A 144,179-nucleotide genomic window follows, 5' to 3' on the forward strand; every position below is an offset into this window, starting at 1 on the left:
CGGGGGAAGATGCGTCACGAAATTCACCGATAGGTGTGACCACGGTCGTTGTGGAACGGGAAGAGGCTGCAATTTCCCTCTGGGCAGGTGTCTAGGTGCCTTACACTGTGCGCACACCGAGCAGAAGGAAACACAAACCCTCACGTCCTTAGCTAAAGTGGGCCACCAGTACTTCCTAGCAAGACAGCGCACTGTCCGACCGATGCCAGGATGACCCGAGGAGGGTGACGTGTGGGCCCAACAGATCAAACGATCACAGACATCCAACGGAATGTACAGACGCCAAACTGGACACTGTGGCGGAGTGGGCTCTGTACGTGACGCCCGCTCGATGTCCGCGTCCTCCTCCCATACTTCCCATACCACCGGTGCCACCAGGCAAGAAGCAGGAATTATGGGAGTAGGCTCTGCGGACTGCTCCTCCGTGTCATTCATCATGGACAGTGCGTCTGCCTTAATGTTCTGGGAATCTGGTCTGTAGGATAGAGTGAAAACAAAGCGGCTGAAAAACATGGCCCAACTCGCCTGGCGAGGGTTCAGTCTCCTAGCTGCCCGAATGTACTCCAGATGGTGGTGGTCCAAATTAGGAAAGGGTGTCTAGCCCCCTCAAGCCAATGTCTCCACGCTTTCAGAGCCCAAACAACAGCTAACAGCTAACGGTGGGGCTGAGTTTAGGTGGCTGAGAAAGCACAGCTAAAGAGGGATCAGGATGAGCCAACACGGGAGCCGAGGTAAACAGAGCCTTCAGTTGACAAAAAGCCCTGTCTGCTGACCACTGCAGTCACACCGGTCCCCCCTTCAGCAAGGAGGTAATGGGAGCCACTACCTGACCGTAGCAGTGGGAAAACCCTAAAAAACGCTGCACCTCCTTTACCGTGGTAAGAGTCGGCCAATTAAGCACTGCTGAAATGCAGTCATTCTCCATTTCCACCCCTGACGCGGAAAAGCGGTACCCTAGGAAGGAGATGGACTATTGGAAGAACAGGCCTTTTTCAGCCTTGACATACAGGTCATGCTCCAACAGTCGACCAAGCACCCATGCGCACCAGAGACACATGCCCGGCACGTATAGCGGTGTATATCAGAAACTCATCAGTACATCACCACACCCTGCCCGTGCAGGTCCCTGAAAATCTTGTCTACAAAGGATTGGAAGACTGATGGTGCATTCATTAACTCGTGCGGCATGACGAGATATTCATAGTGCCCAGAAGTAGTGCTAAATGCCGTCTTCCACTCATCTCCTCCCTTAATACGCACCAGCTTGTAAGCGCTCCTGAGGTCCAATTTTGTGAAGAAGCGCGCCCTGTGTAATGACTCTGAAATACTGGCTATGAGAGTGTGATGACGTACTCTTTGAGTACAGCGAGCACCATCCCCCGCTCTCTGCTTCTACAACCAGACTGCTGTGGGCAGAGTGAGGTCATAAATTCCTAAGGAAGACCCTGCCTCATGGACACACAGTTATAGAGAGTAGTTTTTCATGGAGACAAAGGAAATCCTTCCATCTCACAGAACTTGAGGTACGAACAAGTTTCATGTTCCGGAGAAAGTGTAAAACGAAGTGACGAATCCAGCTACAATCTGGTGCGTTTGTTACAACTTGGGAAGCTCAAGAGAGACGGTGTGGCCACATTACCATAACGCTGTTTACATAATAGCCTCAGATATGAGGTTTACATCTAATTGTTGTATAAGATGAATGAGGATGATACTGTTTGTATAATGGTGTAATATGATTGTGGACTGTTTAATGAAGAAAAATACAATTCCCTTTTGATTTGAACTAAATCAGAGGACCGCCCCTGAGCCCAGTTAGGGTCAGACATCCTGGGACAGCCCTTTCTGCCATTCCGAATAAAAAACAACTTTGAGAAATTATCAGCAGACCATGTTTTTCACCATTAGGAGGGGGACTAAAGGTTGCAGACCATTGCTGGATCTTTCAACCATACCACGTGGTTAAACTCTATCGATACCGACAGAATAAGAACAAGTCTTTGATATTGATTACTAGTCTGCAGCTAGGAATTCGGTATCATTGAACGCAAAGAACGACAACCGCCGAAACATCCATTCTATAACGAATGCCACTTTGAACTATCCCCTCTAACCAAGACAGAGAGAGTGAGGGAGAGAGACGGACAATTCTACAAAATAAAGATTTTCCACCAGCGATCAAGACCACACACTGAGCGTAAATATATATATAAATATATATATATATATATATATATTGATTGCAATTGTTCCCAAATGAGTGAGCGCTCATGTGTAAGGATTAGCATTTAAATTGTTATAATCATTAGCTCTGTCGTGACTTCTTAGTCAACCCCCACTCCCCTTTTGTCAAACAAGCCACCATGCTGGTTCAGCCCACTAGGGCACATTCTATCATTTCATGTAACCATATTTACGGTTTGTTTATGCATTTCTGTGAATTACTTAGTTAGTAATAAATAAATTATTTAAGACAATTGATGTATGGATGACTCATAGTGAAGACTGGGTTCGTGCAGATAACCAACAATTTATAAAGTTTGGAATGAGACTAACGTGAGGTAAAATAAATAAATCATTAATCAGAAGACTATTGATCAGATATGAAAATATCTGAAAGGTTATATTGGGAAATTATAACTTTGTAATCTGAATACTTTCCTTGGTGCCCCAACTTCCTAGTTCATTATAGTTACATGATTATTCAGTTTAATCGAGTAACTAATTACAGAGAATCTTTGATAAAAACGATGTCTTCAGTTTAATGATAGTAAAGACACGACAAGAGGTAGTGGATAACTGTATGCAAACCTCCATCTCCACCTCCACCTGCAAACTGGGTGCAAACCTCCATCCTTCTTCTTCACAAAAAAGAAACTCGAGGAGACAGGTGAAATGGAAGGCCGAATGTGTCCCTGTCCCAGGGATTCGGTGACATATGTTTCCATAGCCACCGTCTCCTCCTGTGACAGAGGATACACGTGACTCCTGGGGAGTGCATTGCCTACCAGGAGATTTATCGCACAATCCCCCGGTCGATGGGGTGGTAATTGAGTCGCCTTCTTTTTACAGAAGGCGAGTGCCAAATTGGCATATTCAGGAGGAATGTGCATGTGGATACCTGGTTTGGACTCTCCACCGTGGTGGCACCTAAGGAAACACCTACACACCTCCCTGAACACTGATGAGACCTTCCCTTGAGAGCCCTCTGTTGCCACGAAATAATAGGATCATGAGAGGCCAACCAGGGAAAGCCAAACACAACAGGAAACGCAGGAGAGTCGATCAAAAAGAGGCTAATTATCTCCTCATGTTTCTCCTGCATTATCATACGTAGTGGAGCTGTGACCTCCCTGAACCCAATGGACGACTATCTAAGGCATGTACAGGGAAGGGGACATCACCAGGGACAATAGGATTCCCTAAACTAAGTGCAAAGGTACGGTCAATAAAGTTCCCAGCTGCACCTGAATCTACTAGCGCCTTATGCTGGGAATGCTGGGACAACTCAGGAAAGGCAACATTCAACCACGTGTGCAACAGGGAGCTCTGGGTGAGGTGTGTGCCTAATCACCTGAGATGATTCACCAGTGCTCCGCTGCCACCTCGATTACCTGGAGAACCTCCCCAGCACCGACCAACTCCCTGCGAACGTACTCGCGTAAACTACACCTGTAGTGGTCGATCAGGGCCTGCTCATTCCATCCTGTGCCGGCGGCCAGAGTTCTAAAGTCCAGAGCGAACTCTTGTGCGCTCCTCATCCCTTGTCTTAAATGGAACAAGTGTAATAGTGTAAGTGTAAATTCGTAATAGTCCAACGTCAGTCCTTCTTCTCTCCAGATAGCGTTGGCCCAGACTAGTGCTTTTCCAGTCAGACAAGAGATCAAATCAAATCAAATCAAATCAAATTTTATTTGTCACATACACATGGTTAGCAGATGTTAATGCGAGTGTAGCAAAATGCTTGTGCTTCTAGTTCCGACAATGCAGTAATAACCAACAAGTAATCTAACTAACAATTCCAAAACTACTGTCTTATACACAGTGTAAGGGGATAAAGAATATGTACATAAGGATATATGAATGAGTGATGGTACAGAGCAGCAGAGGCAAGATACAGTAGCTGATATCGAGTACAGTATATACATATGAGATGAGTATGTAAACAAAGTGGCATAGTTAAAGTGGCTAGTGATACATGTATTACATAAGGATGCAGTCGATGATATAGAGTACAGTATATACGTATGCATATGAGATGAATAATGTAGGGTATGTAAACATTATATAAGGTAGCATTGTTTAAAGTGGCTAGTGATATATTTACATAATTTCCCATCAATTCCCATTATTAAAGTGGCTGGAGTTGAGTCAGTGTCAGTGTGTTGGCAGCAGCCACTCAATGTTAGTGGTGGCTGTTTAACAGTCTGATGGCCTTGAGATAGAAGCTGTTTTTCAGTCTCTCGGTCCCAGCTTTGATGCACCTGTACTGACCTCGCCTTCTGGATGATAGCGGGGTGAACAGGCAGTGGCTTGGGTGGTGTAGGTGTCCTGGAAGGCAGGTAGTTTGCCCCCGGTGATGCGTTGTGCAGACCTCACTACCCTCTGGAGAGCCTTACGGTTGAGGGCGGAGCAGTTGCCGTACCAGGCGGTGATACAGCCCGCCAGGATGCTCTCGATTGTGCATCTGTAGAAGTTTGTGAGTGCTTTTGGTGACAAGCCGAATTTCTTCAGCCTCCTGAGGTTGAAGAGGCGCTGCTGCGCCTTCTTCACGATGCTGTCTGTGTGAGTGGACCAATTCAGTTTGTCTGTGATGTGTATGCCGAGGAACTTAAAACTTGCTACCCTCTCCACTACTGTTCCATCGATGTGGATAGGGGGTGTTCCCTCTGCTGTTTCCTGAAGTCCACAATCATCTCCTTAGTTTTGTTGACGTTGAGTGTGAGGTTATTTTCCTGACACCAGACTCCGAGGGCCCTCACCTCCTCCCTGTAGGCCGTCTCGTCATTGTTGGTAATCAAGCCTACCACTGTTGTGTCGTCCGCAAACTTGATGATTGAGTTGGAGGCGTGCATGGCCACGCAGTCGTGGGTGAACAGGGAGTACAGGAGAGGGCTCAGAACGCACCCTTGTGGGGCCCCAGTGTTGAGGATCAGCGGAGTGGAGATGTTGTTGCCTACCCTCACCACCTGGGGGAGGCCCTTCAGGAAGTCCAGTACCCAGTTGCACAGGGCGGGGTCGAGACCCAGGGTCTCGAGCTTGATGACGAGCTTGGAGGGTACTATGGTGTTGAATGCCGAGCTGTAGTCGATGAACAGCATTCTCACATAGGTATTCCTCTTGTCCAGATGGGTTAGGGCAGTGTGCAGTGTGGTTGAGATTGCATCGTCTGTGGACCTATTTGGGCGGTAAGCAAATTGGAGTGGGTCTTGGGTGTCAGGTAGGGTGGAGGTGATATGATCCTTGACTAGCCTCTCAAAGCACTTCATGATGACGGAAGTGAGTGCTACGGGGCGGTAGTCGTTTAGCTCAGTTACCTTAGCTTTCTTGGGAACAGGAACAATGGTGGCCCGATTGAAGCATGTGGGAAAAGCAGACTGGTGTAGGGATTGATTGAATATGTCCGTAAACACACCGGCCAGCTGGTCTGCGCATGCGCGGCTGGGGGGCGCGGCTGGGGATGCCGTCTGGGCCTGCAGCCTTGCGAGGGTTAACACGTTTAAATGTCTTACTCACCTCGGCTGCAGTGAAGGAGAGACGGCATGTTTCCTTTGCAGGCCGTGTCAGTGGCACTGTATTGTCCTCAAAGCGGGCAAAAAAGTTATTTAGTCTGCCTGGGAGCAAGACATCCTGGTCCGTGACTGGGCTGGATTTCTTCCTGTAGTCCGTGATTGACTGTAGACCCTGCCACATGCCTCTTGTGTCTGAGCCGTTGAATTGAGATTCTACTTTGTCTCTGTACTGACGCTTAGCTTGTTTAATAGCCTTGCGGAGGGAATAGCTGCACTGTTTGTATTCAGTCATGTTACCAGACACCTTGCCCTGATTAAAAGCAGTGGTTCGCGCTTTCAGTTTCACACGAATGCTGCCATCAATCCACGGTTTCTGGTTAGGGAATGTTTTAATCGTTGCTATGGGAACGACATCTTCAACGCACGTTCTAATGAACTCGCACACCGAATCAGCGTATTCGGCAATGTTGTTATCTGACGCAATACGAAACATCTCCCAGTCCACGTGATGGAAGCAGTCTTGGAGTGTGGAGTCAGCTTGGTCAGACCAGCGTTGAACAGATGAGGGCGCTCACTCTCTCGCGTCCTGAAGGGGCTGGCTGAACAGCTGCCAGGTAGAGCTCTAGCTGGAGAAGGAAACCCTGGCACCCGGGAGCCGTTCCATCATATGCTCCCGGGAGCGAGAGTCGAATCCCACTTTATTCTAATGATGTAGGAAGTGTAGATCTCTGGGTCGGTTGTTGTGGGAGCTTGGAGTGTGCTGAAGGGGGGAGTGGAAAACCGTCTCTCTCCCATCGGTCCATGGTTTGCAGCATGCGATCCATGGATGTACCGAGACTCTGTAACATGCTGCTGAACACGCTCCTCCATTGGGAGAGGAGGGCTGGCTGTACCTGCTGACTCCATAATATTGGTGCATTACTCTGTGAGGCCGTTGGTAAAATTGAATAAATGCAGAGTCAGGCGCAGGACACAGTTCTGAGTAATATTCCAAGATTTACTCAATAAATGTTAAGGTTCCAACAAGGAACATAAACATATACAATAAACTAAAGCACGAAGAACGAGAACCCACATGACATACAATAACGCACAAAACAGAAGAAAATCAGAGGGTTAAATAATGAACATAATTAATGGAATGGAAACCAGGTGTGTAAATAATCAAGACAAAACTAACATGAAACATGGATCAGTGGTGTCTAGAAAGCCGGTGACGTCGACCGCCGAACACCGCACGAAGAAGGAGAGGGACCAACTTCGGCCGAAGTCGTGACAGAAATATATAAAACGCTGATTAAAATATGTCATCTGTAAAAAAAAATAACAAATAAGGACCACAAAATAAATAAACACTAAATAAATATATATCTGTTGATACATTTCAGAATAGGCCATCATCAAATCCAATCAAAATAAATTTATTTATATAGCCCTTCGTACATCAGCTGATATCTCAAAGTGCTGTACAGAAACCCAGCCTAAAACCCCAAACAGCAAGCAATGCATGTGTAGAAGCACGGTGGCTAGGAAAAACTCCCTAGAAAGGCCAAAACCTATGAAGAAACCTAGAGAGGAACCAGGCTATGTGGGGTGGCCAGTCCTCTTCTGGCTGTGCCGGGTGGAGATTATAACAGAACATGGCCAAGATGTTCAAATGTTCATAAATGATCAGCATGATCGAATATTAAGAAGGCAGAACAGTTGAAACTGGAGCAGCAGCACGGCCAGGTGGACTGGGGACAGCAAGGAGTCATCATGTCAGGTAATCCTGGGGCATGGTCCTAGGGCTCAGGTCCTCCGAGAGAGAGAAGGAGAGAATTAGAGAACGCACACTTAGATTCACACAGGACACCGAATAGGACAGGAAAAGTACTCCAGATATAACAAACTGACCCTAGCCCCCCGACACAAACTACTGCAGCATAAATACTGGAGGCTGAGACAGGAGGGGTCAGGAGACACTGTGGACCCATCCGAGGACACCCCCGGACAGGGCCAAACAGGAAGGATATAACCCCACCCACTTTGCCAAAGCACAGCCCCCACACCACTAGAGGGATATCTTCAACCACCAACTTACCATCCTGAGACAGGGCCGAGTATAGCCCACAAAGATCTCCGCCATGGCACAACCCAAGGGGGGGCGCCAACCCAGACAGGATGACCACATCAGTGAATCAACCCACTCAGGTGACGCACCCCTTCCAGGGACGGCATGAGAGAGCACCAGTAAGCCAGTGACTCAGCCCCTGTAATAGGGTTAGAGGCAGAGAATCCCAGTGGAAAGAGGGGAACCGGCCAGGCAGAGACAGCAAGGGCGTTTCGTTGCTCCAGAGCCTTTCCGTTCACCTTCCCACTCCTGGGCCAGACTACACTCAATCATATGACCCACTGAAGAGATGAGTCTTCAGTAAAGACTTGTCACGCCCTGGTCTAAGTATTTTGTGTTTATCTTCATGTATTGGGTCAGGCCAGGGTGTGGCATGTTTTTTTTTTATTGTGGTGTGTTTTGTCTTGGGGTTTTGGTGTGTATGTATTGGGATAGTAGCTAGTGGGGATATCTAGCAAAGTCTATGGCTGTCTGGAGTGGTTCTCAATCAGAGGCAGGTGTTTATCGTTGTCTCTGATTGGGAACCATATTTAGGCAGCCATATTCTTTGAGTTTGTCGTGGGTGATTGTCCTTAGTGTCCTTGTTCCTGTCTATGTGTTAGGTTACACAAGTATAGGCTGTTTCGGTTTTCGTTACGTTTATTGTTTTTGTAGTGTTTGTTATTGATTCGTGTTTTACGTTCGTTATTAAACATGGATCGCAATCTACATGCTGCATTTTGGTCCGACTCTCCTTCACACCTAGAAAACCGTAACAGAATCACCCACCACCAACGGACCAAGCAGCGTGTCAACAGGCAGGAGCAGCCCAAAGAGGAGATGCGCTATAAGGATTTCTGGACATGGGAGGAAATCCTAAACGGAGAAGGACCCTGGGCTCAGCCTGGAGAATATCGCCGCCCCAAAGAAGAACTGGAGGCGGCGAAAGCGGAGAGGCGCCAGTATGAGGAGGCAGCACGGCGACTCGGGAGGAAGCCTGAGAGTCAGCCCCAAAAAATTATTGGGGGGGGGGGCTCAGGGAGAGTGTGGCAGAGTCAGGAGTCAGACCTGAGCCAACTCTCCCTGTTTATCGTGAGGAGCCAAGGAGGAGACCAGAACCAGAGCCGGTGTTGGAGGTGAGCGAAGCAGAGACTGTGAAGGAGTTAATGGGGAAATTGGAGGAGAGAGAAATGAGGGAGTTGCTGTGTTGGTGCTTTTTGCATGGAATTCGCCCGATGGAACGTGTCGGGGATTTGATGGCACCTGGGTTAGCGCTCCATACTCATCCTGAGGTGCGTGTTAGTCGGCTGGTGAAGTTGGTGCCAGCCTCACGCACCAGGCCTCCTGTACACATCCCTAGCCTTGCACGTCCTGTGCCAGCACTGCTCTCAAGATCTCTAGTACGCCTTCACGGTCTAGCCCATCCTGTGCCACCTCCACACTCCAGCCCTCCGGTAGCAGCTCCCCGCACCAGGCTTCCTGTGCGTGTTCTCGGTTCAGTACCACCAGTACCAGCACCACGCATCAGGCGTACAGTGCGCCTCGCCTCTCCAGCGCTGCCGGAGCCTTTCTCCTCTACAGCGCTGCTGAAGTCTCCCGTCTGTTCAGCGCTGCCAGAGCCTTTCTCCTCTACAGCGCTGCTGGAGTCTCCCGCCTGTTCAGCGCTGCCAGAGCCTCTCTCCTCTCCTGCGCTGCCGGAGTCTCCCGCCTGTTCAGCGCAGCCAGAGCTGCCAGCCTGCATGGAGCAGCCAGAGCTGCCAGTCTACATGGAGCAGCCAGAGCTGTCAGTCTGCATGGTGCAGCCAGAGATGTCAGTCTGCACGGAGCTGTCAGTCTGCAAGGAGCTGTCAGTCTGCAAGGAGCTGTCAGTCTGCAAGGAGCTGCCAGTCTGCACGGAGCTGTCAGTCTGCAAGGAGCTGTCAGTCTGCAAGGAGCTGCCAGTCTGTAAGGAGCTGCCAGTCTGCAAGGAGCTGCCAGTCTGCACGGAGCCGCCAGAGCTGCCAGTCTGTAAGAAGCCGCCAGAGCTGTCAGCCTACATGGAGCAGCCAGAGCCGCCAGTCAGCGTGGAGCAGCCAGAGCCGCCAGTCAGCATGGAGCAGCCAGCTCTTTCAGTCTGCCAGGATCCGCCAGTCAGCCAGATTCTTCCAGATCCGCCAGTCAGCCAGACTCTTCCAGATCCGCCAGTCAGCCAGACTCTTCCAGATCCGCCAGTCAGCCAGACTCTTCCAGATCCGCCAGTCAGCCAGACTCTTCCAGATCCGCCAGTCAGCCAGACTCTTCCAGATCCGCCAGTCAGCCAGACTCTTCCAGATCCGCCAGTCAACCAGACTCTTCCAGATCTGCCAGTCAACCAGACTCTGCCAGTCAACCAGACTCTTCCAGATCTGCCAGTCAACCAGACTCTTCCAGATCTGCCAGTCAACCAGACTCTTCCAGATCTGCCAGTCAACCAGACTCTTCCAGATCCGCCAGTCAGCCGGGATCTGCCAGAACCGCCAGTCGGCCAGGATCTGCCAGTCAGCCAGGATCTGCTGAAACCACCAGCCAGCCAGGATCTGGTAGATCTACCTACCTGTCTGAGCTTCCTCTCACTCCTGAGCTTCCTCTCACTCCCGAGCTTCCTCTCACTCCCGAGCTTCCTCTCACTCCCGAGCTTCCTCTCACTCCCGAGCTTCCTCTCACTCCCGAGCTTCCTCTCACTCCCGAGCTTTCTCTCACTCCCGAGCTTTCTCTCACTCCCGAGCTTCCCCTCAGTCCCGAGCTTCCCCTCAGTCCCGAGCTGTCATTCAGTCCCAATCTGCTCCTCAGTCCAGTGGGGTTCTGGGTGAGGACTACTAGGCCATGGTCGGCGGCGAGGTTGGACTATCCAGGGACACGAGGAAAGGGGACTATGACATTGACTGAGTGGGGTCCACGTCCTCAATCAGAGGCAGGTGTTTATCGTTGTCTCTGATTGGGAACCATATTTAGGCAGCCATATTCTTTGAGTTTGTCGTGGGTGATTGTCCTTAGTGTCCTTGTTCCTGTCTATGTGTTAGGTTACACAAGTATAGACTGTTTCGGTTTTCGTTACGTTTATTGTTTTTGTACTGTTTGTTATTGATTCGTGTTTTACGTTCGTTATTAAACATGGATCGCAATCTACACGCTGCATTTTGGTCCGACTCTCCTTCACAACTAGAAAACCGTAACAAGACATAAAGGTTGAGACCGAGTTTGCGTCTCTGACATGGGTAGGCAGACCGTTCCATAAAAATGGAGCTCTATAGGAGAAAGCCCTGCCTCCAGCTGTTTGCTTAGAAATTCTAGGGACAATTAGGAGGCCTGCGTCTTGTGACCGTAGCGTACGTGTAGGTAGGTACGGCAGGACCAAATCAGAGAGATAGGTAGGAGCAAGCCCATGTAATGCTTTGTAGGTTAGCAGTAAAACCTTGAAATCAGCCCTTGCTTTGACAGGAAGCCAGTGTAGAGAGGCTAGCACTGGATTAATATGATCAAATTTTTTGGTTCTAGTCAGGATTCTAGCAGCCGTATTTAGCACCAACTGAAGTTTATTTAGTGCTTTATCCGGGTACCCGGAAAGTAGAGCATTGCAGTAGTCTAACCTAGAAGTGACAAAAGCATGGATAAATTTTTCTGCATCATTTTTGGACAGAAAGTTTCTGATTTTTGCAATGTTACGTAGATGGAAAAAAGCTGTCCTTGAAATGGTCTTGATATGTTCTTCAAAACAGAGATCAGGGTCCAGAGTAATGCCGAGGTCCTTCACAGTTTTATTTGAGACGACTGTACAACCATTAAGATTAATTGTCAGATTCAACAGAAGATCTCTTTGTTTCTTGGGACCTAGAACAAGCATCTCTGTTTTGTCCGAGTTTAAAAGTAGAAAGTTTGCAGTCATCCACTTCCTTATGTCTGAAACACATGCTTCTAGCAAGGGCAATTTTGGGGCTTCACCATGTTTCATTGAAATGTACAGCTGTGTGTCATCCGCATAGCAGTGAAAGTTAACATTATGTTTTCGAATAACATCCCCAAGAGGTAAAATATATAGTGAAAACAATAGTGGTCCTAAAACGGAACCTTGAGGAACACCGAAATTTACAGTTGATTTGTCAGAGGACAAACCATTCACAGAGACAAACTGATATCTTTCCGACAGATAAGATCTAAACCAGGCCAGAACTTGTCCGTGTAGACCAATTTGGGTTTCCAATCTCTCCAAAAGAATGTGGTGATCGATGGTATCAAAAGCAGCACTAAGGTCTAGGAGCACGAGGACAGATGCAGAGTCTCGGTCCGATGCCATTAAAATGTCATTTACCACCTTCACAAGTGCCGTCTCAGTGCTATGATGGGGTCTAAAACCAGACTGAAGCATTTCGTATACATTGTTTGTCTTCAGGAAGGCAGTAAGTTGCTGCGCAACAGCCTTTTCTAAAATTTTTGAGAGGAATGGAAGATTCGATATAGGCCGATAGTTTTTTATATTTTCTGGATCAAGGTTTGGCTTTTTCAAGAGAGGCTTTATTACTGCCACTTTTAGTGAGTTTGGTACACATCCGGTGGATAGAGAGCCGTTTATTATGTTCAACATAGGAGGGCCAAGCACAGGAAGCAGCACTTTCAGTAGTTTAGTTGGAATAGGGTCCAGTATGCAGCTTGAAGGTTTAGAGGCCATGAGTATTTTCATCATTGTGTCAAGAGATATATTACTAAAACACTTGAGCGTCTCTCTTGATCCTAGGTCCTGGGAGAGTTGTGCAGACTCAGGACAACTGAGCTTTGAAGGAATACGCAGATTTAAAGAGGAGTCCGTAATTTGCTTTCTAATAGTCATAATCTTTTCCTCAAAGAAGTTCATGAATTTATCACTGCTAAAGTGAAAATCATCCTCTCTTGGGGAATGCTGCTTTTTAGTTAGCTTTGCGACAGTATCAAAAAGGAATTTCGGATTGTTCTTATTTTCCTCAATTAAGTTTGAAAAATAGGATGATCGAGCAGCAGTAAGGGCTCTTCGGTACTGCACGGTACTGTCTTTCCAAGCTAGTCGGAAGACCTCCAGCTTGGTGTGGCGCCATTTCCGTTCCAATTTTCTGGAAGCTTGCTTCAGAGCTCGGGTATTTTCTGTGTACCAGGGAGCTAGTTTCTTATGAGAAATGTTTTTAGTTTTTAGGGGTGCAACTGCATCTAGGGTATTGCGCAAGGTTAAATTGAGTTCCTCAGTTAGGTGGTTAACTGATTTTTGTCCTCTGGCGTCCTTGGGTAGACAGAGGGAATCTGGAAGGACATCAAGGAATCTTTGTGTAGTCTGTGAATTTATAGCATGACTTTTGATGTTCCTTGGTTGGGGTCTGAGCAGATTATTTGTTGCAATTGCAAACGTAATAAAATGGTGGTCCGATAGTCCAGGATTATGAGGAAAAACATTAAGATCCACAACATTTATTCCATGGGACAAAACTAGGTCCAGCGTATGACTGTGACAGTGAGTGGGTCCAGAGACATGTTGGACAAAACCCACTGAGTCAATGATGGCTCCGAAAGCCTTTTGGAGTGGGTCTGTGGACTTTTCCATGTGAATATTAAAGTCACCAAAGATTAGAATATTATCTGCTATGACTACAAGGTCCGATAGGAATTCTGGGAACTCAGTGAGGAACGCTGTATATGGCCCAGGAGGCCTGTAAACAGTAGCTATAAAAAGTGATTGAGTAGGCTGCATAGATTTCATGACTAGAAGCTCAATTATTTTGTAAATTGAAATTTGCTATCGTAAATGTTAGCAACACCTCCGCCTTTGCGGGATGCACGGGGGATATGGTCACTAGTGTAGCCAGGAGGTGAGGCCTCATTTAACACAGTAAATTCATCAGGCTTAAGCCATGTTTCAGTCAGGCCAATCACATCAAGATTATGATCAGTGATTAGTTCATTGACTATAATTGCCTTTGAAGTAAGGGATCTAACATTAAGTAGCCCTATTTTGAGATGTGAGGTATCATGATCTCTTTCAATACTGACAGGAATGGAGGTGGTCTTTATCCTAGTGAGATTGCTAAGGCGAACACCGCCATGTTTAGTTTTGCCCAACCCAGGTCGAGGCACAGACACGGTCTCAATGGTGATAGCTGAGCTGACTACACTGACTATGCTAGTGGCAGACTCCGCTATGCTGGGAGGCTGGCTAACAGCCTGCTGCCTGGCCTGCACCCTATTTCATTGTGGAGCTAGAGGAGTTAGAGCCCTGTCTATGTTGGTAGATAAGATGAGAGCACCCCTCCAGCTAGGATGGAGTCCGTCACTCCTCAGCAGGTCAGGCTTGGTCCTGTTTGTGGGTGAGTCCCAGAAAGAGGGCCAATTATCTACAAATTCTATCTTTTGGGAGGGGCAGAAAACAGTTTTCAACCAGCGATTGAGTTGAGAGACTCTGCTGTAGAGCTCATCACTCCCCCTAACTGGGAGGGGGCCAGAGACAATTACTCGATGCCGACACATCTTTCTAGCTGATTTACACGCAGAAGCTATGTTGCGCTTGGTGATCTCTGACTGTTTCATCCTAACATCGTTGGTGCCGACGTGGATAACAATCATTACAAACATATAATTTAGGGGGGGAAGCCTTTATAACATAGTGTCATGCTAATGCTGGCGACAAGCAGATTGAAGACTGTCGATTATTATGAGGAAATGACCATTTGGAAACAATTCATCTTTACGGGTGATGTGATCATGTAGTAAAGAAAATCTGTCTAGTTACCTATTCATTATAGTGATACATTATTGGTGACAGTCTTCGGCAGGCCATGAATACTCATTCAACCCATATCTCATGTGGTTCCTGTCTAGCATGACTCCTAAATGTATCCTTGGGATATAACATACATATTATATAATAAAATATGTTAATGTTGATGATATTACACAGAGATAACACAAAGTCGGACAGCTGAAAACAAATATGTACTGTATTGACACAAAATAACAGATTGGATAATGTAACATCCAAAATGTTTACATTATCCAAAATGTTTAGGAGGACAAAATGCAGAAATTGACTAGCATACTAAAACACAATTGAAACAAATGAAAAAACTTTCGCTATGTACCTTATTGGTGCTTTATCATTGATCCCCAGAATGCACTACCCACAGATGTGTTGTTTAAAGACTGAGTCATATATTCAATCATTCATTCAGTATATATCTCTACAATTTGGACTTGCAAGTCATGAGATGTGGCTACAGTGAGAGCAAGAATCGTACAGAGTATTGCTTAACCAGAGATTACTAAATACATCTATTATATAGAACGCAATACACAGAATAATGGCAAGGATATACATAGTGCATTCAGTAAATGTCCCAAGATACTAACCGTTACCCAATTTACCCAATTATTTTTATTTGATTTGATTAATTCTTCTAAACTCAGCAAAAAAATAAATGTCCCTTTTTCAGGACCCTGTCTTTCAAAGATAATTCGTAAAAATCCCAATAACTTCACAGATCTTCATTGTAAAGGGTTTAAACACTGTTTCCCATGCTTGTTCAATGAACCATAAACAATTAATGAACATGCACCTGTGGAACGGTCGTTAAGACACTAACAGCTTACAGCTGACACTATAAAGAGACCTTTCTACTGACTCTGAAAAACACCAAAAGAAAGATGCCCAGGGTCCCTGCTCATCTGTGTGAACATGCCTTAGGTATGCTACAAGGAGGCATGAGGACTGCAGATGTGGCCAGGGCAATAAATTGCAATGTCCGTACTGTGAGATGCCTAAGACAACGCTACAGGGAGACAGGATGGCAACTGAGATCCTTTATAGCAAAGACACACACATCTAAACTCACATGACAAATAACAGATCTTAGGAACATTACACAAAGCAAGATTTTACTTTAGAGAGGAGTATCCCATAGCCAGACAGCATTGGCTATAAATTATCATTCAGTTTGCCCTCTTAGATGAAGTTCTTATTTCAATCTTGGTACCACTTAGGACCAAAACATTACCTCATCCAATGGCATATATCAATTGTCAATTCTAGATACTCCCATGTCAAACACACCCCCTCCTGGACAAGATCAGAAAAGACAGTGAGCCTCTTAGGTCATATACTAAATCAAGATAAGGGCAACCTCAGAGGGGACGTGTAATAGTTACAGACACATTCCCATAAGAAGACAAGCCTGACCTCTCCCCTCTCTGGGCCCCTAGTAACTAAGCCCTAGCAGAGAAGGGATAACTGCAAACTACCAACAGTATTATCCAAAAGAAAACATTCTAATGACAAATATCTCACATAAGCATTATTATATAAATAAAACATCTTATTTATCAATGTTACCTAACTAATTCTGATTCTGCTACCACACCATATGTAACAACACCTGCACAGGGTCGGTACATCCGAACATCACACCTGCGGGACAAGTACAGGATGGCAACAACAACTGCCCAAGTTACACCAGGAACGCACAATCTCTCCATCAGTGCTCAGACTGTCCACAATAGGCTGAGAGAGGCTGGACTGAGAGCTTGCAGGCCTGTTGTAAGGCAGGTCCTCACCAGACATCACCGGCAACAACGTCGCCTATGGGCACAAACCCACCGTTGCTGGACCATACAGGACTGGCAAAAAGTGCTGTTTACTGACGAGTAGCAGTTTTGTCTCACCAGGGGTGATGGTCAGATTTGCGTTTATCGTCAAAGGAAGCCTGTACACTGGAGCGGGACCGATTTGAAGGGGCAGGATCCGTCATGGTCTGGGGTGGTGTGTCACAGCATCATCGGACTGAGCTTGTTGTCATTGCAGGCAATCTCAACGCTGTGCGTTACAGGGAAGACATCCTCCTCCCTCATGTGGTACCATTCCTGCAGGCTCACCCTGACATGTCCCTCCTCAATCCCATTGAGAATGTTTGGGACCTGTTGGATCGGAGGGTGAGGGCTAGGGCCATTCCCCCCAGAAATGTCTGGGAACTTGCAGGTGCCTTGGAGGAAGAGTGGGGTAACATCTCACAGAAAGAACGGGCAAATCTGGTGCAGTCCATGAGGAAGAGATGCACTGCAGTACTTAATGCAGCTAGTGGCCACACCAGATACTGACTGTTACTTTTGATTTTGACCCCTCTTTGTTCAGGGACACATTATTCCATTTCTGTTAGTCACATCTCTGTGGAACTTGTTCAGTTTGTGTCTCAGTTGTTGAATCTTGTTATGTTCATACAAATATTTAATCATGTTAATCAGATTACACATTCAATATTCTTCCCAGGTCATTGACTTGGTAATTAATGTGTTATTAGCTAACAGGCCAAGAAAAGCATTAAAAAAACAAATCAAATTTTATTTTACCATTTGAGTCAACCAAAAGTGAGTGTGGAAATCTTGAAATAGTGTATAAAATGTTGGTGCTGTGTTAGGTGAACACTAAATACTTTGTTGTACACACCTCTGTAAGTAGACTATGACTGCATTCATGTAAATGGGGAGAAATGACATGCACTTGAACACATAAGCAACATCGCAGATTCAGTAGAATACCATTGTATTGAGCTTACAGTGAGTAGTTCATACAGGTCATTATAGGTAATCCATAGTGCTGGTGGATTCTTTTGTTTTAAGGGTCAGGTAGAAATGCCAACAGCGAGAAGAAAATTATGAATATATGGACCAGAGTCATGATGCAGTTCCCTTAAGCACATCAAATGGAAATTAAAGGCACCATTAATATTTTTCTCCATTGAAATACTCTGAACCATTGGTATATAGTAGTGTATATGGCACTTTCTTTCTTGATATGAGCATGTTTGTACACATTTCTATTTATTTATAAAATACTTTATTCACTACTTTGCTAAAATAAACGTTGTCTTTCTTTCTTTTTTTGTGCAAATATTTAATTTATAGAAAATAAAAGTTTAGTAGTGACTATTATTTATTTTTGAAGTATTTTAAGTATTTTTCTAAGCGATATTTAAATGTTTGACATTATACAGCAATTGGATCTTGGTTGGCGATGATGCTGGATAACCTGGCTTGCAGGTCATCCTGTGGGGAGAGTCGGAGTGCTGGGTAAGTTCTGCAGCTGTCTGTGAGTGGCTCCACACCTGCAGCCATGTAATCCTGTAAACTCAGGAAGGGCGTGTCCTCTCCCACGCGATAGTCCTCCTCCGTGTCGCTCTCCGAGCTGCTCCTCACCGTACTGCTGACTCGGTCGTTGGACTCCGTTTTATGGCCCGCCGTGTGGCCGTTGGGCTTTGTGCTATTGGCACAGCGGCCATTGTTGTTGTTTGTGAGTTTTTTAGGGAGGCTTTGCGGGGGAACGGTTGGTCCCACAACCGTGGCGGCGACCGCCTCGTACTCCTGCGTTGTCTCATAGTTGTCGTTCTCGACAATCCTCAGCGGGCTGGGCGGGGGGCTGTGGGCCTTATGGCCATAGTTGTAGTGGGCACAGTTCCTTTTGGACTGGCTGTGGTGGTGGTCGGGGCGTGGCGGCTTGTCACGGGGCCACAGCGTGGTGGTGAACAGCAGGGGGTCCTCCTCTTTGCCAGTGGGGCTGACTGCCACCGAGGGGACTGAGGTGGCCAGGCTGGACAGTGGGGCCGAGATCTCAGAAGGAGGGGAGGCCGGGGTCACGGGAGAGAGCAACTCCACAGGAGACAGGCGCGTTGGGGTGGTCATTGCTGATGCATACCTGACAGACAGGACCAAAAGAGAAGTCACTATCGATTAGGAACATAAAAGTGAGAACACACAAATGTATGTATGGACACCACTTGAATCCTTATTAGGGACACATGCTTTTTAGCTAAAATAACTAAATCCATAGCATTACATTTTGTTCCCTATAGGTACAGTCAAATCCTCAAGTGCACAGCCGATGAGCGTAGGCTCCTTTACTGAAGTGCAGTGCAATTCACCAGTCTCCACTCAAATACTTTATTTTTTACATTCCTCTACTCTTGTTCAGGATACACATTCATTCCCGATCCATTTCATCAAGCAGGTGTAGGACTGTATAGGCCTTTCTCTTAGTATGTGTGGGGAGGACAGAGACACAGATGTGAAGAACACAGGAGCATTTGTCTCCGTCTGCCCCAGCCAGTCATTAGAGTTATGTGCACAGATGGGTTCTCTCTGACTCAGTGTGGCCTGTGACCTTTGCTGCACAGCTCGACTGACAACACGGTTACACCTGCGCTCATCAGCACCACATTGGTTTACTAATGAGGATTTATGAAGTCATCATTGTACATTAGGTTTGATCTAGGAGGGACTGTTTGTGAAGTCTAAATATAGGTGTCATGTGTGCTCCATCTCCGGCCTCTAGGTCACCAGGCTGCTCATTATGGCGCACACCTGTCACCAGCGTTACTCGCACCTGCACATCATCAGACTCACCTGGACTCCATCACCTTCCTGATTATCTTCCCTACATATTTCACTCCCTTTGGTTCCCTCCCCAGGTGTTATTGTTTCTGTTTCCTGTCTGTGCATTGTTCGTGGTTCAAATCAAAATCAAATCAAATGTATTTATGAAGCCCTTCGTACATCAGCTGATATCTCAAAGTGCTGTACAGAACCCCAGCCTAAAACCCCAAACAGCAAGCAATGCATGTGTAGAAGCACGGTGGCTAGGAAAAACTCCCTAGAAAGGCCAAAACCTAGGAAGAAACCTAGAAAGGAACCAGGCTATGAGGGGTGGCCAGGCCTCCTCTGGCTGTGCCGGTTGGAGATTATAACAGAACATGGCCAAGATGTTCAAATGTTCATAAATGACCAGCATGGTCAAATAATAATAATCACAGTAGTTGTCGAGGGTGCAGCAAGTCAGTACCTCAGGAGTCAATTTCAGTTGGCTTTTCATAGCCGATCATTAAGAGTATCTCTACTACTCCTGCTGTCTCTAGAGAGTTGAAAACAGCAGGTCTGGGACAGGTAGCACGTCCGGTGAACAGGTCAGGATTCCATAGCCACAGGCAGGCACATTAGTTTCTTGTTTTACATTATGTTGTGTTTATTTATTGAAACACTCCCTGAACTTGCTTCCGGACTCTCAGTGCACATCGTTACAATAGGACAGCTCATAGGAAACATCTAATAATTAAAAAATAACTATTTCATTCAGAAGAAAAAAAATGATAGCATGGCAATGGAAATACTACAAATCTTGGATTAAATCTTGGTTTACTGTATATTTATAAACAAAGTGCCATGATATATAAAATGAATGTTATTCCCTAAACATGATATCAAGTATAATCTCTAAAATATACCTTATTCTTAAACGGATATCTCTTTTTAACTCAGTGTCTGCCACTTCTTAATGACCTATCATTAGTCACAAACCCTCAATTAGTTGTATGGGCTGAAGGGAGGTTATTGTGTGTAAAGCAGCACGTAGCACCATTAGCTACATTAGGGCATCTTTCTCCTACCTGTCTCTGAACAGCGAGTCCCTGGAGGAGTCTGGCATGTCTCGGGTGTTCTTTAGGTAGACACTCAGGTCTCTGGCGCCGCCCGTGGCGTCCAAACGACCCCGGTGGATGGGTGTGGCGTGCCTGCTGTTCTCCATTGATGACATCACCAAGACAGAGCAGCTGTGAGAGAAGGCACTCTCGCTGCGGCAGTTGCTCCAGCTGAGGGGAGACAGAGGAGAATGAAGAGGGTAGACAGAAGAGGGGAATTAATTGCTTCTCTTAAATGATGCATAACACTGGCTGCTTCAGACACTGATGTAAACTGTAAACACGTTAAAACATGTCTATTGCAAACCTGGGTTCAAATACTTTTAGCAATCATTTCAAATACTTCAGCTGGGCTTAATGGACCAATAGAATAGTCCCAAATCTGCTAAAACTACCGTTCTTACACTCCAAGCAGGCTAGAACAAAACCACAAAAGTATTTAAAGGATTAAATAGCACTTAAAGTAGTTTGCAATATCAGTGGGCTTTGTGATGAATGAGCCATCATCTGATTCAATAAATGAAGGAGCAGAGCTGGCTTTTTTCCCCTAAATGTAATTTAAGGTGCCCCAAAGCTTTTTACTATCATACTTTATATTGTTTCATGGTGTAGTTTATTTTAATTTTTATTTAGTTTCGTCACATGATTTCTTAATTTGAAGTACATTTGAGAATCAGTTGGGCTGCCAGACTTAATTGCCATACCTTTTGCCTCATCCCCCAATTTTTCAATTCCTCATCAATCCATGGGGATTTAACAGTTTTATAGTCATTTTCTTAATGGGTGCTTATTAGTAACTGGAATAAGTAGTTTCATAAATGTGTCACGTGCAGCGTCTGGTTGCTCCTCATTACACACCACAGACCAGCAGTGTCTGGTTGTTCCTCATTACACACCACAGACCAGCAGCGTCTGGTTGCTCCTCATTACACACCACAGACCAGCAGTGTCTGGTTGTTCCTCATTACACACCACAGACCAGCAGCGTCTGGTTGTTCCTCATTACACACCACAGACCAGCAGTGTCTGGTTGCTCCTCATTACACACCACAGACCAGCAGTGTCTGGTTGCTCCTCATTACACACCACAGACCAGCAGCGTCTGGTTGCTCCTCATTACACACCACAGACCAGCAGCGTCTGGTTGCTCCTCATTACACACCACAGACCAGCAGCGTCTGGTTGCTCCTCATTACACACCACAGACCAGCAGCGTCTGGTTGCTCCTCATTACACACCACAGACCAGCAGCGTCTGGTTGCTCCTCATTACACACCACAGACCAGCAGCGTCTGGTTGCTCCTCATTACACACCACAGACCAGCAGCGTCTGGTTGATCCTCATTACACACCACAGACCAGCAGCGTCTGGTTGCTCCTCATTACACACCACAGACCAGCAGCGTCTGGTTGCTCCTCATTACACACCACAGACCAGCAGCGTCTGGTTGCTCCTCATTACACACCACAGACCAGCAGCGTCTGGTTGCTCCTCATTACACACCACAGACCAGCAGTATCTGGTTGCTCCTCATTACACACCACAGACCAGCAGTATCTGGTTGCTCCTCACTACACACCACAGACCAGCAGTGTCTGGTTGCTCCTCATTACACACCACAGACCAACAGCGTCTGGTTGCTCCTCATTACACACCACAGACCAGCAGTGTCTGGTTGCTCCTCATTACACACCACAGACCAACAAATATTCTTTCCACCATCTACATATGAATCACTAAAAAACATATTTCATCACCTCTTATACACTATATTAGGCCCAGTCTTTGGAACTTTTGTTTTCCTAGATATGGCTACTATATTGTGATCACTACATCCGATGGATCTGGATACTGCTTTGGAGCAAATTTCTGCAGCATTAGTAAAGATGTGGTCAATACATGTTGATGATTTAATTCCTGTGCTGTTAGTAACTACCCTTGTAGGTTGACTGACAGCCTGATCCAGGTTGCAGGCGCTGGTTACAGTTTGATTTTTTTCCCTGAGTGGGCAGCTTGATGAAAGCCAGTCAATATTTAAATCACCCAGAAAATATACTTCTCTGTTGATATCACATCAAGCATTCACACATCAAGGATTTCACACTTGTTATCCAGATACTGACTGTTAGCACTTGGTGGTCTATAGCAGCTTCCCACCAGAATGGGCTTTAGGTGAGGCAGATGAACCTGTAGCCATATTACTTCAACAGTATTTAACATTAAAAAATCAAATCAAATCAAATTTTATTTGTCACATACACATGGTTAGCAGATGTTAATGCGAGTGTAGCGGAATGCTTGTGCTTCTAGTTCCGACAATGCAGTAATAACCAACAAGTAATCTAACTAACAATTCCAAAACTATTGTCTTATACACACAAGTGTAAGGGGATAAAGAATATGTACATAAAGATATATGAATGAGTGATGGTACAGAGCGGCATAGGCAAGATACAGTAGATGGTATCGAGTACAGTATATACATATGAAATGAGTATGTAAACAAAGTGGCATAGTTAAAGTGGCTAGTGATACATGTATTACATAAAGATGCAGTAGATGATAGAGTACAGTATATGCGTATACATATGAGATGAATAATGTAGGGTATGTAAACATTATATTAGGTAGCATTGTTTAAAGTGGCTAGTGATATATTTTACATCCTTTCCCATCAATTCCCATTATTAAAGTGGCTGGAATTGAGTCAGTGTGTTGGCAGCAGCCACTCAATGTTAGTGGTGGCTGTTTAACAGTCTGATGGCCTTGAGATAGAAGCTGTTTTTCAGTCTCTCGGTCCCAGCTTTGATGCACCTGTACTGACCTCGCCTTCTGGATGATAGCGGGATGAACAGGCAGTGGCTCGGGTGGTTGTTGTCCTTGATGATCTTTATGGCCTTCCTGTAACATCGGGTGGTGTAGGTGTCCTGGAGGGCAGGTAGTTTGCCCCCGGTGATGCGTTGTGCAGACCTCACTACCCTCTGGAGAGCCTTACGGTTGTGGGCGGAGCAGTTGCCGTACCAGGCGGTGATACAGCCTGCCAGGATGCTCTCGATTGTGCATCTGTAGAAGTTTGTGAGTGCTTTTGGTGACAAGCCGAATTTCTTCAGCCTCCTGAGGTTGAAGAGGCGCTGTTGTCTGTGTGGTGCTGTCTGTGTGGGTGGACCAATTCAGTTTGTCTGTGATGTGTATGCCGAGGAACTTAAAACTTGCTACCCTCTCCACTACTGTTCCATCGATGTGGATAGGGGGGTGTTCCCTCTGCTGTTTCCTGAAGTCCACAATCATCTCCTTAGTTTTGTTGACGTTGAGTGTGAGGTTATTTTCCTGACACCACACTCCGAGGGCCCTCACCTCCTCCCTGTAGGCCGTCTCGTCATTGTTGGTAATCAAGCCTACCACTGTTGTGTCGTCCACAAACTTGATGATTGAGTTGGAGGCGTGCGTGGCCACGCAGTCGTGGGTGAACAGGGAGTACAGGAGAGGGCTCAGAACGCACCCTTGTGGGGCCCCAGTGTTGAGGATCAGCGGGGTGGAGATGTTGTTGCCTACCCTTACCACCTGGGGGCGGCCCGTCAGGAAGTCCAGTACCCAGTTGCACAGGGTGGGGTCGAGACCCAGGGTCTCGAGCTTGATGACGAGCTTGGAGGGTACTATGGTGTTAAATGCCGAGCTGTAGTCGATGAACAGCATTCTCACATAGGTATTCCTCTTGTCCAGGTGGGTTAGGGAAGTGTGCAGTGTGGTTGAGATTGCATCGTCTGTGGACCTATTTGGGCGGTAAGCAAATTGGAGTGGGTCTAGGGTGTCAGGTAGGGTGGAGGTGATATGGTCCTTGACTAGTCTCTCAAAGCACTTCATGATGACGAAGTGAGTGCTACGGGGCGGTAGTCGTTTAACTCAGTTACCTTAGCTTTCTTGGGAACAGGAACAATGGTGGCCCTCTTGAAGCATGTGGGAACAGCAGACTGGGATAGGGATTGATTGAATATGTCCATAAACACACCAGCCAGCTGGTCTGCGCATGCTCTGAGGGCGCGGCTGGGGATGCCGTCTGGGCCTGCAGCCTTGCGAGGCTTAACACGTTTAAATGTTTTACTCACCTCGGCTGCAGTGAAGGAGAGGCCGCATGTTTTGGTTGCAGGCCGTGTCAGTGGCACTGTATTGTCCTCAAAGCAGGCAAAAAAGTTATTTAGTCTGCCTGGGAGCAAGACATCCGGGTCTGTGACGAGGCTGGTTTTCTTTTTGTAATCCGTGATTGACTGTAGACCCTGCCACATACCTCTTGTGTCTGAGCCGTTGAATTGAGATTCTACTTTGTCTCTATACTGACGCTTAGCTTGTTTGATTGCCTTGCGGAGGGAATAGCTACACTGTTTGTATTCGGTCATATTTCCGGTCACCTTGCCCTGATTAAAAGCAGTGGTTTGCGCTTTCAGTTTCACGCGAATGCTGCCATCAATCCAAGGTTTCTGGTTTGGGAATGTTTTAATCGTTGCTATGGGAACGACATCTTCAACGCACGTTCTAATGAACTCGCACACCGAATCAGCGTATTCGTCAATGTTGTTGTCTGACGCAATACGAAACATATCCCAGTCCACGTGATGGAAGCAGTCTTGGAGTGTGGAATCAGATTGGTCGGACCAGCATTGAACAGACCTCAGCGTGGGAGCTTCTTGTTTTAGTTTCTGTCTGTAGGCAGGGATCAACAAAATGGAGTCGTGGTCAGCTTTTCCGAAAGGAGGGCGGGGCAGGGCCTTATATGCGTCGCGGAAGTTAGAATAGCAGTGATCCAAGGTTTTGCCAGCCCTGTATATGCTGATACAATTTAGGGAGTCTTGTTTTCAGATTAGCCTTGTTAAAATCCCCAGCTACAATGAATGCAGCCTCAGGATGTATGGATTCCAGTTTGCAAAGAGTCAAATAAGGTTCGTTCAGAGCCATCGATGTGTCTGCTTGGGGGGAATATATACGGCTGTGATTATAATCAAAGAGAATTCCCTTGGTAGATAATGCGGTCGACATTTGATGGTGAGGAATTCTAAATCAGGTGAACAGAAGTACTTGAGTTCCTGTATGCTTTTGTGACCACACAACGTCTCGTTAGCCATAAGGCATACGCCCCCGCCCCTCTTCTTACCAGAAAGATGTTTGTTTCTGTCCGCGCGATGCGTGGAGAAACCAGCTGGCTGCACCGACTCCGAAAGCGTCTCTCCAGTGAGCCATGTTTCCATGAAGCAAAGAACGTTACAGTCTCTGATGTCCCTCTGGAATGCTACCCTTGCTTGGATTTCATCAACCTTGTTGTCAAGAGACTGGACATTGGTGAGAAGTATACTGGGGAGTGGTGCACGATGAGCCCGTCTCCGGAGTCTGACCAGAAGATCGCTACGTTTCCCTCTTTTACGAAGTCGTTTTTTTGGGTCGCCGGCTGGGATCCATTCCGTTGTCCTGGGTGAAAGGCAGAACACAGGATCCACTTCGCGAAAGTCATATTCTTGGTCGTACTGATGGTGAGTTGACGCTGCTCTTATATTCAGTAGTTCTTCTCGACTGTATGTAATGAAACCTAAGATGACCTGGGGTACTAATGTAAGAAATAACACGTAAAAAAACAAAAAACTGCATAGTTTCCTAGGAACGCGAAGCGAGGCGGCCATCTCTGTCGGCGCCGGAAGAGATTAGATTGTCTCTACTCTTTACAGGAATGTGGTTCTGAATATAGACCGCAATACCGCCTCTGTTGGCATTTCTGTCTTTTCGGTAGATGTTATAACCATGTTTTGCTACCACTGTATCATCAAAGCTATTATCTAAGTGAGTTTCAGAGATAGTCAGAATATGAATGTAATCTGTTACAAGCAAGTTATTGACTTCATGAACCTTGTTTCTCAGGCTACATAAGTTAAAAGTTTAAATTCTGCATAATGGCACAGCAGTTCATAAGCTGTACTGTGGGAAATGGATATGTTGATATCCTTCAGTTTGCTACCATATGACTGGTTTCACGTCTCCATCGATTATAAGGTAAAATATATCTAAAACAAGTGTCATTTATATATACAACTCCCTTATCGAAACGGATTACTCATTTACCTAGCTCTTATCAAGTTGTAAATGACATGGAGAATGGTGCATGGAAAATGGTGTATTTCTATCGGAAAGCATAAAGTAGGTGCTATTTCCACTTGGAACCGGTAGATTGACTAGATGTTATTCACGGTTTCCTCGCGTGTAAAGGTGGTGGAATTATAAGGGCATTAAGTGAAGGTCAGAATGCGGCGTATCTGTAGACACACTCTCTTTATTCAATCTCCACCCCAAACAGAGAGCAGGTGAAAAACACACTATTCTCATGCTTAAGTTCAAGGTCAGAATACGGAGAGAGAGAAAAGATCATAAAAGATCATTACGCTCAATTTACGTGCCTTAACTGGGGTTGGAATTCCCCCCAATGTGAATTCATTGCTTTTCAAACCCCTGACATAAACGGAGAGGATAGAGGAAAGGAGGAAAAGCGGGGTTGGCTGGGGTGAAATGAGAAGGAGTTCGATTAAGATAGCGTAGAGAGGCTGTAATGCATGTTGACAGTTATGACAGATTGAAGGAGATGAACAGAACATTAGGACTTTATCTTTGACACATTATTACAGTATCTTCTTAGAGCAAGCGCTATTGCTCATCTCTTTTTAAAAGCAGACGACTTTCACAGATGGGATGAGAGGAAGGAAAGGAAAAAGGAAAGCTGTCGTGTAGGATTGTACAGGATTACCTTTGACTGGAGGTGTGGGTGACCGTTGTCGATTGATGCACTGATGATGTGTACTGGCTCGTGGAGAAAGACATTTCCGTTTCCTTCACAAGTAGATGCTGTGTGGGCAATGCATTTTTAGACACTAATTGCTATAAGAAGGGAAACGGGAAACAATCAAAAGAAGCGTCAATAGTAAGGCCATGAAATCACGTTCACATTATGAAACGTGCAGATCCTGTAGCTCTATGTACTCTGAAACATGTCAACAAAAATATATACAGTTCCTTAAGAAAGTATTCAAACCCTTTGACTTTTTCCACATTTTGTTGTTTTATAGCCTGAATTTAAAATGGAATAAATTGAGATTGTGTCACTGGCCAACACACACACACAACAGCCCATAATGTCAACGTTGAATAATTTTTTTCGAAAGGAAGGAAACCTCTCAGGGATTTCACCATGAGGCCAGTGGTCACTTTAAAACAGTTACAGAGTTTAATGGCTGTGATAGGAGAAAACTGAGGATGGATCAACAACATTATAGTTACTCCAAAATACTAACCTAAATGACAGGATGAAAAGGAAGCCTGTACAGAATAAAAATATTCCAAAACATGCATCCTGTTTGCAATAAGGCACTAAAGTTAAACTGCAATAAATGTGGCATAGAAATTAACTTTATGTCCTGAATACAAAGCGTTATGTTTAGTGCAAATCCAACACAAAACATTACTGACTTCCACTGCATCATGTTATGGGTATGCTCATCGGCAAGGACTAGGGAGTTTTTTAAGGATAAAACTAAACGGAATAGGGCTAAGCACAGGCACAATTCTAGTGGAAAACCTGGTTCAGTCTGCTTTCCAACAGACACTGGGAGATAAATTCACCTTTCAGCAGGACAATAACCTGAAACACAAGGCCAAATGTACACTGGAGTTGCTTTCCAAGATGACATTGAATGTTCCTGAGTGGCCTAGTTACAATTTTGACTTAAATCTATGGCAAGACTTGAAAATGGCCGTCTAGACATAATCAAGAACCAACTTGACAGAGCATGTAGAATTTAAAAAAAGAATAATGTACCAATATTGTACAATCCAGGTGTGCAAATATTGTTATCCACAGCTCTGACAAATTGAAAACCATAGTCATTGGCGACTCTACCCGCAGTTGTAGACTTAAAACAAATCATCCAGTGATCATACACTGTCTACCAGGGGGCAGGGCTACTGACATTAAGGCTAATCTGAAGATGTGCTGGTTAAAGATAAAACTGGCGAGTGTAGAGAGTAGAGGGATATTGTTATCCACGTCGGCACCAACAATGTTAGGATGAAAGAGTCAGAGGTCACCAAGCGCAGCATAGCATCAGCGTGTAAATCAGCTAGAAAGATGTGTAGGCATTGAGTAATTGTCTCTGGCCCCCTCCCAGTTAGGGGTAGTGATGAGCTCTACAGCAGTCTCACAACTCAATCGCTGGTTGAAAACTGTTTTCTGCCCCTGCCAAAAGATAGAATTTGTAGATAATTGGCCCTCTTTCTGGGACTCACCCACAAACAGGACCAAGCATGGCCTGTTGAGGAGTGACGGACTCCATCCTAGCTGGAGGGGTGCTCTCATCTTATCTACCAACATAGACAGGGCTCTAACTCCCCTAGCTCCACAATGAAATAGGGTGCAGGCCAGGCAGCAGGCTGTTAGCCAGCCTGCCAGCTTAGTGGAGTCTGCCTCTAGCACAGTCACTGTAGTCAGCTCAGCTATCCCCATTGAGACCATATCTGTGCCTCGACCTAGGTTGGGCAAAACTAAACATGGCGGTGTTCGCCTTAGCAATCTCACTAGAATAAAGACCTCCTCCATTCCTGCCATTATTGAAAGAGATTGTGATACCTCACATCTCAAAATAGGGCTACTTAATGTTAGATCCCTCACTTCCAAGGCAGTTATAGTCAATGAACTAATCACTGATCATAATCTTGATGTGATTGGCCTGACTGAAACATGGCTTAAGCCTGATGAATATACTGTGTTAATTGAGGCCTCACCTCCTGGATACACTAGTGACCATATCCCCTGCACATCCCGCAAAGGTGGAGGTGTTGCTAACATTTACGATAGCAAATTTCAATTTACAAAATAATTGAGCTTCTGGTCATGAAATCTATGCAGCCTACTCAAACACTTTTTATAGGTACAGCTAAGAATCCTCCTGGGCCATATACAGCGTTCCTCACTGAGTTCCCTGAATTCCTATCGGACCTTGTAGTCATAGCACATAATATTCAAATTTTTGGTGACTTTAATATTCACATGGAAAAGTCCACAGACCCACTCCAAATGGCTTTCGGAGTCATCATCAACTCAAAATGTCTCCGGACCTACTCACTGCCACAGTCATACTCTGGACTTAGTTTTGTCCCATGGAATAAATGTTGTGGATCTTAATGTTTTTCCTCATAATCCTGGACCACTATTTTCGGACCACTATTTTATTACGTTTGCAATCACAGCAAATAATCTGCTCAGACCCCAAGCAAGGATCATCAAAAGTCGTGATATAAATTCTCAGACAACCCACAGATTCTTCGATGCCCTTCCAGACTCCCTCTGCCTACCCAAGGACGTCAGAGGACAAAAATCAATTAACCACCTAACTGAGGAACTCAATTTAACCTTGCGCAATACCCTAGATGCAGTCGCACCCCTAAAAATGAAAAACCTTTGTTATAAGAAACTAGCTCCCTGGTATACAGAAAATACCCGAACTCTGAAGCAGCAACTCACTGCCTTCCTGAAGACAAACAATGTATACAAAATGCTTCAGTCTGGTTTTAGACCCCATCATAGCACTGAGACTGCACTTGTGAAGGTGGTAAATTACCTTTTAATGGCGTCAGACCGAGGCTCTGCATCTGTCCTCGTGCTCCTAGACCTTAGTGCTGCTTTTGATACCATCAATCACACACATTCTTTTGGAGAGATTGGAAACCCAAATTGGTCTACACGGAAAAGTTATGGCCTGGTTTAGATCTTATCTGTCGGAAAGATATCAGTTTGTCTCTGTGAATGGTTTGTCCTCTGACAAATCAACTGTAAATTTCGGTGGTCCTCAAGGTTCCGTTTTAGGACCACTATTGTTCTCACTATATATTTTACCTCTTGGGGATGTCATTCGAAAACATAATGTTAACTTTCACTGCTATGCTGATGACACACAGCTGTACATTTCAATTAAACATGGTGAAGCCCCAAAATTGCCCTCCCTAGAAGCCTGTGTTTCAGACATAAGGAAGTGGACGGCTGCAAACTTTCTACTTTTAAACGTGGACAAAACAGAGATGCTTGTTTTAGGTCCCAAAAAACAAAGAGATCTTCTGTTGAATCTGACCATTAATCTTGATGGTTGTACAGTCGTCTCAAATAAAACTGTGAAGGACCTCGGCGTTACTCTGAACCCTGATCTCTCTTTTGACAAACATATCAAGACTGTTTCAAGGACAGCTTTTTTCCGTCTACGTAACATTGCAAAAATCAGAAACTTTCTGTCCAAAAATTATGCAGAAAAATTAATCCATGCTTTTGTCACTTCTAGGTTAGATTACTGCAATGCTCTACTTTCCGGCTACCTGGATAAAGGACTAAATAAACTTCAGTTAGTGCTAAGTACGGCTGCTAGAATCCTGACTAGAACCCAAATATTTGATCATATTACTCCAGTGCTAGACTCCCTACACTGGTTTCCTGTTAAGGCAAGGGCTGATTTCAAGGTTTTACTGCTAACCTACAAAGCATTACATGGGCTTGCTCCTACCTATCTTTCTGATTTGGTCCTGCCATACATACCTACATGTACGCTACAGTCACAAGACGCAGGCCTACTAATTGTCCCTAGAATTTCTAAGCAAACAGCTGGAGGCTGGGCTTTCTCCTATTTACCTCCATTTTTATGGAACGGTCTGCCTACCAATGTGAGAGATGCAGAGTCGGTCTCTACCTTTAAGTCTTTAGTGAAGTCTCATCTCTTCAGTAGGTCCTATGATTGAGCGTTATCTGGCCCAGGAGTGTGAAGGTGAACTGAAAGGTACTGGAGCAACAGACCGCCCTTGCTGTCTCTGCCTGGCCGGTTCCCCTCTTTCCACTGGGATTCTCTGCCTCTAACCCTATTACAGGGGTTGAGTCAATGGCTTACTAGTGCTCTTCCATGCCGTCCCTAGGAGGGGTGCGTCACTTGAGTGGGTTGAGTCAATGACCTGGTCTTCCTGTCTGGGTTTTCTTCGACTTTGACAGAGTGTTTTGTATAGCTCATTGACAAAAAAAGACAATTAATACCATTTGAATCCCAATTTGTAACATAACAAAATGTGGAAAAAGTCTTGGGCTGTGAATACTTTCTGAAATCAATGAATATTTGAAAATTAGCGAGAGAGTTGCTTAGTCACCATTATAAGATGTAAGCTAGCTACGTGAGTGACTTACATTGACAAACTGGACGTTTTCAAGTGAAGGGTTATAAATCGGAGGTCCATTAGCCATACTTGCCATGGTGTTTCTCTCATTTCGTAGGCTCTGCCTCAGAAGATCATGGAGCTTTTTCCTCTGCTTTCTGTGCACGTAAAGACAAACTGCATTGTGAGACTGACCAGCCATTTAGCCAATCCAAAAACCAGAGGGATGACAGATTTTGTCAAAGGTTGACATCAGAGGTTGTGATTGACCAAAACAAATATTTAAATGTTCAAATGTGCAGGCTATTACCTCAGAGAAAACTACAAATTACATAATAAGGATGCTAGTAAATAATGATTTTGAGTTTAGCATAAAAATGTGACGTGAATTACTTTGTTTTGCAGTAGGCAACCACACACATGATTCCAACCACTAGGAGTGCAATGCAGATTCCTGTTATTGTTAATACACGTTTCTGATACAGCTCCTCAGCTTCTGGAAAAGAGGACAACGCATTCTTAAAACTCCACAACATGCAGGCCTTACTGTTACACAAACCAAACTCTACTTGGAAATCCCAAGGGAAACGAATAAATGTGTTTTAGGTTATGTATTACATTCACAGAAACAAACAAACTGGGGCACAATGTTTTAGAGGAATCACGTGGGCTTCATTCATGGCATTTCTTTCTGCAATGTTAAACAATGTTTGTCTACTGAACGTGGCCCAGATATAACATTGTATAGTGGCTGTCGACCGAGACGGAGGAAATCGAATACATTGATCTGAGGAGGCAGTTCTGCTGAATCCAGTCGGAAAGCGAGGAAGTGTTAGTTCAAGGTCGGGCTCAGTGATCATGACTAGGCACATTTTCCACAATTAAAATCACTCCTTTGTGTAATGTTAATATTCTAATACTGCAAACAGTGCAACATTGTTTGTTCACAGGACCCAGCGCTTGGAATTATGGAATAATTATGTTTCAAAATATTTAGAGGTTACAAGTCACCAGATTAGGGGATCAAGTGAAGTGAGTAATTATATAAACTGTTCAGTAATCACACCTAGTTTGTTTCTACTCCGTTTTTGAAAATTTGTTCAGTTTGCCTCAGTATTATGTGTCCTGTGAACAAATGATGCTAGAAACAATCATTAAAAAAAAAAATGAAGAACAATTATTTGGTAAATTGTTCAGAGTGAACATCACGACCTACAGCAAAAACTGACATCACTGATGAGACAAGGGGAGGAAGCATGAGATGACAGGAAAACAAAGGGGACACTGTTGGACACATACAGTACATCCACACGGTACAGTAGGAAATAGGACAACAGGAAAGAAGGAGATGAAATGAATGGGCCGCGAGGGAGGGAGGGCGCTGTCAGCATAGTTGGCATGACATGCTAAATACTGGTTGGAGGGAGAGGAGGGATCAGGGGAGATGCAAGGAAAAGGCAAAAGCAAGAGCTGAAGGGATCTGAACATACAGCATAAACACACTGCAGTCTCTCTGGGTACCTACACTATCTATTGTGTGTCTGACACAACAACAAGAGATAGTCTACTGTAGCTCAAACGTTTGAATGAGTCTAATGTGAGTTTATGGTGGACATTTTAGAACCTAATGTGTGTTGGTATTTTGAGGACCTGCTCGTCATTTGTTTGTATGTGTGCAGGTTAATTTGACTATACACTAACACATTGAGGTTTTCCAGAAATGTATAATAGAAGGTGTCATTACTAAGCATTGTAGATGCTGGCTACACCATGCGGCTTCGAACTACATGACGTTAATCACATTGCCATTTTGGGGCATGCTGCCAGAATAACAGCATCAAGGCTTGATAGATGGGCAGCATATTTGAGCTACATACAGTGGGCAGAAAAGTATTTAGTCAGCCACCAATTGTGCAAGTTCTCCCACTTAAAAAGATGAGAGAGGCCTGTAATTTTCATCATAGGTACACTTCAACTATGACAGACAAAATTAGAAAACAAAATCCAGAAAATCACATTGTAGGATTTTTTATGAATTTATTTGCAAATTATAGTGGAAAATAAGTATTTGGTCAATAACAAAAGTTTATCTCAATATTTTGTTATCTACCCTTTGTTGGCAATGACAGAGGTCAAACGTTTTCTGTAAGTCTTCACAAGGTTCACACACTGTTGCTGGTATTTTGGCCCATTCCTCCATGCAGATCACCTCTAGAGCAGTAATGTTTTGGGGCTGTTGCTGGGCAACACGGACTTTCAACTCCCTCCAAAGATTTTCTATGGGGTTGAGATCTGGAGACTGGCTAGGCCACTCCAGGACCTTGAAATGCTTCTTACGAAGCCACTCCTTCGTTGCCTGGGTGGTGTGTTTGGGATCATTGTCATGCTGAAAGACCCAGCCACATTCCATCTTCAATGCCCTTGCTGATGGAAGGAGGTTTTCACTCAAAATCTCACGATACATGGCCCCATTCATTCTTTCCTTTACACGGATCAGTCGTCCTGGTCCCTTTGCAGAAAAACAGCCCCAAAGCATGATGTTTCCACCCCCATGCTTCACAGTAGGTATGGTGTTCTTTGGATGCAACTCAGCATTCTTTGTCCTCCAAACACGACAAGTTGAGTTTTTACCAAAAAGTTATATTTTGGTTTCATCCATTCTCACAATCTTCTTCTGGATCATCCAAATGCTCTCTAGCAAACTTCAGACGGGCCTGGACATGTACTGGCTTAAGCAGGGGGACACGTCTGGCACTGCAGGATTTGAGTCCCTGGCGGCGTAGTATGTTACTGATGCTAGGCTTTGTTACTTTGGTCCCAGCTCTCTGCAGGTCATTCACTAGGTCCCCCCGTGTGGTTCTGGGATTTTTGCTCACCGTTCTTGTGATCATTTTGACCCCACGGGGTGAGATCTTGCGTGGAGCCCAGTGGTCTTGTATGTCTTCCATTTCCTAATAATTCCTCCCACAGTTGATTTCTTCAAACCAAGCTGCTTACCTATTGCAGATTCAGTCTTCCCATCCTGGTGCAGGTCTACAATTTTGTTTCTGGTGTCCTTTGACAGCTCTTTGGTATTGGCCATAGTGGAGTTTGGAGTGTGACTGTTTGAGGTTGTGGACAGGTGTCTTTTATACTGATAACAAGTTCAAACAGGTGCCATTAATACAGGTACCGAGTGGAGGACAGAGGAGCCTCTTAAAGAAGAAGTTACAGGTCTGTGAGAGCCAGAAATCTTGCTTGTTTGAAGGTGACCAAATACTTATTTTCCACCATAATTTGCAAATAAATTCATTCAAAATCCTACAATGTGATTTTCTGAAGTGTACCTATGATGAAAATTACAGGCCTCTCTCATCTTTTTAAGTGGGAGAACTTGCACAATTGGTGGCTGACTAAATACTTTCCCCCCCGCTGTATATAGCGTGAATGTATGATTATTATTCTAGAACAAATATGGTATGTTATGGCTGGATGATCCCTTCATTGGCACAAGGAAACTGACTGGAGATGAGGGGGGCAGGCTCAAGCTTCTAGTCCTACGTCTGCAAACTAAAGAGAAAGGAACTAATCATACCCATAAATTCAATCCCAAGATGTTCTGCCAATGCAGACACGTGACAAAAAGAAAAGAGAGGTATTTTTCAGATGAGGTGTTATTCAGAACTATATTGCTCACAAAATGTTTCTACAGAGAATGGAATAATGCATTATAACTGACTATTTCACCTTATAGAATAATTCTATAATTAGGGTTTCCCAAACTTGGTCCTGGGGCCTCCTATAGGTGCATGTTTTGTTGTTCGCCCTAGCACTACACAGCTGAACAAAACATGCACCCATGAGAGGCCCCAGGACCAGGTTTGGGAAACCCTCTTCTAGAATATCCACTCTATTATAGTCTAACAGCTAACTAAGTAACTAAGATGATGTTACCACAATTAGGAAAAGTGATCAGACACCAAAACCCATCGAATACATGAGTTAATCAAAAATGCATTAAAATGTATCCATCTAATAATAGCTACCATGAGAGGAACTTTCTCAGTGCAGTGGCATGCACATGCAAACATCACTTTGCTTGCATTACCAATGGTAATGTCACTACACTGTCAATCAGGCAGGTTTACGGGCACTAGTTAGGGCATTAGTCGTTCAATGTTAAACACTACGACATGTCTTACACCTCTCATGATGTGATGATCATGTACTATTTCGATTCCCAACACACACTAATGCAGATCTACAAAGTCAATTTTGCCGTCATACCAAATTCTGACTTGCCATTACTCCAATCAACAGCCATGCCTGTTAAATATGTTCAGAGGAATACAAAAATCATATATACAGTATATATACAGTGCATTTGGAAAGTATGCAGACACCTTCACTTTTGACATATTTTGTTACCTTACAGCCTTATTCTAAAATGGATACAATTCCAATGACACTGTTACGTACTGTGATGTACTTCCTATTCTCTCTTCGACAATAGGCTACAATTATCATACTGTTATTTTGGTTAATAGCTGTGTTATCAAAGGAGCTGTGATGTGATTATAAAGTTGTGTATAAACTGACGCAATGAGGTAGTATAGGAACAGAAGGCATATTTTTCCCTGAGTAAATCTGACTAATATTCAAACATCTTGTTGGCCCTTAAAAACGATGCAAAACATAAACACATGGCTGTTCTGCACTTGTGAACCCTCAGCTTAGAAGCTCCAAGGCACCTTTCATATGACTGCCCCAGTAACGCTGCTCTGAAAAATGTATAGAAATTCAGCCAATACTTTAGAAATGGGATTAGATTTAGTCCCATTATGCCAAATGTACCCTATACATGTTCTCTACTCAAAATATGGTTAGTGACAACAATAACAACCACTCTGTTCTTGGTCAAATTCTATGATTCTCATTGTTAACAAATATCAAAGTCCTGCTTTCACCGTGCGTAACATGACAGCTGACTGAGTTTCAAAGTGTTTGCAACTTTCCCTACTTGGTCAAGGGCAACTGTGACGCCTCAGGAGAGTACAGAGTACTATCAATATCAACAACATCTTCAACTACTCTCGCTGGGTCAAACAAGGACTAGTCAAATCAGAAGAAAAGGACTCCTTCCTGAATACTACTCTGAACAGACCCGAACATATACCTCCATTTTGAGTAGCGTACCCTCGACCCACAGCAGCCCCTGTCAGGAGGTCCGTTTGTCAGCGAGGGGTAAATGATTGTGCTCTCAGCTCTTCTGAACTGCTGTCGGAGCCGTCTTCATGTCTGTCCTCTCCGGCCTCAGCTGCGTTCCCACAGCAAGCATGAAAATATATGACTATTTTGGCAACATCCATACGGAGACATTGGCTGTCCCCCCTTTGGATAATATTTCCTGATCGTCAAGGATAGGGCTGCGTCCATCCTTTCTCAGCCTATACTACGCACACACAGCATCCGTAGCTCCTCCTCATCTACAGCATCCCTCCTCCTCCTCCGTAGCAGTGAGTGTCTCTTGTTACATTGCTGGCAGCGTGCCCTCCTTGAAGCTCCAGGGGTTCACGGACACTGTATTTTTCCCTGGCTAGATAAAGGCCACCAACTGGCCGCGGGAAGAGGTTTGGGGGTGGGGTGTTCTGAGAATTTTTGGTCCGCTAATAAAGTAAAGTCCCAGTGCACTACTCTTGTGTAAAAAAAATAGTTTTCTAAATAGTACAATAATTTACATTTATATTTCTTGGAGTTCTGATTTTTCAGGGGGTGCTGCATCATCCTCAGCATCCCTACTACCCACGGCTATGCCAACTGGGAGGAGGAGTAGTGGGCCACGATGATTAGAGGAACAGATAGCGAGAGCAGCATTCCTTTGATTAGCTCCTCAAATTCACTCGCTGTCATCTCAGGGAGACGCAAAATACAACTCCCTCTGTTCCTTTGCTTCCTCCACACTCCGATTACATCTCAATTAGGCGTCTTTTATTTGTTCCACCTCGTAGATGAAAGCATGGTTTTATTGCTGCTGTTTTGCCAGGCAATGACTGTATTCATGGATACTCAATAAAACATTTGAAATGATCAAATAGTCTCTCTCTGTGTTTTCATAATTTTCCATCAATTTGCAAGAGGCTGAATTTCACCAGAGAAATCATCTGAACGAGGGAAACAGCGCCTCTCTGTCTCAGTATAAGAATGCTGTTCATTGACTATAGCTCAGCCTTCAACACCATAGTACCCTCCAAGCGCATCATTAAGCTCGGAGCCCTGTGTCTGAACCACTCCCTGTGCAACTGGTGAAGGTAGGAAACTGAACCTCCAGTACACTGATCCTCACCACATGGGCCCCAAAAGGGTGCGTGCTCATCCCCCTCCTATTCTCCTTGTTCATTCATGACTGCGTGGCCACCCACGCCTCCAACTCAATCATCAAGTTTGCGGACGTCAGCACCTCCCGAGTGGCGCAGTGGTCTAAGCCACTGCATCGCAGTACTAGCTGTGCCACTAGAGATTCTGGGTTCGAGTCCAGGCTCTGTCAGAGCCGGCTGCGACTGGGAGACCCATGGGGCGGCGCACAATTGGCCCAGCGTCGTCCGGGTTAGGGGAGGGTTTGGCCTGCAGGGATGTCCTTGTCCCATCGCGCACTAGCGACTCCTGTGGCGGGCCGGGCGCAATGTGTGCTGCTGACACAGTCGCCAGGTGTACAGTGTTTCCTCCGACCCATTGGTGCGGCTGGCTTCCGGGTTAAGTGGGCATTGTGTCAAGAAGCAGGGACACACGGATCTCGATCTTCGCCTTTCCCGAGTCCGTACAGGAGTTACAGCGATGAGACAAGACTGTAACTACCAATTGGAAACCATGAAATTGGGGAGAAAAAGTGGTAAAAAAAAGTTTGCAGACAACACAGCAGTGGTAGGCCTGATTACCAACATCGAGAGAGCCTACAGGGAGGAGGTGAGGGCCCTGGCGGAATGGTGCCAGGAAAATAAACTCAACGTCAACAAAATGAAGGAGCTGATCGTGGACTTCAGGGGGTTTGGCCAGCAGGGATGCTCTTGTCCCATCGCGCTCTAGTGACTCCTGTGGTGGGCCGGGCGCACTGCATTCTCAACATGGGGGCCCTCAGGGGTGTGTGCTCAGTCTGTACTCCCTGTTCACTTATGACTGCACGCCCAGGCACAACACCAACAATGATAGGCCTGATCACCGACGACGACGAGACAGCCTATGGGGAGGAGGTCAAAGACCTGGCCGTGTGGTGCCAGGAAGACAACCTCTCCCTCAACGTGATCAAGACAAAGGAGATCATTGTAGACTACAGGAAAAGGAGGACCAAGCAGACCCCCATTCTCATCGACGGGGCTGTAGTGGAGCAGGTTGAGAGCTTCAAGTTCTTTGGTGTCCACATCACCAACAAACTCACATGGTCCAAGCACACCAAGACAGTGGTCAAGAGGGCACGACAAAACCTATTCCCCCTCAGGAGACTGAAAATGTGGCATGGGTCCTCAGATCAAAAGTGTTACGATGAGCGAAGGGGGGGAACCCAAGAGCGGACTCAGAAGAGGAAGCCGGGATGAATGCACAAATAGGTTTATTGATCACAGAGAAATGGGGAGTGCAGAACCGGGGTAGCTAAGATGAGTTGCAAAAACCAGGATTGTAGAGTGAGGTTGGAGTTGGCTGAGTAGAACAGGGGAACAGGTCCTGAGGGGAATCCAAGGTAATGGTGGTGAGTGATATCCAGAGCAAGGTGGTTGGTAGTGAGATGTGGAACAGGAGACAGGAGACAGAGACAGAGCAGTAACTACAAGGAGAGGACAAAAATTGTGTAAGGCAGGTAAACGAGCAAAGCAGAGCAACAGGATCTTGAGAATAAACAAAAGGCTAGACTGATACTGACTGAGATTACGATCTGGCAGAGTGGAATTGGCAGGAATGGGTATTTGTAGAGGTCTTGATTTATGGAACGAGTCGCAGCTGATAGAGATCTGCTTTGACTCCAGCACACATGTCTCCAACCACACCATCACACACAAATAGAAAGGGAGGGGTAGAGAGAGAAAGAGTGTACTGGAGCGAATAGCTGTAGGTAAAGCATATACTGGATGACCACTAGGGGGTGTGGCAGGAGTAGATGTGACAAAAAGGTTCTACAGCTGCACCATCGAGAGCATGGTATGGCAACTGCTCGGCCTCTGACCGCAAGGCACTACAGAGGGTAGTGTTCCCCTCTTCCCACTGGGATTCTCTGCCTCTAACCCTATTACAGGGGCTGAGTCACTGGCTTACTGGGGCTCTCTCATGCCGTACCTGGAAGGGGTGCGTCACCTGAGTGGGTTGATTCACTGATGTGGTCATCCTGTCTGGGTTGGCGCCCCCCCTTGGGTTGTGCCATGGTGGAGTTCTTTGTGGGCTATACTCAGCCTTGTCTCAGGATGGTAAGTTGGTGGTTGAAGATATCCCTCTAGTGGTGTGGGGGCTGTGCTTTGGCAAAGTGGGTGGGGTTATATCCTTCCTGTTTGGCCCTGTCTGGGGGTGTCCTCGGATGGGGTCACAGTGTCTCCTGACCCCACCTGTCTCAGCCTCCAGTATTTATGCTGCAGTAGTTAATGTGTCGGGGGGCTAGGGTCAGTTTGTTATATCTGGAGTACCTCTCCTGTCCTATTCGGTGTCCTGTGTGAATCTAAGTGTGCGTTCCCTAATTCTCTCTTTCTCTCTCTCTCTCTCGGAGGACCTGAGCCCTAGGACCATGCCCCAGGACTACCTGACATGATGACTCCTTGCTGTCCCCAGTCCACCTGGCCGTGCTGCTGCTCCAGTTTCAACTGTTCTGCCTTATTATTAGCCACCGTGCTTCTACACCTGCATTGCTTGCCGTTTGGGATTTTAGGCTGGGTTTCTGTACAGCACTTTGAGATATCAGCTGATGTACGAAGGGCTATATAAATACATTTGATTTGATTTGATTTTAGTGTGTATGGCCCAGTATATCACTGGGGCCAAGCTTCCTGCCATCCAGGACCTCTATACCAGGCGGTCAGAGGAAGGCCCTAAAAATTGTCCAAGACTCCAGCCACTGGTACCGGAGTGCCAAGTCTAGGTACAAGAGGCAGCTTATACCCCCAAGCCATAAGCCTCCTGAACATCTAATCAAATGGCTACCCAGACTATTTGCATTGCCCCCCATCTTTTACACTGTTGCTACTCTCTATTATTATCTATGCAGTCACTTTAATAACTCTACCTACATGCACATGTTACCTCAATTACCTCGACTAACTGGTGCCCCCACACATTGACTCTGTACTAGTACCCCCTGTATATAGCCTCACTATTGTTATTTTACTGCTGCTCTTTAATTATTTGTTACTATTATTTTTTTTATTTTAAATTTTTAAACTGCATTGTAAGTAAGCATTTCACTGTAAGGTCGGAGCATGTGACAAATCTAATTTAATTTGATTTGACTGCCTGTCCAATTGACTCAAATGATGTAAAATAGCCTATCAGAAGCTTCTAAAGCCATGACATAATTGGAATTTTCACTGGAATTTTCCAAGCTGTTTTAAGGCACAGTCAACTTAGTGTATGTAAACTTCTGACCTACTGGAATTGTGATACAGGTACTTATAAGTGAAAACAATTGTTGGAAAAATGACTTGTGTCATGCACAAAGTAGATGTCCTAACTGACTTGCCAATACTATAGTTTGTTAGCAAGAAATTTGTGGAGTGGTTGAAAAATGAGTTAATGACTCCAACCTAAGTGTATGTTAACATCAGACTTCAACTGTATATACCGTATTCTAATGTATTTTAGTTAATGCCACTCTGACATTGTTCATCTTAATATTTAAATTCCATTCTTTTACTTTTAGATTTCTGTGTATTGTTGTGAATTTTTAGATACTACTGCACTGTTGGAGCTAGGAACACAAGCATTTTTGCTACACTTGCAATAACAGCTGCTAAATATGTGTATGTGATCAATAAAATTGGATTTGATTTGTAGCCAAAGTATCTGATGCCTGTCGTTAACAAAAGAGTATAACATGTTGCCGTTGTAGCATTTGATTGATTGATGCCAACAAGCACTTGGCCTCCCTTCAGCTAAGCTCAACTGGGGGTTGTCCTGGTGCAGCAAAATGTCCCCCAAGTGTGGCTAGTTTGGTTTTGGCTTCACACCAATCAAATCACCTCCTAAGAAAAAATGTCTGTGATGGGGAGTCCCATAGGGCGGTGCACAATTGTCCCAGCGTCATCCCGGGTAGGCCGTCATTGTAAATAAGAACTGACTTGCTTAGTTAAATAAAGGTAAAATAAGCAATAATAATAATTTAGAGTTATTAACGTAACTTTAGTTATTCTACAATTGTTGGGCTATATGTTTTGATTTTTAATACATTCAAAGGCTGCATAATGAGACAAATTATAATTTGAAAAAAGTTGCATGAAAGGAATGAGCTCTGCCTTGTTTTTTTGCGCAGGCTGTACAGACTTCATCAGTTTCTCGTTCACAATTTGACAAGCACTTGATAATACCTCGAATTTCCCAGCGGCATCCTTTTGTGTGGCTGTAACGCCCCGAAAAAAATCCAGGCCTTTTGCAGTCAGTGGCCGTTTTGCCTTTGGGCTGAATATAATAATTATAATTCCCTTCTCCCTGAGTGCTGCGTGCTATGAAGCACCTCTCACTCACATCGCTCTCCATCATGTGACCCGGGCTTTCTCACAGGCTACAGGTGAAGACAGACACACCGGGGAGGCAACTGCGCGCATCCATTATCACAAATGACCTCAAATGCAATTATGCATGTAATGCTTGTATTATGAAGGGTCATTTTTATGGTGAAATTCATCTTCCCCAAACTTGAAACTCACGCCCTGCTTATGTATGCCAGTTAGGCTCTACACCCCTTGTAAAGCGGATTAATGTGCTTAATCTTAAGAAGTAATTTTGGCCACTTTAGTTGTTATACAAACACGAGGTGTGCTACTGTGATTAGAACATTTGAAAAAAGTAATTATGTCTTGCCTTACACTGGGCATCATTCACAAGTGATAATATATAATTCACAAGTGATAGGCTAATATTGTCACCCATCTGATTATTCTTGATTTAATCGTGTCTTTACATCTACTAAATTATGTATGAGTGAAATTTGTTTTGATTTAGAATGGACCGTTATCATGAGCCTATCTCGAAACAGGGGCAGGGGTTAAAATGCATGTCAACTATGCACTTAAATAGCGAATGGAGGACGCTTTTCCCGTGATTCATTTTCATGCCAGCCAGGTAGGCTATACTCCTGTTGTAAAGAGAAGCAATGTGTTTAATATTATGAAACTTGAGAAATCAATGTAGTAGCCTAATTATATAGAAAGCTGATGGGATCTTCCTCTTTTTATTAGAAGCCATCACTCTGTTTTCTCACGCAACTGCACAGCTTATAGTAATGTTGCGCAACATGCTAATTCGAATGACCATCAGCAGCAGCATCAGAGCTTAGAGAAGCCTCATTACCGTGACTAAATGGTCACATGGAATATGACTGCCTTCATGACCACCGGTGTGGCGGTAATACGGTCACCGTTACAGGCCTATGTGTGACTGTTGTCTTTTTGTTGTCTCAGCATCATTGTATATCATGGTGGTGTATGAACAAATGGGTTAAAGCTGGCTAATACTTTGGCTATTGACATGTCTCTAGACAACTGGAATGTGACAAGTGTCGCTGGTTCAAATTATATTTCATTTATACTCCGGTTGAATGTCTGTAGACCGTCGCTGCGACTGTCCGTTTCCTTGTTGCAGGCAGATGAAAAAAAGTTCAACTTTGACCCTGTCGCTGCGTCCGTTGTCATGGTTACCTGACTAAGTCAGCAACGAGACAATGCTCACGTTTTAAAATCCTCATGTAGAATGCCCTACTTTTATTTCATCACATCGTAAGCTATTTTCTTTAATTTTCTCACCATTAACTTGTAAATAATGCTATTTTTGTGAGTTTATTTTCCTGTAATAATCAATAAAAATGTGCTAAAGTTAAGATGTTGTCAACTATGATATGGTCAATATTTGAACTAACGTTAGTTAGCTAGCTAACAAGCTAGAAGCAAGCCAAGACATTATTTAGAGAGTTGCTGTAGTTGCCTGGTTTGCTAGATTGACATATACTAAATACATTTTTAAATGGAAGGGTTTATTGGTGTTAAAATACACCAGTTATGCTATTTTGGACCACCAGGGTGCTGATGTCGTGCAGCCTGTCGTTTTTGTGTTAATACTTTTTCATAATGTTAACGACAAGTTTGATGTCGGACGACAATAGAATGTTCATGATGTCATTGCGCCAACTGTCTACAGACATGTCAATAGACAAAGTATAAATCAGCCTTTATAGAGCAAACAACTAAATTATCAAAACACAGGCTGTAATATGGCTTTTTAACTGGCTTGGCTTGGCTTCCTCAGTGATTTTACCCACGCACCGCAACTGTTGCCAGGTAACCTATGGTAATTGGACAGTAAGGTGAGTGGGTACAGTGATAAAGTGCACTGGGGCCGTTGCCTGGGCGGCTGCCTCTCTCCCTCTCTTGCCTTTCCATGACATCAAAGAGGTCTCTGTTCTGGTTTTTACAGTGCCTCCATAATCCACAATGACGCCCACCCACCTCCCATAAGTGTTATTGCTCTTTAGATTATAAAATACATTGCAGGCTTAGGTTGTTTCCTTTCAAAGGCAGTAAGTAGCGATATAGAGCTTTTTTAGTACAGCAAACAACACTGTCCCCTGCCTCCTATTGGAAGGTTCAAGTTTGGAAAGTTGAATATACATAAGTTTGAGTTTCATTTCTTTCTTCTATTATTGTTCCATTCAATCATGACATAACTAACACAATATCAGGAAACTATAATGAACTGCTTTAAATTTCATCCAACTCTACAAAACAAGGCAAAAAAAATGGACATGCGAGAAACAGGTAATGGTGACTAACCCCGATCCGTACACATTTGCGCAACTGCAGCATTTAAATGAGGCTGCGATGAAAACTAATGGGACTGTAGCGACTGTGTTGGCATCAAAGTCTGGGGTGTGAACTAAGTCTCGATTCAGTGTCGATTGACATGGTAATGGACCCATAGTACTGGAGAAATAACTGACCCCGCTGACGCTTTAAAGACGTAACATACTGCACGCATTATTCAACTCATTCTGTGCCGTACAGCCTCTTTCCAAAGCAAGAAATCATCAATGGTGAGTGTAAAGGGAATTACTCGTGAGTTCATCAATAGTTAATTTAATCCATTGTTCGTTTTTGCGTAATCACTGAAAGCCATCATGACTCTCAAAAACTGTGACAGCCACAGTTGAATTGTGAAGATAAATTTAGCGCCCCCTTGAAAACCATATTCAAAATCGACACAAACCTTTACATAGGTATGTAATGGCACATTATATAAACTCTTTATGGTGTTATATCTACATTTTAGAGTTAATAAGTTGGGCGGGTGAAAAATGCAGTTTCCCCATACGACATATCTCCCCTTTCACTATGACGCGTTTGCTTCCCCACCCACCATTTTTAAAAAGACGATCATGCAGAGATGGGCATCATCAAGGTCTCGTCATTGATTTTGCTGGAAAGGGGAGAAATTGTGCTTTACAATGGTATTCATATTACAGTTGACCTGGAAGTATTACGTTTTTGGGGCGCTAAATTAAGGTCAAATGTATGGAACATCGCAATGTACAAAAGTGCGTTAGCTACCGTTATGGGATACATACAACATTTAAAAAAATGAAGCAACAGGAAGTAGCGCTGATTGAGCATGCTCCAATCACAAGCACAGACAGGAAGAGAAAATAGACGTACTGTAGAAGCTGGCCATTACGTAGTTTTGACAGCGATCACCAGTAAATTCATTTGGACACCTGAGAGGGAAACAAAAAAGTCACAAACAGAAGACAAGGAAGAAGAGAAGATGAGTTTACACCAGATCTACAGAAGACTCACGTGCATCGCTGGTGTTGTCAAGGAGACTGATATGTCTTGCAACCATTGCCAGTTCTGTTTGCGAAAACATGTACTTGAGAGAAAAGTCTCAATCAATGTCTTATTCAACAGGCCTCGAAATTCAGCAAATGTTTGGCTCATGCATTCTGATTCCAGGGAGATTTAATTAAAACTTCTTCGGGCTAGGGTCCTTTTTTTCTAAATTTCCGCCTGACTGACGTGTCCCAAGTAAACTGCCTGTTGTTCAGGCCCTGAAGCCAGGATATGCATATAATTGGTACCTTTGGAAAGAAAACACGTTGAAGTTTGTAGAAATGTTAAAATAATGTAGGAGACTATAACACAATAGATATGGTAGGAGAATATCCAAAGAACAACCAATCGGATTTTTGTTTTTTGAGAGCCCATGCTCTTACAATGGAAAGTATATGGGCATAATGAATTCTAGCTCCCAGGATGCAATTTCTATGGCTTCCACAGGGTGTCAGCAGTCAATGTTCAAGGTTTCAGGCTTGTTCCAAAACGAATGAGAAATATCAGTTTGATTTTAGCAGGTGGGTTCTGTCTTCATCTTGCGTGCATACACACATTTCCAAGACTGTGTCCCTGTACTAAGTTTCCTATTGAACATACTTCTTTCCATATGAAACTGTATAGTTTGATTACATTTTAGGGTATCTGAGGAGTCAATAGAAATGTATTTTGACTTGTTGAAACAAAGTCTAGGGGTAGATTTTCAGATTCCTATCTCTGCATGTTGAACGAGTGGATTACTCAAATCGATGTCGCCAACTAAAATGACTTTTTGGGATATAAAGAAGGATTTTATCTAACAAAACGGCACTACATGTTGTAGCTGGGACACTTTGGATGACAAATCAGAGGAGGATTTTCAAAAAGTAAGTGAATATTTAATCGCTATTTGTGAATTTGTGAAACCTGTGGCGGTGGAAAAATATTTTGATGTGGGGCACCGTCCTCAAACAATCGCAGGGCATGCTTTCACTGTAATGGCTACTGTAAATCGGACAGTGCAGTTAGATTTACAAGAATTTAAGCTTTCAACCAATAGACACTTGTATGTACCTAAATGTTTAATATCCATCATTTTTAACGATTATTTATTTGAATTGTGTGCCCTCCAGTGTGGACTCCATGCCTGAATAATTGTCTGATTATCCACCTCTTTTGATCCATCGAAAAAGGAAATCGAGTCAAGATGAGTGTGTATGTGTGTCTATTAGTAATTTGTATGCCGTTCTACTCCACTCCATACACACACACACACACACACACACACACACACACACACACACACACACACACACACACACACACACACACACACACACACACACACACACACACACACACACACACACACACACACACACACACACACAACAAATTGTCTGGATGTATTGTATATCTGGCTCTGGGAGAGACAGTGATTGGAACTTTGGAACAGGTATGAAACACCAGAGAGGACACGAATGGCTGAGTGCACAAATATTTGGGGTTTATGACTCTCACAGGCACAGTGGCTTGACATCGCTTCCCAATGTATTCCGCTAAGCACCTGGGGGGGCCTGATGTAACATCTACCAGTCTACCAAGTAGCGGCACAGTAACAAATTAAGCCCTTCATTCAAATCTAAATGACTAGAGCTAATTGAAAAAGGGCAACATACTGACCAATGCTCAGTTTTTTTGAAAAATCTGCCTTTTTTGACGATTCTTCGTTTGTAAGTTGTTTGTGTACTGAAGTGGGAATTAACGTGTGGGTTAGGGGCGAAGACTGGCAGATCATCTGGTGTCTGATGACAAAGCAGGAGGCTGAGTAATGTCTTGCTAAGGAAGAGATTGTGGAGTGAGATGCAGAAAGAATCCAACAAGCCAGTCCAGCTGTGATTCAGTTCTGACAGGGTCTGCTGGGCAAGCCCATTCTCTCAGAGGCAGAGAAAGAAAAGGGGGATAGAGAGAGGGGAACGTGGGAGTGGGATGGAAAATAGCAGGAAACTGATAGGTGTAGGTGTTGTTGGTATGTATGCTGGTTTACCCAGAGATCAGTGACCATTGTCAGGTAGAGTACAGTAGGACGTAATTCAAATGTACTGCCATTTCAAATAACCGCATGGCTAAAGAAATAATTTCATATTGGCTATGAATATTTAAATTTAAATATGAATAGTTAAATACATATTAAATAAAATAAAACATATAATTTGCTATAAATAAATTGAGGAGGGGGTCAGGATTGAAAGTGTTGCTTCCATGATGTTCCGACCCTTCCACACTGTGTGCCTGTTACAGAATCCGTGCTCCGACTGTTCAGGCTTCAGTGAATCGGGCTCCACAGGGACCCCTGGCAGACAGGTTATTTTTGTAGATAGAGTTATTTCTGAGGGAGACCGAGAGGTTATTTTTCTCCCCTCCCTTCCAGTGATGGCATGCTGCATCATTTACTGAAAGGAAACAAAATATCCTGGAGACAGCAGCATTTTTGCGCTTAGTCACCGAAGTATTTAACACGAAACTCAATCTGTCGGTGGACGGTAAGAGTCTGTCTTATGTATGTATTGGATGGCCCAGACCCAAAGTGTATCCTTGGCAATGGCAAGCCTTGTGTCAGGCACAAAGAGGGAGGAGCTGCAGTGATCTTTCTTACTGCTGCAATGGAAGCAATAATACCATGAGCTATCACCACCTCACCATGTCTTTTGAAAACTACTGGATGTTCTAACCACAGATGTAATGATGTAATATACAAATTGGGAGATGCTGTAGATAATTAGGAAGAGTTTACAACCTCGGAATGTTTCTAAAGGGTCAATCCACTTTGCTATACAGACCACAGTGTACTTCAATGCCTTAGTGGTCAATTGGTCTGGATAATACATGATTTTACCTCAGATGGATTTTATATGAATGACAATGATGGAGAATGTGGACAGGACAGCAGAGAGGTGATTATCTTGTCAAATATAGATGTCAGCGATGTATGCCGTTGCTTCTCATACGAAGCGTGTAAGTAAAGAGCATGCCAGCTTGTTTGCTGCTCGGGATGATTCGCTACTCATGTGCCTTGAGCTGAGTACTCAAACTCTCAGAGACTGAGTCACAGAGGTTCAAGCCACAGGGGGCACTGGGAAAGCACATCAAGCCCCGTCCTGCCTTGGTCTCTCATCAGCTCTATCGCTTGGATCAGGGCTGAACACTCTTGACAACAAGAGTGCGATGCTGGAGCATAAATCAATGTCCTACTGTAAGAACACGGCTGATCCTGACATCAGCACAATGTCAGCACAGAGTCATGTTCAGTAGGGCATGTGACGGAAAACCATTTAAAACGTTTCACAACAACAAACTAAAATGACCGTTTCTTATTGGACAAGTCAAGGTAGTCCCTCCCTATTACAGTCTGTTTAGTTACATTTGGTGCCTAATGAATATGACCCAGCTCTAAGGTTACAAAGTGAACAATGAAATGGGGAAGAAGACAGAAAGAAAATCTCATAAATGCAACATAGCCCCAGATTTGGAGTTTGTTTTTCTTAAATGGAGTGCAGCGGTTGGGCTGTTCCGATGAAAGGAGCCGGCATTAATAATGTAGGGGGGCAGAGGAGCATGTGGATAGGGACCCCCACCTGCTCTGCTCTCCATGCTCTCCCTGTTGCTTAGCCCAGTAAGTGTCATGCAAAGCATCCATTAGAACATCCTCCCCTACGGCTGCCCAAATAGACATTTCAAAGTGCAGAGGCAGCACATTTGTACACCGCCATGATGTCTTGTGCATTCACTTTAATCTCTGCTCAGGTCTTTGGATTGTTTAATGATTTACTCAAAAAACATTCAGCTGACACCTTTGCTTTACTGTAAAAAAGACTTTCCTCTAAACTTGGCACAGTTTGGGCCTAAAAAGCTCTGGGGCCTAATTTAGCAGGCATAAATGGGGCTGGACATACCGCATTCTAAAAGATCATGACTTCAAACATGATAGATAGTAAATGTTATGACTGCATCTACTGTATCAGCATGTGCTACGTCTTGACATGTACAAAATAGCAAAGTAGTGTGCTGAAGTCGGCACCGGCATCATGTGGGAGCACAATTAAATATTTAGAAACAGCAGCTATAAGCCATCAGGAATTGTATTAAGCATAAAGTCAAACATAGTCTGCATAGTATAGTACAGTGTGTGGTGTGGATGGTGTTGTGTTTCATCATGTCCTACCTGCAGAGGAACTTGGACCTGCCAGGGGTGATGTCCAGGGTGAAGCACTCCCCTCCGTTTACGCAGTAGTTTTTCTGGCTGTCACTACAGCGCGTCATGTGGCTGGAGGTCTTCACCACAGCGGTGGTGCTGGTGGCAGCTGCAGGAAGATACCAGGGATTAGCAGGAAATGTAGGAAATGGATCCAGTCATCCCAGTAGACCCCTGGGGAGTGTTCAGCTGAACGCTAGTGCTTAGAGAAAGCTACTGTGGCCTCTCTGTACGCTCAGTGTACATCCATGATTTATACCCGTGCCCTTTGTTACAGATGAACGCAAAATTAATGGCAAGAGATATAGTAAACCGAACCCACAAAGCAAGGATTTGCTTATTGATTACTGCTATCCTTGACAGTAAATATATCAATAAAATGCTTTATCGCACATACGCCTTTACAACATAAAGATGTACATATATATATTCACAAGTAATAAAAGACACCTCTTGCGGTAGAGCGATCATTTCAACAACTCAAATATAAATGTACCATTCCAGAGCTCAATTTTGTGAGAGAAGACCTGAAACAATGATGAAAGATATTCCATCCTACTAGCATACACTTGCTTTAAAATAGAAAAATTCTACAATAAAACAGCACAGAGAGACATTAAGAGCAGTGATATAACTCAAATATTAATAAAACATTTACAACTCCTTGCTGTCTAAATAATGACTTCAAACCTAAAATCTTATCTTCAATGAACCAGCTTTGGAGCAGTGATGTTTCTGAAAAGTCTCAAGACGTGGAGACGCATTTCCCCTTTTCTGCCCATTGGAGCAGCTCAGGCCAGTGCCGTCCAGTGAATCAATAGGCTGGAGCTCTAAGCACTCTGTCTGCTGGAGGTCTCTACAGCCTCTCCCCACAGCCTGTCCTCCCCAGTCTGCACTGTGTGAAAGCCCATAAACATTTGAAATAAGCACTTTCCCCCCCCCTAACCCTCTATCTCATCCGGATGTCACTTCTGGCATCAGAAGTCTTTGCGCATCGGAAATACAATGGATGCGACTGCCGGCCGAAAAGACGTCAGAGCTCGATGACTAGGGGGTTGAATGAGTTATCTTGCAAAATAAATATACTTCCTGGCATGGATGAACGCTCTAGTCGGTTTGACAGTGTTTAGGGCAAAAAACATCCCGTCCTGGACCGTGAACCACCCACCGGGCCCTCTCAGGCTCAGAGCACCACAAGGGCAGGAGGAATATACTTTCACATACATCATTTTGGCTTGAAACCACATGTTGGTCCTGGCTAATTCCAGCCGGACGAGGTGAGCATTGCTGCATATTTTACTCCTTTTTAAAAACCTACCCCCCCTTATGTCTTTTACTCCCTCATTCTCCATTTGCAATGGTAAGAGGATCGTGACCCGGATGCCAATGTGACTGGTTTAGGCCTCATTGACGATTCCGACGTAGTGCCGTGCCTGTGTCTCCTTCCTGACAGACAATCGAGTTTACTCATAGATTGTTGTTGAGATGACGCAATGATTTCATAGGTCACAGACACCATCAGGTTACATTTTGTACTGAGAGACATTACCTTTTGACTAAATGCAATTCAATCTCTAGGGGCCATACTGTTGTTTCCCAGTAAACAGCCAACACTGGTTGAATAATTGACAATGCAACAGATTGCTTATCTCCCACAAATCGAATTACTTGCTATGCCACCGTTAAATCAATCAAAAGTCTGCATCCTACTCTTCATTCTAAAAAACAAATGTAAGCTCTCTTCTGCATACAGATAGACTGTAGGGGAAAAATCTATCCTCACAGACGCCAATGCAATTACACTAGGGCTTAAATAAGGGACAAGTTTAAGTAATGACACACTCAACTAATCATGAATACCAACCATTCCAACGATATGACCCTCAGACAGCCTTCCTCACTTTTTCTAATCCACCAACTTCCAGGTGCTAAATTGTAGGGCAGTTTATCTATTAGAAATGTTGAGCCTTTTCAGCACTGCAACTAAAAGACTGGCAACTGACCTACCTACGATTGCTCTGCTAGATAAGGGTAATTGCAAGAAATATGGTTTGAAATATTGTTAGTTTTACAGCAGAGGCTTAATGAGAGAAGCGAGAGAGAGGGTCATGAGGGCTATATTTAACAATGCTGCAGAGCTCAAGCTGCACCTTTTTTAGCCAACGGGTTTGATGGAAGAGAAAGGTACAGTTCAATCAACAACAGAAAATGTGTGAATAAGAAACCCAAAACTGGGGAGCGGAGACACTGCTTGGTGGAGTGACTCGGCCTTCTCCTGCATCGGCCCTTTGGACCAATGGCAGGCTGGTGGTGGATTTTTGCCGATCCAACAGCCCATTGCAGCTTACCGTATGCTTCCCAGTCAAACAGTTCACGCATATACACAGGTTTACATACACTTAGGTTGGAGTCATTAAAACTCGTTTTTCAACCACTCCACAAATGTCTTGTTAACAAACTATAGTTTTGGCAAGTTGGTTAGGACATCTACGTTGTGCAAGACAAGTTATTGATACAGATTATTTCACTTATAATTCACTGTATCACAATTCCAGTGGGTCAGACTTTTACAGGCACTAAATTGACTGTGCCTTTAAACAGCTTGGAACATTTCAGAAAATTATGTCACAGCTTTAGAAACTTCTGATAGGCTAATTGACATAATTTGAGTCAATTGGAGGTGTACCTGTGGATGTGGATGTATTTCAAGGCCTACCTTCAAACTCAGTGCCTCTTTGCTTGACATCATGGGAAAATCAAAAGAAATCAGCCAAGACCTCAGATTTTTTTTTGTAGACCTCGAGAAGTCTGGTTCATCCTTGGGAGCAATTTCCAAACGCCTGAATAGAATTCTATTCATTGACTACAGCTCAGCGTTCAACAACATTGTGCCCTCAAAGCACATCACTAAGCTAAGGACCGTGGGACTAAACACCTCCCTCTGCAACTGGATCCTGGACTTCCTGATGGGCCGCCCCCAGGTGGTAAGGGTAGGCAACAACACGTAGGCCACACTGATCCTCAACACTGGGGCCCCTCAGGGGTGCGTGCTCAGTTTGTACTCCCTGTTCACTCATGACTGCAAGGCCAGGCACGACTCCAACACCATCATTAAGTTTGCAGACGACACAACAGTAGTAGGCCTGATCACCGACAACGATGAGACAGCCTGTAGGGAGGAGGTCAGAGACCTGGCCGTGTTGTGCCAGGACAACAACCTATCCCCTAACTTGATCAAGACAAAGGAGATGATTGTGGACTACAGGAAAAAGAGGACAGAGCACGCAACCCATTCTTATCAACGGGGCTGTAGTGGAGCAGGTTGAGAGCTTCAAGTTCCTTGGTGTTGACATCACCAACAAACTATCATGGTCCAAACACACCAAGACAGTCTTGAAGAGGGCAAAACAAAGCCTATTCCCCCTCAGGAGACTGAAAATATGTGGCATGGGTCCTCAGATCCTCAAAAAGTTCTACAGCTACACAATCGAGTGCATCACTGACTGGCTGCATCACTGCCTGGTATGGGAACTGCTCAGCCTCCGACCGCAAGGCACCACAGAGGGTAGTGTGCATGGTCCATTACATCACTGGGCCCAACTTCATAGCATCGAGGACCTCTACACCAGGCAGTGTCAGAGGAAGGCCCTAAAAATGGTCAAAGACTCCAGCCATCCTAGTCATAGACAGTTCTCTCTGCTACCGCATGGCAAGCAGTACCGGAGCGACAAGTCTAGGTCCAAGAGGCTTCTAAACAGCTTCTACCCCCAAGCCATAAGACTCCCAAACAGCTAATCAAATAGCTACCCAGACTACTTGCATTGTCCCCCCCCCTTTTACACTGCTGCTATTCTCTGTTTATTATCTATGCATAGTCACTTTAACTCTTCACTTTAACTTGACTAAGCTGTGCTCCCTGTAAATAGCTTTGCTACTGTTATTTTACTGCTGCTCTAATTTTTTACTTAACACTTATTTTTCTTAAAACTGCATTGTTGATTATGGGCTTGTAAGTAAGCATTTCACTATAAGGTCTACTACACCTGTTGTATTTGGCACATGTGACAAATAAAAGGTGATTTGATATATACTTCATAGAAATCTGGAAACACTGTGCAGTTACATTAATGACGCGAATGAATTAGCAAAATCTTCTCTGCAACTTTTGTTAGGACATACATGTTTAACATAGCGCCAGTTCTCCCTCCTAATGCCAGACAGACGTTTCAACAAATGGCTAGCAGAGAGTTTAGAGCAGTTTTGGGCTAACAACCAGGATCATTAATCAAGCAGAGTAAGGGGTGCTTAAAATTGAGACCCAAACAGCACATAATGCACTACTTTTTAACCACAGCTTTGGTCAAAAGTAGTGCACTATATTAGGGAATAGGGTTCCATTAGGGACACAGTCATAAATTATGTTGATTTATTTTATGTTTAATAATAGTGTGACTGGCCATTATGGGAAACCGAGTGCACAAAACTACAGAGTCAAACTTTTAATGAGGCACCACTAACGCTTTGTTGAGTGTCCTGTATAAAATGGCCTTGAAAGTCACTGCCTGAATCATTGGCACTCACGACAATGTTCACGTCGTGATCATCACTGATCACTTATGGTTTATTTCAAGGGAGTCCTTTGGGTGGAACACATGTACACACACACAAACACAGGACAAATACACACAAACCTGTCTCTGTTTGGGCAGCAAGGTCACTCTCTCCCCTGTAGGGCTGTGTGTTTAGCAGTGTGTTCCTTCTGATGAGGACGGATGGCTAGCAGGCCAAGTGTGCCTCTCTGTGTGCGTGTATGTGTAGCCTGGGCTGTCAGATGATTTATATCCCCATGGCTGTGAAACAAACTACCTCAGTCCAGACCAACGCAGGCAAGTGACAAGTAGAGAGAGACACCGCTGACAGTGGACTTGCGAGATTACCAGACATAAGGACATTTTTCGTAGCAGGTTAGTAGAACTTACTCAGCAAGTTTGGATAATTAACATAGCAGGTAAGGAGACTGAGATTAAGGTTAAGAAAAGGGTTAGGATTAGGGAAAATCCTCTCCTAACCTGCTACGAAAATCACTTTGTATGTGTCCCCTCAATCCACCGCATCCACCGATGTAGGCCCTCCACATCTGTTTGTCAGACCAGAAGACATCTCGAACATCAGTCTACTCACGAAAACGTCTGTAGTGTCCAACCGCTTGGTCTACAAACTAATACCACACTTCTCACGAATACAATATTGTTCTCCGTATCAGGTTCTTACTGTGGAATGTACAGTCGTGGAAAAGTTTTGAGAACGGCACAAATATTTATTTTCACAAAGTCTGCTGCCTCAGTTTGTATGATGGCAATTTGCATACACTCCAGAATGTTATGAAGAGTGATCAGATGAATTGCAATTAATTGCATTAATTAATTGCAATGTCCTTCTGTGCCATGCAAATTAACTGAATCCCCCAAAAACATTTCCACTGCATTTCAGCCCTGGCACAAAAGGACCAGTTGACATCATGTCAGAGATTCTCTTGTTAACACAGGTGTGAGTGTTGACGAGGACTAGGCTGGAGATCACTCTGTCATGCTGACTGAGTTCGAATAACAGACTGGAAGCTTCAAAAGGAGGGTGGTGCTTGGAATCATTGTTCTTCCTCTGTCAACCATGGTTACCTGCAAGGAAACACGTGCCGTCATCATTGCTTTGCACAAAAAGGGCTTCACAGGCAAGGATATTGCTGCCAGTAAGATTGCACCTAAATCAACCATTTATCGGATCATCAAGAACTTCAAGGAGAGCGGTTCAATTGTTTCGAATAAGGCATCAGAGCACCCAAGAAAGTCCAGCAAGTGCCAGGACCGTCTCCTAAAGTTGATTCAGCTGCAGGATCGGGGCACCACCAGTGCAGCGCTTTCTCAGGAATGGCAGCTGGCAGGTGTGAGTGCAACTGCACAAACAGTGAGGCAAAGACTTTTGGAGGATGGCCTGGTGTCATGAAGAGCAGCAAAGAAGCCACTTCTCTCCAGGAAAAACACCAGGGACAGACTGATATTCTCCAAAAGGTACAGGGATTGCACTGCTGAGGACTGGGGTAAAGTCATTTTCTCTGATGAATCCCCTTTCCGATTGTTTGGGGCACCCAGAAAAAAGCTTGTCTGGAGAAGACAAGGTGAGAGCTACCATCAGTCCTGTGTCATGCCAAGAGTAGAGCATCCTGAGACCATTCATGTGTGGGGTTGCTTCTCAGGCAAGGGAGTGGGCTCACTCACAATTTTGCCTAAGAACACAGTAAGGAATAAAGAATGGTACCAACACATCCTCTGAGAGCAACTTCTCCCAACCATCCAGGAACAGTTTGGTGATGAACAATGCCTTTTCCAGCATGATGGAGCACCTTGTCATAAGGCAAAAGTGATAACTAAGTGGCTTGGGGAACAAAACATCAATATTTTGGGTCCATGGCCAAGAAACTCCCCAGACCTTAATCCCATTGAGAACTTGTGGTCAATCCTCAAGAGGCGGGTGGACAAACAAAACCCCACAAATTCTGACTTTGCAAGAATGGGCTGACATCAGTCAGGATGTGGCCCAGAAGTTAATTGACAGCCTGCCAGGGTGGATTGCAGAGGTCTTGAAAAAGAAGGGTCAACACTGCAAATATTTACTCTTTGCATCAACTTCATGTAATTGCCAATTAAAGCCTTTGACACTCCTGAAATGCTTGTAATTATACTTCAGTATTCCGTAGTAAACTCTGACTAAAATATCTAAAGACACTGAGGCAGCAGACTTTGTGAAAGTTAATATTTCATTATTATTATTTAATTATTATCATTATATTAGTGTCATTATCAAAACTTTTGGCCACGTCTGTAGTGTTTGGATTCCGCCAGTTATAAATGGGACCCATGTCATCCAAAAGGTTATACTTTTGACTCATCTGTCCATAGAACATTCTTCTAAGAGTCTTGATGATTATCCAGTGTTTCCAGGAGCTTTTAGCAAACTTAAATCAACTTGTTGAACGAGATGGGTCCCGTGATGTATGGCAAATAACACTGCATTCCACAGTAAGAACCTCATGATCTTATTATTCGTTACTCAGAGCTATTTGCTTGGCTAGCTATAGCCTAATGTTAGCTAGCTAACATTGAACCTGGTTGGTTAGCTACCTGCAGAGCTAGCTAGCTACATGTCTTAACAAAATATGTACATAAATTCAATCTGGCCATCTACTCCGATTTCAAAGCACTCTCTTCTGAGTGTGCCAGAGATTGCAGAATAACTGACGAATTTACGAATCCTGAAACCCCTGTTAAATATGGCCGGTGTCAGTAAACTTTGACAAAAAAACGCAATTAAATAGTTTCCAGCAGCACAGTTAGTCACCAACGCTCTGGATAACATGAAAACAGCCTGCCAGCTCTGCTAGGGCAAGTAAAATGGTCAGAGTGGGGTGTTCTCCCATTACGTGTCTAGAAGTATCTTGCAAGCTAGCCAGTCAGCTCAGGTGCTTGACTGCCGTTGTAAGGTCAGAATGTTCGGATCAACCCTACTAATCTGCCAGAGCGTCCGGTGTGCACTCTGAATTTACGACAATCTCAGAGCACAGTTGCAGGCACCAACGCTCTGGCACCAACATAACAGCCTAACCAGCTCTGATAGGGCGAGTAAAGTTGTCAGAGTGGGGTGTTCTCTCATTATGTGTATGGAAGTAGCTAGCGAGCTAGCCAATGTTAGTCAGTTAGCTTGGGTGCTTAACATAACAGCCTAACCAGCTCTGCTAGGGCGAGTAATGTTCAGTGAGCTGTTCTCTCTCTCACTTAGATGTCTGGAAGTAGCTTGTGTAACAGTTTTGCTTCTGACCCTCTCCTCACCTCTACCTGGGCTCAAACCAGGGACCCTCTGCACACATCAACAACTGACACCCACGAAGCATCATTACCTATCGCCCGACAAGAGGCACGGCTCTTGCAGAGCAAGGGAAACAACTACTTCAAGGTCTCAGAGTGAGTGACGTCACCAGTTGAAACGCTATTAGCGCGCACCCTGCTAACTAGCTAGCCATTTCACACCTGTTACACTAGCAAGTTAGCTTGGGTGCTTGACTGCTGTTAGTACATTCGGATCAACACTTAAAGAGATGGGTGATGCTAAAGCTTAAGGGTGTGAACAATGCTGAATGGGTGTAGACAAGAAGGGCTCTCCAATAGTATTACCAAAACATTCAAAGGCCATTTTCTCAAAAGTGAGTTTCAAGTTTATCAACTTTCAAAGCAAAATGACTTTCCCATTGTTCTTCATCTGTAGTGTATGATATACCATTTTGTAGCTCTGAGTCTCGACTTTTTTCCAATCTAAAAAAATGCAATTTCAAATTTTGCTACATTAGACCAATTTGAGCCTGTGGATCACATATGATGTGTGTACAATACCTTTTTGATTGTACTGATTATGATGAGCTAATGATAAGCTATTTACCAGCTATGTGTGGCATCATGTTTGTTACAATGCATTCTGGTTGTCACGTAAGCATCTATCAGACCAAAGATTTTATAACAAAACGAGGTGAAGAGATGGTTCCCTCGACTGACTTATGGAGCTTTCAAGACAACTGGGAGCTCGTAAGAATACGAGGTCAAATCATGACATCAGTGATCTTCAGGTTGGAAAGTCTGAGCTCTAAAGAGGTGAGTTCTCAAGTGTAATTCCGAGTTTGATGACCATTCAAAATCATTTTTGAGTACCCAGGTGTCTTCAACGCAGTAATATGCTGTCTCAACATCAACAGGTGAAGAGGCGACTCCGGGATGCTGGCCTTCTAGGCAGAGTTCCTCTGTCCAGTGTCTGTGTTCTTTTGCCCAACTTAATCTTTTATTTTTATTGGCCAGTCTGAGATATGGCATTTTCTTTGCAACTCTGCCTAGAAGGCCAACATCCCGGCGTCACCTCTTCACTGTTGATGTTGAGACTGGTGTTTTGCAGGTGCTATTTAATGAAGCTGCCAGTTGAGGACTTGTGAGGTGTCTGTTTCTCAAACTAGACACTAATGTACTTGTCCTCTTTGTTACGGTTTTCTAGGTGTGAAGGATAGTCGGACCAAAATGCAGCGTGTAGATTGCGATCCATGTTTAATCAACAAAACGTAAACACGAATCAATACAAACACTACAAAACAAATAAACGTAACGAAAACCGAAACAGCCTATACTTGTGTCAACTAACACAGCGACAGGAACGAAGACACTAAGGACAATCACGAGAGACTGACATTTTTTCCCATTCCTCCTTGCAAAACAGCTCAAGCTCAGTGAGGTTGGATGGAGAGCATTTGTGAACAGCAGTTTTCAGTTCTTTCCACAGATTCTCGATTGGATTCAGGTCTGGACTTTGACTTGGCCATTCTAACACCTGGATATGTTTATTTTTGAACCATTTCATTGTAGATTTTGCTTTATGTTTTGGATCATTGTCTTGTTGGAAGACAAATCTCCGTCCCAGTCTCAGGTCTTTTGTAGACTCCACCAGGTTTTCTTCCAGAATGGTCCTGTATTTGGCTCCATCCATCTTCCCATCAATTTTAACCATCTTTCCTGTCCCTGCTGAAGAAAAGCAGGCCCAAACCATGATGCTGCCACCACCATGTTTGACAGTGGGGATGGTGTGTTCAGGGTGATGAGCTGTGTTGCTTTTACGCCAAACATAACGTTTTGCATTGTTGCCAAAAAGTTCAATTTTGGTTTCATCTGACTAGAGCACCTTCTTCCACATGTTTGGTGTGTCTCCCAGGTGGCTTGTGGCAAACTTTAAACGACACTTTTTATGGATATCTTTAAGAAATGGCTTTCTTCTTGCCACTCTTCCATAAAGGCCAGATTTGTGCAATATACGACTGATTGTTGTCCTATGGACAGAGTCTCCCACCTCAGCTGTAGATCTCTGCAGTTCATCCAGAGTGATCATGGGCCTCTTGGCTGCATCTCTGATCAGTCTTCTCCTTGTATGAGCTGAAAGTTTAGAGGGACGGCCAGGTCTTGGTAGATTTGCAGTGGTCTGATACTACTTCCATCTCAATATTATCGCTTGCACAGTGCTCCTTGGGATGTTTAAAGCTCGGGAAATCTTTTTGTATCCAAATCCGGCTTTAAACTTCTTCACAACAGTATCTCGGACCCGCCTGGTGTGTTCCTTGTTCTTCATGATGCTCTCTGCACTTTTAACAGACCTCTGAGACTATCACAGTGCAGGTGCATTTATACGGAGACTTGATTACACACAGGTGGATTGTATTTATCATCATTAGTCATTTAGGTCAACATTGGATCATTCAGAGATCCTCACTGAACTTCTAGAGAGCGTTTGCTGCACTGAAAGTAAAGGGGCTGATTTTTGGGCTGCACGCCCAATTTTTCAGTTTTTGATTTGTTAAAAAAGTTTGAAATATCCAATAAATGTCGTTCCACTTCATGATTGTGTCCCACTTGTTGTTGATTCTTCACAAAAAAATACAGTTTTATATCTTTATGTTTGAAGCCTGAAATGTGGCAAAAGGTCGCAAAGTTCAAGGGAGGCGAATACTTTCGCAAGGCACTGTATTAGAGCTTATGCATGTCTATATACCACCCCAACCCCCCCCCAAGGGTTTTTCTTTATGTTTACTATTTTCTACATTGTAGAATAATAGTGAAGACATGAAAACTATGAAGTAAAACAGGGAATTACGCAGTAACCAAGTGTAAAACAAATCCAAATATATTTTATGAATGAGATTCTTCAAAGTAGCCACCCTTTACCTTGATGACAGCTTTGCACACTTGGCATTCTCTCAAACAGCTTCACCTGGAATACTTTTCCAACCAACAGTCTCCTCTGAATAGTTGATGTTGAGATGTGTCTGTTACTTGAACTCTGTGAAGCATTTATTTGGGCTGCAATTTCTGAGGATGGTAACTCTAATGAACTGATCTTACATTATTCCATATGTGTTATTTCATAGTTTTGACATCTTCACTATTATTCTACAATGTAGAAAATAGTAAAAATAAAGAAAAGCCTTGAATGAGTAGGTGTGTCAAATCTTTTGACTGGTACTGTACATACAGTACACTGTATTTATAGATTGCATTTGGATTACTGTTACAGTGCTATTTGGTTTGTTAAAATTGGATTCCTTCTGACATTTCATGATACATTTTTTTTATTTAAAAATGTTTATTATTCATGTACTTGTTTCATATTTTACTGTGTAACAATCAGCTCGGATTTCAAACCATGCTGCAATTAAAAGTTCAAAGAACTTACAGGATCAGTCTCACCGAATTGTTGAGGAAGAGGGAAATCCAGGCTGGTGGATTTCCTTACATCAGTTCAATGTTCATGGCATCCTCCAAAACAAACACAATCCACAAGAATGAGCAACAATTATCACCTTGAATGGTTAAATCTAACCTCTTTATACAAATGGAACCTCAGCCAGGTACACACCAAATACTACTCCCCCCTTAAAGGGATAGTCCAAAAATATGACAATGACGGCCATCCTAGCTTTGCTCAGGCAAATAAACGCAGTCAGAACTGGCAAATACATAATATACAGTAACAGCATTAAAATACACAAAGGTGTACCCTTTGAATGTTTTTTTAAACTTTAAAGCAGACACAAGTATATGTCTATGAGCCTATCACCTCACACTTGTGGCTGTCACAACTGCATTGTTAGGTGCTAGTAAGCATTTCGCTGCACCCATTATAACATCTGCTAAACTGTGTACACGACCAATAAACTTTGATTTGATTTGGGACCTAAAACAGAGTGAAATATAAAGACAATTTAATATTATTCTCATGTATATCAAAATCTATTTTAAAACTGCTTTAGAGAGTAGTAAGACAGACATCTGTTCCAAGATGGCGTAGCAGTCGGACGACTGTTTTGTCCTGTCCCGTGTATACAGTTGAAATGTTTACATAAACCTTAGCCAAATACATTTAAACCCAGTTTATCACAATTCCTGACATTTAATCCAAATAAAAAATCCATGTAGCCACTTTATTTTAAGAATATGGAATGTCAGAATAAAAGTAGAGAGAATTATTTATTTCAGCTTTAATTTCTTTACATACACTCAATTAGTATTTGGTAGCATTGCCTTTCAATTGTTTAACTTGGGTCAAATGTTTTGGGTAGCCTTCCACAAGCTTCCCACATTAAGTGGGTGAATTTTGGCCCATTCCTCCTGACAGAGCTGGTGTAACTGAGTCAGTTTTATAGGCCTCCTTGCTCGCACACACTTTTTCAGTTCTGCCCACAAATCTTCTAAAGGATTGAGGTCAGAGCTTTGTGATGGCCAATCCATTACCTTTGTTGTCCTTAAGACATTTTGCCACAACTTTGGATGTATGCTTGGGGTCATTGTCCATTTGGAAGACCCATTTGCGACCAAGCTTTAACTTCCTGAATGATGTCTTGAGATGTTGCTTCAATATATCCACATCATTTTCCCACCTCATGATGCCATCTATTTTGTCCTTTCCTTTGCTGGTTTTGCTGAGTGGCATTTCAGGTTATGTCGATATAGGACTCCTTTTACTGTGGATATAGATATTTTTGTACCTGTTTCCTCCAGCAACTTCACTAGGTCCTTTGCTGTTGATCTGGGATTGATTTGCACTTTTCGCACCAAAGTACGTTCATCTCTAGGAGACAGAACGCGTCTCCTTCCTGAGCGGTATGACGGCTGCGTGGTCCCATGGTGTTTATACTTGCGTACTATTGTTTGTACAGATGAACGTGGTACCTTCAGGCATTTGGAAATTGTTCCCAAGAATGAACCAGACTTGTGGAGGTCTACAATTTATTTTCTGAGGTCTTGGCTGATTTCTTTTGATTTTCCCATGATGTCAAGCAAAGAGGCACTGAGTTTGAAGGTAGGCCTTGAAATGCCTCCACAGGTACACCTCTGTTTTGACTCAAATTATGTAAAATAGTCTATCAGAAGCTTCTAAAGCCATGACATAATTTTCTGTAATTTTCCAAGCTGTTTAAAGGCACAGTCAATTTAGTGCATGTAAACTTCTGACCCACTGAATTGTGATACAGTGAAATAATCTGTCTGTAAGCAATTGTTGGAAAAATTACTTGAGTCATGCACAAAGTAGATGTCCTAACCGATTTGCCAAACCCATAGTTTGTTAACAGGAAATGGCCCCGTCAGTAGAGGATGCCTGGTTGCTCTTCGAAAGTGCTTTCCTCTCTATCTTAAATAAGCACACCCCATTCAAAAACTGTACAACTGAGAACAGATATAGCCCTTGGTTTACCCCAGACTTGAATGCCCTTGACCAGCAAAAAAACATCCTGTGGTGCTCTGCATTAGCATCGAATAGCCCCCGCGATATGCAATTTTTCAGGGAAGTCAGGAACCAATATACTCAGTCAGTTAGGAAAGCAAAGGCTAGCTTTTCAAACAGAAATTTGCATCCTGTGGCACTATTTCCAAAAAGTTTTGGGACACTGTGAGGTCCATGGAGAATAAGAGCACCTCCTCCCAGCTGCCCACTGCACTGAGGCTAAGAAACACTGTCGCCACCGATAAATCTACGATTATCGATAATTTCAATAAGTATCTTTCTACGGCTGGCCATGCTTTCCACCTGGGTACCCCGACCCTGGGCGAACATCACAACACCCCCTGCAGCTACTTGCCCAAGCCCCCCTTCTCCATTATCCAAATCCAGACAGCTGATGTTCTGAAAGGGCTGCAAAATCTGGATCCTACAAATCAGCTGGGCTAGACAATCTGGACCCTTTCTTTCTAAAATGATCCTCCAAAATTGTTGAAACCCCTATTACCAGTCTGTTCAACCTCTCTTTCGTACCGTTAAAGATTGGAAAGCTGCTGCGGTCATCCCCCTCTTCAAAGGGGGAGACACTCTAGACCCAAACTGTTATAGACCTATATCTATCCTGCCCTGCCTTTCTAAAACCTTCGAAAGCAAAGTTAACAAACATATCACCGACCATTTCGAATCCCACCGTACCTTGTCTAATATGCAATCTGGTTCTGAGCTGGTCATAGGTGTACCTCAGCCACGATCAATGTCCAAAATTATATCATAACCGCCATGGATAAAAGACAGTACTGTGCAGCTGTCTTCATCGACCTGGTCAAGGCTTTCGACTCTTTCAATCACTGCATTCTTATCGGAAGACTCAATAGCCTTGGCTTCTCAAATGACTGCCACGCATGGTTCACCAATTACTTCTGAGATAGAGTTCAGTGTGTCAAATCGGAGGGCCTTTTGTCCGGACCGTTGGCAGTATCTATGGGGGTGCCACAGGGTTGGGTCTTTTCTCTGTATATATCATTGATGTCGCTCTTGCTGCTGGTGATTCTCTGATCCACCTCCATGCAGACCACACCATTCTGTATACATCTGGCCCTTCTTCAGACACTGTGCTAACAAACCTCCAAATGAGCTTCAATGCCATACAACACTCCTTCCATGGCCTCCAACTGTTTTTAAATGCTAGTAAAACTAAGTGCATGCTCTTCAACCGATTGCTGTCCGCACCCTGCCCCCCCGACTAACATCACTACTCTGGACGGTTCAGACTTAGAATATGTCAAATACCTAGATGTCTGGTTAGACTGTAACTCTCCTTCCAGACTCACATTCAGCATCTCCAATCCAAAATTAAGTCTAGAATCGGCATCCTATTTTGCAACAAAGCATCCTTCACTCATGCTGCCAAACATACCCTTGTAAAACTGACTATCCTACTGATCCTTGACTTCGGCATTGTCATTTACAAAATAGCCTCCAACACTCTACTCAGCAAACTGGATGTAGTCTATCACAGTGCCATCCATTTTGTCACTAAATTCCCATATACCACCCACCACTTGCAACCTGTATGCTCTCACTGGCTGGTCCTCACTACATATTCGTCGCCAAGCCCACTGCCGCCAGGTCATCTATACATCTTTGCAAGGTAAAGACCTGCCTTATCTCAGCTCACTGGTCACCATAGCAACACCCACCCATAGCACTCGCTCCAGCAGGTATATTGCACTGGTTGTACCCAAAGCCAACACTTCCTTTGGCCGCCTTTCCTTCCAGTTCTCTGCTGCCAATGACTGGAACGAATTTCAAAAATCTCTGAAGCTGGAGTCTTACATCTCTCTCTCTAACTTTAAACATCAGTTGTCAGAGCAGCTTACCGATCACTGTACCTGTACACAGCCAATCTGTAAATAGCACACCCAACTACCTCATCCCCATATTATTACTTACCCTCTTGCTCTTTTGCACCCCAGTATCTCTACTTGCACATCATCATCTGCACATCTATCACTCCAGTATTAATGCTAAATTGTAAGTATTTCGCCTCTATTTATTGCCTACCTCCCCCCTACTCTTCTACATTTGCACACACTGTACATACATTTTTCTATTGTGTTATTGGCTGTACATTTGTTTATGTGTAACTGTGTTGTTGTTTGTCACACTGCTTTGCTTTATCTTGGCCAGGTCGCAGTTGTAAATGAGAGCTTGTTCTCAACTAGCCTACCTGGTTAAATAAAGGTTAAATATTTTTTTTTAAATAAAAAGACAGTGCTGAGGCAGACAGTGGTGGAGATGAGGAAGGTTGCAATGCAGGAAGAGGCAGAGGAGTCACAGAGAGCGGAAGCAAGCTGAGAGAGAAGTTAGTACTGGTTCCCAAACTTGGAATCAGGAATCCATGAGGGGTCCCCTGAGATTTAAACGAGGTCCCCTGAGAGAATCTGTAATTTTTCAAACATTTTAGAGTCAACTAAGTTAATTTAACACTTGCGCACTTTTGTAGTTTACAATAAAGAAAACTGTATTTCAGTACAGCTTACATGAGATAATAAGAACATGAACGTGATTAAAAAGATAACACATTTCAATATAAACATCTCCACATCCTATATTTCTGGACATTTCTAGTGTCCAGTCCAAATGAACTGTTTTGGGAGGCATGACCTGATGTGTGTTTTCTGTCATTTTTAACTACCTGAAAATGCAATCAAACAATACAGTTCCAAAAATGTAATATATTTTGGTTTATATCGGTGATTGTTCGTCTTATCTCGATCGCCCACTGGTGTTTATAGTTTATCCACTTATTTTTTTTACCTCTACATCACTGACGATGATCGATGCTACTCTACAACCTAAACATCACCAGAACCAATATTTTGATGTGGTCTTGTGTGGCTCAGCTGGTACAGCATGGTGCTAGAAATATCAGGATCATGGGTTTGATTCCCGCTGGGCACACCCGTATGCACTCACTACTGTAAGTCACTTGGGATAAAAGCGTCTGCTAAATGGCATACATATGTGCAGTGACTGCAGGAATATAAGATCACCTCGTAACGGAGCTGAGAGCACCACATTGGCTTGGTGGGGAGGGTAGATTCATATTATTTTAAATGGAACATCTTCCATTTCAATGAAATACTACTAAGCGTTGTGTTTAAATCGCTGGGCTGGCTTGCATTGTTAATGTAACTGTAAATTACAGTCACTTTGAATTCTAGTAACTGTGCAGTTAGGGGCAACATTTTGATTAAGCAAAAAAATAACTACACCCATGCTTGAGATAACTACACCCATGCTTTCCATTTCGCACCATAACTAATGATGGTGAAAGGGGAAAAAACTGAAAGTGTTTCTTTCCCCATTCCAATGGTTGTTGACAGACTGCTTCCGACCACCTGGTGTCTATTTCGTCAAGAGCCCAATTGGATTTCTCCAACCAATGGTTGTTGACTGCTTCCGACCACCTGGTGTCTGTTTCGTCAAGAGTCCAATTGGATTTCTCCAACCAATGGAGCGGGTTATAATCATAACAACCCCCCTCATCCCCTTTGGTTGGCTTTACTGTCTGCTTCTAGGGCCACAACTTGAACCGATGGATAATCTAATAGAAACACCATGGAGATGCCGTGTCTGGGACAATTTTGTTTTGAGCAGATGTCTCCTCCTATTCGATAAAGACTTTCAAGGGCTCCTCTTCAGAGGGCCCAATTAACGAGGGGAGAATACAGTTTGAGTAAAACATTTTAGTGAATACCTTACGAGTTTACAGACTTTTCTTCAACTTTCACCAGCTAAATGAGGTATCCTTTTGGGCAGAGCAGCCAACCATATTAGTTCCTCTATATGTTTGTTTGATTTAATTCAGAAATAGTAAATGTATGATAAGTATATTAACTGTGTTTGACACCACATGCCAATGTCAGTAAGGGTACAGTACATTGGTTGTGAGTAATAAAACACTGCTGTGCCATATTTCACACTAGTGGTAGTGGCAGGTATAATTAATTAGACAAGTTCATGTGAAGAGGTAACGATAAGTGTATGTCATTGTTATCTGATAAACTTATCGGCATAGCTTTATAGAGTACAATTTTGTAAGTGATTAATAACTGGGCATTATAGAGACAAACACCATGTATCCCACTTCAATTGTAAAACATTAGCAGGCTCAGGAGTTAATATAGCCTGTTCATTTTTCTGGGACCTGAGAGTCAAAAACGCTGGTTTGAATGAATAAACCAGTGTGGCTAGCAGCAGCTAGGAGGTTATGTGATTCCTATTTCATCTCAAGCATCGCAACAACACCTAGAAAACAGAGTATCCTTTCCTCAACCCACCCCCCTTGGGGGTCTGAACACCAAATGATCTGTTAAAGAGTAGAGAGGAAGCCCATTGTCTCCGACCACTTCCTGTGTGTGCGAGGCTACTCCAGGCTATAGGTTAACAGTTCCGAGGGCTACCAGACATAGGGAGCATCTGTTTTAGTCAGCAGTGTCATATGATCAGCTAATTACTCTCATGGTGTCTTCTGTTAATTTTCAGGTCAGGGTTTTGTGCACAGAGATGAGGCGCCTTATATCACAGCTGTTGACAAGAAATTAGTTTGTTTTCTCTTAGAAACATTGTACTTTTGCCTCCCCTGATGATCAAAAAACGTCCTGATAAAAGACAAATCAAATCAAATTTGATTGGTCACATACACATGGTTAGCAGATATTAATGCGAGTGTAGCGGAATGCTTATGCTTCTAGTTCCAACCGTGCAGTAATATCTAACAAGAATTCTAACAATTCCCAACAACTACCTAATACGCAAAATCTAACACATAATCTAACAATTCCCCAACAACTACCTAATACACACAAATCTAAAGGGGTGAATGAGAATATGTACATGGATGAGTGATGGCCGAGCGGCATAGGCATGGTGCAGTAGATGGTATAAAATACAGTATATACAGTCCATGTGATATGAGTAATGTAAGATATGTTAACATTATTAAAGTGGCATTATTTAAAGTGGCATTGTTTAAAGTGACTAGTGATCCATTTATTAAAGTATCCAGTGATTGGTTCTCAATGTAGGCAACAGCCTCTCTGAGTTAGTGATGTTTAGCAGTCTGATGGCTCTGAGATAGAAGCTGTTTTTCAATCTCTCGGTCCCAGCTTTGATGCACCTGTACTGACCTCGCCTTCTGGATGATAGTGGTGTGAACAGGCAGTGGTTCGGGTGGTTGTTGTCCTTGATGATCTTTTTGGCCTTCCTGTGACATCGGGTACTGTAGGTGTCATGGAGGGTAGGTAGTTTGACCCCGGTGATGCGTTATGGAGACTGCACCATCCTCTGGAGAGCCTTGCGGTTGCGGGCAGTGCAGTTGCTGTACCAGGCTGTGATACAGCCCGACAGGATGCTCTTGATTGTGCATCTGTAAAAGTTTGTCAGGGTTTTGGGTGACAAGCCAAATTTCTTCAGTTTGAAGGTTGAAGAGACGTTGTTGTGCCTTCTTCACCACACTGTCTGTATGGGTGGACCATTTCAGTTTGTCTGTGATGTGTACATCCAGGAACTTAAAACGTTCCACCTTCTCCAATGCTGTCCCTTCGATGTGGATAGGGGGGTGTTCCCTCTTCTGTTTCCTGAAGTCCACGATCATCTCCTTTGTTTTGTTGATGTTGAGTGAGAGGATGATTTCATGACACCATACTCCAAGTGCCCTTACCTCCTTCTTGTAGGCTGTCTTATCGTTGTTGGTGATCAGGCCCACTACTGTTGTGTCATCTGCAAATTTGATAATTGAGTTGGAGGCATGCATGGCAGTCGTGGGTGAACAGGGAGTACAGGAGAGGGCTGAGCACACACCCTTGTGGGGCCCCAGTGTTGAGGTTCAGCGAAGTGGAGATGTTGTTTCCTACCTTCACCACCTGGGGGTGGCCCGTCAGAAAGTCCAGGACCCAGTTGCACAGGGCGGGGTTGAGACCCAGGGCCTCCAGGTTGATGATGAGCTTGGAGCGTACTATGGTGTTGAATGCTAAGTTGTAGTCAAAGAACAGCATTCTTACATATGTATTGTTTTTGTCCAGATGGGATAGGGCAGTGTGCAATGTGTTGGCGATTGCATCATCTGTGGACCTGTTGGGGCAGTATGCAAACTGAAGCGGGTCTAGGGTGGCCGGTAAGGTGGCGGTGATATGATCCTTGACTAGCCTCTCAAAGCACTTCATGATGACAGAAGTGAGTGCTACGGGATGATAGTCATTTACTTTAGTTTTCTTTTCCGTCTTGGGCACAGGAAAAATGGTAGCCATCTTGAAGCATGTGGGGACAACAGACCGGGATAGGGAGCGATTAAATATCTCTGTAAACACACCAGCCACCTGGTCTGCGCATGCTCTGAGGACACGACTAGGGATGTCGTCTGGGCAGCCTTGCGAGCGTTAACAAGTTTAAATGTTTTACTCATGTCAGCCACAGAGAAGGAGAGGAGGGGACGGAGTCTTTGTCAGCGAGCCACGATGGCGGCACTGAATTATCCTCAAAGCGGGCAAAGAAGGTGTTACGTTTGTCTGGAAGCGTGACGTCGGTGTCCGTGACGTGGCTGGTTTTATCTTTGTAGTCAGTGATTTCCTGTAGACCCTGCCACATACGTCTTGTGTCTGAGCCATTGAATTGCGAGTCCACCTTGTCCCTGTCATGGCATTTTGCTTGTTGGATTGCCTTGCGGAGGGAATAACTACACTGTTTATATTCAGCCATATTTCCAGACCTCTTTCCATGGTTAAATGCAGTGGATTGTGCTTTCAGTTTTGCACGAATGCCGTCATCCATCCACGGTTTCTGGTTAGGGTAGATTTTAATAGTTACAGTCGGTACAACATCTCCAATGCACTTCTTAATAAACGCACTCACCGAGCCAGCGTATAGGTCAATGTTGTTCTCTGAGGCTGACAAGAACATATTCCAGTCCACGTGATACAAAAAATCGTGATGCGTGGCTTCCGATAGGTCAGACCAGCGTTGAATGGTTCTCGTCAATGATACATCCTATTTGAGATTCTGCCTATAAGACGGAACGAGCAAGACGGCGTTGTGGTCAGATTTGCCGACGGCAGGGCGGGGGAGGGCTTTGTTTGCATCGCGGAAGTTAGAGTAGCAGTGGTCGAGAGTGTTAGCCCTACGAGTCATGCAATCAATATGCTGATAGAATTTAGGTAGCCTTGTTCTCAAATTTTCCTTGTTAAAATCCACAGTTTAAATGAATGCAGCCTCCAGATATATAGTTCCCAGTTTACATAGAGTCCAGTGAAGTTCCTTGAGGGCCGTCTTGGTGTTCGCTTGAGGGGGAAGGTAGGTAAAATGGTCGGCATTTGATTGTAAGGAATTCTAGGTCGGGTCACCTTATCTCAGGTCTATAAACCCTGCATGTGCTGCGAATGTGCTGGTTGAGTGAGAAAAGATGGATCAAATCAAATCAAATGTTATTTGTCACATGCGACAAATAGAACAGTGAAATGCTAACTTACCAACAACGCAGTTTTAAGAAAAATACATGTTAATAAGTAAAAAACGAGACAAAAAAATATGATTAATTAAAGAGCAGCAGTAAAATAACAATAGAGAGGCTATATACAGGGGGTACCAGTGCAGAGTCAATGTGCAGGGGCACCGGTTAGTCGAGGTAATTGAGGTAATATGTGCATGTAGACAAAGTTAAAGTGACTATGCATGGATAAAAAACAGAGAATAGCAGCAGCATAAAAGGGAGGTGGGCAATGCAAATAGTCTGGGTAGCCATTTGATCAGCTGTTCAGGAGTCTTATGGCTTGGGGGTACAAGCTGTTGAGAAGCCTTTTGGACCTAGACTTGGCGCTCCTGTACTGCTTTCTGTGCGGTAGCAAGGAGAACAGACTATGACTAGGGTGACTGGAATATTTGACCATTTTTAGGGCCTTCCTTCTCCCAGCAAGCTGTTGAGTCATTAGTGAGACCAGCCAAACTGATTGCTCTATTTATTCTATCCCCGGGATCGCCAGCAGTGCTGGTTCCTACTCAGACATACTGAGACCTCCCTGACTTGACAGATTGGAACAAGAGGATGGCGCTGAAAAACCAACGGGAGTCTATGGAGAGTCAGCTCTCCATAGGGAGGAATTGGGAAGAGGAGCAAGTTTCACTGGTTACTCTACTTGGGGGTTTTGTATTCACTGTTGCGTCTAGACGAAAGGCTGAGAAGGATGACAAACATTTTCACAAAGTTCCAAATTTTTTCGGAAATCCCAGTTCGACGATTCACATAATCATTAAGGAATAAGCAGGAAGGGCGTTATTCAACTGGGAAAGTTTCCAGAATTGTGCCACCCTAGATGGGATGGGAGTGACCATTCTCAGATCCAACCTGAAACTGTCAAAGACGAACAGTGGATAGCGGAGAGCTTTGCTCTCCCGTGTATCCTTAAAGCAATGCATATGTTGTCACTTCGAAAGCCCTGAGAGAGCGAGGGACACTTTGAAGATACGTTTATGATAATTAGGGACTAGCTGAGCCTTGAAGAGGCAAAGGGTTGGAGGGGTATCCATTTTCCTTTAAATATGTATGCCACTGGCCAACTTTGCAGTAGGGATATATCAACACTGGCTCAAAAGTAAAAAAATGCCTATTTCAGGAAGATCTTTAATGGCCTTTAAATGGTCATCCATATTTTCACTGCGCAACCATGTCTTAGGGCTGAAGTTAAATCTTACAATATGGCTGGGGAATCTCCGCTGCCCACTTACATCTTTAATCTATCTGCTTGTAGGGAGGAAATGAGAGGAATCAGGTAAACTCAAAATAATATATTGGTTTGGAAGACCATGTTAAGCTTGCTTTTGGGTTTTCTGTGGGACTGTTTGAATAAATTCCTGTGAATCATGCACTGGCTAAAGAGGTTGTCCAGTTAACCCTTGTTGCATAACGATGAAGCATCAGGACTCTCCCACTCCAAGCTTTGCATTGACATGCACATCTACAAGAATGGAGTATTTTGAGAACACATGCTGTGGATATGGGAACCCAATCGTTCTTCACCATAGTTGGATTAGGTTTAAATCCCGCCTGATCTAAGGGCCTGGCTAAACTGGATTTGTTCTCTTCCAGGAGCCTCTCGTCCTCAGTCTGACTGACACCCATTGTCCCTCTCTTCCATCCCTTCAAGGCTAAGGAGGCACTAGCAAATGGTCATGTGGAAACAGGGGCACTCTCATTATATTCTCCAAATGTAGGGTCACTGTTAAATAGTTAAGAGGATTTTCATTTCAAGTTATTTGTAATTCACAAAGAATCCAGAGTAATAGGATTTCACGGAAATTACTGGTCTATGGTTGTTGACCTAGCTCTTCATCGTTATAATCATTATTATCTCCTCTTATTTGTCCAAGTAAGCTGATTGAGAACACATTATTATTTATAGCAATGACCTGGGGAAGATTTGCATTGGGGGGGGGGGCTGAATGAGCCAATCGGAAGTCAAGGATGGATGCACTAATAAGTTCATTGAAGTGTAAAAGAAATACAGTATATGAACTATAACACTATTGTTTCAAGGAGCTTTCATTTTAATGAACTTTTCAAGTACTTACTCTCACTTGAAAAACACAAGGGTAATCGGGGCAGAACCATGAGGGGATTGCGGAAATCGAGTGACGGGACATCATTTAAGAGGCCATGTTTGATGAAAGCGATTCAGACAGTAGAAATGTAATTCTTTGCGTGTGGGTCCCTGGACACCTACAGATTTGATCAAGTAAGTGATGCACAAGGGGGAAACTGGAGGGAGAACATGACTAATAATATATTTGTAGAACATCTATTAAAAACAAATGTGCATACAGTTCATATTAAACTGTTAGAAAGTAAGACAAATCTGTAGATAAAGATTGTTGTCATTCACTGAATAGCTGCACCTAGGTTAGAACTTATTATGGACTGCTTCACCATGTAGCAATAAAACAAAACATGCAGGGTATCTGTTCAAAAACCTCGCACTTAAAATCCAAACAACCAACAACTTGAGGGTTCTCAAAGGGTACATATTTTAATATAACAAAACTGAAGGGTACATCTACCATTATAATCTAAAGTAATTTCCTCACCTTAAATAAGCGTGCCCCGTTCACAAAATGTAGAACTAAGAACAGATATAGCCCTTGGTTCACTCCAGACCTGACTGCCCTCGACCAGCACAAAAACATCCTGTGGCGGACTGCACTAGCATCAAATAGTCTCCATGATATGCAACCTTTCAGGGAAGTCAGGAACCAATACACACAGTCAGTCAGGAAAGCAAAGGTTAGCTTTTTCAAACAGAAATTTGGATCCTGTAGCTCTAACTCCAAAAGGTTTTGGGACTCTGTAAAGTCCATGGAGAATAAGAGCACCTCCTCCCAGCTGCCTACTGCACTGAGGCTAGGAAACACTGTCATCAACGATAAATTTACGATAATCGAGAATTTCAATTAGCATTTCTCTACGGCTGGCCATGCTTTCCTCCTGGCTACCCCAACCCCGGCCAACAGCTCCACATCCCCCGCAGCTACTTGCCCAAGCCTCCCCAGCATCTCCTTCACCCAAATCCAGATAGCAGATGTTCTGAAAGAGCTGCAAAACCTGGACCCGTACAAATCAACTGGGCTAGACAATCTGGACCATCTCTTTCTAAAATTATCCGACACCATTGTTGCAACCCCTATTACCAGTCTGTTCAATTTATCTTTCTTATCATCCGAAATTCCCTAAAGATTGGAAAACTGCCGCGGTCATCCCCCTCTTCAAAGGGGGTGACACTCTAGACCCAAACTGTTACAGACCTATTTCCATCCTGCCCTGCCTTTCTAAAGTCTTCGAAAGCCAAGTTAACAATCATGCAAGTTAATAAACAGATCAATGACCATTTCGAATCCCACCGTACCTTTTCCTCAGTGCAATCCAGTTTCCGAGCTGGTCACGGGTGTACCTCAGCTACGCTCAACGTATTTAACAATTTCATAACCGCCAATCGATAAAAGACAGTACTGTGCAGCCGTCTTCATCGACCTGGCCAAGGCATTCGACTCTGTCAAATCACCGTATTCTTATCGGCAGACTCACCACCTTGGTTTCTCAAAGACTGCCTCGCCTGGATCACCAACTACTTCTCAGATAGAATTCAGTGTGTCAAGTCAGAGGGCCTGTTGTCCGGACCTCTGGCAGTCTCTATGAGGGTGCCACAAGGTTCAATTCTCGGGCCAACTCTTTTCTCTGTATATATCAACGATGTCGCTCTTTCTGCAGGTGATTCCCTGATCCACCTCTACGCAGACAACACCATTCTGTATACATCTGGCCCTTCTTTGGACACTGTGCTAACAAACCTCCAAACGAGCTTCAATGCCATACAACACTCCTTCCCTGGCCTTCGGCGATGTCATTTACAAATTAACCTCCAACACTCTACTCAGCAAACTGGATGCAGTCTATCACTGTGCCATCCATTTTGTCACCAAAGCACCGTATACCACCCACCACTGCGACCTGTATGCTCTCGTCGGCTGGCACTCGCTACATATTCATCGCCAGACCCACTGGCTCCAGGTCATCTATTGCGTCTTTGCTAGGTAAAGCTCTGCCTTATTTTAGCTCACTGGTCATGATAACAACACCCACCCGTAGAACGCGTTCCAGCAGGTATATCTCACTGGTCATCCCCAAAGCCAACACTTCCTTTGGCCGCCTTTCCTTCCAGTTCTCTGCTGCCAATGATTAGGTATGAATTGCAAAAATCGCTGAAGTTGGAGACTTATATCTCCCTCACTAACTTTAAACATCAGCTATCAAGAGCAGCTAACCGATTGCTGCACCTGTACACAGCCCATCTGTAAATAGCCCATCCAATCTACCTACCTCACTCATCCTCATATTGTTTTTATTTACTTTTTTGCACACCAGTATTTCAACTTGCACATCATCATCTAACACTCCAGTGTAAATTTGCTAAATTCGAATTACTTCGCTACTATGGCCTATTTATTGCCTCCTCACTGCAAAAATGCTTGACCACTGTTACTCCCCTTTCCGGTATGCCTACAAGGCCCTCCGCCTTCACTTCGGCAAATCAGATCATGACTATATTTTACTCCCCCCTTCCTATAGGCAGAAACTCAAACAGGAAGTACCCGTGCTAAGGTCTATTCAACACTGGTCTGACCAATCGGAATCCATGCTTCAAGATTGTTTTGATCATGCTGGGATATGTTCCATTTAGCCTCTGAGAATAACATTGACGTATACACGGACACAGTGACTGAGTTCATCAGGAAATGTACAGGGGATGATTACATACCAACTATGAGGAGAGAGCCTACAGGGAGGAGGTGAAGGCCCTGGCAGAGTTGTGCCAACAAAATGAAGGAGCTGATCATGGACTTCAGGAAACAGCAGAGGGAGCACGCCCCTATCCACATCAACGGGACCGCAGTGGAGAAGGTGAAAAGCTTCAAGTTCCTTGGCGTACACATCACTGAAAAACTGAAATGGTCCACCCACACAGACAGTGTTGTGAAGAAGGTGCAACAAGTGACTCTTCAACCTCAGGAGGCTGAAGAAATTCAGCATGGCCCCTAAGACCCTCACACATTTTTACAGATGCACAATTAATAGCATCCTGTCGGGTTGTATCACTGCCTGGTATGGCAACTGCACAGCCCGCAACCACAGCCCGCAACATCAGAGCTCTCCAGAGGGTGGTGCGGTCTGCCCAACGCATCACCGGGGCACACTGCCTGCACTCCAGGACACCTACAACACCCGATGTCACAGGAAGGCCCAAAAAAATCATCAAGGACATCAACCACCCAGGCCTCGGCCTGTTCACCCCCCTACAATCCAGATGGCGAGATAAGTACAGGTGCGTCAAAGCTGGTACCGAGAGACTGAAAAACAGCTTCTATCTCAAGGCCATTAGACTGTTAAATATTCATCACTGTAACGGTTTTCTAGTGGTGATGAAAGAGAGTCGGACCAAACTGCAGCGTGTCGATTGCGATCCATGTTTAATATACCAAAGAAACACGAACTTACAAAAAAACAATAAACGAAACCGAAACAGCCTATCTGGTGCAAACTAACAACGAGTACACATAGGACACTAAGGACAATCACCCACGACAAACTCAAAGAATATGGCTGCCTAAATATGGTTCCCAATCAGAGACAACGATAAGCACCTGCCTCTGATTGAGAACCACTCCAGACAGCCATAGACCTTGCTAGACAACCCATTAAGCTACAATCCCAATACCACCACCAAAACCCCAAGACAAACACACCACAATTACAAAAACCCCATGCCACACCCTGGCCTGACCAAATACATAAAAATAAACACAAAATACTTTGACCAGGGCGTGACAGAACCCCCTAAGGTGCGGACTCCCGAACGCACCTCAAAACAATAGGGAGGGTCCGGGTGGGCGTCTGTCCATGGTGGCGGCTCCGGCGCGGGGACGTGGACCCCACTCCTTTAATGTCTTAGTCCCCTCTCCCTTCGTCCCTGGATAGTCCACCCTCGCCGCCGACCATGGCCTAGTAGTCCTCACCCAGAACCCCACTGGACTGAGGAACAGATCGGGACTGAAGGACAGCTCGGGACCGAGGCAGCTCGGGACTGAGGGGAAGCTCGGGAGTGAGAGAAAGCTCAGGAGTGAGAGAAAGCTCAGGAGTGAGAGAAAGCTCAGGAGTGAGAGAAAGCTCAGGAGTGAGAGGAAGCTCAGGAGTGAGAGGAAGCTCAGGAGTGAGAGGAAGCTCAGGAGTGAGAGGAAGCTCAGGAGTGAGAGGAAGCTCAGGCAGGTAGATATCTCTACCAGCTCCTGGCTGGCTGGTGGTTTCAGCAGATCCTGGCTGACTGGCAGATCCTGGCTGACTGGCAGATCTGGAAGAGTCTGGTTGACTGGCAGATCTGGAAGAGTCTGGTTGACTGGCAGATCTGGAAGAGTCTGGTTGACTGGCAGATCTGGAAGAGTCTGGTTGACTGGCAGATCTGGAAGAGTCTGGTTGACTGGCAGATCTGGAAGAGTCTGGTTGACTGGCAGATCTGGAAGAGTCTGGTTGACTGGCAGATCTGGAAGAGTCTGGTTGACTGGCAGATCTGGAAGAGTCTGGTTGACTGGCAGATCTGGAAGAGTCTGGTTGACTGGCAGATCTGGAAGAGTCTGGCTGACTGGCAGATCTGGAAGAGTCTGGCTGACTGGCAGATCTGGAAGAGTCTGGCAGACTGGCGGCGCCGGGCAGACTGGCGGCGCCGGGCAGACTGGCGACGCTGGGCAGACTGGCGGTGCTGGGCAGACTGGCGGTGCTGGGCAGACTGACGACGCTGGGCAGACTGGCGACGCTGGGCAGACTGGCGGTGCTGGGCAGACTGGCGATGCTGGGCAGACTGGCGATGCTGGGCAGACTGATGGCGATGCTGGGCAGACTGATGGCGATGCTGGGCAGACTGATGGCGATGCTGGGCAGACTGATGGCGATGCTGGGCAGACTGGCGATGCTGGGCAGACTGGGGGCACTGGCGGCGCTGGGCAGACTGGCGGCACTAGCTGCTCCATATAGGCTGACAGCTCTGGCGGCTTCTTACAGACTGACCGCTCTGGCGGCTCCGTGCTGACTGGCAGCTCCTTGCAGACTGGCAGCTCCTTACAGACTGACAGCTCCGTGCAGACTGACAGCTCCGTGCAGACTGACAGCTCCGTGCAGACTGGCTGCTCCATGCAGACTGGCTGCTCCATGCAGACTGACAGCTCTGGCTGCTTCATGCAGACTGACAGCTCTGGCTGCTCCATGTAGACTGGCTGCTTCATGCAGACTGGCAGCTCGGGCTGCTTCATGTAGACTAACAGCTCTGGCTGCTCCATGCGGACTGACAGCTCTGGCTGCTCCATGTAGACTGACTGCTTCATGCAGACTGGCAGCTCGGGCTGCTTCCTGTAGACTGACAGCTCTGGCTCCTCCATGCAGACTGACAGCTCTGACTGCTCCATGCAGACTGACAGCTCTGGCTGCTTCATGCAGACTGGCAGCTCTGGCTGCTCTATGTAGACTGGCTGCTTCATGCAGACTGGCAGCTCGGGCTGCTTCATGTAGACTGACAGCTCTGGCTGCTCCATGCGGACTGACAGCTCTGGCTGCTCCATGCAGACTGACAGCTCTGGCTGCTCCATGCGGACTGACAGCTCTGGCTGCTCCATGCGGACTGACAGCTCTGGCTGCTCCATGTAGACTGGCTGCTTCATGCAGACTGGCAGCTCGGGCTGCTTCATGTAGACTGACAGCTCTGGCTGCTCCATGTAGACTGGCTGCTTCATGCAGACTGGCAGCTCTGGCTGCGCTGAACAGGCGGGAGACTCCTGCAGCGCTGTGTCGGAGGAAGGCTCTGGCTGCGCTAAACAGGCGGGAGACTCCGGCAGCGCAGGAGAGGAGAAAGGCTCTGGCTGCGCTAAACAGGCGGGAGGCTCCGGCAGCGCTGTAGAGGAGGAAGGCTCTGGCTGCGCTAAACAGGCGGGAGACTCCAGCAGCGCAGGAGAGGAGAAAAGCGCTGGCTGCGCTGAACAGGCGAGGCACACTGAAGGCCTGGTGCGTGGTGCTGGAACTGGTGGTACTGGATCGAGGACACGCACAGGAAGCCTGGTGCGGGGAGCTGCTACCGGAGGGCTGGGGTGTGGAGGTGGTACTGGATAGACCGGACCGTGCAGGCGCACTGGGGCTCTTGAGCACCGAGCCTGCCCAACCTTACCTGGTTGAATGCTCCCGGTTGCCCTGCCAGTGCGGCGAGGTGGAATAGCCTGCACTGGGCTATGCAGGCGAACCGGAGACACCGAGCGCAAGGCTGGTACCATGTAAGCCGGCCCAAGGAGACGCACTGGGGACCAGATGCGTAGAGCCGGCTTCATGGCATTTGGCTCGACGCTCAATCTAGCCCGGCCGATACGCGGAGCTGGAATATACCGAACCGGGCTGTGCACCCGCACTGGAGACACCGTGCGCTCCACAGCATAACACGGTGCCTGCCCGGTCTCTCCAGCCCCCGGTAAGCACAGGGAGTTTGCGCAGGTCTCCTACCTGGCATAGCCATACTCCCTGTAAGCCCCCCCAAAGAAATTTTTGGGGCTGACTCTCGGGCTTCCATCCGCTCTGCCGTGCTAGCTCCTCATAATGCCGCCTCTCTGCTTTTGCTGCCTCCAGCTCGGCTTTGGGGCGACAATAATCTCCAGGCTCATTCCAGGGTCCTTTACCGTCCAATTCCTCCTCCCATGTCCATAACTCCAGGTGGTGCAACCTCTCCCACTGTAGCTGCTGCTGCTCCTGCTGCTGCTGCCTCTGTTGCCTCTTCTCCTGTTGCTCCTTTGGGCGGCTACACTCCCCTGGTTTAGCCCAGGGTCCTCTCCCGTCGAAGATCTCCTCCCATGACCAGAAATCCTTGGTGAGCATCTCCTTTTCGGCTGCTCCTGCCTGTTGACACACGCCGCTTGGTCCGTTGGTGGTGGGTGATTCTGTAACGGTTTTCTAGTGGTGATGAAAGAGAGTCGGACCAAACTGCAGCGTGTCGATTGCGATCCATGTTTAATATACCAAAGAAACACGAACTTACAAAAAAAAACAATAAACGAAACCGAAACAGCCTATCTGGTGCAAACTAACAACGAGTACACATAGGACACTAAGGACAATCACCCACGACAAACTCAAAGAATATGGCTGCCTAAATATGGTTCCCAATCAGAGACAACGATAAGCACCTGCCTCTGATTGAGAACCACTCCAGACAGCCATAGACCTTGCTAGACAACCCATTAAGCTACAATCCCAATACCACCACCAAAACCCCAAGACAAACACACCACAATTACAAAAACCCCATGCCACACCCTGGCCTGACCAAATACATAAAAATAAACACAAAATACTTTGACCAGGGCGTGACAATCACTAGCCGGCTACCACCTCTATCACTGCTACACCGCTATCAACTCTGCACCTTAGAGGATGCTGTCCTAAATACATAGATATGGAATCACTGGTCACTTTAATAATGGAACACTAGTCACTTTAATAATGTTTACATAATGCCTTAATCATTTCATATGTATATACTGTATTCTATTCTGCTATATTTTAGTCAATATCACTCTGACATTGCTCATTCTAATATTTAAATATTTCTTACTTCCATTTTTCTACTTTTTGATAGTGTGTACTGTTGTGAATTGTTAAATACTACTGTTGTGAATTGTTAGATACTACTGTTGTGAATTGTTAGATACTACTGTTGTGAATTGTTAGATACTACTGTTGTGAATTGTTAGATACTACTGTTGTGAATTGTTAAATACTACTGTTGTGAATTGTTAGTTACTACAGCACTCTTTCCGCTACACCCGCAATAGCATCTGCTAAATATGTGACCAATAAAATGAGATATTATTTGATTTAAATTAAGTATATGGATAAATTGTAAAAACACAACCATACTAATTTAACAAGTGCTCTTGCTATTTCCTCATGTAGAATAATCAAATCAAATCAAATTTTATTTGTCACATACACATGGTTAGCAGATGTTAATGCGAGTGTAGCGAAATGCTTGTGCTTCTAGTTCCGACAATGCAGTAATAACCAACAAGTAATCTAACTAACAATTCCAAAACTACTGTCTTATACACAGTGTAAGGGGATAAAGAATATGTACATAAGGATATATGAATGAGTGATGGTGAGAATAATGAGAATCCTATTCCAGTCAGCACCCCGGTGTAATGACTTGGTTAAAGGGATAGTTCACCCAAATTACAAATCCCTGTAAGCAGTCTATGGACAAGGTATGACAGAAATCCATGCTTTGCATGCAGAGATCAACTTCAGCAAAAAACTGCGATTGCAGTGGGCTAAGGAACAAAAACACTGGACACTGGAGAATTGGTAAAACATTGCCTGGTCTGATGAATCCCGGTTCCTGCTGTTTCACACCGATGGGTATGGAGAAAACCTCATGAGTACATGCATCCATAATGTCGCTTGTCAACATTGCAGCCTGGTTGTGGTGGTGTGATGATGTGGGGTGTGTTTATAAGGCACACACTGGGCTCCTTGATAAAGTGTATTCATCTGCGAATTGATTTTTCCAACAGGATAATGCCCCATGCCACAAGGCTAGGATTGCCCAGGAATGATTCCACAAGCATGACAGTCAACTCAATTTACTGCAGTGGCCTGCCTAGTCACCAGATCTCAATCCAATTGAGCATCTGTGCAATGAGATGGAATGAGCTAGTCGGAAAAAAGATACACTACCAGCCAACTTGACACAACTGTGGGAAGCATTGGACTCTACATGGGCCAGCATCCCTGTGGAACGCAGTTCGACACCTTGTGGAGTCCTTCCCCCAGACGAATTGAGGCTGTTCTGAGGGCAAAGGGGGTTGCAAGTGAATGTTAGTTTTGTACAGTCAGTGTAAATGGCATCCACACTTCAAAACAAGGACTTCAAGGATCTTTGAAGAGTTAAGTAGAAACGTGCACCTTTTTTATTTTTATTTTATTTTACCAGGTAAGTTAACAGAGAACACATTTCCAGTAATGACCTGGGGAATAGTTACAGGGGAGAGGAGAGGGATGAATGAGCCAACTGGAAGCCTGTAAACAAAGAGAATAGAAAGAGTCCTCCAGAGGAGTGTTCAGATGGTTACTAATGGCATCGGGGAGACTTTTAATTGCAGTGTCTGCTCCACAGGTGTTGTGGGCACAGAGGCGACTCGTATGGGGAATTAGTGAGGAGCTAATCAACAAGGTGGGAAAGAGCCTAGCAGAGCACAGTAGAAGTAGGAAGACTGGGCGTCACACACAATATTAACCTTGATTGTTTGTCCTGCTCTGTCTACACAGCTATCCTGTAATGACAAATAAGAGGACACACCAACCATTATGGTGAGCAGGGGGCTATTACACAGAAGAGGCCTGTTGTTGAATGCCACTTACAGGTGTGTCAGAATTGCCGGAGAAACATCACTTCTCGACAGGTTCTGCCAAGCATATCTAATGATAGTTAAAATTTTATCGCAATTATAAACCTTGAAACTGTGTTTCAATCAAGCAGATTGAGTGATTCAGGCTCGCGGGTGGCACTGCATCTCAGTGCAAGATGCGTCACTACAGTCCCTGGTTCAAATCCAGGCTGAATCACATCCGGCCGTGATTGGGAGTCCCATAGGGCGTCGCACAATTGGCCCAGTGTCGTCCAGGTTTGGCCGGGATATGCTGTCATTGTAAATAAGAATTTGTTCTTAACTGACTTGCCTAGTTAAATAAAGGCGTAATAATAATAATAATTCAACCACTCAGTTCTTCTCTGATAGGGGGATAGATGGGGGGAGAGGAGGAAGCGTGTGAGAGAGATGTTGTAATTGATGGAGTTTCCATAATCGACTACCCTAGTGGTTTTTACTGTCTCACTATAATCACTGATAATGCATCTCCTCATGGCCGACCACATTTATTGGCATTTTAATGTCTTATTCTTTATTGTGGCACTGCAGCGGATGAAAACACATCGATATTTTGGCATCTTTTTGTCAGAGAGGGCATTTCATACTGGCGCTCGGTGAGACTTTATGGTACAGTAGAATATGTAAGTCTATTCCCTAGCTGTCTGTTTTATGATTGCCAAAACACTTCAATATTGTGTGGAGTAGTCCAGCAGTCATGTAAGAACTGTATCAAGGTACGGGATGTACAGGGGGACTATGTGGGAAGGGACATGTTCACATTGGTATATGAGACAGTAATGAAACTGACATGATGGCTGTTGGCCACACTGTCCATTAAGTGAACGTTATTTATAATAAGGGTTTCATGGAGAAAATCAGACCTCTCTGAAATAAAAATGGATGGCCCTCCCTTCAGCAAAATATATGTAACCTAAACCCCCCCCCCAAAAAAAAAAAAAACAAGTGACCATCTCCTATACCCAAAATAATTATTAAAACAGAGTGGAAAGCAGAGAACATGCTTACCATTTACCCTGACTTCTTGGACAGATATGCCGTTTTAAAAACTGTTCTTTGTCCTGTAAAAATGACATGGCAACGCAGGACTTCTGATAGCACACAGGGCTGCGGGATATAAGGTTGTGTTTTTTTAACCTTTATTTAACCATTCTTTGTATAATCGGCTATAGAAGGTTGTAGCTCAGCCTATGAATGTCAAAGAAACTAAACAATTATATCCCACTATGCATCGGAGTCACATCTTTCCCCGGTATTTTACTTAGTGTTTTGAGCATAAAACATCATTGACCAAAGCGCTGTTTTTTATTTTTTTATTTCACCTTTATTTAACCAGGTAGGCTAGTTGAGAACAAGTTCTCATTTGCAACTGCGACCTGGCCAAGATAAAGCATAGCAGTGTGAACAGACAACATGGAGTTACACATGGAGTAAACAATTAACAAGTCAATAACACAGTAGAACAAAAAGACAGTCTATATACATTGTGTGCAAAAGGCATGAGGAGGTAGGCGAATAGTTACAATTTTGCAGATTAACACTGGAGTGATAAATGATCAGATGGTCATGTACAGGTAGAGATATTGGTGTGCAAAAGAGCAGAAAAGTAAATAAATAAAAACAGTATGGGGCTGAGGTAGGCAAAATTGGGTGGGCTATTTACCGATAGACTATGTACAGCTGCAGCGATCGATTAGCTGCTCAGATAGCAGATGTTTGAAGTTGGTGAGGGAGATAAAAGTCTCCAACTTCAGCGATTTTTGCAATTCGTTCCAGTCACAGGCAGCAGAGAACTGGAACGAAAGGCGGCCAAATGAGGTGTTGGCTTTAGGGATGATCAGTGAGATACACCTGCTGGAGGGCGTGCTACGGGTGGGTGTTGCCATCGTGACCAGTGAACTGAGATAAGGCGGAGCTTTACCTAGCATGGACTTGTAGATGACCTGGAGCCAGTGGGTCTGGCGACGAATATGTAGCGAGGGCCAGCCGACTAGAGCATACAAGTCGCAGTGGTGGGTGGTATAAGGTGCTTTAGTGACAAAACGGATGGCACTGTGATAAACTGCATCCAGTTTGCTGAGTAGAGTGTTGGAAGCAATTTTGTAGATGACATCGCCGAAGTCGAGGATCGGTAGGATAGTCAATTTTACTAGGGTACTTTTGGCGGCGTGAGTGAAGGAGGCTTTGTTGTGGAATAGAAAGCCGACTAGATTTGATTATAGATTGGAGATGTTTGATATTTTATTTATTTTTTATTCCACCTTTATTTAACCAGGTAGGCTAGTTGAGAACAAGTTCTCATTTGCAACTGCGACCTGGCCAAGATAAAGCATAGCAGTGTGAACAGACAACACAGAGTTACACATGGAGTAAACAATTAACAAGTCAATAACACAGTAGAAAAAAAGGGGAGTCTATATACATTGTGTGCAAAAGGCATGAGGAGGTAGGCGAATAATTACAATTTTTCAGATTAACACTGGAGTGATAAATGATCAGATGGTCATGTACAGGAAGAGATTATGGTGTGCAAAAGAGCAGAAAAGTAAATTAATAAAAACAGTATGGGGATGAGGTAGGTAAAAATGGGTGGGCTATTTACCGATAGACTATGTACAGCTGCAGCGATCGGTTAGCTGCTCAGATAGGAGATGTTTGAAGTTGGTGAGGGAGATAAAAGTCTCCAACTTCAGCGATTTTTGCAATTCGTTCCAGTCACAGGCAGCAGAGAACTGGAATGAAAGGCGGCCAAATGAGGTGTTGGCTTTAGGGATGATCAGTGAGATACACCTGCTGGAGCGCGTGCTACGGATGGGTGTTGCCATCGTGACCAGTGAACTGAGATAAGGCGGAGCTTTACCTAGCATGGACTTGTAGATGACCTGGAGCCAGTGGGTCTGGCGACGAATATGTAGCGAGGGCCAGCCGACTAGAGCATACAAGTCGCAGTGGTGGGTGGTATAAGGTGCTTTAGTGACAAAATGGATGGCACGGTGATAAACTGCATCCAGTTTGCTGAGTAGAGTGTTGGAAGCAATTTTGTAGATGACATCGCCGAAGTCGAGGATCGGTAGGATAGTCAATTTTACTAGGGTAAGATTGGCGGCGTGAGTGAAGGAGGCTTTGTTGCGGAATAGAAAGCCGACTCTTGACTTGATTTTCGATTGGAGATGTTTGATAGGAGTCTGGAAGGAGAGTTTACAGTCTAGCCAGACACCTAGGTACTTATAGATGTCCACATATTCAAGGTCGGAACCATCCAGGGTGGTGATGCTGGTCAGGCGTGTGGGTGCAGGCAGCGATCGGTTGAAAAGCATGCATTTGGTTTTACTAGCGTTTAAGAGCAGTTGGAGGCCACGGAAGGAGTGTTGTATGGCATTGAAGCTCGTTTGGAGGTTAGATAGCACAGTGTCCAAGGACGGGCCGGAAGTATATAGAATGGTGTCGTCTGCTTAGAGGTGGATCAGGGAATCGCCCGCAGCAAGAGCAACATCATTGATATATACAGAGAAAAGAGTCGGCCTGAGGTTTGAACCCTGTGGCACCCCCATAGAGACTGCCAGAGGACCGGACAGCATGCCCTCCGATTTGACACACTGAACTCTGTCTGCAAAGTAATTGGTGAACCAGGCAAGGCAGTCATCCGAAAAACCGAGGCTACTGAGTCTGCCGATAAGAATATGGTGATTGACAGAGTCGAAAGCCTTGGCAAGGTCGATGAAGACGGCTGCACAGTACTGTCTTTTATCGATGGCGGTTATGATATCGTTTAGTACCTTGAGCGTGGCTGAGGTGCACCCGTGACCGGCTCGAAACCAGATTGCACAGCGGAGAAGGTACGGTGGGATTCGAGATGGTCAGTGACCTGTTTGTTGACTTGGCTTTCGAAGACCTTAGATAGGAAGGGCAGGATGGATATAGGTCTGTAACAGTTTGGGTCCAGGGTGTCTCCCCCTTTGAAGAGGGGGATGACTGCGGCAGCTTTCCAATCCTTGGGGATCTCAGACGATATGAAAGAGAGGTTGAACAGGCTGGTAATAGGGGTTGCAACAATGGCGGGGGATAGTTTCAGACATAGAGGGTCCAGATTGTCAAGCCCAGGTGATTTGTACGGGTCCAGGTTTTGCAGCTCTTTCAGAACATCTTCTATCTGGATTTGGGGAAAGGAGAACCTGGAGAGGCTTGGGCGAGTAGCTGCTGGCCGAGGTGTTGGCCGAGGTTGGAGTAGCCAGGAGGAAGGCATGGCCAGCCGTTGAGAAATGCTTGTTGAAGTTTTCGATAATCATGGATTTATCGTGGTGACCGTGTTACCTATCCTCAGTGCAGTGGGCAGCTGGGAGGAGGTGCTCTTGTTCTCCATGGACTTCACAGTGTCCCAGAACTTTTTGGAGTTAGAGCTACAGGATGCAAATGTCTGCCTGAAGAAACTGGCCTTTGCTTTCCTGACTGACTGCGTGTATTGGTTCCTGACTTCCCTGAACAGTTGCATATCGTGGGGACTATTCGATGCTATTGCAGTCCGCCACAGGATGTTTTTGTGCTGGTTTAGAAAAGACAATACTGTGCAGCTGTATTCATTGACCTGGCCAAGGCTTTCGACTCTGTCAATCACCACATTCTTATCGGCAGACTCAACAGCCAAAGTTTCTCAAAAGACTGCCTTGCCTGGTTCACCAACTACTTCTCAGACAGAGTTCAGTGTGTCAAATCAGAGGGCCTGTTGTCCGGAACTCTTGCAGTCTCTATGGGGGTGCCACAGGGTTCAATTCTTGGGCCGACTCTTTTCTCTGTATATATTAATGATGTTGCTCTTGCTGCTGTTGATTCTCTGATCCACCTCTAAGCAGACCATACCATTCTGTATACTTTTGGCCCTTCTTTGGACACTGTGTTAACTAACCTCCAAACGAGCTTCAATGCCATTCAACTCTCTTTCCGTGGTCTCCAACTGCTCTAATTGCAAGTAAAACCAAATGCATGCTCTTCAACTGCTCACTGCCCGTACCTGCCCGCCTGTCTAGCATCACTACTCTGGACGGTTCTGACTTAGAATATGTGGACGGTAGTCCTATGGCATACCTTCTCATACCCGTTAAATTCTAGTCCTGGTTTTAACTTAACAGCCCTTCACTAACACAGAGGTAGGCTATTTAAAGAGTGATAGGTGGAGGAATTGGCCGACAAATCTATGGATATAGCAATCTATACCCTAATTTCGTCTGTCAAACAGGTAGGCTTACCTCTTATTTCTTAAATAGGAAGAAATAGGTTCCAACACAAAGTGTTAGTATTAGTAAAGTCTACGGTTGAAATGAATTATGCCTACTCAAATTGGCCTACTTTCAGCACCACGAACTGTCCATTTTTTGATTGCTTTAAATTTCAGCACCACAATGTAAATTACTTCAATCTGAATTATTGTGAGGTCAATAACTCTGATAAATACATCATGGGCAAGAAACATTGTTTTATTAAAATCAATTACAGTAGTAGCTATCAAAGTTGACCTCTGTCCTCCTCGTCATCACGCTCTCATCTTCAAACTGAACAGAACATAGGCTAGTCAGTGCGCAAGATATTGTATTTTTTGGAATAGACCTAATCCCCCCCCCCAAAATCTGAACAATTATTTGACTCTCCTCCTGAACTGCCTCTGTAGGCCTACACAGTATTGGTTAGGCAGCACAAAAAAGGTTTGATCAGTGAGAGCAGAGCTGTTCGCGGCTCAGGGCTGGATTATCCATTGCAGTGTGTACATTTTTTTTTTAACTGCACTGTCGGTTAGGGGCTCGTAAGTAAGCATTTCACTGAATTCACTGAATACCTATTGTATTCGGCACATGTGACAAACCAAATTTGATTTGATGTAATGCAGCCCAGTTTCATTTACACCATCCCAGCAGCGCAAAAGACTAGGAAGTACATTTTCGTAGAAATATGACTTGTGCTTGCACTTTGTAGCCTCTCAGAGATGAGGGGCGGCATCGGGCACACATCGATATAGCTTAATAAGCAACTAATTATAAAACACTGAGAAATATTGACATTTCATCAATTAAAAATTACATGACACTCCCCTGGACTACATAAAGAAATACTAAACCCTCCCCTTGACAGAATTTGAAAAAGCATGACCCTCGAGGTACCATTTCTGTCAATTTCAATCCATCTCTTACAGTGGCACTCTACAACTGAGCCATTGTCTCTTACTGGAAACACTGAAGGCGGAAATACAAGTACTGAAGTCTGAATCAAAGGTTATGAAAGGTTATGACAAAGGTACAGTGATGTAGCTTTTCCATTTACCTTTTGTTGAGTCGCTGATAGAGCCTACAGTGCCTTGCGAAAGTATTCGGCCCCCTTGAACTTTGCGACCTTTTGCCACATTTCAAGCTTCAAACACAAAGATATAAAACTGTATTTTTTTGTGAAGAATCAACAACAAGTGGGATATAATCATGAAGTGGAACAACATTTATTGGATATTTCAAAAAAATTTAACAAATCAAAAACTGAAAAATTGGGCGTGCAAAATTATTCAGCCCCCTTAAGTTAATACTTTGTAGCGCCACCTTTTGCTGCGATTACAGCTGTAAGTCGCTTGGGGTATGTCTCTATCAGTTTTGCACATCGAGAGACTGAAAGTTTTTCCCATTCCTCCTTGCAAAACAGCTCGAGCTCAGTGAGGTTGGATGGAGAGCATTTGTGAACAGCAGTTTTCAGTTCTTTCCACAGATTCTCGATTGGATTCAGGTCTGGACTTTGACTTGGCCATTCTAACACCTGGATATGTTTATTTTTGAACCATTCCATTGTAGATTTTGCTTTATGTTTTGGATCATTGTCTTGTTGGAAGACAAATCTCCGTCCCAGTCTCAGGTCTTTTGCAGACTCCATCAGGTTTTCTTCCAGAATGGTCCTGTATTTGGCTCCATCCATCTTCCCATCAATTTTAACCATCTTCCCTGTCCCTGCTGAAGAAAAGCAGGCCCAAACCATGATGCTGCCACCACCATGTTTGACAGTGGGGATGGTGTGTTCAGGGTGATGAGCTGTGTTGCTTTTACGCCAAACATAACGTTTTGCATTGTTGCCAAAAAGTTCAATTTTGGTTTCATCTGACCAGAGCACCTTCTTCCACATGTTTGGTGTGTCTCCCAGGTGGCTTGTGGCAAACTTTAAACAACATTTTTTATGGATATCTTTAAGAAATGGCTTTCTTCTTGCCACTCTTCCATAAAGGCCAGATTTGTGCAATATACGACTGATTGTTGTCCTATGGACAGAGTCTCCCACCTCAGCTGTAGATCTCTGCAGTTCATCCAGAGTGATCATGGGCCTCTTGGCTGCATCTCTGATCAGTCTTCTCCTTGTCTGAGCTGAAAGTGTAGAGGGACGGCCAGGTCTTGGTAGATTTGCAGTGGTCTGATACTCCTTCCATTTCAATATTATCGCTTGCACAGTGCTCTTTGGGATGTTTAAATCTTGGGAAATATTTTTGTATCCAAATCCGGCTTTAAACTTCTTCACAACAGTATCTCGGACCTGCCTGGTGTGTTCCTTGTTCTTCATGATGCTCTCTGCGCTTTTAACGGACCTCTGAGACTATCACAGTGCAGGTGCATTTATACGGAGACTTGATTACACACAGGTGGATTGTATTTATCATCATTAGTCATTTAGGTCAACATTGGATCATTCAGAGATCCTCACTGAACTTCTGGAGAGAGTTTGCTGCACTGAAAGTAAAGGGGCTGAATAATTTTGCACGCCCAATTTTTCAGTTTTTGATTTGTTAAAAAAGTTTGAAATATCCAATAAATGTCATTCCACTTCATGATTGTGTCCCACTTGTTGTTGATTCTTCACAAAAAAATACAGTTTTATATCTTTATGTTTGAAGCCTGAAATGTGGCAAAAGGTCGCAAAGTTCAAGGGGGCTGAATACTTTCGCAAGGCACTGTATATCTTCTGGCCAAGGCTTTGGTGTTACATATCAGGACCATGTTCCACTGTGTGACAATCAAAATTCCTTCAGAAGCTATGACTTTGAGCACATTGGAAGACAATTGATTTAGGCTGCCGATCCAAGCCCTTGTTTTACCATTGGTTCATATAATGATTGACAGGTGAGATACGTAGTAAGGATTGGCTAAGGACCTCAAATTCTTACCCATTTAATTAGCTTAAACAGCTTCTTTATCATGAACTTCCCCTCAGAGAGAAAAAGGGTTTGGTGAAAGCCCAGAATCTACTCTTTACAGTTACATGACAGGTGAACCCTAAAAATATCCAGCGGAGAACTTTGAAAAGATCTGTCCTAAATACAATCTCTTCCTGCCAGACACAGTTGGTTTTAAACCCTCTTCTAGCTGTTCTCTGCATTATTTATTTAGGGGAGACACTGCATGTTTTTCAAACCGGAGATTCTGACAACACCTCAGAGCGAGAAAGTCTTTCCTGACTGTGAGATATAAAATCCCTCAGGGTTGAGAATAGGTATTTATGGGGTTACCTAGGGTTCAGCGCTGGGCCAACCTGATGGCTCATCATTAGGTAATGGACCTTGTTTGATAAACAGCACAATGGATACACTTTCATCAGCAATTAAGTGTATTAATCACCAAAAGGAACCAATGTTTTAAGTGGACTATTCTCAAATTCTGCACTGTACTCTGGCATCTGTTCACAAATAAATGATCTTAAATAGGTTAGGTAAAAAAAAATCGACACATTTTCTGAAGTAGAATTCTGTAATTCAGAAATGGGAGTGTTCATTTGATTTGTACCGACGTCAGCCAACCCTGACTGTTTCTAAATGGCCAGACAGAATAGGTGAGGCTTTTCAATGAGAAGGACTTGGAAGACATACTGTTTTTGAATTTGCTGAGTCACTAAATGGGGACAAAGGAACGCACACAGAGCCATTACAGAATAGTGGTGGTAATCAATGGCAAAACATTTTAGCGTAATTAAATTAGAGACTGTCGCATTCGTCATAATGATAATGAACCCCTTGGCCCCATTCAAATGCTCCTTATCGCTAACCGGTTGAAGTGTAAAGATTATGGTCCTTGTTTCATTAAAATAAAACTTCCTTAATTGATTTCCAAATTAAATGATGGCCTTCTGTCTCGGAACATTTGTCAAAATCAACCATTGGACCATCAAACACAATAGATAAAACCCAGCTGACCTTGCGGTCGTAGGCCGAGCAGTTGCCATACCAGGCAGTGATGAAACCAGTCAGGATGCTCTCGATGGTGCAGCTGTAAAAACTTTTGAGGAAATAAGGACCCATGCCAAATCTTTTCAGTCTTCTGAGGGGGAATAGGTTTTGTCGTGCCCTCTTGATGATTGTCTTGGTGTGCTTGAAACATGTTCGTTTGTTGGTGATGTGGACGCCAAGGAACTTGAAACTCTCAACCTGCTCCACAAAAGCCCCGTCGAGGAGAATGGGGGCGTTCTGTTATGGATTTGATGAATAATGGTTAAACAATATATACATTTAACTAGAAATATATCTAATTGAATTCTACCCTGTTTTACTATATCTGATTTATAATGTTAGTTCATAAGAAAGAGGTTATGTAGCATGAACAAGGAGTAATTCAAACATAATAAACACCATTCCAACTAGGTTGGAGAGGAATGCATGTGTGTGTGTCTGAAGTAAGCAAAGAGGAATAAGAGAGAATAAATACTATTGATTAATTGACTCATTTTTAATAGACTGGTTGTCACGCCCTGGTCTTAGTATTTTGTGTTTTCTTTACTATTTTGGTCAGGCCAGGGTGTGACATGGGTTTATTATGTGGTGGGTTTTGTCTTGGGGTTTTTGTAGGTATTGGGATTGTGGTATAGTGGGGTTGTCTAGAAAAGTCTATGGTTGCCTGAAGTGGTTCTCAATCAGAGGCAGGTGTTTATTGTTGTCTCTGATTGGGAACCATATTTAGGCAGACATATTCTTTGAGTGTTTCGTGGGTGATTGTTCCTGTCTCTGTGTTTGTTTGCACCAGATAGACTGTTTAGGTTTTTTCACGGTTATTGTTTTTGTATACTGTTCGTGTTTTCATCTTTATTAAAGATGTATACAAATAACCACGCTGCATTTTGGTCCTCCTCTCCTTCATCGGAAGAAAACCTTAACACTGGTCTGTCTATTTTATGCAAATAAGGATCTTACAAATTCTTAGAAACCGACAGAGTGATTTTAATTGAATTGGTTAATGAACACATATAGGAATTATAAAATGTCCTTGACACATTCTCAGTCCTCCTTATCCTGTTGTCCACAATCATCTCCTTTATTTTGATCACGTTCAGGGAGAGTTTGTCCTTGCACCACACGATCAGTTCTCTGATCTCCTCCCTATTGGCTGTCTCGTCGTTTTTGGTGATCAGGTCTACCACTGTTGTGTCATCTGCAAACTTAATGATGGTGTTGGAGTCGTGCCTGGCCATGCAGTCATGAGTGAACAGGGAGTAGAGGAGGGGACGATGATCAGTGTGGCGGACGTGTTATTACCTATCGTTACCACCTGGGTGCAACCCGTCAGGAAGTCCAGGATCATGTTGCAGAGGGAGGTGTTTAGGCCCAAGGTCCTTAGCTTAGTGATAAGCTTTGAGGGCACTACGGTGTTGAAAACTGAGCTGTAGTCAATGAATAGCATTCTCACATAGGTGTTCCTTTGGTCAAATTGTGAAAGGGCAGTGTGGAGCACAATAGCGATTGCATCATTTGTGGATCTGTTGGGGTGGTATGCCAATTGAAGTGGGTCTAGGGTTTCTGAGATAATGGTGTTGATGTGAGCCATGACCAGCATTTCAAAGCACTTCATGGCTACAGACATTAGTGCTATGTGTCGTTAGTCATTTAGTTAGGTTACCTTAGTGTTCTTGGGCACAGGGACAATGGTGGTCTGCTTCAAACATGTTCGTATTACAGACTCAGACAGGGAGAGATTGAAAATGTCAGTGAGGACACTTGCCAGTTGGTCAGCGCATGCTCGGAGTACACGTCTTTGTCCTGTGTTGATGCTTTGCCTGTTTGATGGCTCGTTGGAGGGCATAGCGGGATTTCTTATAAGCTTCCGGGTGAGAGCCCCACTTCTTGAAAGAGGCAGCTCTACCCTTTAGCTCAGTTTGGATGTTGCCTGTAATCCATGGCTTCTGGTTGGGGTATTACATACTGTCATTGTGGGACAACGTCATCGATGCACTTATTGATGAAGCCAGTGACTGATACTGTGTACTCCTCAATGCCATTGGAAGAATCCCGGAACATATTCCAGTCTATGCTAGCAAAACAGTCCTGTAGATTAGCATCTGCTTCATCTGACCTCTTTATTATTGACAGAGTCAAGGGTGCTTCCTGCTTTGTTTTTTGCATGTATGCAGTAATCAGCAGGGTAGAATTATGGTCAGACTTTCCAAATGGAGGGAAAGGGAGAGATTTGTATGCGCATCTCTGCGTGTGGAGTAAAGGTGGTCTAGATTTGTTTCTCTCTGGTTGCACATTTTACATGTTGACAGAAATTAGGTAAAACGGATTTAAGCTGCCCTGTATTAAAGTCCCTGGCCACTAGGAGCGCCACCTCTGGATGTGCTCGCACTCATTGAGTACGGTCTTAGTGCCAGCATCGGTTTGTGGTGGTAAATAGACAGCTACGAAGGATACAGATAAACTCTCTAGGTAGATAGTGTGGTCTACAGATTATCATGAGATACTCCACCTCAGTGGAGCAAACCTTGAGACTTCCTGAGATATCGTGCACCAGCGGTTGTTCACAAATATACACAGACCGCCACCCCTTGTCTTACCAGAGGCTGCTGTTCTATCCTGCCGATACAGTGTACTGTATAACTCACCAGCTGTATGTTATTCATGTCATCGTTCAGCCACAACTCATTGAAACATAAGATATTACAGTTTTTAACGTTCCGTTGGTAGGATATACGTGCTTGTAGTTCATTATTGAGCGATTGTGCATTGATCAATAGTACCGATGGCAAAGGCAGATTAGTCACTCGTCGCTGGATCCTCACAAGGCCCCCCGAATTCCTTCCGTGAAACCTCTGTCTATTTCTCCTGCGAATGACGGGGATGGGGGCTTGTTCGGGTGTCTGGGGTAAATCCCTCTCGTCCGACTCGTTAAAGAAAAATTACTCATCCAGTTCTAGGGGAGTGATCGCTGTTCTGATGTCCAGAAGCTCTTTTTGGTCATAAAAGACAGTAGCAGCAGCACTATGTACAAAATGAGTAACAAACAATATGAAAAAAAAAAAAATAGCATGGTTGGTTCAGAGGCTGTAAAATGGCAGCCACCCCCTGCGGCACCATCATCATACTCCTGTTAAAGCAAAAACCATAACGTGCATCCCTTGGGTTCCCAAGGACCGAGTTTGGTGAAGCTGTATACTTACGCAAAATGAAACCATAAAGGCAAATATGTGTGTACTGATTTATGGTGCTGTCGGGTTGTAGCTACGTCACCTTGACTGGTTTATTATTGATCTTTACAAGACAATGTGAGAGAAAATATTCAACTAAGTTCTGCTATTGATATCTAATTTTAAGTCAAGGGGAAGGTACAATTAAACCACAGCCTAGATTAAGGAAGAAGGATACTACCAATTCAAGACAAACAATCATTTCGCAGGGTCATAGAGAACACAATTATTTGACATTTTAAATCGAGAGAAACTTGATCTAGGTAAAAATGTCAATGCAGTCAAAATAATTTTCAAGTGAAGTTATGAAGCTTCTTTCTTGTTATAGAGCTAGGTTTATGCCAACTTATGAACTAGCTCAGTTGAAACAAACTAATGCCCTGGTGCATTGTCAAGGAAAGTTCACTGAAGGAAAATAAATCCCATGTCACAGAGGTAATTTTATTAGACCCACTTCTTCTCAACCTTCCCTCTTTCAGTTCTTTCACTTCAGCAGCTACTGCTTCTTGTCATTACAATATATTGTATTATTAATGTTAATGTAACCATGCCTTTTAGCATCAGTGGGATACAACAACCCAAAGGACAGTGTATATATCAAACTGCCCAGCTATCATGACCCCATTGGCATCATGTGAGTATTCTGTGGGCAAGGTGGGCAGGGGCTAGCCCACACCGGCCCAACCCGGGCGAGCCCAGCACAGGCTAGCCCACACCAAGCCCACATCAGCCCAACACGGGCTAGCCTACAACAGCCCAACACAGGCTAGCCCACACCAATCCCACATGAACCCAACACGGGCTAGCCTACACGAGCCCAATACAGGCTAGCCCACATCAATCCCACATGAACCCAAAACGGGCTAGCCTACACGAGCGCAATACAGGCTAGCCCACATCAATCCAACACAGACTAGTCTACACCAGCCCAACACGGGCTAGCCCACACCAATCCCACATAAACCCAACACGGGCTAGCCTACAACAGCCCAACACGGGCTAGCCCACATCAATCCAACACAGACTAGTCTACACCAGCCCAACATGGGCTAGCCCACACCAATCCCACATAAACCCAACACGGGCTAGCCTACAACAGCCCAACACGGGCTAGCCCACATCAATCCAACACAGACTAGTCTACACCAGCCCAACACGGGCTAGCCCACACCAATCCCACATAAACCCAACACGGGCTAGCCTACAACAGCCCAACACGGGCTAGCCCACATCAATCCAACACAGACTAGTCTACACCAGCCCAACACGGGCTAGCCCACACCAATCCCACATAAACCCAACACGGGCTAGCCCGCACCAATCCCACATAAACCCAACACGGGCTAGCCCACACCAAGCCCAGCTAATATAGACACATAATAGAGAGGCGGCAATTCATTAAAATAATTAGGCTTTTCCCACCTCCCTTTTGTGCAACCGTTACTGAGAAGTGTCATTCCAATTTAAGGCAGAGATTGAATAAGATCAAGCATAACCTGTGATAGCAGACACCTGTGATAGCAGACACCCGCATAGCGGATATTTTGGCAGTGTCGGAGGTGGAACTAAGGCGAGCAGCATTGTCATGAAGTGTTATAAGTTCAAAACGAGAAAGTGTAGTCTAAATATAAATAATTCCCCTCAAAATGACAAAGAATTCAACTAAATAAGGAGGATTTCTATAATCCTAACTGAGGTGTAGATTGCATCTCACATTCCAGTGTTCGAACTTGTGTGGAATTTCTGTTAATGCGACTCCCACATTGCCAATGGCAATGTCTGCTTTATGCAGGGAGTCTCTTGTGGATTTGACAGCTCTAACACAGTTCCACTTTCGACACCGCCAAAACAACAACTACTCGGTATGTTGGCTAAAGCGGATCTGATTGAATCAAGCCCTAAGTGTTCTGTTGTGTGATGCCAATTCTTTTGACTCTTGAATCTTGCCAATGAGGAAGTCTTAAACAAGTTGCTTGAAAAACTGAACAGTTTATTTAAAAAAAATATACTGTATGTATGATAGCAACAACTTGGTTGTCTTTCTGATACAATATAACCCATTCACTGAATATCTTTCAAGCTTAAAGTGATACAATTTGTGCATTGTAATGAAACAATTATAAAGATCATTGGCCCAATGTGGGCAACCTACATGGGGCCAATATTTTAGTCCACATCGTGCCAATGTGGGCATGTTTGCTGGGTGAACACTATAGAATACTGTTCATCTCTAAGCATTGTGATCATGGAGGGGCGCATTGTGCTATATCAGGTATTTTCTATGAGCCACTGTGATTAATATGTGTAAATGGCTCTATCACAACAAGATGGCTTCCTATACCTACTGCCTTTATTGAGTTCTGGCCTTTATGGGGAATAGCTCATTAGCTTGGCTTGAAATAAATGTTCTACTGTGCTGCTGTAAATGCTCTGTTTCCTGAAGATAATGTGTTGAGAAGATAGCTGAAGGGGTTATTTACCCAAGTAATGGCTTTATAAACAGAACAGGGTAAGACCATTGGGTGTGTATGTGTATTATCTGTCAAACTGAGGCAGAGGCCCCCCTGTTCTGTACACGGCCAGTTTTGCTGAGACAAGGTAATATTTAATAGGAATATCGAACTCTAAATTATACAGAACTCAAGTGAAGAAGTTAATTCAACTTAATGCGGCTACCCACATGAAACAATGCTATAGTATACTACGGTGATACTACGGTATCTTTGACAAAGAAGTGGAGGCTTTCTCTTTCAGGAAACCTACTGGAGAAATACTGAAAGAGCACATTTTCCATAATTTGTAGGTACTGTAGGACTGGGGTCTGCCTGGATAGTTCAGAACTTCTGCTGTTGTCTATAACCTGTATGGAACACAATATGGTCCAAACTTGGAATGTAGGTTTCTCACTTATCCCAATTTGTGCCACCCATATGGAGGAGGGGAATGGGCAGGGTATATGTACATTTGATACTATAGTATTTACCATAGTTAAAAAAGTGTAGTGTTTTTGCAGACCTGTAGTGTTTTTGCAGACATAGTATTCTACAGTCTACTACAACGTTCTACAGTAGGTACAACACATGCTCGAGGGATACTACAGTGTGTAGTATAGTATTCTACAGTCTTTTTTTGTATATATATAATTTTATATATATATATTTTTGTTCCCCTTCGAACTCCTTCATCCCGTCCCCCCCTCATAATGCCTCCAAACACATTTAAAAAGGGAAAGTCATTGAGTTACATGTCAGAAAACAAAACAAAAGTATACAAAAATGTTACTTCAATACAAACCAAAATGTAATAGCCTAACAATCAGGTGATGAGGTGATCTTATAGGCTTATATAGCAGTAACCTCCAGGGGTGGGGGTTGGGCCAAGAATACTAAACTGGAGGAAGTGTTTGGAGCTGTTCACAATAGGATACCATCAAGTCCCAGGTGGAATACAATTCGGTGGTTGACCCTCGAATGGTATACATCACTTTTTCAAATTTTAGAAACAACATCAGATCTTTGAGCCAAAGAGAGGCTAAGGGAGGATTGATAGATTTTCAACCCTTTAAAAATCCTTCTGCTGGCTAACAGGGAGGTCAGAGAAGGATTGTTTTTTGGAACTCCAAAAAAGCCATTTCTGTACTAGGCTGCAACTTTAAATCAAATGCTTCAGAAAGGATTTTAAATATAGTGAACCAATAGTCTGCCAGATGAGGAAAGGACCAGAACATGTGGGTCAAATCCACCAAGAAGCTTTTACACCTGTCACCCCATAAATATCACCTTAAACTGTATAAGGCTGAGCAAGGCACAAGAGGAGCTTCCATTAAAACTAAGTAAGGCACTATTCCAGACTTCACCAGTGATCTCTCCATTCAAGTTCCTTTTCCCATTCAGATCGGATTTTAACAGAATTATTTACAATGCCAGGTTTAAATCATTTGAACTCAAATATTAACAGTGGCACTCAATAGTTGATCAGTTACATCCTACATTGGCTTTAATAAACAAAAATAGCCAAATAAAATACTTCTGTTAGCCAAGACTTTCGAGCCATGCTCCAACAGTCACGCTGTCCACGACTACAGGGAGTAAAATATGATACTCAGGCACAGCATGACCACAAAGAGGGAACGCACTCTACAAACACAAAGGCCAAAATATTCCATCCGTGAGTCTCGGTTGAGGCGAAAGCTAAACATGTCCAAACATCCACTCAAACAAACAAATGCATTACAGTCACATGAAAGCAAATGCAAATAAGAAATGAACACAAGTCAAACCCTGAGATTGTAGCATTACTAAATAGTCTATACAGACTAGCTAATGCCAACATGGGTGCACCCCAGCCACGCTCAAGGTCCTAAACGATATCTTAACCGCCATCGATAAGAAACATTACTGTGCAGCCGTATTCATTGATCTGGCCAAGGCTTTCGACTCTGTCAATCACCACATCCTCATCGGCAGACTCGACAGCCTTGGTTTCTCAAATGATTGCCTCGCCTGGTTCACCAACTACTTCTCTGATAGAGTTCAGTGTGTCAAATCGGAGGGTCTGCTGTCCGGACCTCTGGCAGTCTCTATGGGGGTGCCACAGGGTTCAATTCTTGGACCGACTATCTTCTCTGTATACATCAATGAGGTCGCTCTTGCTACTGGTGAGTCTCTGATCCACCTCTACGCAGACGACACCATTCTGTATACTTCCGGCCCTTCTTTGTTAACAACCCTCCAGGCAAGCTTCAATGCCATACAACTCTCCTTCCGTGGCCTCCAATTGCTCTTAAATACAAGTAAAACTAAATGCATGCTCTTCAACCGATCGCTACCTGCACCTACCCGCCTGTCCAACATCACTACTCTGGACGGCTCTGACTTAGAATACGTGGACAACTACAAATACTTAGGTGTCTGGTTAGACTGTTAACTCTCCTTCCAGACCCACATCAAACATCTCCAATCCAAAGTTAAATCTAGAATTGGCTTCCTATTTTGTAACAAAGCATCCTTCACTCATGCTGCCAAACATATCCTTGTAAAACTGACCATCCTACCAATCCTCGACTTTACCCTAATCAACAAATTGGATGCAGTCTATCACAGTGCAATCCGTTTTGTCACCAAAGCCCCATATACTACCCACCATTGCGACCTGTACGCTCTCGTTGGCTGGCCCTCGCTTAATACTCATCGCCAAACCCACTGGCTCCATGTCATCTACAAGACCCTGCTAGGTAAAGTCCCCCCTTATCTCAGCTCGCTGGTCACCATAGCATCTCCCACCTGTTGCACACGCTCCAGCAGGTATATCTCTCTAGTCACCCCCAAAACCAATTCTTTCTTTGGCCGCCTCTCCTTCCAGTTCTCTGCTGCCAATGACTGGAACGAACTACAAAAATCTCTGAAACTGGAAACACTCATCTCCCTCACTAGCTTTAAGCACCAACTGTCAGAGCAGCTCACAGATTACTGCACCTGTACATAGCCCACCTATAATTTAGCCCAAACAACTACCTCTTTCCCAACTGTATTTAATTTTAATTAATTAATTTATTTTGCTCCTTTGCACCCCATTATTTTTATTTCTACTTTGCACATTCTTCCATTGCAAAACTACCATTCCAGTGTTTTACTTGCTATATTGTATTTACTTTGCCACCATGTCCTTTTTTACCTTTACGTCCCTTCTCACCTCATTTGCTCACAGTGTATATTGACTTGTTTATACTGTGTTATTGACTGTATGTTTGTTTTACTCCATGTGTAACTCTGTGTCGTTGTATCTGTCAAACTGCTTTGCTTTATCTTGGCCAGGTCGCAATTGTAAATGAGAACTTGTTCTCAACTTGCCTACCTGGTTAAATAAAGGTAAAATAAATAAATAAACATAACAAACCCACGTTGGCTATTTATGTGTTACTAGTGCCAGCTAAGCTAGTCAGCTCGCCAATTTTACTACACGGATACAGGTCTTTGTTCAGTCGATTCTAAATGTAGCTAGCTAGGTCTCCACATGTCAAGCTATATGTCAGCTAGATAGCCACTAGAAATGGTAGAGAAGAAGTGCTCAGATAAATCCACCGCCGCATTCAAATAACCCAGTCAGTGCTTGAGCACTCCGGTTTTTGGTGTGCATGCTAGCAAGTCAGCCAAATGTCCCTGTTGTCTGAAATCTTCTCAGCCAAGTATAGACGTAATAAAGTTTTCCCTGGGTGCTCCTGGAGTTAAGCAATCATCTTGTTACATTGTAAAAATACATTTCAATATAAATGTGGCGTTAGCTAGTCAGATAGTAAACAGTCAAGTGTGCCAGCTCCTGCTAGCCAGCCAAATTGATTGTGATGTATTATAGCTAACGTTGCCACTAATCTCAGTCAAATAAAACTAAATGAAATAAATCGGTTTCTCCCGGAACAAGAAAAAACATTGTTTTCACGTGAAAAGTAATATCCAAGTGGATGTCATGAAAATCAGTTCATTGCCAGCTAGCAAAGTAGCCAGCCACATATACCTCCCGCCATGTCTAGCCAGCTGGGTCGCTTCTTCTATCAACTATACTCTTCGCGCCGGACATAGAATGCTTTAGCCTCGGCCACTGTGTCAAAAATTAGGGTCTCTCCCTTGCAAAAGACACGAAGATGGGCAGGGTGTAGGAACTGAAACTTTATCCCCTTGTATGATTTTAGGTTCTTGAATTCAGCTCTTTTCTTCATGATATTGGCACTCAGGTAGAATCGTATATTTTGGCCACAGAATTTTGGTTGATACTCCTTTGCCCAACACATTGCTCGTTCCTTGTTTTGGTAATGATAAAAGTAGGCTATGATCGCCCTAGGCCACTCCCCTGAGTTGGGTTTGGGGGTAAGGGATCTGTGCTCTCGGTCGAGCTCTGGCGGTTTGTCCTGTTACTCACCAGCATGTCAGAGACAAATTGACTACAGGCTCAATTCCCTCCATGATGCCAATGATCCAGATGTATTCCCTTCTGGCATAATTCTCCAACGAATGTACCTTGGAAAGTAGAGCTGTGTTGGCCGTTTTCATATGAGAGACAGCTGCTTCTAGATCAGCAATCCGCTCGGTGTTGTCAGTGGAGAAAACCTTCTAGTGTAGTGAGGCGTCGCCCAAACGTGTTGACCGTTTCTCGAAAGGCATCAATGGAAGTTTGGAGAGGTGCCAGTGAAGTGCTGAGGAGATAAGCCATATCCTATTTTAGGCTTCTTTGTTTAGCTAGCTCAGCTACAAGTGTGGTCATAGTAAAGGCCTCCAACTCAGCATCAGGATTGGCCGCGGCAGCCATTTTAGGCATTTGAGTAGTTGGTTCGACCTTCAACAATATGTTGGTTGTAGCAGTTCTTTTTATTTTTTTAAAGAATATAACCAACTGATACATCTACATAAAAACAGCGGCATGTAAAATTAAAGTTTAAATGGGGACCTCTCTCAAACACGTCTTCTTAGATCGAACGACCGTAGGTCTCCCAGTATACTACAGTCTATTACAGAATTGTATAGTAAGTACTATAATATTCTATAGTAAACTGTAGTATTTTTTCATGTGGGTAAACCAAATTGGCAAGGGAATTGTGACAATGGAATTAGACATTTCTCAGTTCAACCCAAACTGTAATGAAATGCACATTTGATTACTATTAGGAAATACCAATTAGGGAAAAGGAAGCGCATTAGAATTTGTGATTAAGAGGGTGCACCAATTGTATTAATGTATGTTACAGTCAACTAGCCCGAGCATGCCATGTACTTGCAACATTGAGTTATTGTTGTATATATATATTTTTTTTGCAGAACAATTACAGGTGTGTTGTAGGTCGCCGACAACACCAACTGTCTCATACACACATGCAGTCATAGGAATGTCGGACACAACTTTGATACACCTCTCCACTGATTGATATGGCATCCGTACTGGCGTATTCGTTAGCTTCCTTCACATTTTCTCAATGTGTCAAATAATGCGACAAATCACTATCACGTTCACTGTGCTTCCTGGTTGGACAGCTGACCTGCTCTCTGGGTATTGATTTGGTCTGGGATTACCAAAGCAGTAGATCACATTTCCAATTTAAATCCCCAAATTGATCATGCAGCTTAAAAAGGGGGTGAGTGTCTTGCCTCACAGCAGCCCTCAATTTGACTAATGAATGCAGACACACCACCTGTGTCTTTCAATTTCTAAAATGTGCCTCTGCTGTGGTGGAACACGCCAATAAATTCTATAAATGTCATCAATGCATGAGTTACGAAAAACTTCAATCGATGCGAGGCATTCATAGTTTCTGAGCGAATCTGCACATACAGTATTAAACTTTCATCTGTGCTGATGATTGGCAGATTTCAATGCCAATGCTTTTGTTTCGTCAGGGGTGTGTCAAAAACACAAGGAAACCTTCCCATCTCTCTGCTCACTAAACCAAGCACACACGTCAGCTATCAGAGTGCAGGCGTTATTAACCAAATATCCTGCCTTTCGAACAGATGTTCATCTATAATCTACTCATCACATCTCCAACAGGCAATTGTCAAGTGTGAATTAATTACACTGAATATCTCATTTGCATGAGGAAATGCATCAAGGGCAGGCAGCCACAAAAACCCACAGCTACACCACAAGAGTCAAATACAGATGTAGGATTTTGATTTGATCACTCTTTTGTTGCTAAGAACATTTTGGACTAAAAGTTAAAATCCTGTTGCTGCAAGATTATTTTGCTGAGACAATACTAGTCAAATTAAGATGAGGACAGGTGAGAAAAACATATGAAATCTAATAGGGAATGGGGAATAACGCTGCAAGAGGACAGAAGTGCTGGTAGAGTTAGCAGCTTCTCAGCAGTTCTAACTCTGGCGGCTCTCAAAGTCATGGTAGATAGCATTACTGGGATTGTATTTCTCTGTGGCTCAGTGGTGGAGGGGGAATCAATTAGCCTCCAGCAGGCTCTGACATTGAAATGGAGCATCGGCCTGGCAGGAGGAAGTCTCTCCGTCACCACAGCATTTAGATATAGGAAGTCGGGCATCATCACCTAATGATTTGTCATATGAAATGGAAATAATGCACGGCTAGCATTGGGGGCCCTTGTGCTTATTTCAAATATGCAGATGAGAACATGTTTTGGTGAAATTGACATAACAGCATAGCAGTAAAATGCTTGTGACTAACTGTATCGAATGTGGTGTGTGGGACTGTAAGGGTCGTGTTTATGCAGTAGTAGATAGTTTTTTAGTTTATAGTTGGTTGTTTAGTACTAATAGCCTGTGGTGGTTTCGAAAGAGATTTTGTTTCTTGCGCACACCCAGGTAGGTTGGTAATTCTTCTGAGGCTTAGTCATGGCCACTTGCGCTACACAGCAAGTCACAGCATGTCTGCTTTCAGACAGAGTGCTCAGCAACAGGCCTTATCATTCTCCGCATAGAGTTGCATAATAGGAAAAAAAGAATGTTTTAAAAACAACATGTAGAAGTAATGGCCTTTTTAGGCTGCGTATTGTACACTGGAGGATTGTATGCAAACTATTTCTCTGAATGGTATCACATGAATATCTCCTTTCTGTCTGTACCCAGTATGCTGATGTTTGATTTCAACATCAACTGACAGTAGATTTCCTTCATCTGACTACAGTATCTGGTTCCCTTAAAAGAAACATGCTTACCCTAGTGAATATTTGTGAGTTTGTCTTTATCCGACATGAAACTTCAGAATCCTTTCTTGTCTAAAGTTCCAAGGCTAATATAACTGAACATATTTACTGAAGATGAACGTGAACTAAAACTGAGAGGAAATGAAAATACCACATGGTGTCATTGGAAATACAAAGTGTGGCGTACTTACAGAATTTAGGGAGAACAACGTCATTAGATTCCACAGTAGTTTGGGTGTAGGGGGTTGGTGTTCCCTTTTTCACTGGTTTTGGGGTGTTAGGGGGTCCAGGTTGCGTGGGCGGGTCTGTGGGGTACATCAATGCAGAAGTAGGGCTGTACTGAGTCACTCTGGGGGACTGGGGTATAAAGGGTCCTCCGGTGGGTTTCCCCTCTACTATGACCTCAGGTTGTCCTGTGGTGGTGGTCGTTGGCATGGGGACAGGGGAGGGGTAGGGAAATGACACTGGCAGATCCCGTGTGGGGTCAGAAATGATGATGAAGGGGTTTTGTTCCATGCGATCAGGGTCCAGGTGGGTGGGCGGCTCATACTCAAAGATTTTGTCCACAAAGACCCACTTGAGGCCGGCGGTGCAGAGGGCCAGGCTGAGCAGGCAGGCCAGGATGGGGAGGATGCAGATCTTCTCCGAGCGCAGGCAACTGCGCACCTGTTCCATCTCTATGCACACACAGCAGGTCCCTGCCAAGCCCAATAATCCCAGGGGCCCGGCTCGACCGCCATCGCAATTGTCCCCGCCTCCCTCGGTGCCCTCTTCCCCGCACTCTCCACCTGCCGCAGCCCCCTCCGGCGCCTCCTCGGGGGCTCGTCTAGGATCGGTGCAGGAGTGGGTAAGGGACGCTGATCCGAGAGGGACAACCAGCCCGGCGGAGGAGTCCTCCGCCTCCACACTCTCCGCCATCCTCCCTCTCTCTCTCTGACAGAAGGATCTCTGGACTCAACTCAAAGCACACAGCAGCTGGCTGCGGCGGGTACTGTAAAGTGTGTTGTCCATTATCAGATCGCCATGGTGGGGGTTGGGTGGGAGATGAAGAAGGAGGATGCTTTTCAGAGCCGTGCGGGGTTTACCTTTTTAACGTCTGGTAAATAAACCGATAAGACTTGCGTGACAGGGAGAAAGATTTCTTCACAGGTTCACTCTCTCAGCATTCTTTTGGGTAATGTATTCACAAAACAAGTCCCAAAATAGAAGCTTCAGATTCAGCTCAGCTTAGATGTACAACAAAAGTAGCCCAGAAGACATGATCCAGTTGAGTTCAGTGCATTTCGCTGGGTGGAATCAATAGACGCTCACTCAACTGAGGACAGCTGCTGTGTAAACGCTACGGGCAGGATGCGGCTCTAGCGGCTGGGACAGATCAAGCAGGCACTGCGGTGGCAGGAGTGACATGCTGTCTGTCTGTCTGTGGTGTTCAAGCAGCAGCCGAGAGGGGATGAATCATCTCAGCAGGTCCAGAGAAACAGATCATTAGTGGAGAGAGAGAGACGCACAATGCGGAAGGATTGCCAAGTCAGGATATTCCCGTTTTCTTCCTCTCCACACCCCTCCTCTCCCCTTTAGCCACTCTCTCTCTTTTTCTCTCTCTCCCACTCACTCGGTCTCTCTCTGTTTGATATGTCCACTCACTCTTCCCAGGCTGCTCCCAGTCTGAATACAAAGCATACAGCTAAACAAGTTCGTACTTGATCCAATTATGAGGAATGGCAACGAATCACAGGCAAGCAGACGGCTCAGGCCTCTCTCTCTTCCTCGCTCTCTCTCTCAACCTCTCAGACTAGAACATTGATTATGCTAATACAAAAATGGGTATGTTTTTTTTGTCAAGGGGTGGGACCCATTGAAATAGATATATGTTCCGTCCCAAGGGGATTTAGCTATTGTTTTATGGCTCTTCTCAGATATCATCCTTCATTTGGCGTGAATGACAATTAAAGGAAAAATCAGTGAAGTAATATTTCCATTAAAATAACCAAATAGGGAACTTTCCATTAAAATAACCCAATAGGGAGTCGCTCATTATCAAAACACAATTCAATTGTGTCATAGTTTACCATGCTTAATTGTTCATACTAAAGAGGCAAATTTCAGCGCTAGCATGATGTTCTTCTTTTCTCAAAATTCAATATGACACGTATGCATGTTTTGAGCGTGTCTGTGTGGAAATAAAAGCTTAGACTTCTGACATTTGGGCAATTCAGTCAAAACAAAAAAGGGATTGGGACATAAATGAGCTAAATCTGTCTTAAAATCTTAAATCAAAATTTATTAGCACTAAAAGAGTCTCTTCCCACAGGGAATCCTTACCTTCAGATGGGTAGAACTAATTTCCATAATACTATTCTTTAGGGAACTACTTTACTTCATACATGTATTACTACAGCAAGTTATTCAAAGGCCATATCTTCATACATGTTACTTTAAGTTAAGAAACCGTATTGGATGGGCTGAATAGTAATAGCGAGTACAATTTCTTGCTAATCCATGGGACACAGAATCAGCTCAACTTCTCATCATTCAGAAGCATAGCTCAGATATGCACAGCACAATGAATGCCCTATTTATCACAGGAGGTTGGTGGCACTTTAATTGGGGAGGACTGGCTCGTGAAAATGGCAAGTGGAATCAGTGAAACGGTATTAAATGGTTTCCATGGGTTTGTCGCCATTCCTTTCGCTCCATTCCAGAAATGATTATGAGCCGTGCTCCCCTCAGTAGCCTCCACTACTATTTACTACACCTCTGTAGAAAATCCCTGTCTTGTTTGTCACACAGCCCATGCGTATTTGCTTTGGCCCTCAAATCCCATCTGCCACAATGCGAGAGGAGCCGGGATTATTACTGGTCACAAAATCCACACTTTTCATGGCTGGTTTTAAGCACAATATCCTAACGATCCTGAGCAGCACGACAAAGATGTCCCCCTGGTGAGCTGTTAATCTCTTCCCCCCGGTGCAAATAGGCTGGGAGGACAATCCAAAGACTGCGGTCAGAGAGCAAGCGAGGGGGAGTTTATCCAGGAGGAGGACCACAGTCAGAAAGGTCCAGTCAATGCCACACTTCCCGTTGACACACAAATGACTCTTTTCAATCATCAAGAGGAATTAATACCTGTAATGGTATCTTTGGGTCAGTACAGTGGCCTCCTGTCAAGTGACTGTTCTCATCCTCTGGATCTGGGTGTCTGTATATTAAACTTTACAGTACATTTATGCCATTTAAAACAGAGGTTTGATCAAAAGAGGTATACTTTATTTGATAGCACCTCATGCCTAGGATCAAACACATTGGCGTAAAGGCCCAGTGATTTGAATTATGCATGATGAGTCACTGCAAGTAATGGAGAGATATTTGGTATGGAGACCGCTCTGCAAACCAATGGATGTCTATGGGATCATATCACAGGTGCTGTTATGAAATACATTTCATTTGGCAGGCAGGGATACCTCATCTAATACCACAAATTGTCTAGGGGCTCAATAGCTTTCAAGATGATACAGATCTTACGATGGAGGAAGGAAGGGGGAAGCTAATGTGTGTGACACTGAACAAGCATTAAAGCGTGCGAGATGAAAGACGCCAGAGAGGAGATGTTTTTTTATCTGACATCAAACAAGTACAATTTCAAGGGTAGTAGTGAACTGTAGTCACAAATTGAGGACATGGTAAAACTTCAGGAATATCTAAAGAGACAAAAACTCCAGGAAATGACTTTGACATACTGAATCCTAAGAACAGGCTGGCAGCAGTTGCAGTAAGGTTAAATCAATGAATTGAATGGAGTCACGTTACCCTAAACCTAGTCAACGTCTAAACGTGAAGCCAAACGGGTGTTGCCAAATGAGCTTGGATTGCCAGATACTACACTTAAGGTACAACCAATGATGTACTGTATATGCTGTAAACCCTGGATTGCTGATGCTATGTATTGGCCAATGAGACGCTTTAAAGCCACCAGTCAGCCATATTGGCTCTCCTCAGAAAGCAGTCCTCCATAGGAATGAATAGAATTTTACAATATTTCATTTAAATGTTTCAAGGACTTAATTACATGTATTTAAGTATTTAGTTGTAGTGGGGGTGTTATGTTAGTACTTTCAAAAAATGATACTTCAAGGAAAATGTTGATTTATTTATTATTTGTATGTTTAGTTTACATAATATAATGTTAAAGTGTGCATTAAAGTGTCTGTAATAGAATAGACGTGGCAAAAACAAATGTAGACATTAACTAATGCCTTCATATAGTTTCCTAAATATTTTTTTACAATGTGGAGGAGGGCCAAGATGGAGGCGTGGTGTCTTCAAAACAGCACCCCCTGTCAGTCATCTAGGGTATGTATAAATTATTGGGTACAACAATTTTTGGTCATGGTCGACGTATCCAACAATGTTACAGGCAACAAATGTTTTAATGATCCGCTGTTGATCAGAAAGTAATAACCAGTAAAATGCTGTTTCTGAACTTGATCAAAGGCCAAAGGTACACTGAATAAAAATCTTAAATGCAACATGTGAAGTGTGAGCTCAAATAAAATATTTTTCCATATGCACAAAAATAGTATTTCTCTCATTTTCTGCACAAATTTGTTCACATCCCTGCTAGTGAGCATTTATACTTTGCCAAGTTAATCCATCCACCTGACAGGTATGGCATATCAAGAAGCTGATTAAACAATGTTGTTTTAGATCATTTGGTAGTACGTCTAACCGGCCTCAGAACCGCAGACCGCATGTGACCACGCCAGCCCAGGACATCCACATCTGGCTTCTTCACCTGCGGGATTGTCTGAGACCAGCCACCTGGACAGCTGATGAAACTGTGGGTGTGCACAACTCTAGAATTTCTGTCAGATAATGTCTCAGGGCAGCTCATCGTCCTCACCAGGGTCTTTACCTGACCTCAGTTCGGAGTCGTAACCGACTTCAATGGGCAAATGCTCACCTTTGATGGCCACTGGCACGCTGCAGAAGTGTGCTCTTCAAGATTAATCCCGGTTTCAACTGTACCTGGCAGATGGCAGCGTGTATGGCGTCTTGTGGGCGAGTGGTTTGCTGATGTCAACGTTGTGAACAGAGTGCCCCATGGTGCCGGCGGGGTTATGGTATGGGCAGGCATAATCTACGGACAACGAACACAATTGCATTTTATCGATGGCAATTTGAATGCAGAGATACCGTGACGAGATCCTGAGGCCCATTGTCGTGCCATTCATCTTCCGCTATCACGTCATGTTTCAGCATGATAATGCACAGCCCCATGTTGCAAAGATCTGTACAGTCCTGGAAGCTGAAAATGTCCCAGTTTTTCCATGGCCGGCATACTCAGACAACTTTATGTGAAGATGTGTCACCCTGCACAAGGCAAATGGTGGTCACACCAGATGCTGACTGATTTTCTGATCCACTCCCCTACCTTTTTTAAAAGTACAGTATCTGTGACCAACAGATGCATATCTGTATCCCAGTGATGTAAAATCCATATATTAGGGCCTAATTTATTTATTTAAATTGACTGATTTCAGGATATATGAACTGTAACTTAGTCAAATTTTTGAAATGGTTGCATTTATAGCTTTGATCAGGCTTAATATTTATAACACCCTGTGGAATCTGTCATCACCAAACTTTAATGTATCCTAGTTAATATTGGTTTACCTAACGCTTGGATCAAAAATTCTCATCTAAGAAGTAATTGTGTCTGCTACAACTATCAAGACATGTTCATTCTGAAAATCGTCAATGTGCCTCGGTAATATTAGATGAAAAAGGACACCCTCGCTTGTGGTAATTATTCCTCCAGCTAAATGGGATTTATTTCCTTTTACATGCAGTCGTTTACAGGAAGTTCAATCCATTATTTATGCTAGAGGATAGGAGACAGATGGACCTGACCTACAAAAATCCTACCGTAGATTTTAAAGTGAGACAGATTATCTGCCTATTGGCAGGAAGAAGGTTACGAGTGCATTAGGAGATGATAAGGCACTTTCTTGTCAAAAACAGCCAAGCGTAACTTGTATTAACAAATACTGGACAAGGTCTAAGAGGAGTCAGGCTAGAAGTCAATAATGCTTTCACGGGCTACCTGATACAGTACGTTATTTGTAGGTGGGAGGGCGTACAGGTTGTCACCAATTTGTCATAATGTTTTTTTATAGGTGTGACTTCATTACATTGCTGGAAGTGGTGTTGGAGGGCAAGTAGGAGGCACCCTTTCCTCTGGTCTAAAAAAATATCCCAATGCCCCAGGGCAGTGATTGGGGACACTGCCCTGTGTAGGGTCCCGTCTTTCGGCTTTGCACAAAAAGGGCTTCACAGGCAAGGATATTGCTGCCAGTAAGATTGCACCTAAATCAACCATTTATTGGATCATCAAGAACTTCAAGGAGAGCGGTTCAATTGTTCTGACGAAGGCTTCAGGCTGTCAAAGAAAGTCCAGCAAGCACCAGGACCATCTCCTAAAGTTGATTCACCACCAGTACAGAGCTTGCTCAGGAATGGCAGCAGGCAGGTGTGAGTGCATCTGCATGCACAGTGAGGTGAAGACTTTTGGAGGATGGCCTGGTGTCAAAAAGGGCAGCAAAGAAGCCACTTCTCTCCAGGAAAAACATCAGGGACAGACTGATATTCTGCAAAAGGTACAGGGATTGGACTGCTGAGGACTGGGGTAAAGTCATTTCCTCTGATGAATCCTCTTTCCGATTGTTTGGGGCATCCGGAAAAAAGCTTGTCCGGAGAAGACAAGGTGAGTGCTACCATCAGTCCTGTGTCATGCCAACAGTAAAGCATCCTGAGACCATTCATGTGTGGGGTTGCTCCTCAGCCAAGGGAGTGGGCACTCCCAATCTCAAACTCACTCACAATTGTGCCTAATAACACAGCCATGAATAAAGAATGGTACCAACACATCCTCCGAGAGCAACTTCTTCCAACCATCCAGGAACAGTTTGGTGACGAACAATGCCTTTTCCAGCATGATGGAGCACCTTGCCATAATGCAAAAGTGATAACTAAGTGGCTCGGGGAACAAAACATCGATATTTTGGGTCCATGGCCAGGAAACTCCCCAGACCTTAATCCCATTGAGAACTTGTGGACAAACAAAAACCAACAAATTCTGACAAGCTCCAAGCATTGATTATGCAAGAATGGGCTGCCATCAGTCAGGATGTGGCCCAGAAGTTAATTGACAGCATGCCAGGGCGGATTGCAGAGGTCTTGATAAAGAAGGGTCAACACTACAAATATTGACTCTTTGCATCAACTTCATGTAATTGTCAATAAAAGCCTTTGACATTAATTGAATAATGGTAATTATACTTCAGTATTCCATAGTAACATCTGACAAAAAATTCTAAAGACACTGAAGCTGCAAACTTTGTGGAAATTAATATTTGTGTCATTCTCAAAACTCTTTTGGCCACGACTGTATGTAGGGGGCTTAAAAATGTAAAGAATGACCACTGGATAGTCCCAGCCTCGGCTCCTTGCCCTGGCTTTGATGTGACAAAAAAGGAGCAGTTCAGTCAATTACAGGGGAAACAATTAAGGAGAGGCTGGGTGTGTATTAGTGCCGTGGCTCTCTGTTCTCGCCTCCCCCTGTCCGCCAGCCTGGTGCCTCTGGTAAAGCCTCATTTGTTTCTCAGTTAAAAGACCTCTGTGTGCGACCGTCAGACACATGCACACACTCCGCCCCATCCCACTAGTGCCTGTAATGGAGCTATGGGCAGGAAGTCAGTCATTCAATGGAGGAAGAAGGGAGCTCCATTATCATTAGTGCTACGTGCACCGTGTATCATTATTTACCGTGGGAGAGTACATTGAGAGCAACAACTGAAGCAAACAAAGAGATAAACACTCGAAAGCCACGAAGGTTTCATCTCTCACTTAGTTTCTTGACTGATCTGTGAGAAAATAGCAAAAATGCTTTCTGATCCTCAAACATCAGAATTCAAATGAACTACAGAGGTGACAGAAGAAACACTGTCATCTAAATTATACAAAAGACAACCCAGAGGCAACGCGTCAAATTAAATTGGCATTTTTCTGAAATAAAATGCAATTTAAAAAAAAGTAAAATATTTCACCTTTATTTAACCAGACAAGTTGAGAACAAGTTCTCATTTACAACTGCGACCTGGCCAAGATAAAGCATAGCAGTTTGACACACACAACAACACAGAGTTACACATGGAGTAAAACAAACATACAGTCAATAATACAGTAGAAAAATAAGTCTATATACAATGTGAGCAAATGAGGTGAGATAAGGGCGGTAAAGGCAATAAATAGGCCATGGTGGCGAAGTAAATACAATATAGCAATTAAAACACTGGAATGGTACATTTGACAGTAGATGAGTGTGCAAAGTAGAAATACTGGGGTGCAAAGGAGCCAAATGAATAAATAAATGCAGTAATGGTAGAGGGAGTTGTTTGGGGTATTTATAGATGGGCTATGTACAGGTACAGTGAACTGTGAGCTGCTCTGACAGCTGGTGCTTAAAGCTAGTGAGGGAGATAAGTGTTTCCAGTTTCAGAGATTTTTGTAGCTCGTTCCAGTCAATGACAGCGGAGAATTGTAAGGAAAGGCGGCCAAAGGAGGAATTGGCTTTGGGGGTGACAAGTGAGATATACCTGCTGGAACGTGTGCTATGGGTGGGTGCTGCTATGGTGACCAGCGAGCAGAGATAAGGCGGGACTTTACCTAGCAGGGTCTTGTAGATGACCTGGAGCCAGTGGGTTTGGCGACGAGTATGAAGTGAGGGCCAGCCAACGAGACCGTATAGGTCGCAGTAGTGGGTAGTATATGGGGCTTTGGTGACAAAACGGATGGCACTGTGATAGACTGCATCCAATTTGTTGAGTAGGGTGTTGGAGGTCATTTGTAAATGACATCGCCGAAGTCGAGGATCGGTAAGATGGTCAGTTTTACGAGGGTATGTTTGGCAGCATGGGTGAAGGATGCTTTGTTTTTGCGAAATAGGAAGCCAATTCTAGATTTAACTTTGGATTGGAGATGTTTAATGTGAGTCTGGAAGGAAAGTTTACAGTCTAACCAGACACCTAGGTATTTGTAGTTGTCCACATATTCTAAGACAGAACCGTCCAGAGTAGTGATGCTGGACGGGCGGGCAGGTGCAGGCAGCGATCGGTTGAAGAGCATGCATTTAGTTTTACTTGTATTTAATAGCAGTTGGAGGCCACAGAAGGAGTGTTGTATGGCATTGAAGCTCGTCTGAAGGGTTGTTAACACAGTATCCAAAGAAGGGCCAGAAGTATACAGAATGGTGTCGTCTGCGTAGAGGTGGATCAGAGACTCACCAGCAGCAAGAGCGACATCATTGATGTATACAGAGAAGAGAGTCGGCCTGAGAATTGAACCCTGTGGCACCCCCATAGAGACTGCCAGAGGCCCGGACAACAGGCTTTCAGATTTGATACACTGAACTCTGTCGGAGAAGTAGTTGGTGAACCAGGCGAGGCAATCATTTGAGAAACCAAGGCTGTTGAGTCTGCCGATGATGATGTGGTGATTGACAGAGTCGAAAGCCTTGGCCAGGTCAATGAATACGGCTGCACAGTATTGTTTCTTATCTGTGGCGGTTAAGATATTGTTTAGGACCTTGAGCGTGGCTGAGGTTCACCCATGACCAGCTCTGAAACCAGATTGCATAGCGGAGAAGGTACGGTGGGATTCGAAATGGTTGGTGATCTGTTTGTTCACTTGGCTTCCGAAGACCTTAGAAAAGCAGTGTAGGATAAATATAGGTCTGTAGCAGTTTGGGTCAAGAGTGTCCGCCCCTTTGAAGAGGGGGATGAACGCAGCTGCTTTCCAATCTTTGGGAATCTCAGATGACACAAGAGGTTGAACAGGTTAGTAATAGGGGTTGCAACAATTTTGGCAGATAATTTTAGAAAGAAAGGGTCCAGATTGTCTAGCCCTGCTGATTTGTGGAGGTCCAGATTTTGCAGCTCTTTCAGAACATCAACTGACTGGATTTGGGAGAAGGAGAAATGGGGAAGGCTTGGGCGAGTTGCTGTGGGGGTGCAGTGCTGTTGACCGGGGTAGGGTTAGCCAGGTGGAAAGCATGGCCAGCCATAGAAAAATGCTTCTTGAAATTCTCAATTAAAGTGGATTTATCGGTGGTGACAGAGTTTCCTATCCTCAGTGCAGTGGGCAGCTGGGAGAAGGTGCTCTTATTCTCCATGGACTTTACAATGTCCCAGATCTTTTTTGAGTTTGTGTTGCAGGAAGAAAATTTCTGCTTGAAAAAGCTAGCCTTGGCTTTTCTAACTGCCTGTGTATATTGGTTTCATAACTTCCCTGAAAAGGTGCATATCATGGGGGCTGTTCGATGCTATTGCAGAACGCATTAATTGCAGACATAGCCATCTCTACTCCCAGAAACAAGATAGGAATTACTTTGTATTATACAGTTTGAGAGAAAGTAAACCTATCGAGAAAAAAAATGACTAGAGAGAATTTGGGAGTGAGCTGCCGTTTTGTGGAAGTGAAAAGCAATAATGCCATCAATAACACTCATATCATGAAAGACAAACTTTGAGCAAATGCTGTGAGGAAATGCAATTTTGTTTAAAATGAAATGAGATAAGTAGAGAGAAGTGTGTAGACGAGAACTGCAGGACTGGAGCAGCAGTCTTTCATTCATTATGCAGTGTTGGGAGGTACAGTAAAGTAATTCTCGTTCAGAGCCCCTTTCCCAAATTGAGTGGGACATACTTGAGGAGTTGATGTGACTGAGACTGCAGCAAGCAGTGCTCCAATAGTATAGGACAGTCATAGCCCATGCAGATGCTGGGTGATTATTCCTGCTCTAATTCCACGGTTGGTGACAGCAGGACCAACGGTGCTAATACTGTTAATCTCTGTGGCTTTGTCATTTTGTCACATTCTCTAAATGGGGCTGCGTTTGGTCATCTTGGTCTGTCAAACGGGAGTATGTCAACAGCCAAAGAGAGGAAAACAAATGCTATAGCAGGGATGTGTAGGCCTACTCTGTTCACCCTGACAGTTGTGACTACTCTGTAAATATAAGTAAAATTGTTAAATTTTGAGCCCAGTTGGTTTAGCCAAAATAAAAGACAGGAACCTTCCCACTAACCTGTTGTGCAGGTTGTGGTTAAAGTCATGGGATAAGTGTGTAGAGTTTTGAAAACTGTGTTCAAGCAATGAAAAACGAACTAGAGTTTGGTCCACATGAACTGCTGCTGTGCAGACTGTAGTTAGAGTTTTGCACATGTGACTCCAGTTGTGTCCACTGTCGTTTAGCAATCGAAAAAAACTGTAATTGAATGATTAGAATGTTTCCAATTCTAATCAATAAATGTGTAGTTCTAGTCAGAATTAGGGTAAAACAATATAGCTAATGTTTATGTCTTTATAGTGTTTTATAAACAGACTGTCTGAGCAGAATTCGGTGCCGACCTTGGCTAGGGGCCACTGAGAGATTTGGGAATGGACAGGGAGTGATTCTCACTGTCCCTAATCTTTGTCGGCTGGGTAGCAGGACAGTGTGTGCATACCTACTGTTTGTGTGCAAATATGTGTGCATATGTTAGTGTGAATGTGTGTGCGTATGTTAGTGTGAATGTGTGTGCGTATGTTAGTGTGAACGTGTGTGTGTATGTTAGTGTGTGTGTATGTTTGTGTGAATGTGTGTGCGTATGTTTGTGTGAATGTGTGTGCGTATGTTTGTGTGAATGTGTGTGCGTATGTTTGTGTGAATGTGTGTGCGTGAGAAGCCAGTATAATTGTCTTGTACAACAGACCAGCGCTCTCGTAAATAAACTTTCTGACTATCGTAGCTGGGCCTCCGTCTGATTCATTTCAACCAGTTTCTTACAAATTCTGGGTTTCAGGCTGAGTAGTGAATTGAATTGGGTTTATGAACATTGAGAACATAATTCTCGTAACACATTTACAATAGCAAAAATCACAATCACAAGAATGGCTTCAGATCAAAGTCTATGTTGAGACCGAAGGGAGCAAGGGTCTTTAAATTAAAAATCCAGGCAGCCTCTCGTTTTAATAACAAGAAATTATCGAGGTCACCCCGTCTCCAAGGGAGGATAACATGTTCGATGCCAATGTAACGTAGGGAGTGGCTGCCTGGATCTTTAATTTAAAGACCCTCTCTTCGGTCTCAACGTAGACTTTGATCTGAAGCCATTCTTGTGATTATTGTGATTTTTGCTATTGTAAATGTTAGTAGGCTTATGTAGCCAAATTGTATCTATGCTCGTACGCTATCCATTTATGTTTTTGTATGCTATTTTAATATATGAGAATTAACCAATGATATCAGATCACACCCGGCCATGATTACAGACACCTGTTTGTCCTTTGACACCATATAAACTAGTCACCCCAAAGTGTTTGTCATTATAACCTGATGAAGACAGCTTGTCTGTTGAAAAGTTTGATATTAGGTTATAAAATGATTACATCTGAGCTCCTAGAGTGTGCGGCTCTCCTTTAATTTTCCAAGTGATCTATTCCGCTAGCCAGCACCTAAATAGGTGTGCGTTTCCTTTGCCTCTGAACTGATTACTAAAATAATGCAATGAAAAGTCCCTAGTTTAACCTGATATGAAGGTTGGTTACACAATGAAAGTGGTGGGGAAACAAAGACAGGGAGAAGGAGAGACAAAGGAATTAAACTGTCGTAAATGTGGATATTTAGCAGCCTAACAACTGCTCATTCGGATTTAGAAATGCAATGTACATATTTACGCTTGTATGTCTTTGTCGTCTCTCTGTTGAAATTGCCCGATCCGTCTGTGATGAATAGTTCGACAGAAAGTCTCTGGTTGTGTAAGTCTCTGGTTGTCCACCAGAGATCACCACCGCTCCATGTTTTCTAGTCTAATGTACATTTTGTCAGGAGTCCTTTTATGCCCTTGCCTTGGAGGGCAATTCCATCATGTTTCCACAATGTCTGTGCTCACGTGGGCGTGGTTACCGACTTGACATTATTATTGTTTGGATCCCCACCAACTATTTCCCACATTATTTATGTTAGGAGTAATGTTTCAATGTCCCATTTTTTGATGTTACAATACTGCAAAGTGTCTCTCTGTTGTAACACTCAGACATTCCATTCTCCATACCACATTCTTTTGGAGAGATTAGTCTACACTGACAAGTTCTGGCCTGTTTTAGATCAATAATTTTGCACTTTATTTATCCATCTTACATATATAACTTTATTTGTTTCTCGAAAATGGTGAATAACTCACCACAGGTTAATGAGCAGGGTGTGCTTGAAAGGATGGACATAACTCTTCAATGTTGGGTTGTATTGGAGAGAGTCTCAGTCTTAAATAATTTTCCACACACAGTCTGTGCCTGTATTCAGTTTTCATGCTAGTGAGGGCCGAGAATTCACTCTCACATAGGTAAGTGGTTGCAAAGGGCACCAGTGTCTTAACTGTGCGATTTGCCAAGGCAGGATACTCTGAGCGCAGCCCAATCCAGAAATCTGGCAGAGGCTTCTGATTAAATTCAATTTTCACAGAACTGCTTGTTGCAATTTGGATGAGGCTCTCTTGTTCAGATATCGGTAAGTGGACTGGAGGCAGGGCATGAAAGGGATAACGAATCCAGTTGTTTGTGTCATCCATTTCGGGAAAGTACCAGCGTAATTGGGCACCAAACTCACTCAGGTGCTTTGCTATATCACATTTGACAATGTTCGTAAGCTGGAGTTAATTTTCACACAAAAAAAAATCATACAACGATGGAAAGACCAGTGTTTTGTCATTGTTAATGCAGACAGAAAAGAGCTCCAACTTCTTAATCATAGCCTCGATTCTGTTCTGTACATTTAAAATATAGTTGCTGAGAGTCCCAGTAATCCTAGATTCAGATCATTCAGGCGAGAAAAAACAACACCCAGATAGGCCAGTCGTGTGAGAAACTCGTCATCATGTAAGTTGTCAGACAAGTGAAAATTATGGCCAGTAAAGAAAACTTTAAGCTCGTCTCTCAATAAAAATAAAACGTGTCAATACTTTTCCCCTTGATAATTGAGGAAAATAAGAACAATACAAAATGTATTTTTGATACTGGCACAAAGCTAACTAATGAGCAGCATTCCCCAAGAGAGGATGGCTTTCACTTCAGCAGTGAAAAATTGATGAACTTCTTTGAGGAAAAGATCATGATCATTAGAAAGCAAATTACGGACTCCTCTTTAAATCTGCGTATTCCTCCAGAGCTCAGTTGTCCGGAGTCTTCACAACTCTGCCAGGACCTAGGATCAAGGGAGACACTCAAGTTTTTAATACTATATCTCTTGACACGTTGATGAAAATAATCATGGCCTCTAAACCTTCAAGCTGCATACTGGACCCTATTCCAGCTAAACTACTGAAAGAGATGCTTCCTGTGCTTGGCCCTCCTATGCTGAACATAATAAACGGCTCTCTATCCACCAGATGTGTACCAAACTCACTAACAATGTCAGCAATGAAGCTTCTCTTGAAAAAGCCAAACCTTGACCCAGAAAATATAAAAAACTAATCGACCAATATCGAATCTCCCATTCCTCTCAAAAAAAAAATGAAAAACTGTTGCGCAGCAACTTACTGCCTTCCTGAAGACAAACAATGCATACGAAATGCTTCAGTCTGGTTTTAGACCCCGTCATAGCACTGAGACCGCACTTGTGAAGGTGGTAAATTACCTTTTAATGGCATCAGACTGAGGCTCTGCATCTGTCCCCGTGCTCCTAGACCTTATTGCTGCTTTTGATACTATCGATCACCACATTCTATTTTACCTTTTGGTGATGTCATTCGGAAACATAATGTTAACTTTCACTGCTATGCGGACGACACACAGCTTGTACATTTCGATGAAACATGGTGAAGCCCCAAAATTGCCCTCCCTGGAAGCCTGTGTTTCAGACATAAGGAAGTGGACAAATTTTCTACTTTTAAACTTAGACAAAACAGAGATTCTAGTTCTAGGTCCCAAGAAATAAAGAGATTTTCTATTGAATCTGACAATTCATATCGATGGTTGTACAGTCATCTCAAATAAAACTGTGAAGGACCTCGGCGTTACTCTGGACACTGATCTCTCTTTTGATGAACATATCAAGACTGTTTCAAGGATAGCTTTTTTTCATCTACGTAACGTTGCAAAAATCTGAAACTTTCTGTCCAAAAATGATGCAGAAAAATGTATCCATGCTTTTGTCAGGTTAAACTACTGCAATGCTCTACTTTCTGGTTTCCCAAATAAAGCACTAAATAAACTTAGTGCTAAACACAGCTGCTAGAATCTTGACTAGAACCAAAAACAAGTGATCATATTACTCCAGTGCTAGCCTCTCTACACTGGCTTACTGTTAAATCAAGGGCTGATTTCAAGGTTTTACTGATAACCTACAAAGCATTACATGGGCTTGCTCCTGCCTATCGTTACGATTTGGTCCTGCCGTACATACCTACATGTACGCTACGGTCACATGACGCAGGCCTCCATATTGTCCCTAGAATGTCTAAGCAAACAGCTGGAGGCAGGGCTTTCTCCGATTGAGCTCTATTTTAATGGAATGGTCTGCCTATCCATGTGAGAGATGGAGACTCGGTCTCAACCTTTATAAAGTCTTTATTGAAGATTCATCTCTTCAGTAGGTCCTATGATTGAGCGTAGCCTGGCCCAGGAGTGTGAAGGTGAACAGAAAGGCACTGGAGCAACGAACTGCCCTTGCTGTCTCTGCCTGGGCGGTTCCCCTCTCTCCACTGGGATTCTCTGTCTCAAACCATATTACAGGGGCTGAGTCACTGGCTTACTGGTGCTCTTCCATGCCATCCCTAGGAGGGGTGCGTCGCTTGAGAGGGTTGAGTCACTGACGTGATCTTCCTGTCTGGGTTGATGAAGGTTGATGAAATCCAAGCAGGGGTAGCATTCCAGAGGGACATCAGAGACTGTAACGTTCTTTGCTTCACGGAAACATGGCTCACTGGAGAGACGCTATCGGAGGCGGTGCAGCCAGCGGGTTTCTCCACGCATCGCGCCGACAGAAACAAACATATTTCTGGTAAGAAGAGGGGCGGGGGCGTATGCCTTATGGCTAATGAGACATGGTGTGATGAAAGAAACATACAGGAACTCAAATCCTTCTGTTCACCTGATTTAGAATTCCTCACAATCAAATGTAGACCGCATTATCTACCAAGAGAATTCTCTTCGATTATAATCACAGCCGTATATATCCCCCAAGCAGACACATCGATGGCTCTGAACGAACTTTATTTGACTCTTTGCAAACTGGAATCCATTTATCCGGAGGCTGCATTCATTGTAGCTGGGGATTTTAACAAGGCTAATCTGAAAACAAGACTCCCTAAATTTTATCAGCATATCGATTGCCCAACCAGGGGTGGAAAAACCTTGGATCATTGTTACTCTAACTTCCGCGACGCATATAAGGCCCTGCCCCGCCCCCCTTTCGGAAAAGCTGACCACGACTCCATATTGTTGATCCCTGCCTACAGACAGAAACTTAAAAAAAGAAGCTCCCATGCTGAGGTCTGTCCAACGCTGGTCCGACCAAGCTGACTCCACACTCCAAGACTGCTTCCATCACGTGGACTGGGATATGTTTCGTATTGCGTCAGATAACAACATTGACGAATACGCTGATTCGGTGTGCGAGTTCATTAGAACGTGCGTTGAAGATGTTGTTCCCATAGCAATGATTAAAACATTCCCTAACCAGAAACCGTGGATTGATGGCAGCATTCGCGTGAAACTGAAAGCGCGAACCACTGCTTTTAATCAGGGCAAGGTGACTGGTAACATGACCGAATACAAACAGTGCAGCTACTCCCTCCGCAAGGCTATCAAACAAGCTAAGCGTCAGTACAGAGACAAAGTAGAATCTCAATTCAATGGCTAAGACACAAGAGGCATGTGGCAGGGTCTACAGTCAATCACGGACTACAAGAAGAAAACCAGCCCAGTCACGGACCAGGATGTCTTGCTCCCAGGCAGACCTAATAACTTTTTTGCCCGCTTTGAGGACAATACAGTGCCACTGACACGGCCTGCAACGGAAACATGCAGACTCTCCTTCACTGCAGCCGAGGTGAGTAAGACATTTAAACGTGTCAACCCTCGCAAGGCTGCAGGCCCAGACGGCATCCCCAGCCGCGCCCTCAGAGCATGCGCAGACCAGCTGGCCGGTGTGTTTACGGACATATTCAATCAATCCCTATACCAGTCTGCTGTTCCCACATGCTTCAAGAGGGCCACCATTGTTCCTGTTCCCAAGAAAGCTAAGGTAACTGAGCTAAACGACTACCGCCCCGTAGCCCTCACTTCCGTCATCATGAAGTGCTTTGAGAGACTAGTCAAGGCCCATATCACCTCCACCCTACCTGACACCCTAGACCCACTCCAATTTGCTTACCGCCCAAATAGGTCCACAGACGATGCAATCTCAACCACACTGCACACTGCCCTAACCCATCTGGACAAGAGGAATACCTATGTGAGAATGCTGTTCATGGACTACAGCTCGGCATTCAACACCATAGTACCCTCCAAGCTCGTCATCAAGCTCGAGACCCTGGGTCTCGACCCCGCCCTGTGAAACTGGGTACTGGACTTCCTGACGGGCCGCCCCAGGTGGTGAGGGTAGGCAACAACATCTACACCCCGCTGATCCTCAACACTGGGGCCCCACAAGGGTGCGTTCTGAGCCCTCTCCTGTACTCCCTGTTCACCCACGACTGCGTGGCCACGCACGCCTCCAACTCAATCATCAAGTTTGCGGACGACACAACAGTGGTAGGCTTGATCACCAACAACGACGAGACGGCCTACAGGGAGGAGGTGAGGGCCCTCGGAGTGTGGTGTCAGGAAAATAACCTCACACTCAAAGTCAACAAAACTAAGGAGATGATTGTGGACTTCAGGAAACAGCAGAGGGAACACCCCCCTATCCACATCAATGGAACAGTAGTGGAGAGGGTAGCAAGTTTTAAGTTCCTCGGCATATACATCACAGACAAACTGAATTGGTCCACTCACACAGACAGCATTGTGAAGAAGGCGCAGCAGCGCCTCTTCAACCTCAGGAGGCTGAAGAAATTTGGCTTGTCACCAAAAGCACTCACAAACTTCTACAGATGCACAATCGAGAACATCCTGGCGGGCTGTATCACCGCCTGGTACGGCAACTGCTCCGCCCACAACCGTCAGGCTCTCCAGAGGGTAGTGAGGTCTGCACAACGCATCACCGGGGGCAAACTACCTGCCCTCCAGGACACCTACACCACCCGATGTTACAGGAAGGCCATAAAGATCATCAAGGACAACAACCACCCGAGCCACTGCATGTTCACCCCGCAATCATCCAGAAGGCGAGGTCAGTACAGGTGCATCAAAGCTGGGACCGAGAGACTGAAAAACAGCTTCTATCTCAAGGCCATCAGACTGTTAAACAGCCACCACTAACATTGAGTGGCTGCTGCCAACACACTGACACTGACACTGACTCAACTCCAGCCACTTTAATGATGTAAAATGATGGGAAATATATCACTAGCCACTTTAAACAATGCTACCTTATATAATGTTACATACACTACATTACTCATCTCATATGCATACGTATATACTATACTCTATATCATCTACTGCATCCTTATGTAATACATGTATCACTAGCCACTTTAACTATGCCACTTTGTTTACATACTCATCTCGTATGTATATACTGTACTCGATACCATCTACTGTATCTTGCCTATGCTGCTCTGTACCATCACTCATTCATATATCTTTATGTACATATTCTTTATCCCCTTACACTGTGTATAAGACAGTAGTTTTGGAATTGTTAGTTAGATTACTTGTTGGTTATTACTGCATTGTCGGAACCAGAAGCACAAGCATTTCACTACACTCGCATTAACATCTGCTAACCATGTGTATGTGACAAATAAAATTCGATTTGATTTGATTTGGGTTGGCGCCTCCCCCTTGGGTTGTGCCGTGGCGGAGATCTTTGTGGGCTATACTCGGCCTTGTCTCAGGATGGTTGGAGATATCCCTTTAGTGGTGTGGAGGCTGTGCTTTGGCAAAGTGGGTGGGGTTATATCCTGCCTGTTTGGCCCTCTGCTGAAATAGTTTATGTGTCGGGGGGCTAGGGTCAGTCTGTTATATCTGGAGTATTTCTCCTGTCTTATCCGGTGTCCTGTGTGAATTTGAGTCTGCTCTCTCTAATTCTCTCTCTTTTTCTCTCTATCTTTCTTTCTTTCTCTCTCTCTCAGAGGACCTGAGCCCTAGGACCATGCCTAAAGGACTACCTGGCCTGATATCTTCTTGCTGTTCCCAGTCCACCTGGACGTGCTGCTGCTCCAGTTTCAACTGTTCTGCCTGTGGCTATGGAACCCTAACTTGTTCACCGGACCTATCTGTCCCAGACCTGCTGTTTTCAACTCTCCAGAAACAGCAGGAGCGATAGACACTCTCTGAATGATCGGCTATGAAAAGCCAACTGACATTTACTCCTGAGGTGCTGACCTGTTGCACCCTCTACAACCACTCGGATTATTATTATTTGACCCTGCTGGTCATCTATGAACATTTCAACATCTTGGCCATGTTCTTTAATAATCTCCACCCAGCAAGAAGAGGACTGGCCACCCCTCATAGCCTGGTTCCTCTCTAGGTTTCTTCCTAGGTTCTGGCCTTTCTAGGGAGTTTTTCCTAGCCACCGTGCTTCTACATCTGCATTGCTTGCTGTTTGAGGTTTTAGGCTGGGTTTCTGTACAGCAGTTTGTGACATCAGCAGATGTAAGAAGTAAGAAGGGCTTTATGAATAAATTTGATTGATTGATTGATAACCAGCGCACTTCTGTATGTTGTAAAAGCGTGACATGTTCACTGTCCATATCTTTGCATAGTGCAGAAAATACACAATAGTTCAGGGTTCTTGCTTTAACAAAGTTGACCATTTTCACTGTAGTGTTCAATACATCTTACAAGCTGCCAGGCATTCCTTTGGCAGCAAGAGCCTCTCGTGGATGCTGCAGTGTACCCAAGTGGCGTCGGGAGCAACTGCTTGCATGCGCGTTACCACTCCACTATGTCTCCCTGTCATGGCTTTTACACCATCAGTACAGATACCAACACATCTTAACCACCAAAGTCAATTTGATTTCACAAAGCTGTCCAGTACTTTAGAAATATCCTCTCCTGTTGTCCTGGTTTCCAGTGGTTTGCAGAAGAGGATGTCTTAATTAATTGACCCACCACAAACGTAACGGACATATACCAGGAGCTGTGCCAGGCCCGCCGCGTCTGTTGACTCATCCAGCTGTAACGCATAGAACTCATATAACTCACTGGCTTGTATGCAAAGTAGTAATTGTTTCAAGACATCTGCTGCCATGTCACTGATGTGTTGTGAAACAGTGTTGTTTGATGAAGCAATTGTCTGTGTCGTTTTTTTGGCCGTATCCCCAAGCATTGTCCCAGCCATATCTGCGGCAGCAGGAAGAATTAAGTCCTCCACAATTGCCTATCCTAGCCACTCAGTTGCTCAGCATATAAGACGCTTCGAGCCCCTTCTTATTAATGAAAGTCGTCTTAATTCTCGCTCAGAAATCTCCTGTGGCTTATTTTCAAATTGGCATGTTATGTTTCTAAATGTCTGCGCAAGAGTGAAGGCTTCGAGTTGTGAGATAGTACTTTTGCACATATAACACACTGTGGCTGAGGAAAGGCACTCCTCCTAATATAAGTGAACCCCAAATCAATGTAGTTCTCATCATATTTACGCCTCTTCGATGGTCCAACGTCCCTGTCTGTTCGGTGCTTCCGGGGTACGGCGACATTAGCTCTTCGGCTGCATCAGATTCACACCTGTCAGTGTCCATGCTAGCAGGCATAACAACAAATGTAGAATTACTGATGCTAGCATTGGATGTGCTCGTGGAAGCAGAACAACTTGTGTCGTCAACAGGTGCAGGTATAGTACTGCTGGTCGTATCAGTACTACCAGTAGAGCTGGTATGTGTCTCTATGGACGTGGGCCTTACTTTTCTTTAACCATTCATTTTAGAGCAAACGGAATGAGCAGCAGCTACGTTTGGCTACATAAGGACCGTTAGTGGAATTCCTGCGAGATTGTAACGGTTAATGTTCATTATTTGACAAGGCTACCTGTATTTGACATTGTGTTGATATTTCGCTGAACCCTAGATGTAATTTTATTTTTGGCAGTGAAACGAGGCTACTCAGGTGAGAAAAAAAACTCACCCAAATGTATAGCCCCATTGGAAAATATAAACAGACTGCTTGAAAATGAGAGGGGAAAAAAATGTGATTCACATTTTTCTTTGGCGTACCCCCGACAACATTGTGCGTACACCAGTTTGGGAATACCTGTAGACAAAGACATTCAAGGGCCATTTTCTCAAAATATTCAGAGGCCTTTTTCTCAAAAGTGGGGTAACAAGTTTATCAACTTTCTGAGCAGAATTACTTTCTCATCGTTCCTCAACTGTAGTGTATGATATACAATTTTCGAGCTCTGAGTCTCTACTTGTAAAACACAATGATCACAATTTTGGTACATAAAATTGAATTGAGCCGGTCGGTGACAGTTAGTTCACCATACTGAAGTGTCACGGAGCAGGCATTCCTTATAAAAGTGACTGCCTTTGCTTTCGTCATGTACTTTCTCTTTGTGTCTATATGTATATATCTTGCAACAGAAGCAAAGGAACAATCACCTCAACAGATGAGAAATGAGTGGCCCAACACAGATTATGGAATTCTTGATGAAGGATTCTACAATCTGTTGTGAAGGCGGTTCAGTGCGTCAAAGAAAAACCCTCCCATCAGCGACAAAACAATCCCCATCACAATTTAATTTCAGTCTTTGTGTACATTTTACAAAGACTTCTGATTCAGTGAGAAATGCAGAGAAAGAGAACTTCACCGAGCAATAGTGCGCGAATGGAAGAAAAGCGGTCGTCGTCACGTTAAAAGTGAGAAAGATAAATTAAAATGAAAGATAGCCGGAAGAAAAGCAGCTATATATAACTCTTCAGAACAAATGAACATAGGATGAGATGCAGAGGAGTGCTAGTGGGATTGTAAAGCGTCAAAGCCTTCTTACCCATGGTGAATATGCAGGCACTGATGGAGAAAATAGATCAAAGCAAGAAAGCCAAACACATTCTACTCAGCGCATTTGTTCCATCTAGATCTATGGGCTTAAAGAAGCAATCTCCCTCTTCAGCTCCCATGCTGCACAACCGAGCACCAGCAGAGAGACATAACATTCCCAAGAGCAGACAAACCCCTCTGACAACCCTGAACAGGGACTTGGCACAAGGAAAAAACACGAGGCTAATCGTGTGCTTATGTAGAGATCCCACTAGATCCTCCTTTCCCTGACCAAGTTAACCTCCACTCATTTGTGCCTATTCAAACCATACTCTGAATCATAGACATTAGTTTTCCCTGTGTAATCGAATGGATTACAAATTTAAGAGATGAACCTTATATATCCTGTCAAACGTAATGCACCGAGGAATATTTACAATGGTCCTAGCAAGGCGGAATTACAGAAAATGAATTCTGCCACCAGGAAGTTCCCCTGACCACACCCGGCCAATGGGATGAACTCAATATCCACCAGCCAACAGTCATGGATGTCTAGATGTTTTTAGCAGCTTATGACTACATGACATGTCTATGGTTTTTTCATTAATGGAGTAATGTCTAAATGCCATTGATATGACATTGTCTGTTTGCTTCGCAGAAAGGCCTTATCCTAGTGCGACTGATGTGGGATTATTTGTGACCAACCGTCCTGATTCGGTCTTATTTAGCAAAATTTGAAATTGTGTTTTTTACATTGGATAAAATCAGAGACATACAATTACAAAATGTGACTCGATTCAAGAAACCAGGCGTATGTCGCAAGTCACGACTTCACAGGAGAGCCGTTTGAACATACAAATATTTTTTTTATCAGAATGCGTTTTTTGGGTCAGAAATGCCTTCTGGAACATGTGAACTTTCATGTGCCTTAATAACAAACGCTTATGACATATATAAAAACAAATAAAGTTGTTAAATTAAGAGCCTAGTCGGTTTAGCCAAAGAAAGACAGGAACCTTACCGCTAGCCATGATTGGTTGAGATAATGAGTGGGCTGGACATGCCGAGAGATGAGTTTCAAATTATTCTCCTGTGTAGCATCTTGTGTCTATAAAATGAGCTGCTCTTTATGCGTAGATAATCCTTTCTACTGCAGCTTTTCTAAAGATATAGTGTTAGCCATGGAGAACTGCAAATATGTTGCTACTGCCCTCAATAGCATCGCTGCCCTGAATTTATCAGTTCTTTGGGAAAAAGTTGTGATGGACTACTTTCTGGAGGACGATTGTGCCATGCTGACTCTCTCTGACTCTGAAAATGAATCAGACGACGAGGAAATCCCAGATTTAGGTCAAAACATTTTCATTGAAGAAGACATTGTAGAGTCAGTCTTCTGATGACCGTGATGGGGAAGAAACGGCGATCAACAGTGTTGTTGTCACGGAAGAAGTTGACCAAGTTTTGAAATCAGTGGAACACAACGGGCCAAACTAAACAGGATGTCTAATGAAAGGGGTTGCAGTTGCCATGAAGCTTTCATCCATGTATACAGGCAAGAATCTAGCTACAGATTCAGTTATTATACGTTTCTAATTTGATCAGAAAGTTGTTTTCATTGCAAGTTAAGGCTTGCTGGTAGCTAGCCGGCTGGAGTTCGATGGCTGGTTTGCTAGCTAATGTTATCATTCAACCTAACTTATTTGGTTAACTTTAGCTATGACAATCAGTTTTTATTGCTAGTATTGTTACTCTATGGATTGGGATTATAGTTCATTTTTTATCTAGCAAACTTTAACGTGTCTAAACAAAATACCCCAACCTAATGCTTTCTGTTAGCTAGCTAACGTTAGCTAGGGTTAGATGGCTGGCTTGCTAGCTAACATTAATGAAGTGTATGATGTGTGTGTAACGTTAGTGATGTTTTCTCAGAATGCCATCCCGCATTGCTAGTTATAGCCTAATGTTAGCTAGCTAACATTGAACCTATTTGGTTAACTTTAGGTAGCTATGAAAATCCGTTTGTATTGCTAGTTTAAGTTTGCTGTTAGCTAGCCAGCTGATGTTAGATGTCTGGCTAGCTAGCTAACATTATGTGCATGAAGTGTTTGCTGGTGGAAAGCTATGGCTGGTAACAACACCTGACTCTGTACTTCAGGCCGCTGCCACAGATCAAGCAATACCAGCACTACAGGTGAAAATAATTGTAATTAACTTATGTATGGAATACTATGTGATAAGTGCGTGTGTAACAGTATATAACGTATGCTAATGTACTGGTGTGAAGGCATTTGGGCAGTGGTCAAAAGTATTTAAGTAAAAATACTTTAACATACCATTTAAGTGATTTTGGAGGGTATCTGTACATTGCTTTAGAATTGATATTTTTAGCAACTTTTACTTTTACTTCACTACATTCCTAAAAAAATAATGTACTTTTTACTCTATACATTTTCCCTGACACCCAAAAATACATTTTGACAGGACATTTGTCCAATTCACACACTTTTCAAGAGAACATCCCTACTGCATCTGATCTGGTAGACTCACTAAACACAAACGCTATGTTTTTAAATTATGTCTGAGTGTTGGAGTGTGTCCCTGGCTAGCCATCAAATTATTATTTTTTAAATAAAAAGATAAATACATTTTGCTGTCTGGTTTAGTATAAGGAATTTGAAATGATTTATACTTTTACTTAAGTATTTTTTTCACCACTGGATCTGGCTGGGGGTTAAAGCGTTTCTTTCACAGGACCCATCAATTCAGACAAATGTATCTGGGTAAGCATCATCTAATATTGATCAAATATTTATATCTGGACACTTTTTGTTTACCTGGAATTTTTTCCTTATTGTAGACTTCTACCAAACGTTTACGTTCAAATGGCTCTCCTGTGAAGTATTGGTCTGCGACATACACCTAGAAATGAGTCACATTTGACATACTATCTCTCCACACAGTCCAACATCTGGTTAGTGGAGGTCCATGTGCTCCAGACTTGTCTGGTAGCATTAACGGAGAAAAGCTTAGATTATGATGCCCTGATCTCAAAAACAATAATCCCTCACCATATTGAGATGAGTTTAAAAGAGTAGCAAGTGTTGTCAACGATGCTGGAATGGAGATGTGTGAAAAATGCTTTGGAAACACTCTTTATGAACAATGGGCGTATATCTATCACAATGCAGTAATGTCAATGTCCCAGACAACATGTTGTCTGACATGACAGAGTGACACAGTCTGCTCTCCCCAAATGCTTCAAGATGTCCAACATTGATCCTGTACCCAAGAAAGCGAAGGTAACTGAACTAAATGATTATCGACCCATAGCAATCACTTCTGTCATCATGAAGTACTTTGAGGATCATATCACCTCCATCTTATCTGACACCCGAGACCCACTGCAATCTGCCAACCGCCCCAATAGATCCACGGATGACGCAACCGCCACCGTACTGCACACTTCCCTATCCCATCTGGACAAGAGGAATACCTATATAAGAATGCTGTTTATTGACTACAGCTCAGCATTCAACACCATAGTACCCTCCAAGCGCACCATTAAGCTCGGAGCCCTGGGCCTGAACCCTGCCCTGTGCAACTGAGTCGGAGACTTTCTCACGGGCCGCCCCCAGGTGGTGAAGGTAGACATCGACACCTCCACTAGCTCCACTACACGGATCCTCAACACAGAGGCCCCACAAGGCCCCTCAGCCTCGTCCTGTACTACCTGTTCACCCATAACTGCATGGCCACGCACACCTGCAACTCAATCATCAAGATTGCAGATGACACAATGGTAGGCCTGATTACCAACAATGACGAGACAGCCTACTGGGAGGAGGTGAGGAAAAAAACACCCCCCATCCACATCGAAGGGGAAGCAGTGGAGAAGGTGAAAAGCTTCAAGTACACATCACTGACAATCTGAAATGCTTCACCAACACAGACAGTGTGGTGAAGAAGGCGCGCCTCTTCAAACTCAGGAAGCTGAAGAAATTTGTCTTGGCCCCTAAGACCCTCACAAACTTCTACAGATGCACCGTTGAGAGCATCCTGTCGGCTGTGTAACCCCTGGTACGACATCTGCACCGTCTGCAACCACAGGGCTCTCCAGAGGGTGGTGCCGTCTGCCAAATGCATCACCGGGAGCACACTGCCTGTCTTCCAGGACATCTACAGCACCCGGTGTCACAGGAAGGCCAAGAAGATCATCAAGGACCTGTTCACCCCACTATCATCCAGTAGGTCAGTGCAGGTTCATCAAAGCTGGGACTGAGAGACTGAAAAAAGCTTATATATCTCGAGGCCATTAGACTGGTAAATAGTCATCACTAGCTGGCCTACACCCAACAACCTAGTTGTCACTGTCACCAGACGGCTACCACACGGTTACTCTACTCTGCACCTTAGAGGCTGCTTCCCTATGTACATCGATTTAATAATGTTTACTTACTGTTTTACCCATTTCATACACACACACAGTACCAGTCAAAAGTTGACACACTTACTCATTCAAGGTTTTTTTTCCTTTATTTTGACTATTTTCTACATTGTAGAATAATAGTGAAGACATCAAAACTTTTGAAATAACACATACGGTATCATGTAGTAAACAAAAATGTGTTTTAGATTCTTCAAAGTAGCCACCCTTTGCCCTGATGACAGTTTTGCACACTCTTGGCATTCTCTCAACCAGCTTCATGAAGTATGGAATGTATTTCAATTAACAGGTGTGTTTTTTTGAGATAAATAGTGGAATTTATTTCCTTCTTAATGCGTTTGAACCAATCAGTTGTGTTGTGACAAGGTAGGGGTGTTGTACAGAAGATAGACCTTTTTGGTAAATGACAAAGTCCATGTTATGGAAAGGACAGCTCAAATAAGCAAAGAGAAAAGTCAGTCTATCATTACTTTAAGACATGAAGCTCAGTCAATATGGAAAATGTCAAGAACTTTGAAAGCTGTAACTTAGAATAGAGATAATTCTCAAATGATACAACCTAATCTTATGAAATGTTTTGGTGAACATGACAGATTTGATTACAATGTCTAAACGATTTGAGGAAATGACCAACATGCATTATATATACTGTGTGGCCTTCCAATGCTATGCCGACATCTATAATCAAGCCTCGTCGATTCCCAGCTACAATTGGCTAATGCAGGTCATTATGTCCCAGGAAATACTGAGAAATGGTTTCCTTTCAGGGTAAACAAATGAAAAGCCCCGGCGAACACAGAGGAGGGTCTGCATGGACGGGCTAATGATGGCCTGTGGTTTCAAGTTGCAAGAAAAGGGCTACTTAAATGGAAAACCTTGAGGGGAAACTACTCAGACATAAGTACCACAAATCAATGGAGTGTTGAATCAAGGCCTGCATATTCATTATGAAGTAATAGAGGAGAACATATGACGAAGTTTATTCATTGGAGGGAGATGACAGCTCTAGCTGATCCAATCCATGGAGTATCTAGTTGACTGCATTATTTGGTTCCTTAAGACATCATTTTGTTCTTGGCATTGTTGTACCTTTGTAACGATGGTAACCGTCTGTGATTACCACACCACACACACACACTGCACAGTATGGAGATCACCACTCATGGTGCAAATGGAGGTATTCAGGTAACAATACAGTGAAGGTGAGCTTAGAATAATAGAGGAGTTAGTTTATGAAATAGTCTATGCAAAAAAAACATGTACTGTACTTAGAGTTTCCTGATGCAACGTGATGGATCATTCCCTTTGCCTTGCTAATTTAGAACAGTATACTCTTCCTGCCTGTACATCTTCTCTCTCATTCTGTACATGAAGATGGCGCTGCAGTGGATAGAAGCCATCTTATGGGCTCCTGACCAATTCTGCTATTTCTTTCTACGCTGATCATAATGTCTCCCCATCATGTCCTATGACAGTAAACAGTTTCTGGACATGAGGACAGCGATCACTAACCTTGATTTGGATTATCATTTCTACTTCAACGAGTCGACGGCTCTGGACATTCTGCTTACTCCGGACAAGGCCCTAATCCCCGGGACTCTAAAGAGGAAAGGGCGAAAGCGAGGCAGGCGAGGCACCATCCTGACGAGACTACGTCGGCGAGAAAATACAACTTCCTTGAAAATCTGTAATATCTTGTGTTTCTCAGAGTCATGGCTGAACAAAGACATGGCTATACACTGAGCTTACAAAACATTAGCAGCAAAGCATTTCTATGACATATACTGACCAGGTGAAAGCTATGATCCTTTACTGATGTCACCTGTTAAATCCACTTAAAATCAGTGGAGATGAACAATAGGAGAAAGGTTAAAGAAGGATTTTTAAGCCTTGAGACAACAGACATGGATTGGGAATGTGTGCCATTCAGAGGCTGAATGGACAACACAAAATATTTAAGTGCCTTTGAACAGGGTATGGTAGTAGGTACCAGGCGCACCGGTTTGGGTGTGTCAAGAACTGCAACACTGCTGAGTTTTTCAGGGTAAGCTGCTTCCCGTGTGAATCAAGAATGGTCCACCACCCAAAGGACTTCCAGCCATCTTGACACAACTGTGGGAAGCATTGGAGTCAACAACATGGGCCAGCATCCCTGTGGAACGCGTTTGGCACCTTGTAGAGTCCATGCCCTGACGAAATGAGGCTGTACTGAGATGAAAATGGGGTGCAACTCAATATTAGGAATGTGTTCCTAATGTTTTGTACACTCAGAGTACATCTCACGTGTTCCTCTAATCATTGCCAAGACTGGATGGCAGACTTGGGTAAGAGGAACGGAAGAGGGGTGTGTTTCTATGTTAACAACAGCTGGTGCGCAATCTCTTATGTTAAAGTCCAGAATTTCTGCTCGCCTGTGTTGGAATACCTCACGATAAGCTGCAGACTATTCTATTTACCAAGAGAGCTTTCATCTATATTTTCAATAGCTGTCTATTTACCACCACACACCGATGCTGGCACTAAAACATGCTGTATAGGGCCAGAGGCAAACAAGAAAATGCACATTCAGAGGCAGCGTTTCTTGTGGCTGGTGATTTTTATGCAGGAAATCTGAAATCTGTTTTACCTCATTTTTACCCGCATGTCACCTGTGCAACTATGGCCTCAAAACTCTAGATAACCTTTACTCCACACACAAAATGCATATAAGGCCCTCCCCTTTTGCAAATCATACCATAACTCTATCTTCCTGCTTCAAATAGAAAGTACAGTGATGCGCTCAATACGGAATTGTTCCCGTGAAGTGGATGCTAACTACAGGACTGTTGCACAGTCTGGAATATGTTCCTCAATTCATGCGATAACATTGAGGAGTTTACCACATTAGTCATCTGCTTAATTAATAAGTGCAATGACGACGTCCTCCCCACAGTGACCGTACATACTGTACATATCCCAACCAGAAGCCATAGATTACAGACTTCATCCGCATTTAGCTAAAAGCTAGAGCTGCTGCTTTCAAGGATTGGGACACTAATCTGGACTCTTATAAGAAATCCTGCTCTGACGAGCCATGAAAACAGGCAAAGCATCAACACAGGATTAAGATTGAATCCTACTATGCCGGCTCTGACACTCGACAGATGTGGCAGGGCTTGCAAACTATCACAGATTACAAAGGGAAACCCAGCCGTGAGTTGACATGCAACACAAGCCTACCAGAGAAGCTAAATGCCTTCTATGCTCATGTCGAGGCATGAGCACAGTTAGGTTTATCTTTTACAGGGGAATATAAAGAATGGTGCTTCATGGTGGGGTAACACACTTGAATAAACAGCACCGCTCAAGTTTAGCCAAGAAAACCAAGTGGGGGTTAGACAGAACTGTGACAGAACTGTGTGTGGCGCGGTTAGCCAACTAGCTAGCTAGTTAAGACACTGCAAGTTCAGCTAGCGAACTCTGAATGGTGGGGAGCTAACTGAGGTAACTTCACTTGTCAAAGCGAAGCATACGTTATCAGAATTTCTGTCGATAGAAAAGAAGCAACTTAACGCCCCATGGTGGAGTGGTAACCGATACCGAATGGAACAATTAAGTTGAGAGCTAAGTTTTCTGAAGACACCTGTTAATAAAACAGTTTCATAAGCAAATACTAGATTTGTGAAGAGGAGTTAAATGAGGAAACCAGAGCATTGCAGGTGCTATACGCGAGGCTCACGCTCATAAAGCTCTGAATGGCCTGTTAGGCGTGATTGAAAGGGTTTCAGCGAATAGGACACGAGGGGGCATGTCCCATAGTGCGATGTCGAACCGAGTTTACTGAAAGAGAACTGTGGCACAGTAAAGAGCTTGGGTATATACAACAAGGGAAAAATGGCCATCAGAGAGGAAGCATGTAATAGTCCCTTACCCCTTCAAACATTCAACCTCCAGCTGCGTACCCCCTGTCAAACTGCGATTCCTGGGAGTGAATTCTGATGAAGATCATCAAAGGTAAGTGAATATTTCTAATGCTATTTATGAATAATGTTGACTACCCAACATGGGGGATATTTCTCTGGCTGGTTTGGACTCTGAGCGCCGTTCTCAGATTATGCTTTTTCCGTAAAGTTTTTTTGAAATCTGACACAGTGGTTGCATTAAGGAGAAGTGTGTCTATATTTCCATGTCAAAAAATGGTATTTTCATCGACATTTATAATGAGTATTTCTGTGAATTCATGTGGCTCTCTGCAATATCACTCCATGTTTTGGAACGACTGAACGTAACACGCTAATGTAAAATAAGATTTTTGGATATAAATATGAACTTTACCCGAACAAAACATACATGTATTGTGTAATATGAATTCCTATGAGTGTCATCTGATGAAGATCATCAAAGGTTAGTGATTCATCTTATCTCTATTTGTGCTTTTTGAGACTCCTCTCTTTGGCTGGACAAATGGATGGGTTTTTCTCTGAGTTTTCTAATCGTTTGCGGAGCTTTCGCTGTAAAGCATTTTTGAAATCACTGTGGCTGGATTAACGAGAATTCTATCTTTAAAATGGTGCCTAATACTTGTATGTTTGAGAAATTTGATTTATTAGATTTCTGTTGATTTGTATTTGGTGCCCTGCAATTTCATTGGCTGTTGGCGAGGGGTTCCGCTAGCGGAACGGGGTTCCGACAGAGAAGAGTGCCAACTTCTTAATCTTAGCCTCAATTTTGCAGATTTTCCCTGTAAACCTAGATTCAGAAAATTCAAGGGAGAAAAAACATCACCCAAACAGTCCAGTCGTGTGAGAAACTCGTCATCATGCAAGCGGTCAGACAAGTGAACATTGGTCAGTAAAGAAAACTTTAAGCTCGTCTCTCAATTCAAAACGGGTCAATACTTTGCCCCTTGATAACCAGCGCACTTCTGTATGTTGTAAAAGCCTTACACGGTCACTGCCCATTTCATTGCATAGTTCAGAAAATACACAAGAGTTCAGGGAAGGGGCCTTGCTTTAACAAAGTTAAGCATTTTCAGTGTAGTGTCCAAAACGTCTCGCACTCCCTAAGCAGCAAGAGCCTTTCGGTGGATGCTGCAGTGTACCCAAATGGCATCGGGAGCAACTGCTTGCACGTGCATTACTACTCCACTATGTCTCCCTGTCATGGCTTATGTGCCATCAGTACAGATAACAACATATCTTGACCACCAAAGTCCATTTGATGTCACAAAGCTGCCCAGTACTTTAAAAATATCCTCTCCTGTTGTCCTGGTTTCCAGTGGTTTGCAGAAGAGGATGTCTTCCTTAATTGACACACCACAAACGTAATGGACATATACCAGGAGCTGTGCCAGGCCTGCCACGTCTGTTGACTCATCCAGCTGTAATGCATATAATTCACTGGCTTGTATGCAAAGCAGTAATTGTTTCAAAACATTTCCTGCCATGCCACTAATGCATCGGGAAACAGTGTTGTTTGATAAAGACGTTGTCTGTATAGTTTTTTGCATTGTCCCAGCCATATTTAAGCATTGTCCCAGCCATATCCGTGGCAGCAGGAATAATGAAGTCCTTCACAATAGCATGGGGCTTGCCTGTCCTAGCCGCTCAGTAGCTCACCATATAACATGCTTCTAGCCCCTTCTTATTAATGGTATCTGTTGCTTTTATACATGTCTTACTACTCGAAAGTCGTCTTAATTCTCACTCAAAAACTCCTGTGGCTTATTTTCAAATGGGCATGTTCTGTTTCTAAATGTCTGCGCAAGAGTTCTGAGATAGTACTTTTGCACATATAACACACTGTGGCTGAGGAAAGGCACTCCTCCCAATATAAGTGATTTGCACCTCATCGATGGTCCAACGTCCCTGTCGGTTGTTCAGTGCTTTCCCGGGTAAGGGGGCAGTAGCTCTTCAGCTGCATCAGATTCACAACTGTCAGTGTCCATGCTAGCAGGCCTAACAACAAATGTAGAATTACTGATGCTAGCATTGGATGTGCTCGTGGAAGCAGAACAACTTGTGTCGTCAACAGGTACAGGTATAGTACTGCTGGTCGTATCAGTACTACCAGTAGAGCTGGTAGGTGTCTCTATGGACGCGGGCCTTACTTTTCTTTAACCATTCATTTTAGAGCAAACGGAATGAGCAGCAGCTACGTTTGGCTCCATAAGGACCGTTAGTGGAATTCCTGCGAGAGTGTAACGGTTAATGTTCATTATTTGACAAGGCTACCTGTATTTGACATTGTGTTGTTATTTCGCTGAACACTAGATGTAATTTTATTTTTGGCAGTGAAACGAGGCTTCTCAGGTGAGAATCACATTTCTATTTGGCTTACCCCCGATGGCATTGCGCGTACCCCCAGTACCCCAGTTTGGGAATACCTGTAATAGCTGATCTAGTGATACAGTATGTGACACAGTATGTTCTCACTGATGTGCTCATGCGTTGCCAGCCTTTAGCCTGCCAGTCAAATCTGTGTGTCAATAGGCCCAATGTGAGTAGAGAAGGAGACGTCCCTCCAAAACCTGACATGACAAGATACTTCAGTCCAGGTTAATATCATATCACATGCCACTGCCAGCAACCTAATAAAGAAAGACACAATGAGTGCTGAATGCTGAGTCAGTCTTCCAGCTGTCCACATTGAGCAGGGCTAGCCTAGCCGTGTTTGGCATCGGCTGCTTTCACGGAGCTCCTGCCGCTTGACCTTGCTGTGCTCATGCCTCAGACAAGAGGTGGATGAAATTGCTTTTTTCTCTCCCTTGGCAGCTGTTCAGAGAAGTACTACTGGCTAATTGAAAAAAAGTGATTAAGTGGCAGCTTTAAACTGGCCCGCAAACTGATCACTGTTGCAATGTTGCAAAATTGCGGGAAGTAAAGAGGAGAGGATGTAGACTTGGAGCCAGCGTGGGCCCGAGCATTACTCAGCTGCAATTTTCAAGGCCCCAGGGTTTTTCTCTATCAGCCAGAAGTTGATCAACAATCAAAGTTTTTTGGCGAGAAGGCAGAGCACATAATGAATAAGTGCTCCAGGGCAGAACAAAAGATCTGACTCTGCATGCTTTTGGAAAGTTACATTGTTGGCACAGTCAGCATTTATACCTGTATCCATAGTGATGCTGCAGTATTTATCTGGACACCACAACTCATAAAACTTGTTGTGAAATCAAACTCTTGCATGTTCAGACTTACCTGTGGTAATGAAGCCATTAACAACAGCTTACAATAAAGGCCCTTTTATCTTGGATTGGTAAGGGATGTGCCATAGAAAGTGGTGTCTATTACCACCAAGCAGCAAAGTCAGGCTAGAAACTGTAAAACAGCTGTCCACTATTTATAAACAAAACACAAGGTGAAGAGCTCTTTCCCTCAGAGCAACCATAGCCTCGAAGTCATAGCCTTTTAATATGTGGCTTTACGAGGAGTGGACAAAGCCACTTAGAGGTGATTAACCCTAACCCTAACACACATTATTTCCACTCTGGTTCTGATGAGGGAGACCTCAATGCCACCAATTCAGTTACAAAGCCCCCATGACCACAACACATCCATTCTCACATACTACCTCTTCAGTTAGTTGTCATGACATGTTTAAGGTTAAAACATTGTATATGAATGGTCTTATCATGGAGGACTGTCATGTTACCGATGGTGCTGATTTTTCCCAAGTTATTGAAGGCTTCGCATGTGTAGGAGCCAGCATGTGTAATGGTGGCTTTCCTGAAGTGGAGCTTGGAGACTTTCCCTCTGTAGGAGACAGAAACATAGGGAATGAAACATTTTTCAATGAGCATGACCAGAGCCTTCCACCTACATACAGCACACAGAGGGACCGGAGCAAGCCAATTCTATTATGTGTCCTTTTAAAATAACTCAGATGATATGAAATCAGTTGAAAGTTGAAAACATTCCTGGGTTTAATTTGTTGATACTGGAGTGGCCTAGTGGTTAGAGTGTTGGACTAGTAAATAAATGAAGGCTATTTTTGCAGTCGATTCTGGGAATGGTTTATTTAAGTTTAAATTATATTATTTGATTATCGAAACAATATTTAACGTAAACATTGTTTTGTTATGTCGGCTACAGGCTTTCATTTGGTAAGAAAAAGGCTAATTAGAAGGTTATTTTTCAAAGCGATTTGAGTTGTCACTAGGTATGTTTTCATTGACCCAGGTTTCTTTCGACAAAAACAATGTCGCAACAACAAAAAATCATTGCCACATGTGTAATGAAAACTGACAATATAAGATACTGTCACGCCCTGACCATAGTAAGCTGTTTATTCTCTATGTTGGTTGGGGCGTGATAGTGACTAGGGTGGGTCATCTAGGTTTTTTGTATGTCTATGTTGGCCTGATATGGTTCCCAATCAGAGACAGCTGTTTATAGTTGTCTCTGATTGCGGATCATATTTTAGGTAGCCATGTCCTCATTTGTGTTTATGGGATCTTGTCTACATTGAATTGCCTGAGTGCACACCGGTAGCTTAACGTTTCATTTATGCTTTATTGTTTTGTTTTGGTGAGTTTCAGTTTATTAAAAATATATGGAACTCTATTCACGCTGCGCCCTGGTCTCACTCATACGACAATCGTGACAGAAGATCCCACCAAAAATGGACCAATCAGCATGTACAGGAGGAGTGGACTTGGGGGGAGATCCTGGATGGAAAAGGACCCTGGACGCAGGCCGGGGAGTATCGCCGTCCATGCACCAGATCTCCTGTGCGCCTCCTTCAGCCTGGTATGTCCTGTGCCGGTTCCTCACACTCGCCATGAGGAGCGTGTAGTCAGTCCGCTGCCAAAGAAATCCCAAGTATCTTGGGGGGGGGTCACATGGAGCTGGCGGTTGAGCAGCGGAGAGTGCCAGAGCCTGTGTAGGAGTCGGGGGAGGAATTCGATGAAAGATTCCGGAGAGAGGTGGTAGCGATGAGAATGCAGCAGCACACTCGTCCTGAAGTGCGTGTCCCCTGTCCGGTACGTCCTGTGCCAGCTCCCCGCACTCTCCCTGAAGAGCCAGAGACCGTCAGAGAGGCGATGGAGAAGTTGGGAGAGAGAGAGAGGGGAGAGATGAGCAAGTATATTCTGCTAACATTCGACCAGAGGATCCAGTTAGCAGTCCGGTGCCACCTGTACCGGCTCCACACACTAGGCCTCCAGTGCGCATTCACAGTACAGAGCTTCGGGCGACGGTTCCCAGTCCAGAGCTTCTGGCGACGGTTCCCAGTCCAGAGCTTCTGGCGACGGTTCCCAGTCCAGAGCTTCCAGCGACGGATCCCAGTCCGGAACCTCCTGCGACGGTCCACGGTTCGGAACCTCATGCGACGGTCCACGGTCCGGAACCTCCTGCGACGGTCCACGGTCCGGAACCTCCTGCGACGGTCCACGGTCCAGAACCTCCAGCGAGGGTCAAAGGTCCGGAGCTTCCAGGAAAGGCGGCCAGTCCAGCTCCAGGGCAGGAGCCTTCCTCTGCACTGGTGGCCAGTCCAGGAACGGTGTCCAGTCCAGCCCCAGGGCAGGAGCCTTCCTCTGCGCGGGTGGCCAGTCCAGGCACGGTGTCCAGTCCAGCTCCAAGGACGGAGCCTTCCTCTGCTCCGGTGCCCAGTCCAGCTCCAGGGCAGGAGCCTTCCTCTGCGCTGGTGGCCAGACCAGGCACGGTGTCCAGTCCAGCTCTAAGGCCGGAGCCTTCCTCTGCTCCGGTGCCCAGTCCAGCTCCATGGCAGGAGCCTTCCTCTGCGCCGGATCCCAGTCCAGGCACGGCGGCCAGCCCAGCTCCATGGCCGGAGTCTTCTTCTGCGCCGATGCCCAGTCCAGGCACGGTGTCCACCCAGCTCCAGGGCCAGAGCCCTCCTCTGCGCAGGTGCCCAGTCCAGGCACGGCGTTCAGCCCGGCGCCATGGTCAGATCCGGGTCTTGGGGGGGGCTACGACCCGCACCGGAGCCGCCACCGACACTAGTCACCCCCCACCCCCATTCGGTTTCAGGTTTTGCGGCCGGAGTCCGCACCTTTGGGGGGGGGTACTGTCACGCCCTGACCATAGAGAGCCCTTGTTTCTCTATGGTGTAGTAGGTCAGGGCGTGACTAGGGGGTAATCTAGTTTATAATTTCTATGTTGTGTTCGATTCCCAATTAGAGGCAGCTGGTAATCGTTGTCTCTAATTAGGGATCATATTTAAGTAGCTATTTTTCCCACCTGTGTTTGTGGGATATTGTTTTGTGTTTGTGCATGTGCACCACGTAGTCACGTTTAGTTGTTTGTTTATTTTGTTTTGTTTAAGTTTCTCTTTGTATTAAATATGTGGAACTCAACATCCGCTGCGCTTTGGTCCCGTTCTTACGACAAACGTGACAGCAAGCCATTACTCTATTCTTTAGAACCGCAGTGTGTCAATTGCATTAATTTGTTTTCTAAAGTATGTCATTTTGAGAAAATTTGAAAATAGGACGCTGCCCCTTTAAGACAAACGTTCCAAAACAGATATCAGCACGGCTATACTAGGCTAGTCAAGACACATTTTGTAGCTTTCTTTTTGCAGACTTTCAACAGTAGCCAGCGTATTGCTAGTATGTTCACTATTGAAGGTTTTCTTTAGTATTTCATTTTGTACAACCTGAATTCAACATGAATTAAATATATGTTTTCTCACCCATCTACACACTAACCCATAATGACAAAGTGAAAATGTTTGGCATTTTTGCAAATATATTGAAAATGAAATACAGAAATCTCATTTAGGACTGTATTCGGTCCCGCTTTAAATGACATCAAATCAAATCAAATTTTATTTGTCACATACACATGGTTAGCAGATGTTAATGCGAGTGTAGCGAAATGCTTGTGCTTCTAGTTCCGACAGTGCAGTAATAACCAACAAGTAATCTAACTAACAATTCCAAAACTACTGTCTTATACACAGTGTAAGGGGATAAAGAATATGTACATAAGGATATATGAATGAGTGATGGTACAGAGCAGCATAGGCAAGATACAGTAGATGGTATCGAGTACAGTATATACATATGAGATGAGTATGTAAACAAAGTGGCATAGTTAAAGTGGCTAGTGATACATGTATTACATAAGGATGCAGTCGATGATATAGAGTACAGTATATACGTATGCATATGAGATGAATAATGTAGGGTAAGTAACATTATATAAGGTAGCATTGTTTAAAGTGGCTAGTGATATATTTACATCATTTCCCATCAATTCCCATTATTAAAGTGGCTGGAGTTGAGTCAGTGTCAGTGTGTTGGCAGCAGCCACTCAATGTTAGTGGTGGCTGTTTAACAGTCTGATGGCCTTGAGATAGAAGCTGTTTTTCAGTCTCTCGGTCCCAGCTTTGATGCACCTGTACTGACCTCGCCTTCTGGATGATAGAGGGGTGAACAGGCAGTGGCTCGGGTGGTTGATGTCCTTGATGATCTTTATGGCCTTCCTGTAACATCGGGTGGTGTAGGTGTCCTGGAGGGCAGGTAGTTTGCCCCCGGTGATGCGTTGTGCAGACCTCACTACCCTCTGGAGAGCCTTACGGTTGAGGGCGGAGCAGTTGCCGTACCAGGCGGTGATACAGCCCGCCAGGATGCTCTCGATTGTGCATCTGTAGAAGTTTGTGAGTGCTTTTGGTGACAAGCCGAATTTCTTCAGCCTCCTGAGGTTGAAGAGGCGCTGCTGCGCCTTCTTCACGATGCTGTCTGTGTGAGTGGACCAATTCAGTTTGTCTGTGATGTGTATCCATCGATGTGGATAGGGGGGTGTTCCCTCTGCTGTTTCCTGAACTCCACAATCATCTCCTTAGTTTTGTTGACGTTGAGTGTGAGGTTATTTTCCTGACACCACACTCCGAGGGCCCTCACCTCCTCCCTGTAGGCCGTCTCGTCGTTGTTGGTAATCAAGCCTACCACTGTTGTGTCGTCCGCAAACTTGATGATTGAGTTGGAGGCGTGCGTGGCCACGCAGTCGTGGGTGAACAGGGAGTACAGGAGAGGGCTCAGAACGCACCCTTGTGGGGCCCCAGTGTTGAGGATCAGCGGGGAGGAGATGTTGTTGCCTACCCTCACCACCTGGGGGCGGCCCGTCAGGAAGTCCAGTACCCAGTTGCACAGGGCGGGGTCGAGACCCAGGGTCTCGAGCTTGATGACGAGCTTGGAGGGTACTATGGTGTTGAATGCCGAGCTGTAGTCGATGAACAGCATTCTCACATAGGTATTCCTCTTGTCCAGATGGGTTAGGGCAGTGTGCAGTGTGGTTGAGATTGCATCGTCTGTGGACCTATTTGGGCGGTAAGCAAATTGGAGTGGGTCTAGGGTGTCAGGTAGGGTGGAGGTGATATGGTCCTTGACTAGTCTCTCAAAGCACTTCATGATGACATGCAGCTTATAAAGGCTTCATGAACACTACATGAATGTGTTCTAAATAGCCATATGTCATGCTTTATAAAGAGTTCATAAATGTGGCATAACTGTGTGAAATAACCACCTATGTCAAATGACATGCAGTTAATTCTGAAAAGTATTCAGACACCTTGTCTTCTTCCACATTTTGTTGTGTTACAGCCTTACTCTAAATTTTATTAAATAGTTGTTTCCCCCTCATCAACCTACACACAATTGCCCATAATGTCAAAGCAAAAACAGGTTTATTTTTCAAAACTGAAATCACATTTACATAAGTATTCATACCCTTGACTCAGTACTTTGATGACGCACCTTTGGCTGTGATTACAGCCTCGTGTCTTCTTGTGTATGATGCTACAAGCTTGGCACACCTGTATTTTGGGAATTTCTCACATTCTTCTCTGCAGATCCTCTCAAGCTATGTTAGGTTTGATGGGGAGCATCACTGCACAGCTATTTTCAGGTCCCCAGAGATGTTTGATTGGGTTCAAGTCCTGGCTAGGCCACTGAAGGACATTCGAGGCTTGTCCCAAAGTCACTCCTGCATTGTCTTGGTTGTGTGCTTAGGGTCGTTGTCCTGTTGGAAGGTGAACCTTCGGCCCAGTCTGTGGTTCCTGAGCGCTGTGGAGCAGGATCTCTCTGTACTTTGCTCCGTTCATCTCTACCTCATTCTTGACGAGTCTCCCTCATTCCTGCTGCTGAAATACATCCCCACAGCATGATGGTGCCACCACCATGCTTCACCGTAGGGATGGTGCCAGGTTTCCTCCAGACGTGATGCTTGGCATTCAGGCCAAAGAGTTCAATCTTGGTTTCATCAGACCAGAGAATCTTGTTGATCATTTCTTGACAAACATTTT

The 144,179-nt window shown here is 44.1% G+C and overlaps 1 protein-coding gene and 1 non-coding gene across 8 annotated transcripts; both read right to left on the bottom strand.

Annotated features, from left to right (window-relative positions):
• Positions 1-17,161: 17,161 nt before the first annotated feature.
• LOC112244578 (pro-neuregulin-1, membrane-bound isoform) lies at positions 17,162-105,979 on the bottom strand. 7 transcript variants are annotated; one of them, XM_024412286.2, is made up of 8 exons: positions 104,503-105,978; positions 49,753-49,891; positions 45,378-45,436; positions 31,906-32,008; positions 31,544-31,670; positions 27,083-27,180; positions 20,277-20,477; positions 17,162-18,532 (listed from the first exon to the last, which is right to left on the bottom strand). In XM_024412286.2, the coding sequence occupies exons 1-8, from the start codon at positions 105,227-105,229 to the stop codon at positions 17,827-17,829; spliced, it is 2,160 nt and encodes a 719-aa protein (XP_024268054.1). In that variant the 5' UTR covers positions 105,230-105,978; the 3' UTR covers positions 17,162-17,826. The 7 variants fall into 7 exon arrangements, with proteins under 7 accessions (XP_024268054.1, XP_024268053.1, XP_024268058.1 ...); XM_024412285.2 differs by having other exon boundaries at positions 27,083-27,213; positions 104,503-105,977; XM_024412290.2 differs by lacking the exon at positions 104,503-105,978 and adding an exon at positions 50,473-50,677 and having other exon boundaries at positions 27,083-27,213.
• Positions 97,390-97,442, bottom strand: LOC112247266. Its single transcript, XR_002953046.1, has one exon. It is a non-coding gene; the product is annotated as a U7 small nuclear RNA (small nuclear RNA).
• Positions 105,980-144,179: the final 38,200 nt, after the last annotated feature.

This window comes from Oncorhynchus tshawytscha, linkage group LG33, assembly GCF_018296145.1.
Source record: "Oncorhynchus tshawytscha isolate Ot180627B linkage group LG33, Otsh_v2.0, whole genome shotgun sequence".
NCBI classification, from domain to species: domain Eukaryota; kingdom Metazoa; phylum Chordata; class Actinopteri; order Salmoniformes; family Salmonidae; genus Oncorhynchus; species Oncorhynchus tshawytscha.

Coding starts and splice junctions, on each gene's coding strand:
- LOC112244578 (XM_024412285.2), bottom strand. CDS start 105,229: ATGGCGGAGAGTGTGGAGGCGGAGGACTCCTCCGCCGGGCTGGTTGTC. Junction 49,892..104,502: donor CGTTGTTCTCCCTAAATTCT/GTAAGTACGCCA, acceptor ATCTTCCTGCAG/CTGCCACCAGCACCACCGCT. Junction 27,214..31,543: donor AAAACGTCCAGTTTGTCAAT/GTAAGTCACTCA, acceptor CCCTTCTTATAG/CAATTAGTGTCTAAAAATGC.